General features: G+C 38.9%; 2 protein-coding genes across 3 annotated transcripts; both read left to right on the top strand.

Moving 5' to 3' along the window:
- Positions 1–45,786: 45,786 nt before the first annotated feature.
- Positions 45,787–53,946, top strand: SPP1 (secreted phosphoprotein 1). Its single transcript, XM_043971782.1, has 7 exons — positions 45,787–45,880; positions 46,442–46,527; positions 46,620–46,661; positions 48,494–48,574; positions 49,756–49,797; positions 50,933–51,193; positions 53,066–53,946. The coding sequence occupies exons 2-7, from the start codon at positions 46,474–46,476 to the stop codon at positions 53,555–53,557; spliced, it is 972 nt and encodes a 323-aa protein (XP_043827717.1). The 5' UTR covers positions 45,787–45,880; positions 46,442–46,473; the 3' UTR covers positions 53,558–53,946.
- Positions 53,947–80,832: 26,886 nt separating this feature from the next.
- On the top strand, positions 80,833–142,553 carry PKD2 (polycystin 2, transient receptor potential cation channel). 2 transcript variants are annotated; one of them, XM_043972012.1, is made up of 15 exons: positions 80,837–81,604; positions 89,338–89,451; positions 102,151–102,284; positions 117,189–117,439; positions 119,310–119,534; positions 124,499–124,727; positions 127,172–127,339; positions 129,622–129,803; positions 131,110–131,230; positions 133,807–133,905; positions 135,172–135,293; positions 135,531–135,648; positions 138,588–138,751; positions 139,221–139,368; positions 140,516–142,553. In XM_043972012.1, the coding sequence occupies exons 1-15, from the start codon at positions 80,938–80,940 to the stop codon at positions 140,750–140,752; spliced, it is 2,979 nt and encodes a 992-aa protein (XP_043827947.1). In that variant the 5' UTR covers positions 80,837–80,937; the 3' UTR covers positions 140,753–142,553. The 2 variants fall into 2 exon arrangements, with proteins under 2 accessions (XP_043827948.1, XP_043827947.1); XM_043972013.1 differs by lacking the exons at positions 138,588–138,751; positions 140,516–142,553 and having other exon boundaries at positions 80,833–81,604; positions 139,221–139,349.
- Positions 142,554–144,179: the final 1,626 nt, after the last annotated feature.

Here is a 144,179-nt window from a genome sequence, read left to right as displayed (position 1 = left end):
TTCCCTCCTCATCTCAGCCTGACTTCCTTAAGTTCCAGCTAAAATCCTATCTTCTACAGAAAGTCTTTCCCAACTTGTTTTAATTCTAGTATCTTCTCTCCTTTAATTATACCCTATTTATTCTGTACCTAGTTTGTAAGTGTTTCTTTGCTTGTTGTCTTCCCCATTACATTGTGAACTCTTTGAGGTCAGGGACTGTCTTTTGCCTCTTTTTGTATCCCCAGTACTTGGAAAATCATAAGTCTTTAATGCTTATTGACTGAATGAATGGCTCCAAACCTGAAGCACTTGCATCAACAAAAAAGAGAAATTGAATTGAATATGCAACCAAAAAGAATCCCTAAAAAATAACAAGTTAATTAAAACCAAATAAATACAAAAATGTAAGTTCTGAAAATCAAAGAAGAGAGAAACAACTTTTTAGAGACCTACTGAGTTGGATGGGAGGGAACCATCCTCAGTCTCCTGATTGATGTCATGCATGGCTCGACTAATCATGTCTATAACTTCCCAAGCCCAAATAGTCCCCGCTCTAGCCACCACTCCCCTTTATGTGTTGTCTCTCTTTATTAGAAGGCAAGTTTCTTGAGGGGGAGGCACTGTCATTTCTTTTGTATTTGTATTTCCAATGCCTATCACAGTACTTGCCCCAACAGTAACAGATAAAGGTTTAGTAAGGGTTTAGCAGGGTTTAGTAAGCCAATGAAGGGAAGAACAGAGAGCTCCTTACAGGAACACTGAACCCAATACAGGACCGTATGGTTGGGTACAGGACAGGGAGGGGCAGGTACCCCAGCCACTGCAACTACCGGAGGCAGCTCCTCTATGTTACATTATGATGATAAATAGGAAGATTTAGGATACTTTTCTTCTTTTGATTGAAAATGAGTAGTTCTGAAGTACCACCATCCATTTTTGTTTGGCTAAGCAGAGCTCGCTAACCAAAATGACAACAAATACACAGAACTGGGGACTTGCCTCATGGCATCAGTTTAGACTTCTTAAAACCATAGATGTTTTCTTGTCTGATCCATAAACCCTCCATACACAAATTAAAAGCAGATGCTGTATGTTGCACTGGGGATATTTATAACTCAGAATCTACACTTCGAGGCATTTTTTAGACAGCAAAACATTCTGTATTTGTAGTCTTCCTGCAGCAATGGTCCACTGTAGCTTTTTTAGATTTTTCTGTTTCAAAAGGAGACAGTACTTTTTTGGTCCTTCTTAAGTAGAGGATTTAAAAAAAATACTTTTGCAAAATGAATTCAAAGGTTTTTTTCTACTTTAACACAAATACTGAAGACCACATCTAATAAACTAATTCACACATAGAAACTAATGGTCCCCTTCTTCCCACCAGTAATAGCAATCCCTCTCCCCCAGATCTTGACTGCCAGAAACTAAGCTCACACTTCCCTCCCCACCCTACAGTCCTGGCAGAGTTATTCCATTCATTCAACTTTGGGACACTGTCTTAACTGGTGAGTAAGTGCACTCTTCTGGCACATTATATTTAGCTGTCCCCAAAAGAGACTTAACATCCCATCCAGACATCCAGCAGCACAACAGAGGCTACCCAACACTGAGGTCTTGCCTTCTGCCTTGTGTTTACCACTATTCCTTCCCCAATTTCCACCTCTTGCTTTTGATCTGGGAACAATAATAAAATCCGTACCATCATTGCTAATGGCAGGAATGTATGTGATGATCTAATACCTCATGGATTCACTCATAATCTCTATGACTGTCCAGACCAAACCCTCCCTTTATATATATATATACTGTTTCCTCTATTCAAATATAAGCTCCTGGTGCTCGGGGACTGTTTCCCTTGTGTATTTGTATCTTAAGTGTCTATCCTGGTGGTTGGCACATAGTGATACTTAATAAATGTTTGCTGATTAATTGATTTGTACATGCAACTTGATGTGTTTTCCCAAATGCCATTGGAAGTTTTTAAGTTCACTTACCTGTTTTGCCTACATCTCTTACCCATTTACTTCTTCGTGGTATCTTCTAATGATTTCAATATGTTCCTTTCCACAGAAACCTATTTTTTTTTAATATCAGTGTTCTCCCAGTAGTATAGATGGCTATGAGCCATGGAAAACCAATGTTAAAAGAATTAAAATTGTACGTGATTCAAAGGAAAATTGTAGGTGATTCAAAGGGAAAACTATGAATGTGTATAAGTGTAAGGGGCTAAAATTCTAGCTAAACTATCTAAAATCTAATGAATGATTGCCAATAAATTATAAGCTTTAGCAAGAGTATTTAAATGTTTAAGTACTTATCAAAGAGCATTAGGATCAGAGAGAAAGGTAAAAATCTAACTATTTCTAAGAGACCCTATCATCCGACCAACTGTGGCGAGGTCAGGAACCAAAAGAGACAGAATCCCTCCGCCAGAATCCGCTTCCTACTTCATGTCCCCCTCCCAGAAATGGGAGGCTCCTCAAGTTGATTGGCTAGTAGCCTTGATAGACAGTACCCACAAGCAAACGTCACTTCCTGACACTAAGGACCTTGACCACATGGCTTGCCCTCAGAGGCCTTCACCTCACAGCGGAGCTTTTCTACAGTAAGTCTCCAGCAGGTGGCGTCATTCCAATCATTACATAAGTAAGGGTTAGCTCATTATCAACAATGACTTCTACATAACAAATGTCATGAACGATATTTAAAAACAAACATGTTATTGTGTCATGCTCAACACTTCATGACCCCATTTGGGATTTTTTTTTTTTTTTAGTGAGGCAATTGGGGTTAAGTGACTTGCCCAGGGTCACACAGTTAGTAAGTGTTAAGTGTCGGAGGCCGGATTTGAACTCAGGTACTCCTGACTCCAGAGCCGGTGCTCTATCCACTGTGCCACCTAGCCGCCCCTGGGATTTTCTTGGCAAATATACTGGAGTGGTTTGACTTTTCCATCTCCAGCTCATTTGACAGATGAGGAAACTGAGGCAACCAGAGTTAAATTACTTGCCCAGGGTCACACAGCTAGTAAATATCTGAGACCAGATTTGAATTCTGGAAGATGAATCTTCCTGACTCCAGGCCTGGCACTCCTTTATCCACTGTGCCACCTGGCTACCCATCAAAAACATACATAGCTAGAAAAGGAGGTGAGTCAACAGAGTTCCAATCAGGGTGGAGCCATTAAGACTTTTCCCTAGAACACTGATACCTAGGAGGGCATATTTCTTTACCCTGGAATACACTCCTTTTCAATTTCCATTACCAAACCCCATAGAAACTGCCTTCACTCCCCCCTAGCCTACACAGTACAATGCTTCTTCCTTAGCAGGCTCTATCCCCCCTTAGGTTCTAGCAACACAGTGGTACCAGTGAGAGCTTACTCCTTCACCCACAACCACCCTAAAGATTTTGTCACAATGGCATTCCAATAAGGTTCTGTCTTCCTTTCATAAGTGTCTTCTACGTCAACCCAGGATGAAAGAATTTCTAGTTACAGCCATTTGAGCTGGCTGTGTGGTGATGAGTCGCTATTGGTGACAATTGGAGGATATCAATAACCTGAGCGATGAATTGGTAGCCATGAATATTAAAAGACCCAGGAGCAGGTCTTTGGCATGTTGTATTGATATTCTATGGAGGATTTATTTTTTAAATATGAGCAAGAATAATGATAACAGAAGGGAATAAGTTACAATCTATGATAATCAAAAAGGTAAAACAGACAATGATGAGATCACCCAATGAAAATAAGATCATGAGGGCAGCTAGGTGGCACAGTGGATAAGTCATGGCCCTGGATTCAGGAGTACCTAAGTTCAAATCTAGCCTCAGACACTTGACACTTACTACCTGTGTGACCCTTGATAAGTCACTTAACCTTCATTGCCCCACCCCCCAAAAAGAAAAAGAAAATAAGATCATAAATCTTTCAAAGCAGGGGAAAGAGCCCTGGCTTTGGAAAAACAGGACCTGGGGTAGAGTATTAGCTACATTTTAAACCCAGCATGTCCAAGATTGACCTTATTATCTTTCCCTGCAAATCCTCCTGTCTTCCTAACTTCCTTATTACCATCAATGGCACTGCCATCTTCCCCAACAACCAGGCTTAAGGTGTCATCCTCTACTCCTCACTCTCCATATCCAATCAACTGCCAATTGCTGTCGCCTTTATCTTCCAAACATCTCTTGTATATATCCCTCTCTTCTTCTATATTACCACCACCATGATGCAGACCATAATCACCCCACACTTGGACTGTTGTAATAGCCTTTTGGTTGATCTCCCTCCCTTTTCTCTCTCTCTCTACTCCAGTCCAACTTCCACTCACCCTCAAATTGATCTTCCAGAGCACAGGTCTAACCATATCATGCCCCTATTTAATAGACTCCAGGGGCTTCTTCTTTCATCTGAGATATAAAAATCTTCTGGCTTTGAAAGTCCTTACAAAATCTCACTCCTTGCTCCATTTTTAGTCTTGTTACACCTTGGTCTTCTTCCATATACTTTGTGATCCATGACACTGGAATCCTTGATTTTCCTGGCATGAGACATTCCACCTGACTCTGGGTACTTTCACTGCCTATAATCCCTGCTTGGAATTCTCTCCCTCTTCATCAGAACCTCCTGACTTCCTTGGCTTCCTTTAGGTCTTAAATAACAATCCATCTTCTAAAAGAAGCCTTTGCTGGTCCCTCTTAATGTTAATGCTTTCTCTCTGAGATTATTTCCAGTTATACACACATGCACACACACATGATATGTATGTATATATTTATAGACAGAAAGAGTGTGCGTAATATATATGTATGTATCTGTGCATGTGTGTCTTGTTTGTAAATAGTTTTTATATTGTGTCTCCTCTTTTTATATTATGATCTTCTTGATAAGTGGGACTATTTTCTCTTTTCTTTGTATCTATTCCCAGCTGTTAGTTTAGTAAAAAATTAATAAAATCAATTTAAAAATTCTTCTTGATTTGATAGAATGTCATGATAAGCTCTGTGGGGTATAAAAAGGAATATAATATGAAGTCTTTGATCTCAAGGAACTTGAAGGAGTTAATGACACAACTCATACTCAGTCAACAAGCATTTATTAAGTACCTACTAAGTATTAGTGAAATATATGTTTATTATATATATGCATGCACATGTGTGTATATGTATATAATAATGTGTGTATATGTGTATGTGTGTGTATACGTATGTGTGTTTGTCATTCATTCTTAAAGAGGACCATGACATGGGGTGATGTCAGAGCTGTGCAAAGTCTCCAACCTCACTCTATCTTCCAGAGCCATCTAGGTCCAATGCCAAGAAATACATCAGGATGACTGGAGATGGCCCTAGATGTTTGAGGCAATAGGGGTTAAGTGACTTGCCCAGGGTCACACAGCTAGTATCTGAGGTGAGATTTGAACTCAGATCCTCCTGACTCCAGAGTCAGTGCTCTATTCACTGTGCCATCTAGCTACCCCTAGTGAAATAACAACATAAGGCAAAAGCCTAAGAGTTGAAATAAAGCAATTTATAAGTGTAACCCATACTTGTCTGGGCATGTCTACTTCTTCTAACATAGAGGTACCCTGAGGAGCCTTTGCAACATGTCTCCATGGCCTAACACAGAGGTCTTTGCATCTCTTACCACTTGGATGGGTGTGACCTCCTTTGATTTCCCTGCCTGAGTCTGCCCCACCCCACCCCACTCCTCCACCCCCCCCACCCACCCTGGCCCAGACTCTTTCTGCTGCTTTCTTTTCAGCTACTCTTGTCTGCTGTGTCCAAAGGGTGAAGATCACAGCTCACTCACAGCATGGACACCATAAACTGATCTTGTGAGGAAGAACTTCTTTCCTCTGCCCTTCTTTTACCCCCAGTTTCTGAGAAATGTTTTCTATGTTGTTTGTCCTGCTCAGTTTCAGGTTCTGTAGCTGATCCCCACCAGACCCAAGAGTTCAGGTATAGGAGCCAGGACAGTAGCAGGGATGCTGCTGAGCCAGCCCAGAAAAGGAGCTGGGACTCAAGCCCGGGGATTGTTTTTGATTTGGAATTGGGATTGTGTTTCACAGGAAACAAGTGAAGCTTTGAACCAAATTCTCTCCCCATCCCGAGAAACTAAGGTGGTACAAAGGAAGGGGATTCTGCCTCTCATGAGTTAGGGGAGTAAGTTTGCATATTTGTGACTATGCCTTTTGAAGTAAATATTCTTTTGTAAAAGTGAATTCAAATGTTAGTGGCTAAATGGGACCACCCCTTACAATTAAGGGAACATTGATGGAAGCCAGAGTTATTTGCAGAGAGACTAGATCCCCTTAAGGGTATCCAAGAATCCTAGGCAGAAATGAAATGTGGCATACCTGCCCTTCTATCAGGCAGCAGGGGACCAGGGTAGTCTGTGTTACAGAAGTGTATATGTTTTGCAGTAGGTATTCAACTAGTATGTTTCCTGTGGAGCTGGGTATTCACTATGGACCATTCCAGTAGGAATTTAGCTCCTTGCTAAAGGAACATGCTTGACCAGCATATATGGTCTCTAGGTCCTCATGAATATGGAGTTATGACAACTGTTATAGTTGTGCAGTTATTCAGCCATGTCCAACTCTTCATGACCCTATGGACCATAACACACCAGGCTCTTCTATCCTTCACTATCTTTTGAACTCTGTCCTAGTTCATGTTCATGGTTTTCATGACAACATCTATCCACTTCATCATCTACCATACCCTTTTTGTTTTGCCTTCAACATTCCCAACATCAGGGTATTTTCCAAAGAGTCCTGTCTTCCCATAACATGGCCAAAGTATTTAAGCTTCAGTATCAGCATTTGACTTTTCTGTGAATAGCCTGAATGAATTTCTTTAAGTATTGACTGCTTTGATCTCCTTGCTGTCCAAGGGACTTTTTTTTTTGCTGGGCAATGGGGGTTAAGTGTCTTGCCCAGGGTCACACAGCTAGCAAGTGTCAAGTGTCTGAGGCTAGATTTGAACTCAGGTCCTCCTGAATCCAGGGCCAGTGCTCTATCCACTGCACCACCTAGCTGCCCCCTCAAGGGACTCTTAAAAGTCCTCTCCAGCACCATGATTTGAAAGCATAGATTCTGCAGCACTCAGCTTTCCTTATAGTTCAACTCTCACAGGCATACATGGCTAATGGAAAAACCACAGTTTGGATGATACAGATCTTTGCTGGCAAGGTGATGTCCCTGCCTTTTGGTATGCTGTCCAGACCTGTCATACGTTTTCTTCCGAGGAGCAAGCATCTTTTAATTTCATGGCCGCAGTCACCATCTGCATTGATATTTGAGCCCAAGAATATAAAATCTCACATGGCTTCCATTTCTTCTCTCTCTATTTGCCAGAAAGTGATGGAACCAGTTGCCATGGCCTTCGGTTTTTTTATGTTAAGCTTTAAGCCAGCTTTTATATTCTTCTCTTTTATACTCCTCAAGAGCTTCCTTAATTCTTCACTTTGGGCCATCAGAGTGATGGGTAGTAGTGTTCAATAAGCCAGGAATAATCTGCTTCCTCAGTAAGCCATAAGAGATGTAGAAAGGTTCTACCCTTTCTCTTTTGAGCATGTTGCCTGGGACATCCAATGAAGTGTGGAGATTTATTTTGCTGGTAGCAATAGCAGCTACAAGCACATGGAATGGAGAATGTATTCTTTCCTACATGAGCTTAAAACCAGACCATACATCACTTCCTGTTCTTCCTTCTTTGTGTTTCTTTCTCTAAGTACAGGGCACCAAACAGAGATTCTAAGAAATGGATATTTCCAGCCTTGATAGGTACCTTATGATTTTGAAAGTTCCTTGTCTCCTGAGGTGATTCTAGCTGCCTAGCAGGAGGTGATTCTGGCAACCACAGTGGTTCTCAGAGAAGATGACTATTAGCAGAATCATCCTGAACCTGAAGGACTAAAGAGTCATGCCTCCTGGCCCAGAAGATACAGAAATTGTGATTTGCTCATACAACACAGATCCAGGGTAAATGTAAAATATCTATTCGACAGTCCTGCAAAATTTTCTTTACTTCCAAGAATCAAATAAATATGATGAGTAAATTGCATTGTCTTTAAGTATGTGTTAATATTAATTCATGATTCTATAGTATCTTGAGCATTTTTTGTGATAGAGAAAATAAGTATCTGAACTATATTTGATATTTGTATTATACATTAAGTACCTTCTCTAGAAGAAAAGATGTTGATAATATCTTTTAGGGCAGACTCTAGCCATGAGTTGTATCTATACTTTGTTCTAGAAATGTTCCTTTCAACTCCAGAGTGGGAGTAATGAATAATGAGAATGAGAATGAGAATGAATAATGAGAATGAGAAAATGATCCTGAGCCTCTCTCTTTGGAGTTCCCTCAGGATGAATTTGGTCTATGTGAGTCCAGAATCAGAGATATTTTTCTTAGGGGAAGCCCTCTGGACTATGAGAAATCAAAAGAGGGAGTTTGATTTAGTTAGAAAGATCACTGAACTGGAACTCAGAAGATCTAGTTTTTAGTACCTATCCTGCCACAAACTCGCTATATGACCTTGGGAAATCCTTAAACCTCTTTCTGCCTCACTTTCCTCATCTGTAAAATGAAGGTATTGGACAAGGCAGACACTGGAAGAGTTCTAAGGTCCCTCCCAACTTTATTTTTTTCTGAATAAGCCAAAAAGATGGAAATAAAGAATATTTACGAGGAGAGAATAATGCGTATTAAGTAGCACATGCTAGAATATGAGAAAGAAGCAATAGGAGAATTAGAGCAACATCGGAGAAATTGTCCACTTGACAAGTCATTGTCTACGTTCTCTCATTCTTCCAATGAAAATCAGTTTCACTATACTCCACATCTGCCATTCCAAACTGATTATTCCTTCTTTTAGCCTGTTGCTTGTCTGTGCCTTATTTCTTTTGTTTTTGTTTTTTGCGGGGCAATGGGGGTAAAGTGACTTGCCCAGAGTCACACAGCTAGTAAGTGTCAAGTGTCTGAGGCCGAATTTGAACTCAGGTACTCTTGAATCCAGGGCCAGTGCTTTATCCACTGCGCCACCTAGCTGCCCCCTGTGCCTTATTTCTTAATCAGCCTCTCCTAGGGCTCATCAAAATCTTTGCTTTCCCTAATTCCACTAGATTCTTAAATTCAATTACCCACTGTTGCCCCTAAGCATTTTATTTCAACCAAAGGAGGGAACTGTGATTAAAACCACCCATTGTAACTAGGATAGGGTGACAAAGGCTTTGCCTCAGGGAGTCAAAATTTAGAGACTCCTGAGAGCACTTGCAGTAATTCAGTGAAGAAACAAATCTTTTTTAAATGCCTTTTAACTCCTATTTAAGAAATTAAAAAATAGAAAACTACAAGCTGCTTCATCCTAGGCTTACCCACCCATCAGCCACACAACAGGTGAGGTCCTGTCTGGTCTGTAGGCCTGTTGCCTAGGATTCCGTGGACTGGGAAGAAGTATTTGTGGTTTTATTTCATTCCATTTGCCTCAGGAACATTCTGTGCTACTTGTCCAAATTGCAAAAATTGCAAAATACAGTGTCACTCTCTACTCCCCCATGCAAAGGGCACACTACTTTTTCTAAACTAGCAACATCTTGAGTTCTCTTTAATGCCCAGTTCACAAAATGTAATCAATTAATTGCTTGTACATAAATAAATCCATTGTTTTTACTTTATGTTAATACAATGTTTAATTGTCTTTACATTTTAAAAAAATCTGTTTTAGTGTTTGCTTTGCAGCACTGATATAAAGTAACTGTGAGTAGCATAATACTATTAAGTACTCTAGATGATGGCAAGAGCTAAGAATAAATACAATGAATTAGAAATGCTTAGAAAGAATTTAAAATTTTGCTTAGTTTGCCCCATTGAAAAGGTATCCATAAAAGACTACTTTAAGAACCTCTTAACTGCGGTATAAATTTGCACTCAAAAAAAAACATTTATTAAGTACCTACTTTGTCAGACTTCTGACCAAGATTGCCAACTGAAATTGAGGTAGAAAACCCATCGCCCACATTCATTTTCCAGCAAAACCTTGCACTTCACACCAGATGGAATAATGATAAAGAAATCCAATAGGAAATTATAGCAATTAACTTCTTCTACCATGGAAGGAAATGGAAAGGAATTCACATTTACGGTGTTCCAGAAACATGCTGAGCACTTTTACAAATATTATTTCACTTGATTCTCATAACATCCCTGGGATTTATGTGCTATTATTGTTCCCATTTTAATGAGAAAACTGAGGAAAACAGAAGTTGAGTTACTCCCAACACAACTAGTGTTTAAGGACAGATTTGAACTCCAATCTTCTTGACTCCAGGTGCATCACTCAATATGCTATGCCATCAACTTTCCTTAACTGACAGAATGGGACAAGAGGTGAGCTAGGAACTTGAGGGCAATAAGAAAGGGGACTGCAGCAATCCAACATAAAATACCCTCCCAGTATGATCAGACACAGATCCAGGACTCATATAGTATATAAAACTCTGTTTTTCCAGGCAACAAGAGTCTAAGCATCCCCTGAAGAAGCTCTGAGTAAGTCAAAAATCCCCGGGATGGTTGGAAAATTGGGGGTTGGGAATGAAAGCCCCAGTGAATGGCAATGAGCAGTCAGAGACACTCAGACCTAGGTAGTCCAGCATGGGGAGCTCCCTAATACTATGTCTTAAGATTCAGGAAAAGACCCTAAAGTCCTCCTTGAACCTCAAAGATTCAGCCAGGTGTCACTATAGGAGCTTCAAGTAACCAAAAGAATGCAGATAACCCACAGACATCTCAAGCAGGACCAACCGCCATCTCAATTCTTTTTTTTTTTTTTTTAGTGAGGCAATTGGGGTTAAGTGACTTGCCCAGGGTCACACAGCTACTAAGTATTAAGTGTCTGAGGCCGGATTTGAACTCAGGTATTCCTGACTCCAAGGCCGGTGCTCTATCCACTGCGCCATCTAGCTGCCCCTAGAGATAGTTTTTAACATTTGTTAAACCGCCATCTCAATTCTAACAGTGGGTAGAAAGGTGGCACAAAGTCTCAGATCAGGTCTTCTTGACACTGGGTCTAGTGCTCTTGTTTACTGTACCACATAGCTGCCATCATTGTGAAACATCAAAGCCAATAGCATCCAATTTCCTCATCTGTCGAGTGAACAACTATCATGTTCATAAAAGGAAGAAATAAATCTTGCATTCCAGATTGTTGGAATGAAAAACAAGCATTTGTGTTTACAGAACACTACAAATAGCTTGCAATAAAAGAAGGCAAATACAAGAATTGTTCAATTGTTCAGCATTTGAGAGTGACCCCCAGAAAAGCATGTCCATCTGTCTAAGGAATGGACCGTTAGTAATCCCAAATGACAATAATAAAACTATGAGTCAAGTTTTTTAAAAATTAGGAAACATGATATTTCTAAAGCCCATACTAAAATTCAAGATTTATTAAAAGAATTGACTAATGACTCAATTTCCAATTTAAGGCATAAGCTAAATAAGAAAAAATATCGATGCTACCATAGGTGCTTTCAATACTGTTTCAAATTTAGTAAAGCATAAAAGACCTTATTATGATATTGAAGAGGCAATAAAATTACAAGAAGAAAATGTAATAGATAGAGGCAATTGTTTAAATATATGATAGAGGGGGCAGCTAGGTGACATAGTAGATAAAGCACCAGCCCTGAATTCAGGAGGACCTGAGCTCAAATCCAACCTCAGACACTTGATACTTACTAGCTGTGTGACCTTGGGCAAGTCACTTAACCCTCATTGTCCCTGCCCAAAACAAAAATTAAACTAACTAAATATATGATAGAGTGCAACAAAAATAGCAGGATGTATTAAAATAAATTTAAATAGATATATTAAATATATTATAAAAGAAAACACCAAAATTGGCATCATAATTGGTGAGACATCTACAATTTCAAGAGATTTATCTCTGGTGTAAAGTTCGGTTAGCTCCTAACGGAGTAACAATATTTATTGCTTTAAAAGCATTGATATTATTGTGCTGTAAGAAATGATGAGCAGGCAGATTTCAGAAAAACCTGGAAAGACTTAAGTGGACTGATGCTGAGTGAAGTGAGCAGAACCAGAAGAACATTATACACAGTAACAGCAACATTGAATTATGATCAACTGTGATAGACTTAGCTCTTCTCAACAATACAATGCTCCAAAACAATTCCAAAGAACTCATGATGGAAAATGTTCTCCACATCCAGAAAAAAGAACTGTGGATTCTGAATGCAGATTGAACCATATTGTTTCTACTTTTGTTTTTGTTATTTGTTTTTCCCTTTGGTTCTGATTCTTCTTTTACAACGTGATTAATGCAGACATATGTTTAATGTGATTGTACATATATAACCTATATCAGATTGCTTTCTGTCTTGGAGAAGGGGGAAGGAAGGGAGGGAAGGCAAAAAAATTTGGAACTAAAAATCTTATGAAAACAAATGTTGAAAATTATCTTTTCATGTAACTGGAAAATAATGAAATACTTTTATGATTAAAAATAAAATATTTTTAAAGCATCAGTACTGATAATAGCAGAGTGTATTTCCAATTCATTATTGTCTGCTTTAAATGATTATAACTTTAATAACGAATATTTGATGAGCAGGATGCTATCAGATAAACCCAGAAAGACCTACATGAGCTGATACAATGTGAAATGTACTATATACAAAATAACAGCAATACTATAAGATGATCTGCTGTGAGTGCCTTGCTTATTTTCAGCAATGCAATGATCTAAGACAACTCTGAAAGTCCTATGAAAAATGCAGTCCATCTACAGAGTACTGATGATGTCCGAATACAGATTGTAGCATAATTTTGTTTGTTTGTTTGTTGTTTCCTTTATCTGAAGTTTTGTTTTTATCTGTTTTCTTTCACAACTTGGCTAATATGGAAATGTTTTGCATGGCTACTTATGTATAGCTTATATTGAATTGCTTGAGTTCTTGGGGGAGGGAGGAAGAGAATTTGGAACACAAAGTTTTTTTAAAATTGATGTCAAAATTTGTATTTACATGTAATTTGGGAAAATAAAACTTAGTGGGAGAAAAAAATAATGAATATTTGAAAGCAAACCTAGTTGCATTTTTGTTCTGATGGTGCTATTACAATTTTGAGAAGAAAGTTTGGAGTAGCAACAATTTTTCTTAAAAATCATCATTTGGCACTGTTTACACAATTTATTTCAATTATCACTTGATGGTTCTGTATCTGAAATAAAATAACTTAATTATTTCAAAATATTTCTGAGGAAATTTATTGATTGTATTTATCATCAGTCTAATAAAAATCAAAATGAATTAGAAACTGTAGATAAAGACTTGAAATTGAATTTATTAAAATTTATTGAATACAAGAACCAAGATGGGCAGGATGTAATTTCTGAGCTGTATGGTATACGTAACCTGCACTATAAAGTATTTTTCATTCTTTTTATTCCAGATTGGCAAAGAGGTAAGGTAAAATTAATTTCTAGCATGATTTTACTTAAATGATTGCCATTTCTGAAGAAGTTTCATTACTTCCAACTGAATTACAGTCAAGGTTAACAAAAATTAATGAAATGCACCATAACAACTTTGGAAGTTTAAAGATGGCCCTTGAAAGCATGAATCTCAAGTTGAAGATTTGATTAAGTCAGATAAGTTTAAAGACATTCCATTTAATAGTGGTCCATTGCTAGGTAGCAAAGAGGATAGAGCTCTGAGTCTGGAGTTAGAAGGACTGAAGTTTGAATTTAGCCTCAGACACTTATTGCCTATGTGACTCAGGACAAGCCACTTAGCCTCTGTCTCTCTCAGTTTCCTCCATTGTAAACTGGACATCAAAATAGTACCTATGTCCCAGGGTTGTTGTGAGAATCAAATGAGGTAATATTTGTAAATCCCCTTAACATAGTATCTGGTACACAGCCTATGCACTTATTATATGCTTGTTTCTTTCCTTCCTTAATGCTCTTCCTAGGAATATGTTCCTATATCATATTATAAAAATATAATTCAACACATGAACATATGTCTTTTATTAGACAAAAACAATGATGAAAGCATTTTTAATTATTTTGATTTATTTGAAACATCTACTTAGTCTTGTGAAGAACTAACTTCACCCTGGATAGCTGGTGAAAAAAATATCATTTAAGTGAAATATTAACACATATTAACACATGAAATTGGTGTGAATTATTTTGGGAATTTTATAGATAAAACCATAGGATCAATCAATGTTCCAGTCCCTGCAGCCATGCACAAAGTTCAAGAGAGCTTGCATAATCACAGGCAGAGGTGCTGAAGCTGAAAGAGGTTTCAACTTAAGAATATAATTTGCATGAGGGTGAGAAATAGTTTAACAGTAAGTCACATGGCAGATTTAATGATGAACAATTATTGGGAAATGAGTTAGGGAACTGGAACACAACCCCATTTGTCAAATCATGGTTAAATATTGACTACTAATATAAGAGTTCAGCAAAAATCACCAAAAGCATTCTGTGAGAATCAATTTCAATTGTATATTTTATTATTATTTGTAAATTGTGTGCTATATGTCCTTTATATCAGTGAAATTTTTAATAAACTTATATGCATCTATTCACCATTTTTTTTCAGAGAGTCAGTTGTTAAAACATTTACCAGCACACCACTGACTGAATCAAAACTACTCACCCTAAAACACAGTGGAATGATTTGCTTTTGAAGCAAGAAAGATTGTTAAAAAAAAAAAAAAAAAAAGAGGCAAGACTTCCATCTCCAGCTTGAAAGTGCCAAACAACCTCAGAAATAAGGATCCAAGGGAGTCCAAATGGAAGATGTTTCTCCAAATCCTAAAGTAATGGCCATTGTCCTTGCTAAAAAAATGTTACGTAATGTTCCAGCCAAAAAGAGTACTGGTAAGACAGAAGATAAAGATGGCTGAAAGTAGGAAAGAATATAGCTGTCTATTAAAGAATGAGCTCAGAGAAACCACGGGAGAGATGCAGCCAGGAGAAATATCATGTCCTACAAAGAGGCTAGCACCCAAGCAAACTTCCCAATATAGCATAGCACCACCTAACCAGTAAGAAAATATCCTTCTCAGCCCTGTCTGGCAGCTACTTTCTAGCAGGAGCCGAACCAGGTGAGAGGATAGCAAAATGATCTATTCAACTCATTGGCCAGTACATTGGCCATTCTGGCTGAGATACCCCACCCTAGGAAGAGAAAACCTAGGTGAGCTGTACGACCCATAGAGACTCCATGCCCTGAAAAGACAGTAGAGTTATTTGTACTCCATTGACATGTTGTCCCTCTGAAAATAGCATGAGGAATTTCCATAGAAAGGACATTAAGGCCCTGTAGTTCAAGAGTTGTGAACTGCATTGGCCGTGTGAATTACCAGCATGTGAGCTTCACTACCAGAGTACTTGAAGTTCATGCCCACTCTTCCCCCTTCCTGACAATGGATATTTTTGTGGGAAAATGTGCTTTGTAATTATTGTGTTTACGTTGCTATTTGAGTAAATACCTTTGCGAAAGAACTAAATCTACCGTCTATTAAGCAGATGCTAACCAGTGGGGGCTCCCGGGATAATATTGGGAGGATATCCATCCACAGGGTTACTCCTTGAACCCTGAAAATACTAACAGCACCCCACTGGGGACGACAACTTGTCAATACCAATGCCAATTGCACAAGTGAGTCCCAATATGATACTACATGTTCTACCTAGAAGAATTAAAACATCAAATTCTATTAATCCCTCACCCTCACCATACATATGCAATCTTGTTGTTTCTATATCTATAACATCTCTCACATTTGTCCTTGCTCTCTACTCACAGTGACCAAATTAGTTCAAACCCTTATCAACTCTCCCCTACACTATTACAATAGCCTCCTAATTGATCTTCCTTCCTCAGTTCTCTCCCCACTCCAATTCATGCCCCACACAGCTGCCAAAGTGATCTTCCCAAAGCATAGGTCTGGCCATGTCACTTCCCTACTCAGTGAACCCCCATGGTTCCTTATCATCTCCAATATCAAATGAAAAATCCTTTTTTTGGCACTAAAAATCCTTCATACTTGGCTCCAGACTATCTTTCCATCCCTATTATGTATTACTTTTCAGCATGAACCAGTCCAGGAAAAGTGTCCTTACTGTTCCCTCTCTCCCCCATTTCCATTTTCACTGCTTGTCTAGGCCCACTCCTATCACTTATAATCCCTACCTTCCCTTAAGGATCTGTTTGACCTTAACATGGAACCTTTCTTGCTCCTCCTCCCCACCCCCCACCCCCACTACTGGTGCCTTTCACTCAAAATTATCTATTTTATATCTTTTTTTTTTTTTTTAGTGAGGCAATTGGGGTTATGTGATTTGCCCAAGGTCACAAAGCTAGTAAGTGGTAAGTGTCTGAGGCCGGATTTGAACTCAGGTACTCCTGACTCCAGGGCCAGTGCTCTATCTTATTTTACATCTTTTTAAAATATGTCTATATCAGTAGAGGGTGTCTCTGGCCAGATTGTAAACACCTTGAAAGCATCAACCAATTTCTTAATAAATTATTGATAGATTGAATAAAAACAAAATTTCACAAGGTGAGTTCTTCAAATCACATTTGGACTTATGATTTCTCAAAAATCCATATTGTTGCCCATAAGTACAAATAGAAAATAGACCAGGTCTGACTTCTGGGTCATGTGACTAACAAAATGGAAGAATAGCTACTTCTTTTGATCTTTATGAGTTTTCTAATATCTCCAAAACTCTCCAAAAATTATGCACAAAGATAAAACAACTTCAACTGGCTCTGTGGACACCAGTAAACTAAAAGAAGGTTAAAAAACCCTCCATGAACTAACACCTAACTAGCTCACTCAGAGCCTCAGAGACCAAAATCATCTTGGGCTACAGTAACACCAGTGTGGCAATGTTATGTCCTGCTGGGTCAAAGAAGTAAAGAACAGGGGCAGCTAGGTGGCGCAGTGGATAAATCACTGGCCCTGGATTCAGGAGGACCTGAGTTCAAATCCAACCTCAGACACTGTGCGACCCTGGACAAGTCACTTAACCCCTATTGCTCTGCAAAAAAAATTTAAAAAAAAAAGAAGTGAAGAACAGAGGGAATAGGACACGATGCCAAATTGGGAAGGGGATGTGTGACAATCCACTAATTCTGATGGAAAGAGCCCAGCATCCAGCTGGGGCCAGTTCGGTCTCCCCAAAAGTCACTTGAGGCAGAGTGGCTGGTGAACTATGAATTGTCCAACATGGGAAGAGGTTGAGATTCTTTGAGATCCAGCCCCTAAGGAAACCACCATCAGAAAATGTAAAATGGGGAAATTAAGAGAGGAAAAAGACTGAAATTATCAAAGATCTCAGGAAGATGAAAACTCAAAGATCTTAAAGATAAGCAGATAAATCAACAGAGAAAACAATAATAGCAGAGGGAAATATGGCCCCTAGAGCTAGTAAATGAGTTCAGGCATCTATGAATAAATAAAGAGGATCCTGTGGAATTTGAGGAGAATGTGGAACTATTCCTGAGTAATCTAAAAGAGAAATGCAAATTTTGAGAGCAGAATCTTCTGCCTGCACAGCAGAAATAATTAGAAGAATAGAAAAACTTGAATCTGTGGTGGCAAGTCTCACCCAAGAAACAAAAAAGAGAACAACTGATTGGCAATACAAATATACAGAGGTGAAAGACAATCTAGAAGCAATAACATTTATGAAAACATATTCTTTATTTAAGCAAAATATTTTTAGCTCAAAGACAGGATGTGTAGAGACAACCTAAGGATTATAGGTCTCCCAGAAAAACATTACAAGTCAAAAAACTTGAACACTCTAATATAAGAAATAATACAAGAAAAGTCCATCAATAAGTATTTATTAAGCACCTGCTATGTGCTTAACACTCTACTAAACTCTGGAGATACAAAAATTGCCCAGAAATTCTGAACACAGAAAATGAAATTCCAATGCAAAAAAATCTCTACAACTTAGAGAAATCCCAAGACTTCAAACTTCAAGAGATATAGTGGTTAAATTTAATAATTCAACTCAGAAACAACAAATTCTGGAAGTTACCAGGAGAAAGATGTTCAAGTCCAAAGGAAAGGAAATTCAAATAACTGAAGGCTCACCAGAAAATGTTGGAGGGAATCCAATAATGTATTCTGGGAAACAATGGAATTCAGGTTACATCTGAAGGTGACTTACCTTACAAATCTGAGCCTAAACATAAATAAGAAAGGGCAATAAAGAGGCATTTGAAAAAAATTTTAGACAGTCAGACCTGAAAAGGCATAGGAAGGAATAGCAAGTTGTACATAAAAGATTTGCAGTTTCATGTGCATCTTTTTTAGTATACTATGTTATGGAAATACTTGTTTTATTTCATAAATTAAAAATAAAATAAATTAATTTTTTAATTAAAAATGAAAGAAAGTCAGACCTGAAAAGATGTTTTGCTTCTTGAACATCCCAGAAAGCAGAAATGCAGGATGGGGTGAACAAATGAAGCAACCAAGGAGAAAAACAAGAGGCCAGTAAGAGATTACTTACTAATATACACAAATATGTAGGGATGAAGACAGAAATAAGGTAAAGATGATAGGGGAGAGGTGGTCTTGGAGTGTTACGGACAGAACCTCATAGAACCCCACCTACAAGTAAAGTTTTGTTTTGTGGGACTAAATGTGGGAGCTTCTGGGGCCTATGACATCTGAGGGAGTGGGAGGATCTGAACCCAGGGAGGTCATTAAGAAGCAAATAAGGAAGTAACATGATGAGGAGGAAGGTATAGTTCAGGGGTGGGCTGCATAATTGATAGTAAGGACATAGCCCCTGCTATGAGGCAGTCTATCACCTGCAGGAATTGACATTTTTCTGAGAGTTGGGCACATTAGAAAAGGGGAATCCTTGGCACAAGCTCTACAAAACAACAGAAAAACTGCTTAGAAAGGAAAGCCCAGAACATATACTTCAGAAATTTTGACTCCATGAGAAATTGGTTGGTTGGATGATTGGTTGTTGCTTGCAGAGAACCAAGATGACATCAGTATGTTGAGGTCAAGATACAATTAGCATCTTTTGAACATTCCCATCATTTTCATCAAACCAGTTTGATGTTTGTGAGTGTTCTGACCTAGATGAGTAAATGCAATGTTGTATACCAAATCTCTGAAAGCTGCCCACTCCTTTTCTGCTTCACTGTTGCCAGCCATGTGTTGGCTTAGCCTTACCACTAAGTTAGTGACAAATTGTTCACACTCTGAGAAGTGCTCTAATCTGTTTATATTAAGTCTTCTGGTAGTGATTTTGCCTTGAGGTCCCTGCTTATGTTGAATGTGAATGTTTAGTTTGGAGAAGATAAAGTCTGTGATCAGTCCAGCACTTTGCACTACACATTGCTTGTGTCACTTTTACATCCTGTCTTTCTCTTCTCTGTACAGTGACATAGTCTATTAAATGCCAGTGTTTGCTATGAGGGTTTATCCATAAAGTTTTGTTGCATTTAGGCAGTGCTGGTGATGAGAACTTGACTAGTTGAAGGAGAAAAGATGAAGGGGGAATCTACTTGACTGAGAGGAAAAAAGAAGGAAAGAAATAAACAACCAGGTAAAAGCATTAAAGAAAAAGGAATTAAACAAAACTCCAAAAGGAAAGAGATAACAAATATGGAGAGGGGTATCCAGGTTGAGGGAAAGAGAACCAGCAGGAATATGGTCACCTTAAGAAAATATTAAGCTCAAATAACCAAAGACAGCTTTGTATTGACAGCATGGGGGTAGGGGGAGTAGATTATAACTTGAAAAAACCCCTAATATCAGAGACAAAAGGAGAAAAATGCAAACCTAACTCATAATTTTAAATGTGAAGGGATTAAATAATCCAATAAAATGAAAAAGAGTGACAGATTAAGAAAACAAACTACTACAATCTGTTGCTTACAAGAAATACATTTAATAAACAAATTCATATACAAAATAAAACTGAGAGGAAGGGGAAAATTACTATGTATCAGGTGAATCAAAAAAGCAAGAGTTTCAATTAAGCTGTCTGAGAAAACAAAAATAAACATTCAGAAAATTAAAAGGATAAACAAGAAAACTACATAATGCTGAAAGGAACTATAGACAACAAACCCATATCACTAGCAAATTTATACATTCCAATTGCCTTAGCATCCAAATTCACAAAAGGAAACATTAACTGAGTCACAAGAAGACATAGACAATAACACAATAATGAGAGGAGACTTCAATGTCCATCTTTCAGTTTTTGATGTCTAACAGAAAACAAAAGAAAAATATGGAACTGAACAAATTGCTGGAGGAACTAGGTTAAAAGAATTATGACATCTGTGAAGTGGGATTGCAAAAGAATTTCTCAGTACCATGTGGAATTAAAAAAAAAAGACACAGACCCAAATGAAGAATTAACAATGAAATCTTAAATGATGTGTGAGTCAAAGAATAACTTACAGAAACAATTTTTAAAAAGAAAATTATAATGATGAAACATCATACCAACATTTTTAGAGTACAGCTAAAACAGTCCTCAAGGAAAAAGTATATCCCTATAAATATACATTAACAAAATTAAAAAGAAAGGATTAATGAACTGAATATGCATTTTAAAATGTAGAAAGCCCATAAATCAAAATGAATCAAATGAAATTAATCTGAAATGAAATAAATAAGCCCAAAGAGGATATATTAAATTAAAGGAGAAATAGATAAATTAAAATGCACAACCAAAACACTTAGAAATGATAAGTAAAACTAAAAGTTGGTTATTTTAAAAAGCTAATAAAATTTATATACCATTAGCTGATCTAATTGAAAAGAAAAGAAAAGAAAATCATATCAATAAAATAGCAAATGAACAATGTGAAATCACAACAAAACCAGAAGAAATAAAAAGAATAATCAGAATATATTATTCACAGTTAAATACTAACAAAACTGAGAACGCAAAAGAAATAGAGGAATGCTTCAAAAATACAAAATACTCAAATTATGAGAAGACCAGATAAAGATCTCAAAAGAAAGTGGGCCCATTGTGCCCAGGGGTTCAGGCAGGCACACCCCTGGTGCCAGCACATAATTTATATGATTATCTCACTGTACATACTGATAATACCATCACTGTCTCTTTAATGAAATAACAACAATAACATTGAATCACAGAATATCATAACTGAAAGGGTATAGTAACGTTTTACATAATTGTGCACATATAACCTATATTTGACTGCTCGCCATGTCAGGGAGGTGGGTGGGGAGGGAGGGAAGGAGAGATAAAAATTGGAACCCAAAAATATAAATAAAAATGCTTAGTACTTTAAAAAAAATTTTTAAATTAAAAAAAAAGTACTAGAAGGGGCCTTAGCCATTATGTCATGCAAATATTAGTCATTATCTCATTTTATAGCTGAGTACATAGGCTTAAGAAAGTTAAACGACTTGTCCAATGTCACACATGTAGAAATTGACATTTAGACCCAATGTCATTGCTGATTACACAGAACCACAATCTCCCCCCTACAGCTACTATTAATACACTTTTATCTATGTAAAACCTTTATTTCAAGAATCTCAAATAATTTTATAAATTATGATTGGTTTATCAACTTGATGTTCCCTAAGTGGTCCTAACTTCCTCAAAAACCTAAGGAGTTTTTACATTATTATATTTAAAGTCTACAGGGTAAAAAATTAAGGTCAGAGGGGAAAAAGTGCTTTCTTCAAGTTAGTAGTAGAACAGAAATTAAGTCTTCTGTTTCCAGTTTGTTATGAAACCAATAAAATTCTATCCTTTTTATATTAAGAAAGCAAACCCACCATCAACATAATGTAACAATTTATTCAGTCATGATAGAATGTGATGGTAAGATAGTAAATATAGTAAGATCCTTGAGGATAGGGACTATTGAAATCATGTTTTTGTTTTCCCAGCTAGAACTATACTTAATAAATAATTGGTATTTAACAATGCTTATTGATTGGTTGATGGAAGATGAAGGATATGTACTGATCTGCACCAGTCCCCTTGTCATTAAATAGGATTGAGGTACAAATCATGATCTCAAAAACATATTCTTTTTATTCAATCTTAATAGTATTTTATTTTTTTCCAGTTATATATAAAGATAGTTTTCAACATTTGTCTTTATAAGATTTTGAGTTCCAAATTTTTCTCCCTCTCTCCCTTCCCTCCTCTCTCCCCAAGGGAAAAAAACCATTCTTAATAGAAAGATTTTCTTTAATTTTCAAGAAGAAAAAAAATAAACTTATTTCAAAGGAAGGAAGGAAACAAGAATTTATTCAATGCATACTACATGCCAGGCACTTTGCTAGATGCTTTACAAATATTATCTGATTTGATTCTCAGAACAACCCTGGAAGACAAGTGCTATTATTAGTCCCATTTTTCAATTGAATAAACTGAAGCAGATAGAAGTTAAATGAGAATCATTAGCATAGAGATGATGACTGAATTCATAGGAACTATTTCACCAACTAAAATCATACAAAGAGAGAAAAAAAGAGGGCTCAGTGCAGAGTCCTGATTGACGTTGATGTTACCTGAATCAAGATCCACCAAAGGAGACTGAGGAGTGATCAGACAAGTACAAAGAGAACCAAGAGAGAAGAGTATCCTGCAAAACTGGTGAAGAAACAATAGCAAAGGAGAAGAGGGTGATCAATGGTGTCAAAGGCTGAAGAGAAGTCAAGAAGGGTCAATATTGAGAAAAGACTATGAGATTTGGCAACTAAGAGTTCATTGGTAACTGGAGAGACCACAGTATTGGGATCTTCACTAAGAAAAAGGTATTAAAACAATAGAATTAATCTTAATATGGAGGAATCTCCTAGGTTTTGCTAGCTCTCCACCTGGCATAGTGACTCATAGCTTTAACTATGTGTAACCCAAGGTTCAAAGCCCATTTACTTAAGACCCTCCTTGTTGCTAGAGAGTGATGACTCAATCTCCCATGCCTCCATGAGAAGCAAAGTGGACAAGAGCTTGGGAGAGGAGAGATTCTAGGCTTCTGGCTTTAAGCTTTGAGAAGGAAGATACATGGCTCCAGACTTTCTTTAGGTACCTAAAGGAAGAAAAATACGCTGGTAAGAAGTCAACATGTAGAGAAGATGTCCTTCTACACTAGATGTCTATCTATACTAGAGCAGGGATCAATCAACTATAGCCTGGGGCCAAATATGACCTGCCACATTTTTAAAAATGAAATATGTAAAATCTCATTTTATATATAGATTTGTATTAATTAATAACATTTATAATTGATTTTGATGGGGCAGCTTTGTGGAGCAGTGGATAAAGCACCAGCCCTGGATTCAGGAGTACCTGAGTTCAAATCTGGCCTCAGGCACTTGACACTAGCTGTGTGACCCTGGGAAAGTCATTTAACACCAATTGCCTCACAAAAAAAAAAAACCTATATATATATATATATATATATATATATATATATATATATATATATATATATATATATATATATAAATTGATTTTGATGGTAGGGAACACTAACCTTGAACCTCAGTTAAGTGAAATGTTATCCCCCAAATTCCATTCTTATTAATAGACTTGTATTATAATAAATTGGATTTTGTAATATTAATTATTATTATTATTATTATTGGTATTGGTATTGGTATTTTGAATTTGATGATAAAAATGTGTTTTATGACTTGTTAAATAAATACCTATGAAGTATTCTCTACTTTGTCTTGGCCAGCAAAATGTAAAATATCTATATATAGAATATATTTATCAACCCTTGAACTAGAGACTTTGGGGAAGTTCTCTTTGCATGAAATCTGGAAGCCTCTCTATAGGCTGAACTAAGATATCTCACTCCCAATGGGAGAGATCATTTCTTCTGAGTATTTTCTGGTATATATTTACATTTATATACTCTGTCACATTCCTGTTTCCTATCAGTTTGGATAAACTGATTTTATTTTCTATTTGCTACAGGTGGTACAAACTTAGACCTTAGCTTAAAAAGACCAAGGTCTCCCACTGTATCCAGGGGCATCTCTAGTCTTCCTGATCTATATCTTGCCACTGGACCCAGATGGTCCAGAGGAGAGAGTGAGGCTGGTAACTTTTTATAGCTTTCCCTCACTAAAATTCAATGCACTGCAAGTCATGATATCACCTTCCTGATGTCATGGTCCTCTTCAAGAATGAAGGACAAATGACAACAAACATTGTGGAAGTGGTATTTTAGGGGAAGTTAAGCCATTTGGTATATAGCTTGGGATACTCCACAATTAAGAGATAGTTGTCATGATTTCAATCTGAACATAAAAATTATTCCCCCTAGGGTAAATAATATTAAGGGGATAGATACATATCATTCCACTACACCCCTTACATGTACACTAAAGAGTAGCTTCAAAACAAAACAAAAAAACAAGAGTAGCTCTTACCTTGTCAAGGAGAGGCTGTCTAAACATCCTAGTAGATGGGAGCAGATAGTTGAAGACTTAGCAGAGAGCAGCTAAACAACTGTGAGTCCAACAGGGATAAGGCAACAGAGAAGGGCAATGAGACATTCAACAGAGACCAGAAGACATGACACCCTACAGAGATAGCAGAGATCAGAGATAGGACATCCTGCCAAGAGTTATATAGAGAGTTGCCTGGGCAATATGGGTACTTCAGTCACATATGGTACTATATGAGTGCCTGACACTTGTGGATTTAGGATACATGGATTCCTGAGATGTGCCCTCTGTGAATGTACCCTGATCATGAGTGCCTCCTCTATGTCCCTTGGCCACATGTGTTTCCTACGTGTTTTTTCTCGACATGTTCTCTAGACATGAACTTTTATTATGCTTTTGCCCATGTGTAATGAAGCTATGTACATTTTCTTGTTCCTGTGTTTGTAATGCTATTTGATTAAATAACTTTTATTTTTAACTATTTTGTCTCCTGGCTGATCAAGAAATGGAAACATATTAGTAGGAAACATACCAGTAACCAATCAATCAATTGTATATTAAGCATCTACTAGGAGCTGGGCACTGGGGATACAAAAAGAGGCAAGACAGTCCCTGCCTTCAGGGAGCTGACAATCGAATAGGGGAGACAACATGCAAACAAGTATATACAAAGCAGCCTATAAAGAGAATAAATTTAAAAATAATGAATGGAAGGAAAACCTGGAATTAAGAGGGGTTGGGTAAGGCTCCCTGTAGAAGCTAGGATTTTAATTGAAATTTAAAAGAAGACAAAGAGGTCAATAGTCATATAAAGTCCTTCCTACATAGCACGGATGTCTCATAATATGTTTCTTAACATAAAGATTGTAGGATCAATCAAAGAATGCTAGGGAATATCCCTATCCATGAAAAACAACCTAACAACTAGAAAATTCTTTCAAGAACACTCAATGATGAAACCTGTCTTAATCCTTATTTAGATAGCATAAAGGTATGTATTTAGGGAAGTCTTACCACGCAAATATAAAAACACAGAAATGCTATATAAAAAGCACAAAATATTGGGAAATGTGATGACCACTAAACTACAAGAAATGTTAGCTATCACTTTATGGAAATGTTTTTCACTTGAACCAAACATGTAATGTATGGGAAGTGGGTACACCAAACGTGGGCCGAGACTGTGGGAACAAAGCCAGGGAATTGGACTTGGGAGAGGGCATGTGGGAAAAAGACAGGACTCTATGCTGGTAAACACCTCTTCATTGGAACCACAGACTATGCCCAAACCCACCCTTTACATTCATTTAGAAAAGTGGAGAAATATGTTAATACGACCTTTGTAATGTCATACCTAACCAAACAGAAGGTTTTTGTTTGGTGTTTTTTTTTTTTCTGTCCTACTCAAAAAATAAAACAAAACCTTGATAAAATGTGTTGTGTTACCCGTGGCAAAATTTTTCTTCTTGTTCATGCTTACAAATAAATGTTCCATTTTATTGCTATGCATTATATAGATCAACACAGAGCTATATAAAACCTTAGAAAAACATCATTCTTTCCGGATACACTCTGCTCAAACAAAAACAGACTCCCACTACTTATGGCTGATTGCTTTTCCAGTTGCATTTCCTGCTGGTTGCTTGAACCCAGGGGTACTGTCGGTTTCCCAAACAAAGCAGATTGAAAATAGATTTTGGTCAGTGCCAGGAGAGTTAACATTTGATTTTTTCTTAAGTTCTGATAAAAAATCACTGAGTCTGGGAATTTCTCTCATAATTGCAACTGTTGCCACACCAGACATATGAGTCATTTTGATGACTCTCATTAGCCACCCACCCTCTGGCTATGTTTACCTTTATGAACATGTCCTTGAGAAAAATGCCCTTAGAAATTAGTCAGAGTTAATAGGAAAGCTACTTGGGTAGACATTAAAAAGCGAAATCAGACAAAGACATTATCTAACTGGGCCCATTCATTCAGAAATTTCAGTAGAGAGAGAAAAACACACTTTTATAAGTTACATATCTTTATGATGATACAACTATGAAGCAAAAAAACCACAGCATATTTGTAGTACTTGAGAATATGATCAGGGACATAAGGGAAGGGAATAAAAATTAAATCTTTGGTCATTTATGCCAGGATAAACGGGGAATGCAAAAGAGCAAAACATACTTTAGTTTGATGTGTGAGAAGTTGGATAAGGTGAGAATTCTCTGAACAAGATGTGAATTCTCTAGGTAGTGTGTGAATTCTTCTTATCCTGGGTCCTCATTGCTCTGCTGAGGAGGTCATTTATTTTTTCTGGCATTGATTTGAGTTCATGGCTCCTTTTTTAAGGTAGCAATGAGAATCATTGAGTTTATATGATAAAACTATAGAGTTCACATACCTGTGACCCCTGGACTTGACCTTTAAAAGGATAGAGATACAGAGGCACAAAGAAAAAAAGTCATAATTGAGGTTAGTACCAGACAGATAGTGATTAAGACTGATTTCCAATGAGAGAGTAAGGATAGAGAAGGAGAAAAAAAAATTGTTGTTTGTCCTTAGTTCTTGAAGAGAGGACCATGACATCAGGGAGATGATGTCATGACTTGCAGTGAGTTAGGGCTATGCAAAGTCACCAACCTCTTTCTCCTCCAGAGCTATCTGGGTTCGCTGGCAATATATAGATCAAGGTGACTAGATATGGCCCCAGATGTTTTTTAAGGCAATTGGGGTTAAGTGACTTGCCCAGGGTCACACAGCTAGTAAGCGTCTCTGAGGTAAGATTTGAAACCAGGTCCTGCCAACTTCAAGACCAATGCTTTATCCACTGAGCCACCTAGCTGCCCTTGGGAGGAAAGTATTCAGAATATGGGGAAAAGGTGGAGGAAGAGACAAATATACTCAGATTCAAGTGGGTCTTGAAAGAAGCCCAAAGGCCCAACTATAAGGCTATCTCCAAAAGAGTATCATAATCAATGAACAAGTCAATTAAGCACCTACTATGTGCCAAGCAGTAAATACAATGAATGAAACAATCCCTACTCTCAAGGAGTTTACATTCTAAGAATAAGTAAAGCAAAGAACCACATGTATTCAGATACAACCCAGATCTATTACTTCACTGGTACTCTGATTCAAGTGAACTATAGAGGTCCCCTGAGAAAGTGGGATGCAGCAGAGGTTAGCTTGTTTGATATCCAGAGAAGGGAAGATAATTTTCCTGTTTAGGGGCTCAGAAATTAGCTTATTCTATACTTTATGTTAGGTTTTTAAAGTCCTGTTCTCTATTCACTTAATTAATATTATAATTAATAATCCAAGCCTCTGTGATTGCAGGAAAAGTGAGCACCCTTTTTTGGAAGAGCTGTGAGCCAGATTCTGATGCTAGCAGAGGAACATCTGCTTAATTGACTTAGCCAAAGAGTGGTCAGTAATGGTCCAATGCCAACTTGAAAAGAGGCCTCTGGTGGAGTTCCCAAGGAATTCATCCTCATTTAATTCTATTTTGGTGACTTGGATAAAAGTATACATGGCATCATTTTTAAATTGGCAAATGACACAAAGCTAAAAAGGCAGCCGGCACATTAAATATCAGATCCAGGATTCAAAAGTATAGGCACAAATAGAACATGGCCCAGCTATTTAATACATTTGGCGTATACTCTATGCACACCTGTGTTTGAAACAATCTTGACAGACATGACATGGGATGCAATCTCACAAGAGATGATTACAACCCTAAGTTTATAAAAATCAAATACAAGGTGGGGGAGGTACAACTAAAGAGTAATCTGAAAAAGGTCAGGGGCTTTGTTAGACTGCAGATTTGATGAGCCAAGTAGTACAATGTGCCAGGGGAAAATATCTAAAGTAGTCATGGAATGAATACAGTAAGAGATAATGGGGTGAGGGTCTCTCTGCATTCTACTCCAGTCAACACACTGTGGTATTCAGCCCTTGGTCCCATGGTTTAAAAAGGAAATTAATGAACCACTTGATGTTCATAGAAAGGCAATTGGGAAAGTGAAGGGCATTGAATTCATGCCATATAAAGACAGGCTGAAGGAACTAGGTATGCTTGGTCTAGAAAGGAGAAGTTTTAATGAGACATGATAGCTGTCTTCAAATATTTGAAGTGTGATTGAGGGATTAAACTTGACCTGATGGGCACATTGGGACAGAGCTCATGGAAATTGCAAAGATGTAAGTGTAGACTTGATGTTAAGAAAATTTGAAAGCGCTACCCCCAAAGTGGAATGAAGCAATCTTGGGTATTTCCCCTTTCATTTGAGGTCTTCAAGAGTGTGGCTGGATAGCCTCTACTCAGGTATCATAAATTCTTGTTCAAACTAAAAAGCCTCTGAATTTCATTCATACTCTTGGATTGTAAGATTCTAAACTCCTGGGTGAAGGATCAAGACAAATAGATTCTGTAAAAGTTCCTTCACTCCCACATTTGTTCCATAGTATAAGACTGGAGTCCAATCAGATGAAAGGGAGAAATGGAAACTTTTACAGTTAGTTTCAAGAAATCTACCCCAGAATGACCATGTGGATGAGGCGTTGTTACTCAATTGTGGTTTTGTTTCTGAAAAGGATCTGGAGTTTTTCATGGGCTGCAAACTCAACATCAGTCAACAGATTGATATGGTAGTCAATAAAGCTGAAGAGATTGTGAGCAGCCACTGAGAAGTGTAGCTCCCAAGAATAAGGTGGCACGGTACTCTCCCTGTTCAGATCATATTTAATGTATTGAGGGGGCGGCTAGGTGGCACAGTGGATAGAGCACCGGCCCTGGATTCAGGAGGACCTGAGTTCAAATCCAGCCTCAGACTCTTGACACTTACTAGCTGTGTGACCCTGGGCAAGTCACTTAACCCTCATTGCCCCACAAAAAAAAACCCAAACATATTTAATGTATTGAGTTAAATTCTGGGCACTTTAGGTTAGAAATGTAAGGTGTGTGTTGCCCATGTAGGTTATATGTATGTTTACATGAATCTGTTTAAATGCAGCTCAAGAGAAACAGTGATAGGTATCTCTGGAATCTTGCCCACTCTCTAAGGATAACTTCAGTTCCTGCCTTGAGGAGAACAAGAAACGGACCTCCTCTGAGAAAAGAGGTCTTATGCTAAAATTATGTCTATGTAACTCTTCTAAATATTCCTGACGTAAGGGTGTGATTGGTTCAAAATAAAAAGCCTCCTTCTTGACTATCTTTCACATGGGGCGGAGGTGGGGAGTTGGGAAAGGTGGATAGCTTTCAATTTATACCCACCATCTTGGTCCCTTCCAACAAAATGCAAGTTACACAAAGGAGCATCACAAATAGTGGATGGTAAATAAAACTATTTATGTAGCAAGGAGAAATCAGAGAACTCTTAAAGATTAGAATACACCAAAATTACACAGACTACATGGGCTCTCCTCTAAGAGTGAGCAATCTCAGTTCAACCAAGACAGAGACCCTCATCTTACTCAAGGGTAAATTCCCTTGAAATCTTTGAGGTCCACAGGAGACAAGCCAGAAGTCAGGAACATGTGAAGGAGCCAGCTTCCCCAACATGATTGCAAGTAATTTTTTTCCATTTCTCCTCCCTGAAGGTGGCTCCAGTGTATGTAGAACCCTAAGTGTCTCTCTCCAGAAGAAACAATGACAAGTGTCTCTCCTTCCCAAAGTTCTTGAATAACTCTACCCTTAGAAAGCCATGTAGCATCATGCCAGCATTCATTAACTAACAATTAAGAGAATGTTGTGCAAAATGTTCCAGGCTTGACTGGAAAATGGGTTTTCAGGAAGAATGTAAACTGAGGAACTAGGAAATAACACTGCCCTGTGTCATTAATTCTCCTTTGTTTTCCCAGAGGAGATATTAATTGTTAATCACTTGTTAATCATTTTACAAATGTTTGTTGAATTATCTAAAGACCTTCTGCTAAACTGAATACTTCATTGTCTAGGAAGTGGGGTAGAAAAGAGAGGAAAGCAGGAGTTTACTTAGTGATATCAGCAAAGGTCTTTATAACATGTTGTTATAATAAAAACTTGAAAGACATTTTGTAAATAATCAAGAGGTAACTTTTTAAAAAATCACAGGAATTGTGGCAGCTAGGTGGCGCAGTGGATAGAGCACCGGCCCTGGAGTCAGGAGGACCTGAGTTCAAATCCAGCCTCAGACACTTAACACTTACTAGCTGTGTGACCCTGGGCAAGTCACTTAACCCTAATTGCCTCACTAAAAAAAAATAAAAAATAAAAAAAAAACCCCACAGGAATCATTGGTTTGTTTTTCTTTATCAAAGGCAGACCAATAGGTAGTACAGAAGTATTAAGTGAACTTTGCTAACAGTAATCTTAATGATCTATCTCTATTCCCCAGAAATCTCTTTGACAGAATTACCAGCAGCCTTGTACAGGAACAGAAACTAAGCCCTGGAGGTTTTAACCCTTGCAGCTCTGTAATTTCACCCTGGAGTACCACTATGGTGACCACTATTTTAGGAAGGCCCCAGTCATGATTCACTTCACGCCCTATTACCTGGTTATCTTGACAGCTTCACCAAGAGCTTTGATGATGGTTGAGTAGTCTTCCTTCCCTGAACCCCCTCCACCTCCAATTTCCCCACTTTCTAGTTTTGGAAGCATGATCAAATAAACTGCCACTATTCCTGGAAGGTCATCAATCAACTCAATCAACATGGCCCCATTCATCATGAAAGTAGACAGTCCTGCCCTCAAGGAGCTTACAATCTAATGGGAGAGAGAAGACAATACACAAAAGGAAGCTGAAAAGGGGGTGGGGCAGTATTCAGCTTAGGGGCATGATGTTCTGTAGAGAAGAAAACAAGCAGAGCTGCTGATGAAAAATGGAGTTACCTGGAAAGATCTGAGCCCTCTATAAAAGAACGCTTAGTTGTTATTGTTTAGTCATGTCTTGACTCTTCATGACCCCATGGACCCATGCTATCCATGGGGTTTTCTTGGCAAAGATAAAGGTGTTCACCATTTCCTTCTTCAGTGGATTAAGTCAAACAGGTTAAGTGACTTGCTCAAGGTCACACAGTTGGTAAGTGTTTAAGACCATGTTTAAACTCAGGTCTTCTGACTATAGGCCCAGCGCTTTATCTACTCAGCCATCTAGCTGCCCCAAAAGAAAGCTATAGGAAGAGTTTATTACTCCTCCCTCCAATCAGAGAAGAAAGGCAGCTGAGGGAGTTGAAACGTGTCAAATATCAAAAACTGATGGGGCAGCTAGGTGGTACAGTGGAGAGAGCACTGGGCCTGGAGTCAGGAAGACTCATCTTCCTGAGTTCAAATCTGACCTCAGACACTTACTAGTTGCGTGACCCTGGACAAGTCAGTTAACTGTGGTTACCTCAGTTCCTCACCTGTAAAATGAACTGACTGAATAACAACAAATCAATAAGTGTGTCAATCTGCACAGTGACTAGATTTCAGGTGATCAGCTTATTCTGGTAGAGGCAAGATGGTCCTTGGAATCAAAACCAAGCAGAACAGCTGATAGAAAATTATTTCCAGGGCAGCTAGGTGGCACAGGGATAAAACACTGGCCTTGGATTCAAGAGGACCTGAGTTCAAATCCAGCCTCAGACACTTGCCACTTACTAGTTGTGTGACCCTGGGAAAGTCACTTAACCCTCATTGCCCTGCAAAAAAATAAATAAATAAAATAAAATTATTTCCTGCCAAAACAGGGAATTCTGACAAGACTAACCATAGAGAAATACATTTCCCAAAGGAATAAACCTGACCTTTAGCAATCCCAGTGACCTCAAGGCTCACACACTTCCTCCATTTCTACTTTGCCATAGAATGCTGATTGGCTAGATACTTTAAATTAGCCTAAAAAGCTGTACAAGTCCAATCATACCGTATAAAGCTGAAGCTGCTCTTAATCCACGTGGTCTTCCTTAGTGCACTACTAATTTTTTTTTTCCTTTCAGTCTGTCTACTTACCTCTTGATCCCTAGACTTGCAGATCTCATAGTGGGTAAGATTTTGTCTCTCACAAAATCCAGGCTGGTAAACTTCCACCTACAGTAGATCAGGTGAAGGGTTTTTTTTTAGATGCAACACCCCTGTCCTAAGGGGAGAGACCTGTAATGCCAAATATAGCTTCCACAAAAAAAGAAAGACTTAGGAGAAAGAGAAAGAAGGAGAGTTTGAGATTGAGAGAGCAAGAGAGGAAAGGCACAAACTTTTTGGAATGGGTAATAGAAGCCTCCAGAGTTACAGACATGGAGGCAAAGTCAACCCTTCTCATTCTTTTTTTCTTTCTTTTTTTTTTTTTTTTTTTTGCTACGCAATGGGGGTTAAGTGACTTGCCCAGAGTCACACAGCTAGTAAGTGTCAAGTGTCTGAGACCGGATTTGAATTCAGGTCCTCCTGAATCCAGGGCTTTATCCACTGTGCCACCTAGCTGCCCCAAGCCTCCTCATTCTTTAAGGGGTCCCTTGATATCAGCATTCTGCTAAAATTAGACTTCTCCAATGGGACAGTTTTGTTGAGTGGAAATTTTATCTCACTCTACCCTAAACCTTTTCCAATTCCTGTTTTACAGTACAGTGTCTGTCCCATCGTTAATAAAATAAAAATGCTGGTTGACTGACTGACTGACTGACTATTTGGATAAAAGTTGTTGCCCACTGTCCATGATTGTCTTCTGTTTGGCAAGAATTTTGAGGACAGGTGAGAGTTAGTCCGCAACAAATATGATAGATTCATTTGGTGCTCAGATCAAGGGACTTCTCCTGGGGCAAAAGTGGCAGGGATTGACAGCTGTCCCCCAGTAGCAACTGTTAGCATGTACACACCTGCATGTACACATACATACATATACACACACAGTCTTAAGCCAGTCAGGGAAATAAGCAGGAGAGCTAAATAAGGGCTAGAATGTTAAAGCTGAGCACCTACATGCACATGAGGCCAATCTTGTAAACTCAGTAGTGCAAATGAAAGAAAGAAAGCTAGAAGAGGGACTGTGTGCAGCCCACCCTTGCCCTGGCTCCCTCTACCCCCTGGGACTCAACTTCTATCTTCTAGAAGAGTCGGTTAAACTGCTAGTCACACTGGGCATGTCACCCTCCATTACATAGTTTGGGGATGCCAGAGGAGGAGATAGAGATAGATAGATAGATAGAGATAGATAGATAGATAGATAGACAGATAGACAGATTTTTTTTTGGTGAGGTAATTGGGGTTAAGTGACTTGCCCAAGGTCACACAGCTAGTAAGTGTTAAGTGTCTGAGGCCGGATTTGAACTCAAGTCCTCCTGAATCCAGGGCCGGTGCTCTATGCACTGCACCACCTAGCTGCCCCCGATTTAGATATATTTTTAAGGAGTAAAGAATCTAGTGAATGTTAAAGATTGAAAATTAAGAAGAACAAATTTTTGCTTAAAAATGGAAATATAAAAGATCGTTAAGGGAAGTCAGCTCTCCTGCAAACACTAGAGGAAACAAAACTTTAAAAAGGCACCAGGAGAAACTATGATCCAATACAACAAGGGGAAACTTCTGTAAGTTTCTCCATAAGGTTCATCACCTTACAAGGAGGCAGACAGAAGCTGGGCTCTGGGGGAAGGGTCACAACAGAAGGGAAGCTAGGCTGAGTTAACTGGCAAACAGCCTGAAACCTGCTGATGTTTTACGTGCTGAGAGGCCAGGGGGCCTGAAATCAGCCCAATCTCGTAAAATCAGAAGCCTGTGGATGATCTGAGTCATCCTCTAAAAGAGAGGAAGAAGTAAGGGAGGATTGGGTGTTGGAGACTTGCATCTAACCCAGTGTCGCAGGACTGAAAACCTGCAAAAGCTCTGTACCCAATTTGATCTCATGGGATCACAGGATCTCATAGACACTCTGACCAGGGACATGGCAAAGAAGTTAGCTCGTACTCTAAGTGTCAGGACAGAGAGACAGGGAGATCTCAATCTCTCAGAAAAGCTGCAGGGGACAGAGTCAGCCTCCATAGATTACTTCACAGTGGGGCAATGCAAGTTTTTGTTTTTGTTTTTGTTTTTAGTGAGGTAATTGAGGTTAAGTGACTTGCCCAGGGTCACACAGCTAATAAGTGTTAAGTGTCTGAGGCCAGATTTGAACTCAGGTACTCCTGACTCCAGGGCTGGTGCTCTATCCACTGTGCCACCTAGCTGCCCTAGCAATGCAAGTTTTGCAGCCTTCAGAGACACAGAAGGAGACAGGTGAAGCTGAGTGGCAAGGCTCATATACCAGGTTTCTTTGAAGGAGGCCTGAGAGCAGCTCTGTCTCCTCTTTCAAAAGGAGACTGCAAGGCCTCAGACACTTGACACTTACTAGCTGTGTGACCCTGGGCAAGTCACTTAACCCCAATTACCTAAAAAAAAAAAAATTTAAAAAAAAAAAGGAGACGGCATCTAGCAACACAAGTATAGGCACTTAGAAGGTGGAAGGTACCTACTGTGGTCAAGGCACCGTGCTAAACATTGCAGATGTTAAAAATAATTAATATGTGATCCTTACTTACAAAGAGCTTGGAATTTCCTCTCTGCTAAATCCTTCCCTATCCTTACCCCTCACATTTTTATACAGGTGAAATCAGTTTAAAGAACTTTAGACCTATCTTTGAAGGGCAAAAAAGAGCAAAATAAAGACTTAAAAGCACAAATTAGGGAAGGAGAATCCCCACTCCTCCCTTTGTCTCTGTATTAGCAGTGAAGGGCAGATTATATTCTCAGTATAGACTTCGGTGTGTTTTCATTTCCCAAGAGCAGAGCTGCTCTGCTTCTAAAATTCTAGAATGAGGGGCGGCTAGGTGGCGCAGTGGATAAAGCAAGGGCCCTGGATTCAGGAGTACCTGAGTTCAAATCTGGCCTGAGACACTTGACACTTACTAGCTGTGTGACCCTGGGCAAGTCACTTAACCCCCATTGCCCCACACACACAAAAAAAGTAAAATTCTAGAATGAGTACCCGATTTCCTGCCCAGGAAACCTGATGTCTGTCCCCAGCTGGACAGAGCTTGCTGAAGTGCAAGGCAAGCACATTATTGCAACTCTGCTCAAAAGCAAAGTAAGGTTAACCTCTAATCTATATACGCATTTATAAAATGAGGACATTGGTGTGCATAATCTGTAATTGGCCCTTCAGTTCTCTTTGATAAACCTCTAAGAAATCCCATGAGCATTTATTAATTTATTTTCCTCTTTATCAAGATAAAATATGCCAATTATGTAAGAAGTGTGACACAAGCCACATAATATCCCACCTTTGGTGATATCTTTGTTGAAAAATACTGAGGACACAGGCCACACACATCTAGTGTTTTGAGTTCTGTAAATACACACACATACACACATATGTTTGTATATATGTATATATGTATGAATATATATCCAGAATTTATTAAAATTATGGAAAAGTATCAGAAATAATTTGAAGTTATGGAAACATCATTTAGAGTTTTGACCTGAAAATAATTTTTTTATCAAGTGTAAATGAGGGCTTTGGTTTCTAGTTTCTTTCCATCACACTATTTTTTTTTTAGGGCTAAGTAACTTGCCCAGGGTCACACAGTTACTGTGTCAAATATTTTTAAATATTTATAAAAATATAAATTACCAAATAATGATTTTTACAAATTATTGGGTCAAAATTATTTCTTTAGGTGCTTTCTATTGGGATCCCACTTAATGTGTATGCAGTATTTATAAAAGGTTCTATAACATTGTACCTAAGTCCATTGGCAAGCAAGGTTTTATGGACACAGGCTTTCAAAAAGCTCTTCTTTGTTCTAAATGCACACACTTCTAACTTTCGTGTTAAAAAAAAAAAACTATGAGCCCACAGATACAGCACATATTTGAAAAATTGTCCTTTCTATACTGAGCCTGTATTAAGGCAAAAATGTCTCTTCACAGAACCAGGATCAATGACTGTAAAGAAAAGAATTTAATACAGCCTCCTTCTTTCCCTCTTCTCCTATGGTATAAATATTGGAAGAGGAGAAATAGTCCACATGAATAACATTTATATGCATGTGTGATGCTCATATAGATTATATGTGTGTCTACCTGGGCTATTTAAATACAGTTCACAAGGAGACATTGATCCCTTCAATGTTGGCTTCTACTCCTCAAAGAAGACTTTTATTCCTATGTGGGGAGGCGAAAGAGAAAGGATCTTGAGGTTGAGCTGAGTTGTTCTCTGAGAGAAATAGACTTTGGATTAGAATTATATTGTTATTATTATATTGTTGCCATCATTATTAGAATTATATGAATCAATCGTATCAATTATATCAATCTTCTATCCTAAATATTTCTGGTTTGGGGAATTATATTCATGTTCAAGTTGCTTTCTTGGTCAGGTCATTTAAAGAAGAAAGGGTACTCCAAATATATATTCACATACTTAGCTTCATCCCACCAAAAGGCTAGTTATATAAAAGACCATCACAAATAGTGAATAGTGAACATTTCTCAAAGCATGTAGCAAAATGAAATGAGAAGTTATACATATTAGAATATACCAGAAAATACGCAGAATGATTGAGCTCACCCACTGGGAATGAAATATTTCATCTCAACCAAGAGATACCCTAGTGTTACCCTAGGGGAAATAACCCAAAGTCTCTAGGGAAGCAAGCTGAAAATTGTCATCATCATTGTTATTGTTGTTTTGTCCTTCATTCTCAAAGAGGACCGGGACATTGAGAAATCAAAGGCCACATCTTCAGTCAGTGACATTCTTTGTGGACTTGCTTCCCAGCTATAAGTGTTGAACTAGCAGGATTTGGAGAGGAACTGAAGCCAAAGATTCTCACACCCTTCAAACCAAAGCACTCAAGGTGAAGCCTTTAGCATCCATGTTCCTACTCAGTTGAGATAGTAAGGGCACCAAATAAGCTCTCCAAAATCTAAATTTGTCATTAGCTTTTTCAAAGCAATCTTGAGCTATACGTTGGTCTGAACATCAGAAAGCCACATCTGCACCTGACATCTTTTTTTTTCTTTTTTCTTTTTTTTGTTTGGTGAGGCAATTGGGGTTAAGTGACTTGCCCAGAGTCACACAGCTAGTAAGTGTTAAGTGTCTGAGGCCAGATTTGAACTCAGGTCCTTCTGAATCCAGGGCTGGTGCTCTATCCACTGTGCCACCTAGCTGCCCCTGCATCTGACATCTTAATAGTCATGGCACTTGAGCATTTGAAATGCAAAGATTACTGACACTATGAAATATATCAGATGTTCATAGCTGAGGATTCTTATACAATAAAGCATGATGAAATAGCTTGAAATAATTGACGAGTCATACATTCATGAAAAGATGTGAAATTAGGTCTTTTGACATACCCAAAAATGGTAGCTGAAAAAAGGAAAGGAATATTTCCATTTTAATTCAGCAAACCTGCTTCTGTCATTGCTTTTGGCTAGGCAGAGGCACATTGGTGAGCAGAATTCTACACACCAAGAACTATTTTTCAAAACATTTCACAAGTCAAATCATAAGAGACTATTAAGTGGTCCTTTATTATTATTTAATATAGTAATGACAGCCCTAGGGAGACAGCATGGACTACTGGAAAGAGAATTTGCTAAAGTGTCAGAAGTATTTGGAGTTTCACAGTCACACTTCTGACATATACTGGCAGTGTAATGTGGTTACATGTAAAAAAATCTCATCATCTTTTTGTAATAAGCCCATAGGGTATTATTAAAACCTTTTTTTAAAAGTTAAGCTAACATGTGGGCCCTTTTTTCCTTCTTAATGGCAACCATGATCATTTTTGTTCCAGAGACATGCAGCTTGGGATTTTCCAAATATTGCATCAGTGTATCCTTTTCCCAGATGATAACTTCACATGTGTTGACATCTCTCAATTGAGGACCTTGCCTCTGCACTGAAAAGGTTATGGCCATTTAACTTGAGCTTCTTCATAAAAGGAAATAGAACTAGTGGTTAGAGAATTAGCAAATAGGAAAAAAACAAAACAAGTCCTGTTCCTAATGGATTTATAGGAGAATTCTATCTGACCTTTAAAGAAAAATTAGTATCAATATTACACAAATTGTTGTTGAAAATTAGAAAAGAATATATACACTGCTAGACCATTTTAATGAGACAAACCAGGGAAGGATATTGGCATTAAGAACTATTTCAAGAATTTTAAATAAAACTATGTCAGACTGCAGTAATTCATCCAAGAAATTATTCATCATGACCAGGTATATACCACAAATTCAAGGGTGGTTCAATAGTTAAAAAACAATCAACTCAATCATATTAAAATTTTTTTTTGCAGAGCAATGAGGGTTAAGTGAATTGCCCAGGGTCACACAGCTAGTAAGTGTCAAGTGTGAGACTGGATTTGAACTCAGGTCCTCCTGAATCTAGGGCTGGTGCTTTATCCACTTTGCCACATAGCTACCTCCCAAAACAAAAATTTTCAAAATAACATGATAGCTCACTAGATTCCAAAAATCCTTTGATTAAGTACAACATCCATTTATGTTTTTAAAAACCTATAAAGCATAAGCATACAGGGAAGTTTTTAGTCATAAAATGTCTCTATCTAAAACTAAAAGCAAGCATCATATGCAACAGGGACAAACTAGAAGTTTTCCCAGTAAAAGTGGGAATAAAGCAAGAATGCCAGTCTTCTCACTATTATTTGAAATAGTTCTAGAAATGCTAGCAATACTAATAAAACAAGAGGAAGAAATTAAAGGCAAAAAATGTAAAGAAGAGATAATACATCTTATTTGCCAATGGCATGATGCTTTACTTTTAAAATCCTAGGAAATCAACAAACGAGTTAACTAATTGCCAAGCAAATTTTCCGGTTCCAAAATAATCCCAGAAAAGTCAAAAGTATTTCTATATGATAACAAAACCAAAAAGGCCATGAGAGAAAGGGAAATTCAATTCAAAATAGCTACAAAATACATAAAATAAGTATATAATATATTAATCTATTATTCAATTTGAAAATATTTTAAAGGATCAAAGAATAATTAAAATATCTATAGGACTATTTAGTGTTCATGGCCAGGGCAAGCCAATATAATAAAAATAATGCTGCTACCAAAATTAATTGATGGTATTAATGCTATACCAATCAAAATATCAAAGGAATACTTTTAAAAACCATAAAATAATGACAAAATTAATTTGGAGACACAAAAGATTTACAATATTAAGAGAAATAATGAAAAAAGGTAATAGTATAAAGGAGTATCATCAAACACATTTAGCAGTGGCTAAAGACTAGCAGAGCAGAGCAGTGGAACAGACTAGATAAGGGAAAATCAGAAACAAATAAAAACAATAACCTAGTTTTCAATAAACCAAAAAAAAATTACTTGGAAAAGAATTGCCTTCCTAAAAACAAACCAAAACACCCAGAAAGCAGTCTGACAGAAATTAGACTTATACCAACAATTTGCTCCATCTCCTACATTCATGAATAATAAGAAGAGAAATGAAAATCAAAAGAACCCTAAATTTTTACCTTATACCTAAAAAATTGAAAAAAATAGATAGGAATAAGTCAATGTTGGAGAGGTCTGGAAAAGATAATCTTATACATTGTTGATGGAACTATGACTTAGTACAACCATTTTGGAAAGGAATTTCAAATTATGTAAATAAAGTTACTAAAATGTCCATACCCTTTGACCTAGAAATTTGGTTACTGTGCTTATCTACCAAGGAGGTCATTGATAAGAAGAAAATCCCCATATATGCCAAAATATTTATGGTAGCACTTTGGAAACATAGAAAGACACAGTCTGATGCAAAGTAAGGTACATAAACAATGTACACAATCATTACAACATTGTAAATAGAAAGAACAATGCAAAAACATCAAAAGGTAATATTTCCAAAACACAAGGAAAAAATACAACCTCAAAGAAGAGGTACTGGAATACACTACTTATTTGCAGATGTGGAAAGTCTAGAGGTAGATAGATAGATAGATAATGGATGGATGGATGGATGATAGATACACATACTATATCTATTTGTATATGTGTATATGTATATATCAATACACACACATATATACACAAATATATGTCTATGTATATACGTATATATGTATGTATATATAAATAGCATTACATATATTTTCAGACTTTTTCAACTTGATCAGTTTTATGAATTTGTTTTCTTTTATTCTTTTTTGTTTTTTTTCTTTAAAATATTATTTGTGGGGCAACTAGATGGCACAGTGGATAAAGCACCGGCCCTGGAGTCAGGAGTACCTGAGTTCAAATCCGGCCTCAGACATTTGACAAATACTAGCTGTGTGACCCTGGGCAAGTCACTTAACCCCAATTGCCCCGCAAAAAAAAATAAATAAAATATATATATATATTATTTGTTAGATGAGATGGCTTTCTGGTAGTAGAGAGCAAGAAATACTAGGGGAAATTTTTTAATGTTAAAAACAAAATAAATTTTTAAAATATTTTTAAAAGAATTGTAAATGTTGCAAAATTATTTTTAAAAAATAACTCAAGCATGGCTCCACAGAAGAGATAGAAAAAGACAACCCTACCCAGCTACTTTGCAGAAGTAAAAGATTCTTAAGTGTGGAACATGTATTTTAAGACTTTTTCCATGTGTCAATCAGTTTTGCTGATTTTTTTCCTCTTCCTTTTTTTTCTTAAAAAATAATTCTTTGTTACATGGGTTTCTTCTCTGGGAGGGCAGAGGAGAAGGCATATAGCGGGTAAATTTAGCAAATATAAATGCAAAAGATACAAATTTAAATGTATTTCTTAAAATGCAGTCCATCTTTATCAGGTAAGGCTTCCTGGAGATTAAAACTAAGAAACTAGGGGGCAGCTAGGTGGTGAAGTGGATAAAGCACTGGCCCTGGATTCAGGAGGACCTGAGTTCAAATGCAGCCTCAGACACTTGACACTAGCTGTGTGACCCTGGGCAAGTCACTTAACCCTCATTGCCCCACCCCCACACCCCAATCCAATGGTGTACCTTTGCACTGGAGAAACAAAGACAAATATGAAAACTAAGAAATTGCTATATCAAAGAACTCTTCCCATTCTTTATGTAGTATCCTTTTGTCAATCAATGTGGGTAGAAAAAAGAAAGACTGAATCAGAAATGATACAAATATAGATGATAGAGATATAGAGATCCTATATTTCTTTGTTTACTCATTTGAAAATGTGTCATATGCTTCCAGAAAAATATAAACTTCTTGAGGGCAGAGATTTTTATAACCTTTGTGACTATATTCTCAGAACTTAACACAGAGCCTGGCATATAGCAGGTACTTACTACATGTTTATTGATTAACTATAATAGTTTCTTTCTGTGTGTATATGTACCCTTTTCCATTATTTATATATCGATACATACACATAAGGGTATTTTGCACATTGTTAGCTTCTATGTTCTACTGCATAATTCGCAGGCATGTGTAAGACATGAATATATGTGTTCACATATATGATATTAACAAGTATGTGTTCTGGGTTTTGGTGCTGGGTTTAGAATATATATTCTACCATCTTCTGTCTAGACAATTTGAGGAAAAGTTCTCCCTTCCTATTGGCCATAGATAGGGTTATGCTGATACACACATATTCATGTCATTTAGTTTAACTGATGAAAAGAAGTGAGTAATTTAGCAGTTGAGACATAACCTACTGTTCTGAATTAATCCCTACTCCCTCCCTATCAAATCCCTTGTGTTAAGGGGAAAATAGATGAGGGTTTGGGAAAGGGGATAAGATCATGTTAATGCTTCATTTTTTTTTTAAGTGAGGAATAGATTTCTGGTCCCAGGGACCACCATGTTTCCAGCAATTAGAAGGGCAAACAGCCCATGGCTCTTTGGATTGCCCATTCAGAGCCTGCTGTGGTTGTACCTACTTTCAAAAGATGCTGACCTGTATTGGTAGAGGGTGTTTTCTCACCAGAAAAACAATTAACATCATAAAGCCAATCCCTATTCTTATGCTTAACATGCATCATGCTAAAGACAGGATAATCCAGTTCATTAATATTTGTCAAAAACACACTTTCTCCCTTCCCAACTGTAAAGCATGCTAATCAAATTCCTTAACCATAACTTTGGGTGGTTTTACTCTGTAGAACCTCACAACCAAGACCATTTTTGGTGAGTGGCATGAAAGGGTCCACCAAGAGTCAATTTATGGAGACTCAAGACACTGCATGGAGAAGAGAAAATACTTTTGTTCAGACTTTCATTCCTTCCTACTATTTTTCTTTTCTTTCTCTCTCTTTTTTTTTTTTTTTGGTTTTGGGTTTGGGTTTGTTTCTTTGTTTTGTTTTGTTTTGTTTTGTTTTGTTTTGTTTTGTTTTGTTGGTGAGGCGATTGGGGTTAAGTGACTTGCCCAGGGTCAAGTATCTGAGGCCAGATTTGAACTCAGATCCTCCTGACTCCAGGGCCAGTGCTCTATCCACTGCACCACCTAGCTGGCCCCCTACTGCTTTTCTTGTTAGGGAGAGTTTCAATAAGCACCAGGGAAAGGTGGTATACATTAATTAATTTTGGTTTTGTCCTTAAACACATGAATGTGTACTCTTTCTAACAAGAAACTCAGAAGAAACAAATGTTACTTGCTTGAAAAATCATTTTTTGAAACACTGCCATCTTGTGGAACTTTACAGACATGCCCAAGAAACTCATAAATGGGGTCATATGGTTCAATCTAGCTGTGTTCCAGAAATCTATTCCTGTTAAAATTTTATATTAAACTATAGCAAAGGGTGGAATGAGTGCTATAACTAGGTAGTGCTTTTAATATGTATGAATTTACCTCATAGAATTCATAACATGTCTGTCAATGTTTTTAAGAAATAAGCTAGTTGAAATGCAGCAATAAAAGAAACATTTTACAAGTTTATTTTAAAACTTAATAATTTACTAGTATTTATAAAATATGAATTATTAGAACACGTGTATACTGCCAATTGTGGACAACAAATCTAACAAGATTAACTCATTTGGAATTGCACCCAATTTAATTTTTCCCCCTTTATTCCCTGTTAAAAAAACAAAAACAAAAAAAACAACCAACCTGTGTGTTTTTCCATTAACATTGAGAATAAAACTGAACATCTGAAGAGTTGGGGGGTGTGTGTGACTATTTTAAAACATTGCTTGGCATGATTTCAAGTCAAAAAGGAACTGACCTGTGAAAATGCTAATAAAGAGGCCCATTTATCTTACATCTCACTTTGCACATAATCCTTGAAACGATTCTGCGAGGTAAATTTCACAACTAGGAAAATGAGACTGAACTTAAGTGATCTCAAATGACAATGAAATATTGTAGCCAGAAATGAAAGTTCAAAACTTCTGTTCCTACATTTAAATTGTATCTCTAGGCTGTTCCCTCACACATGGGTTTTTAAACCTTCAAATCTTTAGGTTTATGAATTTTTTAAAAGGTTCACAAATTAATTAAATTAAATCTATATAAATTGTGGGACACAAAGGTGAGGGGTGGGAAAATCTAGAGAGTAACTCATGAGGTACAGTGCCCAAAACACTGAATCAAATGAGTTAATAGCTGTAAAAAAGGTTAGCATTTAGTAGGTGCTTTATAAATGCTTATTCCTTGCCTTCCCTCTCCTCTGGGGTCTGATGACTTGGAATCAAATCCTACCTCTTAAGCTTAAGGTGTGAATGATCTGAGGAAATTATTTAACTCCCCTGGGTCTTAACAGTCTCATCTCTAAAATGGGTAGGTTGGATTAGGTGCCTCAGAGGTTCCCTCAAGTTATGACACTATGATTTAATTCCTAACCATAATTCAGAACCTGCCTCCATTTTTTTTGTATATGTGATAGTCCTGGTGTTCAAGATGTATGAACCCTAAATATGAGACTCATTCTACAGATGAACAGCGCCAAAAGATCATGTCACAATTTCCCCCAAAGAAAATCTTAAAGAAATGTAGATCTTTATCTTAGCAACATCTAGAGTAGGCTTCAATTTTTTATGATAAGAAATGATTCCCCACTGATATTACCAAGTATGTCCTGACAAATACATTGTTTCAAGAAGAAAACAAAAGTTTTATCTCTCTCGAAATTGTTAGGTTCAAGAATAGAGTGTGTGTATGAATATAGTGTATAGGTATAGGTATAGGTATATGGATATGGATATGTATGTGTATATGTGTATCTATATAGAAATATATACAACCATAAACATGCACACATGCACACACACCTATGCATATATTTGCAATATATACATACATATACTTGTGTTTGGGGGGGGGGTTGGGTTTTTTTAGTGAGGCAATTGGGGTTAAGTGACTTGCCCAGGGTCACACAGCTAGTAAGTGTTAAGTGTCTGAGGCCGGATTTGAACTCAGGTACTCCTGAATCCAGGGCCGGTGCTCTATCCACTGCGCCACCTAGCTGCCCCTGTGTTGTGTTTTATTGTCCAATTAGTGCTTATCTTAGAGGACAGGATGGCCCTATAGCACTACAGAATAGACATTTGTGAACTCTTGGCATGTCTGCCCAGTTTCACTGTTCTAAGACATTGTCTATAAGAAGAGCTGTGGTGCTTTCTGATTTACAAAGCCTCAGCTGTGTAAGGTAGAATGTGATCATGGATAGTATCACTCTTCATTTTATTAGGAAACTGAGGCTCTGATCAAGTTTAATGATTTGCTGCTGCTACCAAGTAGCAGAACCAAGATTCAACCTCAAATCTTCTAAATCCAAGCCCAGAGATTTTTTTCCTACCTAAACTTGGGCCAGAAGAGATTAAGGCTGGAGGTGATATAGATAGTAAGTAGAAGAGCCAGTAGTTGGAATCAGATCCCCTGACCCCCATCTAACCCACTTTCCCCTATCCGATTTCAAGCTTTCACTTACTCTGAAAGAAACAAAAATTCATCCATCTTATTTATCATTTGTTGTTGGCTTATTATCATGAAAAACCATGTTCTCCCAGCACCTGAATTGTAAATGAAACATTTCCAGAAACTAGTCTTCTTTGCTTTTATATTGTTTATTTTACGTACACCTACCCTTGTCTCGTATATAATGATGTGTTAAACCCTCAGAGGAAGCTGCTAGGAAATTACAGAGTATGTAAGTAATGTTTTAACTATAGGGTAGTTTGTATTTGCTTTATAAACCACAAAACCAGAAGGAAAGTGTGGGAGAAGGTGGGCTGGACAGTGGAACAAAACCTCATGACATTTTTCTCCACCTCTCAGTGATTGGCTGAGAACAACTGGGACAGCATTTAAATTCTAGGAGGTCACAACAAGTGAACAGTCTGAAGAGGAGAGGAAGGAGCTTCTGGACTTGAAGAAGTCCTGAACAATCTTCTTGCTAACTACCGTCTGCTGGCCCAAACTCCACTTCAGGTAATTGGATTTTTTTTGGCTTTTGTTTGCTTTAGCACTTTGCTTCTTAAAATTTCCACTTGGGTGATTAGATGAAACCCTTCTAAATTTATGGGTTCTTTTTCCCCTACAAAAGCTCATCATATTTTAAAACTAGACTAATCCGAATAGGGTTTTTTTTATTATGTTAGTTTTAAAAGCAAGCTGAAAAGATTATAAATTCAATTTTGTGCCTGGCTTTTTTTATATTTGCAGAAAGATAAGTACCACATACATATATAGTTGGCATTTGGATCCTATTCATGTTAAACTTAAATTGATTACCTAGTGACTTCAGCTAAGAGGGAGTCTAGAGTAGAGAATTAGAATGATTAAAAATACACCCATGCTTTTTCAGCACTGGATGATTCTGTTTTTTCATTCCCTTTTGGTAGTCAGGAATGGAGAAAAGAAAAGGGGTGGTGTGGGGTTTTAGGACTTCTTTTCAGATTTCAGCTCAAAAGAGTAAATTTTTTAAAAATGTGAATGGAAAGGAAAAGGTTTCAGGACATAGAATCACTGTGGTTAAATTGGTATTACCAGGTATCACTGGAAAGACTGGGGAAACTTCCACAATGAAGACTGCAGTGATTTGCTTCTGCTTACTTGGAATTGTTTCTGCATTGCCTGTAAGTAAATGTTCCACTTTAATGACTTTAATTCTGCCCGTGTTTGAAATAAATTTGCACAGTAATCTCTTTTCATTTTTCCTTCTTCAAAGGTGAAACAACAGACCAATTCTGGTAGTTCTGAAGAAAAGCAGGTGAGTGAGTTTCTTTGAAAAATCTTTTTATTAACTTCACTTTAGCCAACTTTTACAAAATTCACTGTGCAAAATATTTGTTGCAATTATACCTGCTCCCAAAATGGTGACAAACTTTTTCCTATTGGTTTGGGCTTATTAATTCATGAGCCTTTACTGAGTGCCTGCTTTAGGCCTAACTGCATCAGCATTGTTGGATATAGAATAAGGATAAAATATAACACATTACAGTGTGCTTAAGAATACACAGTTTTTTTCCTTTGTGAAGTTAAAACCAAACTAAGCCTTTTTTTAAAAGCAAATAGTTCGGGCAGCTAGGTGGCGCAGTGGATAGAGCACCAGCCCTGGAGTCAGGAATACCTGAGTTCAAATCCGGCCTCAGACACTTAATACTTACTAGCTGTGTGACCCTGGGAAAGTCACTTAACCCCAATTGCCTCACTAAAAAAATAAAAAATAAATTAAAAAATAAAAACCAAAAAAGCAAATAGTTCTCTGGACCACAGTGAGTTAAGAATCCTTTCTGTTTAAGCTTGTGACTTGCCCCTTTGTGAGCCAAGATATTGTTTTATAAGTGGTTCAATCTATTGTTTGACCTCCCTAATAGAAAGAAGAGTTTAAAATACATTTCTGACATGAGTCTATAAGATTTGATATATGGACAAAAGCATAGACAGTTTCTCCTTAGACGTTTGCTACTGAGTCCATTGGCTATGGAGAGCATATTTATAGCCTGTCAATTGGGCTTATCAGCTGACTTCAAATCACATTTTCCAAATAAAATAGGCATCAGACCAACATCATATACATTCTACTATTGGTTTGATAGGCCCCTAATGGCACCTGATCTCCTGAAGAAAACTGTGCCCAACAGCAAACAGGCACTGTCCCTGGCAACTAAAGCTATCAAAACACAGAGTAAAATTCCTCATAGAGTAGGAGCCTAAACTGAGTTATTTGGGATCACTGCAATTGTTGCTTAATGAAAGGAATCAACAGAATTTTTGGTGTGTTCCTTTTTCCTAATTGATTCATGAGTATGTCTTGTCATCATAATGATATAGGAAAGTGAGTGTTTTTAGAGAAGATAATCGCTCTCTTCTAGCCAGAGAAGGTAATCCTTTCCAGAAAACATAAAACAAGGGGTATTCTAACAAGGTCTCCTGATTGGAACAAGAAGTCAGAGATTAATACAAATTCAAAGCAGTAACTAGTACCTGGGTGTTGGGAATGATATTCAGGCTGTGAATGAACAAACTCAAAGTTCTTCCTTCTTTCATCACCACCAAAATCGTGCCTATCATCATCATTACAATTTTTCTGGAGGGCAGCTAGGTAGGTGGCTCAGTGGATAGAGCACCGGCCCTGGAGTCAGGAGGACCTGAGTTCAAATCCGGCCTCAGACACTTAACACTTACTAGCTGTGTGACCCTGGGCAAGTCACTTAACCCCAATTGCCTCACTAAAAAATAAATAAATAATTTTCCTGTAAATGTTGAGCACAGAGAAAATGTAATTTCGCTGACATATCCAGTAACCTGGAGAGTTGCCCAGCTCTCTGTGGAGAGGGCATAAATGAAGAACACAGTTATTCAAGGTTAGCTCTGCCTTTAGTTGAATTTAGGAGCGTCAGTGAATTGGAATATTTAGCAAAGAAGAGACTATTACAAAAAAAAAATTCCTGAAGGGAAGATATAACAGGTTTCTTAGATAATTCTGTCTTGATTCTCATGTATTTCATATTTTTTAAGTTCCCTGATTTGTATAACATCACTTGGAAGTACATATGCTTCCCTTTTAATAATGAGAGATGGGCATTTTTATTTTTACAGATTTATAGCAAACATCCAAACTTTGTGGCAACTTGGCTGAATGCTGACCCTTCCCAGAAGCAAACATTATTAGCCACACAGGTATTTTCAAACTTTTTATGATTAAGCACATAATTCAAGTGTTTATCTCTGTGTAGACATAAATAAACATACACACATATCTACTTATCATTCCAACTAATCAGTCTACAGGTATTTATTTAGTCCTATCTATGTGTCAGACACTGTGCTAAGTTCAGGGGATACAAAGAAAGAGCAAAACCAGTCCCTGCCCTCAATGAGCTTATATTTTAACAGGGGACAAAGTATGTATATAAATAGCTATATACATATAACTCTCTCTCTCTCTCTCTCTATATATATATATATATATATATATATGGTAGATAAAGAGTAGATACAAAATAAACTCAGAGGGGAAGGTACCACTCTGCAAAACGTTTGAGTATATTAAACCAGTAGTTTTATTCCTGCTTATACTTTGGATACCTCTTCAAGGTGTTAAGGGCTAAAATTCTAGCTAGTCTGTCTAAAATATCTAATGAGTGGTCGCCAATAAATTATAAGCTTTAGCAAGAGTTAGACTTTTAAGCATTTATTAAGGAGAATAAGAATTTGGTAAAGAGAGAGAGAAAGGCCTAGATCCCTATCTATTAAAGGGAGAGCACATTTCTAGCTCCGCTCTCCACCAGAGTCCAGAGGAAAGAGAGCGAGACTGAGCGCCAGTCTCTTCCTTCCTCCTCCCACTAGCCCGCGTCACTTCCTGACGCCAAAGAAAAGACTCCTGGTCTTGCCCTCAAAGACCTTCGCTTCATGGGCAGAACTCTTCTACAGTAAGTCTCCAGCAGGTGGTGTTATTCCAATCGTTACAAAGGCAATAAGGTACAGAATATTGAGCAGTGTTCATTTGTAGAGGGAGTTTCCTTACTTGTAATCCTCCATACCAATTAAATCACAGGTCTAATTTAAAACAACAACAACAACAACACTGTATTGTGTATATATAAATTAAATAGATGCCCTGCTGTGTTATATTATACAAGAAGTGTTATTTTCATGTTGACGAACAAAGATTTTCATTAGAATGCCAGTCAGAAATAGATTTTCTATGATGTCATATATCATACTAATTTATATTAATTATATATAATTCAATATTAATTACATTATTAAATATAATTCTCTGTGTTTATGTTAATATTATTTTATATCATCAATTTTATTTTAATAGAAATACTCATTTTGGCCTTCTTCCTTTTTAGAATTCAGTGTCCTCTGAAGAAAGTAGAGAAGACTTCCAAGAGGTTAGTTATCATCATCAAGACATTTCCCAACACAGGGAATTCAAAGAATATTGAAAAAAAGTTATAAAACTTCTTTCTCCTAATAAGACCAGGCTAGATACTATACTTTGGGGGGGGGCGGGGCAATGAGGGTTAAGTAACTTGCCCAGGGTCATACAGCTAGTGTCAAGTGTCTGAGGTTGGATTTGAACTCGAGTCCTCCTGAATCCAAAGCCAGTGCTTTATCCACTGTACCACCTAGCTGCCTCCAGGATATTACACTTTTGATAATGAATTAGAAAATTCCCCCTAGACCAATTTGTTAAGTACTTGGTAAAACTTGGTGAAAGTGCTATATAAGTTGGAGCTATTTGTGTTATTACAAGAGATGATAATAAGGAATTTATGTCAGAATTGGCATAAAAGCTCAGTGTTTAGACAGTTTGATTCAAAGGTGCATGTCAAACATGACCAGTAAAAACAGATCAAATAATTCCAAAAAGGTCCATCAGTAAGGAATGAATATGTCACCTATCTAAACATTTGTTAATATCAGGCTTAAAAACCTTGTTTGAAATACTAGAAATATGCACACTCTCATGTTCATCAAGTGACAAATTAATGCCTTTGAACAATAATCAAATTAATATTTTGTCTGTATTGATATTTTTATTTCCAATTTGATTGTTTATAAAATACCTGCTGCCTTCATTAGGGCGGTTGGCATGTCCAAACAATGTTTGAGTCCAATGACACAATTGTGGTTCTGTTTATTCATTGATCATAATGACATTAACTTTTTTTATATCACCATTTTGATGTACTGAGAGTTCCTGTTGAGGAAGCTAAATAAGCCATTGGAATGAGAACAGAAGTTATATAAATGTATAACTACACATTTTCTTGTTTGGGGATATTAACTGGTTGATTCAGGGGATGGTTAGGACCTGGAATGTATCTACACATGCATTCAGTCAAATTTCAATTATCCAAACTAATGAGTAGTAGTATGCCAAAAATAATTTATTTATAAAATTTACAAAATGTAGGGCATTTTGGAAAGAGGATATGTTATGAGGTGAATTTTTGGATCCAGTTTAATAGCTAACATTTATGTAGATCTTTAAATTAAAAAAAAAAAACTTTTGATTTTTAGACACTTCCAAGAAACTCCAATGAAAGCCCAGATGATATTGATGATGACGACGACGATGACAATGACGGACATAAAAGCGTTGATTCTGATGATTCAGATGAGTCTGATGAGGTGGTCACTGATTTTCCTACTGATACCCCAGTGACACCAAGTTTCCTACCTGATGGACCAACAAGAGGTGATAATAGTGGAAGAGGAGATAGTGTGGCCTATGGAGTGAGGTCAAAATTGGGGGCACCCTACAGATCATCAGAAGAACAGGTAAATTCTCTTGACAACAATTTTAGATGGTTTTGAAAAAGCCTCCTTTTTAAGAAGTAAGAAATGAATGAAGGTAATGCCCAATATGAAAACTATTATTTAAATGGGTTTATTTGGTGCTTTTGGAAAATCCACAGAATTTTCTATAATTTTGCTTCTCTAGCCTAGCACTTTTTATTGTCCCCATCTTACAGATAAAGAAAGAGTCGTTTGGGGGGTGGCAATCAGGATTAAGTGACTTGCCCAGGGTCACACAGCTAGTAAGTGTCAAGTATCTGAGGTCGGATTTGAACTCAGGTCCTCCTGAATCCAGGACTTGTGCTTTATCCACTGCGCCACCTAGCTGCCCCTAGCCTAGCACTTTTTACTTAAAAATCATGACCCCCAAATCCCTTATTCCATCTAGACTTTCTTGCGAGATAAATCTCTAGAGTATGGTAACTATATCACCCCCAAATAAAGTTTAATTTTTTTAAAAGTCTGCATTTTAAAAATAGAATGTCTCTGCAAACATGTATTTTAGCTAAAATTAACATCCAAGTTGAGCTATGCAGAAAGGTGGGTTTGGTTTTTTTAATAATTTACACTACTTTCTCCTCACACATTCAATGATCAAGTCAAACTGGACCCACTTCTGTCCTTCACATACAGCATTTCTTTGGCCATGTCTGTGTCACTGTACGGTTTCCTTCATATAGTCTCTTGTGGTAGAAATTCATTCCCTCTTGAATTCTCTCCTCAGAATTCCTAGTTTCCCGTGAAGCTCAGTGCCACTTTCTATATGAAATTTTTTTTATTCCCCAAAGACTGCAGTACATCCCTCCCCCTGAACATAATTTTGTATTTTGGTTGTATATTTATATGTGTGCCTGTTGTCTCCTCTGGTGAACTGTGATGTCCTTGAGGACGAGTCAAGGCAGCAAGCATTTATTATGCACTTACTGTGTGCTGGGGACTAAGCTAAGAGCTAGAAATACAAGTAGAAAGAAAATCATGTATGACCCTGGGCAAGTCACTTAACCCCAGTTGCCTCAAGAAAGAAAGAAAGGAAGGAAGGAAGGAAGGAAGGAAGGAAGGAAGGAAGGAAGGAAGGAAGGAAGGAAGGAAGGAAGGAAGGAAGGAAGAAAGAAAGAAAGAAAGAAAGAAAGAAAGAAAGAAAGAAAGAAAGAAAGAAAGAAAGAAAGAAAGAAAGAAAGAAAGAAAGAAAGAAAGAAAGAAAGGAAGGAAGAAAGAAAGGAAGGAAGAAAGAAAGGAAGGAAGGAAGGAAGAAAGGAAGGAAGAAAGGAAGGAAGAAGAAAGAGAACCAAATCCTGCCCTCAAAAAGCTTCCATTATAATGGGGGAAAAGAACATGTAAAAGGGAGCTGAAGAAGATGGCGGGGAGAGGAAGGTACCCACATAGGGACATGCTAGAGAAAGTTCCCAGAGTCAGGAGTGAAGCCTGGAGAGGTATGAAGAGATTGCTGGCCTGGGTGCATTCCTTAAAATAGAGGTTCTGGAAGGAAGCAGTTAATCAAAGGAAGGGGCTGTAGGAGTACTGTGTATGTACTACCAGAATGAGAAGTCCCAGGGTAGGGTGAATTTCCAGCACTGAGAGGCTGCTATGGTGTGGTAGAGATAGTCCAGAGAGTCAGAAGAGGGGCAACTATTTTATTTTTGTCAGTCTGTCCTAGGTGATGGGTTTTGACACATGCTAGACTATTGATTGATTGACTCATACGCAAATGTACTTTGAAATCTTTCCGAGGCACAAAAATTCACTGAAGAAAAGAAGTCCTTAAAAAGTAGATTCGGCCAAATGGGAAAGGAGGTACAAAAGCTCACTGAAAAAGATAATTCCTTGAAATCTTCTTTCCTTGCTGTTTTGACACAGGTACATGATGTTACAGAAGAGGATCTTACATCCCAAGTGGAAAGCTATGAGTCTGAAAAGACACCCAAGGTGGTCCCTCTCTCACAAAACCTTCTTAAGGTTTCAGCTTGGGCCAGCAATGGCAAGGACAGTAATGAAGCCAGCCACCCAGTGGAATACAGTGTGGAAACGCACAGTCATGAGCAATTGAAAAGCTATCAACTTGAACAAAGTAACTATGACAGCCAACAGCAAGGTGACTCACATGGCAGTCAGGAAAATGACCAAGTCAGTAAAGAATTTCACAATCGAGAAGGTGACAGAGACAGCCAAGAATTTCACAAACAGCGAGCCGACCAAATCAGCCAAGAATTTCCCAGCCAAGAATTCCCCAGCCAAGAATTCCCCAGCCAAGAATTTCCCAGCCAAGAAGTCCCTGAGAGTGTGGAAAATACTAAACATCTGAAGCTTTATTCTCATGAAGCTGATAGCGCATCTTTTGAGACCCATTAATGGGCAGGGGATGGAATCTTAACTGTGCTTTTAGAAAGGACAGAAAAGTTAAAGTATTGCAGTATGGCTAGGGGAGAGTAGAGGAGAATAGCTAATGCTTATTTCTAAGCTTTCTGGGTAATACGTTTGTATGTGAATTTGGGTTTGGTCTCTAGCTGTAGTTAAGTGGTGACAGCCAGCTAAATGAAAGTTTGTAGTTTTGATTTCCATTTGTTATCTGAAAAAGGACATTAGTGTTTATTTTTCTGTTTTGAAAAGAATATATAAAGCAGAAGAAATTGTTTTATGCATATATCAGTGAAGCATTACCTTTATGATACTGTACATTTGGGGTTTTTTTAATCAGTGTATATTTTGTTGTGATTTTATTTTAAATAAAACATTGGGAAAATCCTCAGATAAATGAAAGCAAAGACTTATTTTGTATATTGCATTGCTTAGTGAATATTGATCCTTCAAGCATTTAATAAGCCCGACTATGAGCCTGGCACAGACAAAAATGAAACATCCCCTGGCCTCAAGGCCACCTCTATTTGGGTGGAAATAACATACACAGAAAATTAGATACAAAATATGTACAAAATAAGTTCCAGGGGAAGGAAACAGGTTAATATAAAGAGTAGTTTGTTAATAATACAAGAGTGGGAAATAAGAGAAAAGAATTGGATAGAGAAACCAAAGGGGTAGTAGTGATGTGGTCTGATGGGTAGGAGGGAAAGTGAAATGTAGCTTCAACTTAGGCAACCTATGACTCAGAGTCTCATGTATTTTGAGTAGAGCCACAATGCAGGAGATTGTCAAGATCACTGTACCCTTTACAGCAGCAATGGCAATAGGGGCTTGATGTTCAATCCCTGAACAAGAGGTTAAAAAATGGTCAGGGGGAAGGGAAGAAGTAGGGAAGGCCCACATGTCCCTGGTTCTGCCCATTGGTCAATGAAGTTCCAGTTATGTTAAATTCTACAGGGAATATGAATATTATATAACTAGGATTCCTACTTGTAACATGTAGCAACTTTCATTTGTGCAATTTTTATAATTAATTTTTATAATTACTTTTCATTTCTAAAATGATTAATTTTTAGCTTTAAAAATCCTTTCACAAATATTATGTCATTTAAGTCTCAAAACTACCTTGAAATCAAGAAGATCAGATGTTACTTTATAGATGAGGAAACTTGAGAGGAGTGTGGTGTAGTAAGAAGAACACTGGATTTTGGATCCTGAGGACCTATATTTGCATCATGGCTCTGCTGCTTAGTAATGGTCCCTTTGGTTAAGTTATTTAACCTCTCTTTGCCTCAGTTTCCTCATCTGGAAGATGGTGGGATTCAACTAAGTGATCTCCAAAAGCCCTTATGGATCTAAATATTAGAGGTGGAGAACAATTGAAAAACTTGGGGCAGCTAGGTGGCACAAGGCATAGAAAACTGGGACTGGAATCAGGAAGATGTGAGTTCAAATCTGACCTCAGACACTAATAGCTATCTGACCTTGGGCAAGTCACCTAATCTCTGTTTGTTTCAGTTTCCTCAGCTATAAAATGGGGATAATAACAGTACTTACTTCCCAGGGATGTTATGAGGTTCAAATGAGATAATATTTGTAAAGTGCTTAGCATAGTGCCTGCCTGATACATTGTAGGTGCTATATAAAACTACTTATTCCCCACTTGATCAAGCACTCAAGTTGATTAAGATAAGATAAGAATAAAAATCAAGTTGGTCAAGATAAGAATCCTTGTCAAGATGCTCCAGAGTTCTTCAAACAAAATTCTCTCCAATGTACAAAATTTCTCCAATTTATCTTCCTTCTTTTTTCAGTTTCAACAGTTATCACATAACGAATAACTTCCCTTGGCTTTACGAAGAGGGCACTTTTTCGAGGTAAAGCAGTGAATTATTGACCTAGTATAGGTATTTCTGCTCCTCTTCTCTCTCCCCACATTTCACCCAGCAACGTGATTTTGAATTATAGGAAGGCTGAAAAAAAGAGTAATTGATAATGCCTCTACCTATCCTATTTCGTTATAAAACCTATCACAATTTCCCACTGATCCTTCCACTTTTTATCCTTAATTTACTCTATATCTTCTAATCATTCCTTAGTGTTTCCTATAAAGTAGCAATGTTCCTCTTAGTGACTCATGCAAGAGGAAGACTACTATTGAAATGTGTCAAGGCAGCTAGGTGGCATGGTACATAAAGCAACAGGCCTGGAGTCAGGAGGACCTGAATTCAAATCCAGCCTCAGACACTTACTAGCTGTGCAATTTGGAACTATGCCCAAAAAGCTATTAAACTGTGCATACGCTTTGACCAGCAATACAGTTACTAAATCTATGCCACAAAGAGATAAAAGAAAGGAAAAAGACTCATCTCTACAAAAACATTTATAGCAGCTCTTTTTTTGGTGGCAAATGAATTGGAAACTGAAGAGATGCACATTAATTGGGGACTGGCTGAACAAGTTGTGGTATATTAATAGGATGGAATACTCTTGTTTTTTTAGAAATGATGAAGTGGATAGTTACAGGAAAACCTGGAAGAACTATATGAACTGATGCAAAGTGAAATAAACAGAATCAGGAGAACAATTTACACACTAACAGCAATATTATAAAGATAATCAGCATTCAAAGACTTAGTTAGTCTGATCAACACAAGGACCTACCACAATTCCAAAGGATTCATGATGAAACCTATTACCCACCTCCAGATACAGAAATAATGGACTCAGTGCAAATTGAAGCATATTTTTTCCTCTTTCTTGTTTCTTATTTTTCTTTTTGGGGGGGGAGGGGAGGAGGTAAGGAGGAACATGGCTAAAGCAGAAATTTGTTTTGTATAACTATACATATTTGCAAATGAATAAATAAATAAGAAGCATTTGAAGCATTCATACAAAGAACAACAGACCTATACAAACTGTTTGCTTTGCAAAGATCCCCAGTCAAAAGAAATACAAAAAGGGTAAACAAATGTAGAATGTAAACAAAGAAGGCAAAGATAACAAAATAAATTATCCTCCCAAAAATGAAAAAAAGAAAACCAAGGAGAAAAAGATAGCAATAGGGTTAACAACAATAACAACAGAGACCACTAAAAGGTTTTTTCTAAAAATACACAGGGATGCAAGGGTGAAAGAGAAGGTTAAATATAAGTGATGATGCTGAAAAAGGCCTGAAAAATCATGGACTTAATCTCACAATACCTTGCTTGCAAAGGAATCGATGTTTTTGTTTGTTTTGTGGTACTAAATTACAGAATGGGAAGGTGCAAAAAAATAGAGGTACAAAAAAAGATAGAATAATCAAATTGAAATTTAACAATGAAGGAAAAATAACCCCTGTATTCTCTCAGGGAGAGAATAGTTAGAGGAGAACAAGTTATGAAGCAAAAGGAGGGATTGAAACAAGGAAAGTGAAAAGGTTGGTTTAGTTGAAGGGGTTCCCATTAAATAATGTCATTATGGAGAGAAGAAGATATTCTATAAATGGAGATGGGGACCAAATAGGTATAATTACAGGGACTTAGTATTTTTGAAGAGAGTAATGGAAAGAAATCCTTTTTTAGAAAAAGGAGCTGAAAATTAGGTTTTTTGAATTAAGAAAACCAGCTGGAAGGAAGGAAAGGGAGGATTCTATTTGATCAATTAACCGAGAGGGGAGAAAAACAGGGGGAAATGGCATTGAGGTAAAAGAAAGAAAGAGAAACTTAAAATCAAAACTTAAAACTAGGGAAAGAGGTAACAAATGGAGCTACAAGGTGAAGGGAAGAAAGCCCTTGGGAATTAGTGTTGCCTTACGGTAGATTAAGCTAAAATAACTCAGGAGACAAAATACTCTATGCCAAGGAAAAAGAGAAAAATTCTAATTCGGGGGGGAAATTGATTAGAGAGAAGGGGAAGAAAATATAAGCATAACTCTCATAACTTTCAAAATGAAGGTATTTGACAACACAATAAAAGAAAAAAGCATAGCAGATTGGAAAAGAAAACAAGTTTCCATAATCTGTTGCTTATAAGAAATACATCTAAGAATCAAAGACATACACAGAATAAAAATGAAAGGCTGGAACAAAATTTTCTATGGATCAAATAAAGAAAAGCTGGAGTTGAAATTATGCTATCAGACTCAGCCAAAACAAACTTCTGCAATATAAAAAGAAAAATATAAGAAAACCACATTATGCTGAAAGGAATGGTAGACAACCAGCCAATAGTAATATTAAACTTACATGTTCCAAATGCCTTAGTCTCTAAATTTTTAAAGGAAAAATTAACTGAATTCCAAGAAGATACAGGTAGTAATACAATAGTCACAGGAGCTTTTAATTCCCTTCTTTCAGTATTGGATAAATCTAACAGAAAGTTAAGCAAAAGGTAAAAACAGAATTGAACAAATTGCTGGATATCAAAGCTAAAACATCTATGGCATCTTCTAAATGGAACTGCTAAAGAATATACATTTTTCCTCAGCACAACACATAACGTTAAAAGACGACCAGGTATTAGAGCGCAAAGATAATTCAAACAGATATAAAAAGGCAAAAATAGTAAAGTCATTCTTTTCAGACCATAACACAATAAAAACTGTATAAAGAGCACCAACAAAAACCACAAACCCAAATGAAGACTTAACGATGAAATTGTAAATAATGAGTAGACCAAGGAACAAAAAATAGAAACAAATAATAATTACATTAGAGAAAAATATAATGATCAAACATACCAAAATGCCTGGCTTGTTGCTAAAGCAGTCCTCAGGGGGAAAAAGTATATCTTTGTAAACATCCATTAACAGAATAGGAAAAGAAGAATTAATGTACTCAACATGCATATTTTAAAAATTAGAAAACCAGTAAAGGTACACACTTAAAATAAGCATAATAAAGGAGATAATAAAGTTTGAGGAGAAAAAGGTAAACTCAAAACAAACTAAACAATACAAATCAGAGATAATACCAAAAGCTTATTCTTTTAAAAGACTAATGCAGTTGATAAACCTTTAATAATATCATTCACAAGAGGGGCAGGGAGAGGGGCAGCTAGGTGGCACAGTGGATAAAGCACTAGCCCTGGATTCAGGAGGACCTGAGTTTAAATCTCGCCTCAGACACTTAAATAAGCCCTCAGACACTTGACACTTACTAGCTATGTGACCCTGGGCAAGTCATTTAACCCTCATTGGCCCACAAAAAAAAAAAGAGAGAGAGAGAGCTGCTAAAAAGAGGGGGGAAATCAAATAAGCAAAATAGCAAATAAACAAGGGAAAACGAAAACAAAACCAGAAAAAATAAAAAGAATTACTATATATAGTTATGTGCTACCAAAACCAAAAGACAAAAGAAATAGAAGAATACATTCAACAATGTAAAATATTAAACTAACAGAAGACCAAATAGAGATTTTAAATAATCCAACCTCAGAAAACATTGAACTACCTGTAAAAGAACTACCAAAGGAAAGAAGAAAAAAAAACCTTGTCCTGATAGATTCACAGAATTCTATCTAAACTTTAAAAAACAATTAGCATGAATATTATACAAGTTATTCTCAGAAATTAAGAAAGAAAGCACCCTACCAGACTCCTTTTGTAAGGCAAATATATAATTCTAATACCTGAAGGAGGGAAGGACTATAGATTTAATTATGTTAATGACTATCAATTTTAAAATTTAAATAAAAAATAAACATAATATTTTATTTTTTTGTTTGTTTGTTTTGGTGAGGTAATTGGGATTAAGTGACTTGCCCAGGGTCACACGGCTAGTAAGTGTTAAGTGTCTGAGGCCGCATTTGAACTCAGGTCCTCCTGAATACAGGGCCAGTGCTCTATCCACTGCACCACCTAGCTGCCCCAACATAATATTTTTTTTATTTATTTTTTATTTTTTGTGGGGCAATGGGGGTTAAGTGACTTGCCCAGGGTCACACAGCTAGTAAGTGTCAAGTGTCTGAGGCCGGATTTGAACCCAGGTACTCCTGAATCCAGGGTCGGTGCTTTATCCACTGTGCCACCTAGCCGCCCCCCCAACATAATATTTTAAATAAAATTCAGACTCCATTTTATACATGTAAGCATTTAGCCATATAAATTTTCCTCTGATTACTGCTTTTGCTGAATCCCATAGGTTTTGATATATTGTGTCATTATCATTGTCTGTAATAAAATTATTTATTGTTTCTTCGAATTGTTCTTTAACCCACTCATTCTTTAAGATCAGGTTACTTAGTCTTCAATTAATTTTTAATCTTTGCTTCCATGGTACCTTAAGTATAAGTTTATTTTATTATGATCTGATCTGAAAAGGATGCTTTTAATATTTCTGCTCTTTTGCATATGGTTATAAAGTTTTTATGCCCTAATATATGGTCAATTTTTGCAAAGGTACCATATACCACCGAGAGGGCACCACCATGCTCCTAGTTCCCCCAGGCGCACAATCTAGATGTCATCCTTGACTCCTCACCATCTTCCCACTGTTGCCAAGGCTTGTTGATTTCATTTTTTCCAACATCTCTTAAATTCACCTCCTTCTCCCTTCTAATTCTGCCACCACCCTGATGCAGGATATCATCTCCTCATGCCTGTACTATTGCAGTTGCCTGCTGGTGGGTCTACCTGCCACAAGTTTCATTCCTCCATTCAACTTACAAAGCAATTTTACTAAAGCACAGTTCATTCCCTAGTCAATAAAGTCCAGTGGTTCCCTATCACCTTCAGCATCAAATTCAAAATTCTCTAATGTTCAGAACTCTTCATAACCTGCCCTCTCTCATACACTTTCAGTCTTCTAATACCTTGAACTCCTACCATGTACTCTTCATTCCAGTGATGTTGGACTCCTTGAGGTTCTCTGTTCCTCATGCCTGGAATTGTCTCCCTCCTCCTCATCTCTGCCAATTGGCTCTCCTAGCTCCCTTCAATTTCCAGCTAAAGTCTCACCTTCTACAAGAGGCTAATTCTAATGCCTTCATCTCTTAATTATTTCCTAGTTATCTATTACATACCTTTTATACATAGTTGTTTATACTTTTGTCTCCTCCATTAGACTGTGAGCTCCCTGTGGGCAAATGTCTTGCCTTTCTTTGCATCTTTAGTACTTACCCCATTGCCTGACACAGTAGACATTTACTACATGATTATTGACTAACTGGCTGACATTGGATGTTGATGCTGTGGTGCTCTGATACCCCACTGAGGGGTCTCCCCACTCATTCCAGGCCTAGATGTTCATATTTTGATGGTAGCAACACTTTCGAAATCCCCCTTAGGGCTTTGTCTCTTTTCTTTCAGAGAACAGCAGCTAAAGAGTCCTAAGAACTAACTAGTTGGGTATGAGAGAAACAATAGCGTCTCACATACCGAGTGAGCACCTTCAGTGGTTATACATTAGGTAAAAGAAGTAGTAGAAAATCTTTTGACCACTCCTCTGGATTGAATGTCACACTAATTTCTCTCTATGGGGATGTGATAAGCTAAAGTTGCTAACTTTCATCTTTTTTAAATTGGTAAGTTATTTTTGATATAAAAAAGCAGGTCCCTATTACTGTAAACAATGAATCCTGTAAAATGGTGACATTACTTGAATTCAAACTGCATATTTTCATTGGGTTGAATATTATTGCCTTTATTTTATATGATTATAACTCCAAGTGGTAAACACTTGACAGGATTTATTATTTGCACTGAGGGCTTACCTATGATTTTTCTTGTAGTCTATTTTAAGCAAGTGTCTTTTTTTTCTTTATCATGATGTTATACATGTGTAGTTCTAGATGGTTGTGAAGAGGAAAAATAGAGAGTTACAAACATTTTATGGTGAATGTGTTAGACTTTGGAAGGGTCAGGCTAGAGGTTTGCAGAGGCCTTAAGAGTCCCACAATACTCTAGGGTAAACCCAACCAGATTAAAATGTAATTGGGGGGGGGGGGCGCAGCTAGGTGGTGCAGTGGATAGAGCACTGGCCCTGGATTCAGGAGGACCTGAGTTCAAATCCAGTCTCAGACACTTGACACTAGCTGTGTGACCCTGGGAAAGTCACTTAGCCCCCATTGCCCTACAAATATATATATAATTAGGAACATTTTAATAAAATAAATAAAAATACAATGCAACACAGATAACATTAATGTGTGATTTTCTAAGTCAATATGTTGCCTGCTGGGATCCATCTCTATTTGTGTTTGACTCCACTGGAGTAGATGATTTAATCAGTTACCAAAATCTACTTGTATCTTTTGCATCTGTCACCTTCTATCCACTCACATAGCCCCACGTTCTATTCCTTTCTGTGTGACCCTGGGCAAGTCACTTCACCTCTTTCTGCCTCAGTTTCCTCAACTGGAAAATGGGGGTGATAATTAGCAACTAACAGCAGAGTTGTCATAGCCATGTTCTGGGCTGGGATTGAATCCCTTACCAAAGATGCCATTGTTTCCCACCATCCATGCATCAGAAGGCACCTGGAGATCCTTGTTCTCAGGTAATAAGAAAGGAATTTTACTAGCCTAAGCCTTCAGGCCCATTGGATCAATCAAGTTTCAGGTATTGTTTCAATAACTTTTAGGGAGGAAAAATACCAAATGAATTTGTAAGGGAGAGAAGATTAAAATATGTCAACTCAAAACAAAAGACTACAAAGGCTGCATTAAGCAGTAAAGGTTTTTGATTGAGGCAAAGGAATTACAAATTCAGAATACCACACAAGAGTACTGGTGGAGTACATGGGAGGAACAGAAGGGGCAGGGTTTAAAGACACTTGGACAGGAAGGGAGTTTCATGAATGGCATAGCCTCAAGGAGCTGTTACATAAGCTGTTTTGCAGAATAGCCTTAAGTCCATGGAAAAGGCTAGAAAGGCTCAAGTAGTGGTGACATCTGTTCAGTACAGCAGGCTCCAGGTGAAGCAATAGGGGGTTGACAGAAAGAACACAAGACCAGCTCCAACTAGTTCAAACTTGCTCTAACCATGGGGTCAGGGTCAGGTAGCTCCTCTGGTGGCTGTATTCAATATCTCCAATATTTAAGAAGCCAGAAACAGATAACACTAACAGAAGCAGGGAAAGCCCCTTAAACACAACCATAGCAAAAACAAAAACAAAAAACCCACCCACCTAAATATCAGAGAACAAAACCCAGAAATCCCAGACTTTGCCTCCCATCCTCTATCACCCTTCTGGAAGGATTAGGTATCAAGTATAAATGATCAGATCCATGTGGTGGTTAATGCCAAATCTTCACAATGTGTCTTCCAATGTAAAGAAGTGACAAGTGACCACAAGCAAGTAGCAGCATAAGTAACCTCAAGATTACAATAGCAGGGGGCATCTAGGTGTCGCCGCAGTGGATAAAGTACCAGCCCTGGATTCAGGAGGACCTGAGTTCAAATCCAGTCTCAGACACTTGACACTTACTAGCTGTGTGACTCTGGGCAAGTCACTTAACCCTCACTGCCCCCCCCCAAAAAAAATGACAATTGCAAAGATGAGGCCATTTCCTGCGTAGTCACTCATATTCATCAAAAGTTAGGGGAAATTGCCCTGTACCTCCATAGTATTCCCTGGCCACTAGCCAGGACCTTTCCCCTCCCTGGATACCTGCCATCACTGAAACCAGAACTCTTCTACTCTGCTCTAGGCCAAGCACTGACCCCCGTCTTGGGGATCTAACTGCCTCCCTATGCTGGGACAGAATTCTGCAGTGGGCCTGAGCTCTAGTCAGCTGCCACTGCGTATACCTGAGTTTGACTGCGTGATGGAGCAAGCATTGCCCACTATGTTGGGGGCAGTGTCACACCCTGTGCCCAGGCCTCACTCTGCCCCTTCCCCATCCCTATATGGAGCATTGCTTATGCCTTGTGCTGCAAGAGCACTGTGGATATTTGCACTGCTGGGGCCTAACTTTGCCCTCCTATATTAGGGCACAGTATTATAGCCCAAAGTCTCATTTTCTCTAAGGAGTAGTAATGCTCTCAAATGCAAGAAATTCTACTGAGGGATCAAGGAGCTCTTGCTATTTTGAACTCACAAAGCTACCAACTGTGATGTTAAAAATCTTAATTGTGGTCGCTAAAAAAATTAAAAGGCTTCAGTACCAGTCTTTGGGCATTAAACATTTATTAGAGCATACAGATATTTACAAAGAGTTCAGAAGGTTATGAAAAAGAAGTCCTACCTAGCCTAGAGTTCCAGCTTGGTTGGGTTCTTCCTGAAGTCCTCCTCCACAAGCCTGTCTTAATCAGGAACTCCTCAGCAAGGTGTTTGTGGAAGCTTTTTTATAGATCTGGAGCAGAGGCGGTCCTTACACACTGCTTCAAGGTGATTGGTTGGCATCATCCAAATCCATTGTCTTTGAAGGTGTTCTCAAGTTGAGTTCACAGTCTAGTTTCTGAGAACAATACCTTCTTAAGGGATAGCCAGGTGTGATTACAATCCAATTAACTTGAAGTAGGCTTAATCAGCAGTCAATTACTCTCACTTGATTCAATCAGCCTTGATTAATCTCCAGGTGGGTCTTTGAGTATCTGCTAAATCCCATTATTTCATCACATTCCCCCCTTTGTTTCTTCTAGGAACAGGTGTTCCTTGATGAAACACAACAAAACTAAGAATGTCTAGTTCATGGTCACCCAGCCATTTGGGGTGGGAGAGGGCATCTTGGGCCTGAGATCTACAGGGATCCCTCTCTGGAAATTTCAGAAAGAGAAATTTATCATTCACATAACAGAAATGAGAATAGAAACTTTTAAAATTGAAGCAGTATCCCTGCTTATCCTTCACAAATTAAGTGGGAATGAAATCAGGAGTATTTGGGCTCCTGGAAAGAATTAAGCATCATTCTTCCAAGTTCCTCCCTTGAGTCTTGCACCAAAGAATCACAGCAAAGTCCATCTGGCACAATTCTGACTGGCCTCTCAAATACAAATTCTAAAAAAAAAAAAAAATCTTCAATGGTTCCTTTAGCACCGTTGTTTAGACAACCTTATAATTTTAGGAATCTGCCTTACTTTGCATTCCCTCACTGTTGGATCCCCATAGGTCATCCCTCAACTGGCTAGCTATATCTATACACAGTTACAGGTCTGCTTATTCAGCTGCATGGTCATTTCCAAAAAGCTATCCAAAACCAATTAGCTCTTTTCCATTTGCACCAAAACTTAAAAGCTCCCTTAAAGCCAACAAGAGCCTTCTTTCAGTAGACCTCCTCTAAGGCAATTAGATAGAAATAACCATTAGAACAACAAAGACTTTTTGTTCCAACAGGGGAAGAGTACTTCTAATTCTTAGGTGTTTGTCCTTTTTAATTAAGGGAAAATCATTTTCTTTTCCAAAAAACTCAAGTCCTCCTGGATACTTTGAAGGCAAATTGAGTTCTGAGGAAATCTCCTAGTAGAAATTGGTGGAAGTTTAAAATAAATGCTCAAAAAGAAGGACAGCTTGTGGGTCTAAAAGTTTACTGCAATTATCTTCAAGGTTCGGTTCTTATGGACACAGAATATTTACAATGATCTCTCCTTACTGAATGGCCACAAGGTTCGGTTCTTATGGACACAGAATATTTACAATGATCTCTCCTTACTGAATGGCCACAGGTAGTTTACTCTCTAATTTCCAAAGGATAAGGGGTGCCTCGGAGTAAGCAATTATCCTCTCTAGAGGCATTACCAAAAAATAATACCATCATAAACATAAAGGTCAATCAGGGCTTACCCTGTCCTGCATAGCCCATCCCCCACTTCAATGAGATCATCTCATTCTTTTTTTTTTTGAGATCATCTCATTCTTAACAGGAAAGACTATGCCAATGGTTCTGGATTGGGCCAAACTCAGACCAATCCCCTGGTAGTTTATGTTTGATATTAGAACAAAATGAGACTCTAGTAAGTCATTCCACAGTTAACAAAAGAACATTTTCTTAGGGAAGGCAGGAGAAGGTTATTTCCCAAGGGGACACAATAAAGACTCAGCTCAAGATCATTCACCTGAGTAAAGTTCTCTTGCCTGAGTTGCCATTTTCCACCATTCAAGCATGATTCAGCTCCTTTGAACAAATCAAGTCTTTTTTTATTCATTCATTCATTCGTTTGTTTGTTTGTTTATTTTGTGGGGCAATGAGGGTTAAATGACTTGCCCAGGGTCACACAGCTAGTAAGTGTTAAGTGTCTGAGACCGAATTTGAACTCAGGTCCTTCTGAATCCAGGGCTGGTGCTTTACCCACTGTGTCACCTAGCTGCCCCCCAAATCAAGTCTTAAAGATGGTTTTTATACCTTTTAAGGAAAAAGTAGACCAAGTTGCAAAGGGGCAATAGTTAGGATTTTGTACCAATCATATTCCACTCTTATTATTCAGACTCTTAGCACTTGTCTCTTAGTTATAATTGCCTCCTAACTGGTTTCTCTGACTCAAACCTCTCTCCAATCCAAACCTCCACACAGATGCCAAATTGATATTCCTAAAACACAGGTCTGACCACATCACTCACCTGCTTCAGCTCACTCTATTGCCGCTATTATCAAGATTGCATATTGATAATATACAAATTCCACTGGTATTTGAAAGCTTGCATAATTTGTTTCTGCCCTACACCCCACAATTTCAGGCTTATTACTGTAAGCGTCTAAAATTCTAGCTGTGATGTCTGAAATCTAATGAGTGGTCACCTTAAATTAGAAGCTTTAGCAAGAGTTTAGCCTTTTAAGTATTAATTAAAGCACATTAGAAGTTAGTGAAGAGGGGGCAGCTAGGTGGCGCAGTGGATAAAGCACTGGCCCTGGATTCAGGAGTACCTGAGTTCAAATCCGGCCTCAGACACTTGACATTTACTAGCTGTGTGACCCTGGGCAAGTCACTTAACCTTCATTGCCCCACAAAAAAAAAAAAAAAAAGAAGTTAGTGAAGAGAGAAAGAGATTGAGAACAGATTCTTTATAGCATGGGAAATCCTAGTTTAGATCTATTTGGTATAGCCAGAGAGAAAAAAAACCTTCCTTTCCTAGCAGCCCACATGAAGTCCCCCACCACGCCAAAGTCCAGAAACAAAAGGACCCATTCCTAAGCGGCTTCTCCCAGAAGCCTCCTGTGAAACCAGAAACAAGGCCATTCACACACATAGCTCCAAGCTAATTGGCTAGTAACACTGATTGACAGGACCCACGGTTGGCAGACATCACTTCTGGACCCCAAAGTCACATGGTTTCTTTTCAGGCCAGAGCTCACAATGTCCCTTCTAGCAAGGGGTGTCATTCCAATTCTCACATTACATATGTAAAGATGGGCAGCTAGGTAGTACAGTGGGTAGCATGCTGGGCCTGGAGTCAGGAAGACTCATCTTCATGAGTTCAAATCTGACCTCAGATACTTACTGATATGAGGTTGGGACATATCAAGGAATTTGGGACTATTGAAGTTTAAACTGGTCTACTAGCTAAAGGATGGACACACCTTGAGAAATAAGGGAGATGATCAGCACCAGGGAACAGAGATAACTCCAGAAGTCAGGACCACCACCTCCCATTCAAGCCTTTCCCTACCCCCAAAGGGAACTTTCCATTGTCGGGTGGTGGTCACCCCATCTGTGGTCTATAAAAGCTTTTGCCTTTCTTCTGTTCAAGGGGAATCATATGATCTCTAAGCCATTTTCTCCCCTGGAGAGAAGTCTTTGATTTCTCTCTTAGTCCCTTTCTCTAGTGCCTAAACAAAAGAATATTTTATTACAATTGGATATGTGTGTGAGAGGGTGTAATTCTTTAAATAGGAATACCTAAAGACCCCCACCACCTCTTTCCCCCTGCCCATGACACTTTACCTAGCTGTGTGACCCTAGGCAAATTGCTTAACACTGTTTGACTCAGTTTCTTCATCTTTCAAATGAGCTGGAGAAGGAAATGGCAAATGACTCCAGTATCTTTACCAAGAAAACCCCAAATGGAGTCAGAGAGAGTTGGACACGATTAAGAAATGACTCAACAACAACATATATAAAGAGTATGCACAGATGGCTAAATGGACCCTCAGAGAATTGGGGTGTGCATTATGTGGAAAGGGATGCTTTTTGTGAAGATGCCAGCTGGATGGCCTCATGCACTGAGGGAAATCATTGGAAGAGTTTCTACCAGGCACAGTTTTCTCATCTGAGATTGGGATGATGCCAAATTGTTACTAAGTCCCAAGTCCCCGTAGAGAGAGTTCCATGTCGTTTGGAAAGCTCAATGTGGTCCCAGTTTTTGTCTGAGACAGAAGCTAGTTTTCTTTATCTTTGTTCTTTCATTTGTCTGTGGGTTGAAAAAAGCCCTGTAGGGGGCAGCTAGATGGCTCAGTGGATAGAGCACTGGCCCTGGAGTCAAGAATACCTGGGTTCAAATCCGGCCTCAGACACTTAACACTTACTAGCTGTGTGACCCTGGGCAAGTCACTTAACCCCCATTGCCTCACTTTAAAAAAAAGCCCTGTAAAGCTAAGTAGGGAGATTACTGATAAGCTTAGTAAAAGGCTTCTTATTTTTTGTTGTATTTGGTAATTGAGATTTTTATCTCTACCTGTGGGTTGTATATGATTATGCAACATTGGCTGTTTAAAGCACTGGGGAAGCAAGTGACATGCCTATTTGCTGGGAAGGCAGATCTCAAACTAGAGGAAACGGACCTAAACATGTTGGTTGCTGTTCTTGTTCATTTGTCCTTCTCCGTTTCAAGTTGCCGGTGGTCATCACCATCAAACCCAGGAGCTTGAGCCTTGGATTGCAGGGAGGACGGTGTAGCCAGTTAGCCTGTCAAGGAAGCCCTGAGAAGCCAGGATGCCTGGGACTCAAACCTAATGAGGATTTTGAACTTGGAATTGGGACTGTATTCTATAGGGACTGAGATAAAAGCTTCCTCCTTCTCAGAGAATGAGACAGTGCAAGAGGGGAGGATGATTAAGGAGCAAGTTTATTTGTGAGTATACCTTTTGAAGTAAATACTCTTTTGTAAAAATTAAGCTGAATGTTAAGTGGTTAAGTAGCTAATGGAACTCAACAGGCTATGCTTGAGGGAACACCATCAGTTGGGAAGATGCAGCCATTTGCTGAGAGCCTAGATGTCCCACTAGTCCCCCCCCCCCTGCTTTTTTTTTTTTTTTGCAGGGCAATGAGGGTTAAGTGACTTGCCCAGGGTCACACAGCTAGTAAAGTGTCAAGTGTCTGAGACTGGATTTGAACTCAGGTCCTCCTGAATCCAGGGCCAGTGCTCTATCCACTGTACCACCGAGATCACCAAGTGAAGTAATATAGAGGGAGAAAAGACTGAATCCTGAGGGCAACCTACAGGTAGAGAGCATGATCTAGAAGAAGATCCAGTAGGGCAGCTAGGTGGTGCAGTGGATAGAGCACCGGCCCTGGAGTCAAGAGGACCTGAGTTCAAATCTGGCCTCAGACACTTGACACTTACTAGCTGTGTGACCCTGGGCAAGTCATTTAACCCCAATTGCCTCATCCAAAAAAAAAAAAAACCAGCTAAGGAGAGAGAGAAGGAACAATTAGATGGAAGGAAATCCAGGAGAGGTGTCCTAAAAACCTAGAGAGAAGGGAGTTCTAACCACATCAAAAGCTGCACAGCAGTCAAGAAGAATGAGGACTGAGAAAAAGCCATCCTATATGACAACTAAGAGATTATTAGTAACTTTGGAGAGAACAGTTTTGATGGAAAGATAAAGTAGGCAGCCAGATGATAAAGGATTAAGAAGAGAGTGAGAGGAGAAAAAGTGGAGGACCTATTGTAGACAGACTTTTTGAGGGCATTAGTTACAAATGGGAGAAGAGATAAAGGATGATAGCCTTCTGTCTACTTAAACTCCCAGGGCAACGATGTGGAAGCACTGGCCCTGGAGTCTGGAGAACCTGAGTTCAAATCCCACCTTGTTGTGTGACCCTGGGCAAGTCACTTAACCCCAATTGCCTTAAACATCTTGCCACTGGACCCAGATGGCTCTGGGGGAGAAAGTGAGGTTGTTGACCTTGCATAGCCCTCCCTCACTGAAATTCAGTTCAGTGCAAGTCATGACCACCCCGTGTCACTGTCTTCTTCAGTAATGAAGGACAAACAACAATTTAAACTCTCTTAATTATGCTGATATTAGAGTTATTAGGGGACTATAAGTATTGTCTCCCCATATAAGACTATAAATAATTTATCTTTGTTTAGCTCATTAGGATTGCTTATTCATTTTTACCTTTTTATGCTTCTCTTGAATCCTGTGTTTGAACTTCAAATTTATACAGTTTTTGCCTTTCCATCAAGAAAGTTTGGCTGTCCTCTGTTTCATGAAAAATTCATACCGCCCCCCAACCATAGAATGCAGTTATCTCTTCCACATAATAGGGATTAAGGCTGTGGCATCCCTTCAATCTGGAAAATTCTCATAAAATTTAGTAGCCCTGGGGGCAGCTAGGTGGCTCAGTGGATAAAGCACTGGCCCTGGATTCAGGAGGACCTGAGTTCAAATCTGGCCTCAAACACTTGACACTTACTAGCTGTGTGACTCTGGGAAAGTCACTTAATGCTCATTGCCCTGCAAAAAAAAAAAAATTTAGTAGCCTTCCCTTCATAGCAGAGAAGTCTAAATTTTTTTTCTTTTGTGTATGTGTGTATGGTGTTTACAGTATGAAAAGATAAAATATGCTGATATTATATAATACTATATATGTGTGTATGTATGTATGTGTGTGTATGTATATATATATTGCATTTCTGAATTTCTAAGTTTCCTGTCATCTGTGGCTTTTGCAAAACTCCCCCAAAATTTCCACTGAATTTCTTATACCAAGCTGTGATATATCAAAACCATGATTGGGAAAGTTGTGATGTAGAAGGGATAACTGTACACTTAGTTTGACTGGGTAAGTAATTCTTGGATGTAAGCCTATATCTTTTGCTTTTTGGAATGTCATTGTAAATTCTCTGCTCTTTTACAATGGTAGCTGCTAAATTATGGGTAATCCTGACTGGTTCTCTAGTGCTTGAATTCTTTATTTCTGCCTACATGAAGTATTTTTTTCTTTGACCAGGAAATTCTGGATTTTGTCTATATTCCTGGGGGCTTTCTTCGGGTTTCTTTCAGGAGATAACCAGGAGATTCTTCTTGTTTTCACCTTGCCTCCTGATTGTAAGAGACCTGAGCAGTTTTCTTTTGTGACTTCTTGAAATATGTTTAGTTTTTTTTTCTTTTTTTGATGCTGGTATTCAGATAATCCAGTGATTCTTAAAATTTTTTCTCCTCAATGTATTTTTTCTGAGTCAGTTGTTGTTGCTATGAGATATATTGATTTTCTTCTATTTTTTTCAGTCTTTTGATTTTGTTTTAATCAATCTTGCTATCTCATGCAGTCAGTGGCTTCTGTTTGGCCCATTTTAATTCTCAATAAGTTTGTTGTTTGAGTAATGTTTTGTATTTCTTGTGTCAAGCTATTAATTCCCTTTCCAATTCTTTCATCATTAGTTTTCATCTTTCTCCATTTTTTCATCTAGCACGCTCATTTCATTGATTAAAAGCATTTTAAAATGATCTCCCGCACAATTTCTTATCTATTTATTTTACAGTTTTTTGTTTTTTAATTTTTAGTTCCAAATTCTCTCCCTCCCAACCATACCACACACACTGAGAAGGCAAGCAATATGGCATCAATTCTACATGTGAAATCATGCAAAACGTTTCTATATTAGCCATATTTTGAAAAAAAGCAAGAAAAATAAAAAAGTGAGAAAATTATACTTTGATTTGTACTCAGAGTTCATCGGGTTTCTCTCTGGAGGTAGACAGCATTTTTTCATCATGTGTCCTTTGGAAATACCTTGGATCATTGTATTGATCAGAGTAGTCAAGTCTTTCACAGTTGATCATCATTACAACATTGTCGTTGTATGCAATGATCTTCCAGTTCTCACTTCATTTTGCATAAGTTCAAATACATCTTGCCATGTTTTTCTGAAACCATTCCTTTTGTCATTTCTCATAGCACAATTGTACTCTGCCACAATCATATTCCATAACTTGTTCAGCCATTCCCCAATTGATATTGGGGAGACTAGCCTGTTTCTGTCTAAATTATTGGGGAACTAGGCTGGGGTTTTCTAAAATATTGTTACTTATAAATTAAAGGCTATTGCACCCGTTTTGGCAGTAAGCATTTATTATTAAGATCACATATTACTAAAGTATTGACCACATGTCTCACTGACTTCCCCACTAGTTACAGGCCTAAGTAATTACATACCCAGCATGGAGTAAAAGTCCCAGGAAGGAGAGCCGAGTCCAGGGTAGGAGAGTAAGAGTGTAAGAGAGAGCATCGACCACATTTAACAAAAACCGAAACACCCCGCCCCCCCCCCCCAGCACCATATTGTCTCTAAGAGAGAGCTCATGGCTCCAAGCAGAGTTCAGAAATCCTACATTACCTAGGGAGCTACCAGACAGCCTTCCTAGCCTATCATGCCACCCAGAATGGCCTTCGCCTAGTGTTCTCAGACTCTTTTCTTCTTCTAATAGAAGGGGCTCTTACACACTGATCAAAGCCAATTGGCTAGCATCATTCAATTCCATTGGTTGACATGACCTGAGGGCGGTCCATAGTAAAATGAGCTGTACCTTGATAAGGTCCAGGGTTAAATGAAAGACAGACCCTGAGAGCAAAGCCATTTTGAGATAGGTGTGATTTTAATCTCCATTTCTATTGATCCACCCATGGGCTCCTGTGCTGGTCCCAAACAGGCAAGTGGAAGTGAAGAGAAAGCTAAGACTGGGTCCCTGTGTCCCCCAAGAAATCCATTATCAATAATTATTTTCTCACAGTTCCAAATGGTTTTCCAGAATGGTTAGACTAGTTCACAAGTCCATCAACAATTCATTAGTATGCCTATTTTTCCCTTATACCCTCTAGCAATTGTCATTTTTGATAGGTGTGAAGTGTACCTCAGAGTTGTTTTAATTTTCATTTCTATAATCAATAGTGATTTAGAACATTTTGTCATATGACTATAGATATTTTGACTTCTTCTGAAAACTGTCTATATTTTTTGACCATTTATCAATTAGAGGATGGCTCTTATTTTTATAAATTTGACTCAGTTCTATACTTAGTATATATTTGAGAAATGAGGTCTTTTAGGGAAACTTGCTGTAATTTTAAAATAAAATATTACTTCATTGTATATGGTACCCTTTAGCAACAAGTAGTTTCTCCTATTATCTCTTTTAATTAGGTCTATTTTTGCTTTTGTCTTGCCTGAGATTGATTGCTACCCGTCTTTCTTTTTACTCTAACTGAAGCATATTGGATTCTGTTCCAGCCCTTTATTTTAACCCTATGTATGTCTTTCTGTTTCAAGTGTGTCTCATTAGAATATATATATGATTTCTGGTTTCTGATTCATTTTGCTATCTGCTTCCATTTTATGGGTGAGCTCATTCCATTCACATTTACAGTTATGATTACTATGTCCTTCCCACCATCCCAATATTTTCTGTTTCTTCCTCTCTCTCTCTTTTTATCCTGTTTCCTCTCAAGCATCTATTTTGCTTCTTACCACTGCCTCCCTGAATTTACCTTCCCCTTTATCATCTCTTACTTCTTTCTCTTATGCTCTTCCCCTCCTATTTCCCTGACTGGTAAGTAACATTTCTATACACAACTGAATATGTGTCTCTATATACATGTATGTGTATGTATTCCCTCTTTGAACCAACTCCAATGAGAGTCTGACACCCGCCCATTTCCTCCTCCATTGTAAAAGGTCTTCCTTGTGTGCATCTTTTATGTAAGACAATTTCCAAGATCATTAGCAATCTCCTTATAGTTAAATGTAATGGCTTTTTATTGAGTTCAGTACAAAAAAAAAAATTCTTGATCTTTTTACAGCATTTGGCATGGTTGAAGTCTCTACCTCTAGATACTCTTCCTTTCCTTGACTTTTGTGGGGGTACTGTCACATTCCCCCAATCTTTCTGACATATTCCTCTCCTCCCCTTAAATATGAGGAAAAAGTATTGTTTTCTCCTTGGTCTTCTCTTCTATCTCACACTGTCTCTCCAAGTACAACATGTAACTGAGACTTCAAGCGAAGGAGGGGGTAGAACTGACCTTTCTCTACATGAGCATCATGTTGTCCATACCCATATGGCAATGAGTGTAGGGGACTGAAATAAATGAGTTTATGCCTTGATCCCTGGCTACTTTTAATTCTTTTGTATTTGTTTCTTCCTGCTTTTATATGAATAATTATCCTTAATGTGGTTCAGTGGATAGAGTGCCAAACCTGGCATCAGGAAGATCTGAGTTCAAATTCAGCCTCAGGGTATCTCTAGCTGTGTTATCCTGGGTCACTTAACCTGTTTGCCTCAGTTACCTCATCTGTAAAGTGGGGATAATAATAGCACCTGCCTCACAAGCTTATTGTGAGGATTAAATGAGACAATGATTGTAAAGCACTTAGTATAGTACTTATTATTTATTATTATTATTATCCTGAAACACTGACCTGAGCTTTATCAGAAAACATGTACTGGGAGTTGTTTGGACAATGAAGAGTTTTGAAATGATGTCCTGATGAGGTTGGAGTATCTGTCTCCCTGCTAATTGTAGCAGTGGTTACAAGTTAAGTAAGTGAACCCTAGTTTCAGACTTTCTGTTAATGCATGCTATCTATGATTCTTGTGTTTAGCATTTCTTTTGTATATAGGAATAATCTGCCTGTACCATATCTGATTTGTATAGTATACTGAGAACCATTTGGCACTTCCTTAGACTTGAGACAAGTTAATTGGATATAAGTTAATTTGCCCCTGAGGTTTTGGGCTGGGGATTAATGAGTAAAAAAGAGTTAAAGAGTAAAAGAATTTGGGACCTAACCTCTCTCTCAATAGAAGTTTCCCAGGATTTAACCTGTTCCAAACCACCTAGACTGGTACAGAACTGGAAACAGCACAATATCTCAGTTCCTGTGGGCCCATCAATGGTTTCTAAAGGTCAGATTTATTTCAGGAAAAGTATGAGTTTAGCCAATTTATAACATTACTGTATTTCTGTCAGAAAATGCCTTCTTGCAAGAGGGTCAATAAAACCTTCCATGAAGGTAGTTTAGGCCTTAAGTCAGTGGCCAAAGAAACTTTGGTACATGGGACCCTTTCTGAACCTCAGACTCTCTTTATGGATTCTCTCTTTTTCTTCTAAATAATCCTGGGTAGCTGTATTGTTCTCTGTTCTTATGGAATGGTAGTTCATAATAGAGGGGTAGTTATTAACTATGTGCGTGAAGGAGAGTTGAAAGGGGACTCATTTCATCTCAATGTCAGTTTACTTAATCTATATGCCATCATAGGGGTTGTTTTCTTTTCTTTTCTTTCTTTCTTTCTTTTTTTTTTTTTTGGTGAGGCAAGTAGGGTTAAGTGACTTGCCCAGGGTCACACAGCTAGTAAGTGTTAAGTGTCTGAGACTGGATTTGAACGCAGGTCCTCCTCCTGAATCCAGGGCTGGTGCTCTATCCACTGTGCCACCTAGTTGCCCCAGTTGTTTTCTTTTTAATTCTGCATCAGAGTCAGTGTTTCATTAATTGTCCCAACCACTTAAAATACTTACTTTGTTAGGTAAGAACTCTTCTTCATGAAATCAATCATATCTGTGTGAAAGGGGTTAAAACACCTGCTTGAATCAATAAAAACTATTATGTGAAAGGCTTGGGCAAACTCTAAGGAATTTCTAAAAAACCAATAAACTAAAACAAAAACCAAATGACAAAAACAAAAAGAGAGCTACCTCAGAACCAGATAGCAGTTCTGATAGAGAGAAAGGAGTGGGTCATACAGTGCTAAGCCAAGAACTGGCAGCAAAAAGAGAAAGGACTGAGGTGTGACAGAAGAAATATAGAGGATGATCCTAAAGCAGGTATCATGAAGCAGAAGACCAGAGCTGATGAAGCCCTTCACCCCCATACCCCCTCCTCAAGGACGGAAGGAGGCTCTAAGGAAGTCTGTGCTTTTCCACTCATAGGGCCTGTCTTATATTCTGTTTCATTACCCAAACTTTTCCAGTAACCTAAATTTAGCTCAACCACAAAGAGGCCATGGGATATAACTATAGAAAGATAGATGATTGAGAGAAAGATGGATTGATAGATGATAGATAGATACATAGATACATATATGTGTACATAGTTATATTGATAGATACATATATAGATACATAAATAGATGGATACATAGATAAATACAAGGATAGATACATAGTTACATAAATAGATACATAGTTACATAGATAGATACATAGATACATAGTTAGATAGACACATAGATACACACCTACACACACACACACACACACACACACACACACATACGTAAATTTAGGCACAACTTTTGGATCAATGTTAAGAATTTTCCTATCTGAGGGCTTGGAGAGATTGCAAGTGAATATGAATACAACTTCTCATCTAAAACAAACTCCCCCAAGCAGCAGCAGAAGGAACCACTGGTTCTTTTTTTTTGGGGGGGGGGTGAGGCAATTGGGGTTAAGTGACTTGCCCAGGGTCACACAGCTAGTACATGTCAAGTGTTTGAGGTCGGATTTGAACTCAGGTCCTCCTGAATCCAGGGCCAGTGCTGTATCCACTGTGCCACCTAGCTATCCCAGGAACCACTGGTTCTTAATGCCCCTAGTATTTAAATTAACTCATAATTATAATAGGGTGATATATGTTTTATAAAGGCAGTCCTAAAGTAGTGAACTGCCTACAATGTATAATAAGCAACAAGAATTTAGTAAGACATGGCTACTGTGTGCCAGGTACTGGGAATACAAAGATGTTTATCCCTGCCCTCAAGGAGCTTGTAGTTTATTGGGGAAGAGAATGTTACTAGGGTCAGGGACTGGATTTATGATTTTATTGGCATGGAAATTCCCAGATGAGGAATTTATATCTATTAATATAGGTTGTAATCTTTAGAACTTTTAGTCTCAGTGAGTTGGTTAAGCTGCTGAGTTGAGACTTGTGCCAGGTGACAGAGCCAAGATGTGACAAAGGTGAGACTTGAACATAGATCTTTCTTGGTTGAAGGCTACCTCCCTATTTACTCGAGTAAATTCAGGCATACCTCCTTTTATTGTGTTTTGCTTTTTTGAGCTTCCTTGGGTTTATGGAAAACCCTTCACAAACCAAGTCTTTCTATGCAATTTTTCTAACGTGCTTACATCGTGTCTCTATGTCACATTTTGGTAATTCTCAGAATATTTCAAACTTTTTCATTATTATTACATTTCTTATATTGATCCATGATCAGTAATCTTTGATGTTACTATTTTCATTGTTTTGGGGTTGCCATGAACCGAGCCCACATAAGATGGTGAACTCAATAAATGTGTGTGTTCTGACTACTCCACCCACTGGCTGTTTTCACTCTTTCTCCCAATTTCCTGACACTCAACAATATTATAATTAGGCTAATCAATAATCCTACAATGGCCTCTAAGTATTCAAGTGAAAGGAAGAATCCATCTATTTGGCAAACTTCATTGTTGTCTTATTTTAAGAAATTGCTACAGTCACCCAATGCCAGAGCCACCTGTAACGATTGGAATAACGCCACCTGCTGGATACTTACTGTAGAGGAGTTCTGCCCATGAAGGGAAGGTCTTTGAGGGCAAGACCAGGAGTCAGGAAGTGACGCGGGCTAGTGGGAGGAGGAAGGAAGAGACTGGCGCTCAGTCTCGCTCTCTTTCCTCTGGACTCTGGCGGAGAAGGGAGCTAGAAATGTGCTCTCCCTTTAATAGATAGGAATCTAGGCCTTTTTCTCTCTCTTTACCAAATTCTTATTCTCCTTAATAAATGCTTAAAAGTCTAACTCTTGCTAAAGCTTATAATTTATTGGCGACCACTCATTAGATATTTTAGACAGTTTAGCTAGAATTTTAGCCCTTAACACACCCAACCCATCAGCAACCACCACCCTGCCCAGTCAGCAGCCATCAATATCAAGGCAAGACCCTCCAATGGCAAAAAGATTATGACTTGCTGAAGACTCAAAGGATGTTTAGCATTTTTTGGCAATAAAGTCTTTTTTTTTAATTAAGGCACATACATTGTGTTTTTTAGACATAACACTATATTGCATGCTTAATTGTCTAAACCAGGGTTTCTTAAAGTTTTTCCCCTTGCAGTCCCTTTTTGCCTGAGAAATTTTTTACACAACCTCAGGTATATAAGTATATAAAATAGTTATGCAGATCAAACATTTACTGCCAAATTTTTCGAGACCCCCCACATTCCGTTACATGACTCCATACAGGGTCTCAACCCACAGTTTAAGAAGCTTTGGTCTAACCTATCAGATTGGCTAAAATGACAAAAAAGGAAGATAATAAATGTTGGAGAGGCTGTGGGAAAATTGGAACACTAATGCATTGTTGGTGGAGCTGTGAGCTGATCCAACTATTCTGGAGAGCAATTTGGAATTATGCCCAAAGGGCGATAAAGCTGTGCATACCCTTTGACCCAGCAATCCCACTTTTAGGTCTTTTGCCCAAAGAAATCATGGAAGGGGGAAAGGGACCCACATGTACAAAAATATTTATAGCTGCTCTTTACGTGGTAGCAAGGAATTGGAAGTTGAGGGGGTGCCCATCAATTGGGGAATGGCTGGACAAGTTGTGGTATATGAATACAATGGAATACTATTGTGCTGTAAGAAATGATGAGCAGGAAGAGTTCAGAGAAACCTGGAGGGTCTTACGTGAGCTGATGATGAGTGAGATGAGCAGAACCAGAAGAACATTGTACACAGTATCATCAACATTGAGTGTTGACCTACTGTGATGGACTATATTATTCTCACCAATGCAATGGTACAGAAGAGTTCTAGGGAACTCATGATAGAAGAGGATCTCCAAATCCAAGAAAAAAAAAAGAAAGAAAGAACTGTGGAGTATAGATGCTGATTGAACCATATTATTTCTTTTGTTTTGGGTGCTGTTTTTTTTTTCTATTTTGAGGTTTTGCATCACTGCTCTGATTCTTTCTCTTGTAACAGGATTAATGCAGAAATAGGATGTGTATATACATATGTGTGTGTATATATATATATCTATATGTATATGTATCAAGATATATAGATATAACCTATATCAGATTACCTGCTGTCTAGGGGAGGGGGGAGGGGGGGTAGGGAGGGAGAAAAATCTGAAATTGTAAAGCATGTATAAACAAAAGTTGAGAACTATCTTTACATGTAAGGGAAAAAATAAAATACCTCATACATTAAAAAAAAAAAGAAGCTTTGGTCTAAACATTAACTTTTGTATGTACTGGGAAACAAAAAGATTCATGTGACTTGCTTTATTGCAATATTCATTATATTGCAGTGGCCTTGAACCAAACCCCAAATATCTCTGAAGTATGACTGCATAAGATAATTTAGGGGTTGGGAGGAGCTAGAAGCTGGAGGAGGGGAAATGTGGAATCTTCTAAAACCTCATGTAGGAAAATGACATTTTATTCCCTGCTGTCACTCCAACACTTATATTCAATCCCTCCCTCTTTACTGGCTCATTCCCCATTGCCTACAAACATACTTATGTCTTCTCTACTCTGAAAAAACAAAAAATCAACAAAAAAAACCCAACTTCACTTGATCCCACCGTCCCTGCTAATTATTTTCCTATACCTATTCTGTCCTAAACTTGAAAAGGCGGTCTACAACCTAGCTTCTTCAACTGTGGGTCGCAACTGTATATGGGGGTCATGGAAAATCTGGCAACAGTAAAGGGTTATGGATGCCTGTTTTTTTACATACCTATATACCCAGGGTCGAGTTAAAATGAAGGGGTCTTGAATGGAAAAAGTTTCAGAAGCCCTGGTCTACAATATGTACCTCCATTTTCTCTCCTCTCTTCTCATAATCTGGCTTCTGACCTTACCATTCCACTGAAACTGTTCTCTGCAGTTATCAGTAATCTATTAATTGCCAAATCCAATCCGTTGATCACTCCTCCATGCTCTCATCTCTCTAGGTCTTTGGGACAGCACACTCGTGGTTTTCCTCCTATCTACCCGACCTCTCTCTCAGTCTCATCCGATATCTCAGTCTCTTTTGATGGATCCTCATCCTCTTAACTGTAGATGCCCTCTTCCCTTCTCCTTCTACATTACTTCACTCTGGTGAACTCATCAGCTCTCATGAATTTAATTACCATCTACCCTAACCTCTCAGCTGACCTCCAATCTCCCGCCTCCAACTTCCTTTCAAACATCTCAAACGAGATGTCGCACAGACTTCTTAAACTCAACATGTCCCAAAACACCAAACCTTCCAGTCCCTCAGGTTTATTATGTAAGAGTCATCCTGTATTCCTCACTATCATAATCGTATCCAAGCTGTGACCAATTCCTGTCCATTTCACTTTTGCAATATCTCTCAAATACGCCCCCACTTTGCTCTGAGACTGCCTCCGCCCTGGTGTGGGTCCTTTTGATCTCTCACCTGAACTATTGCAATAGCCTCCCCCCTGCCCCCAATCCATCCTCCATTCTGCCACTAAAGTCATTTTCCTAAATTAAAGGTCCAATCATGTCACACACCGCCCCCCATCGCCTCCAGAATCAAATACAAAATGTTATCTTTGGCATTCAGAGCCCTTCATAATCTACCCCCCTGCTGCCTTTCAAGCCTTCTCGCACCTGACACCCCACCAGGTACTCCTACATCCAGTGACACGTGGCTGTTCCATGAACAAGAAGACCCCCCCCCCCCCATCTCTCGGCTCTGGGCATTCCCTATGGTTGTCCTCATGCCTGGACCGCCCTCCCTTCTCCGCTCTCACTTCTGACCTTTAACTCCCAACTCAAACCCCACCTGCTGCAGGGAGCCCTCCCAAGCCCTACTAATTCATTATTTGCCCTGCACTCGGCTTGTCTGCTCGGTGTTTGCTTGCACCCTGCCTGCTCCGTTAGACTGTGAGCTCCTTAAGCGCAGCGGCCGTCTTTGGCCTCTTTTTCCAGCCTCGGCGCAGAGCCGGGCGCCAGGCACACAGAAGGCGCTTAATGAATGCTTGCAGACTGCGCCTTGCCCAGTTCAGGAAGGGCCAGACGGCCCGCGGGGAGAGCAGCCCTTTCCCGGAGCCTGCTCTCAGTGCATCCCTGGGAAGGGCCGCGCTCCGGGCCAGGGGGTGTGGGCGTAGGCGGCCGGGGGCGGAGGGAGGAAGCCGAGCCCGCCGCGGGAATGTAGCGCAGACGGGGGCGGGGAGCGGCGAGCGGCGGCCGCTGCGCCTGGAGAAGAAAGGAACATGGCTCCTGCAGCTCGCGACGCGCAGTTAGGCGGGCCCCGGCGCGCCGGGCCGCACTGAGCCCGCCCGCCCGGCCGCCATGGTGAACCCGAGCCGCGTGAAGCCGCAGCCCGAGGCGGGGGCGCTCCGCAGAGCCCAGCCTCCGCCGCCGCCGCCCCCGCGCCCGGGAGAGCCCGGGGCCGCCGCCTCCTCCCGGGCCAGGCTGCCCGGCGCGGACGGCGGCGGCCTCGCGGCCCCGGGCCTCTCCTCCCCGGGCGGCCTCCGCGAGCCGCGGGGGCTGGAGATCGAGATGGAGCGCATCCGCCAGGCGGCCGCTCGCGACCCGCCGGCCGGGGCCTCCGCCTCGCCCTCCCCGCCCCTGTCGGCGTGCTCCCGGCAGGCGTGGAGCCGGGACAACCCGGGCTTCGAGCCGGAGGACGACGAGGATGACGACGACGAGGAGGTGGAAGGCGAGGAAGGCGGCATGGTGGTGGAGATGGACGTGGAGTGGCGGCCCGGCAGCCGCAGGTCCGCCGCCTCCTCCGTGGTCACCTCTTCCTGCAACAGCGGCCTGGGGCTCGGCGGCTTCCACGGCGGGACCCTCCCGAGCGGCCGCCGGAGGAGGAGGGAGCCCCAGGGCCCCCTCTGTGCCAGCCCCGCCGGCCCCGGAGAGTCCCTGCACCGCCACCTCCCCCTGGACGGGCCGCCGCCGCCGCCGCCCCCAGCCCGAGTGCCCAGGGCCAAGAGGCTGCTCCGAGCGCTGCGAGGTGAGGGGGCGCCCCGGGCGCCGCGGCCGGGCAGAAGTCCCCCACCTCTGCCTCCATCCGCCCGCTCTGCGCTTCCCGGCCCCAGCCTCCCTTTCCTCCCCTTCTACTCTGCATTCCCCACTCTCGGGAGTTTGCAACCTTTATTTAAGGGGAATGTGGCAGCGTATTCTGGAAATCCTCTCGTTTTACCCTTGCAGCCCTTGCATATTTTACAGGATTGTGAGAACAGTCTTGCACAAAGTTTTAACTTTGCCCTTTGAGGAGGGTGCTGGGACCCCACACAAACCATTGCCATGAGAAAAGGATAATCTAGTTTAGAATCCTAGCCTGAACTTCTGCTGAAACTGACGAATCGAAATTGAGCATTCAGTTTGTAGAGGACGGGAGGAGGGGCAAAGTTTTCATAATTACAAAAAATAGTTTTCTAGTAGCTGTTTAGAGCCCTTTTAGTCGAGTAGGAGAAACGTTTTGTCACGGGCAACCTGGGAAAAACAAACCAACCAACCCAAAACATTTGATTTGGGCTTTCCCTAGAAGGACCAACAATGGACTGGATTTTTGGTGCACGGAATGAATTCTATTCTTTTTAAAAGTTTTTTTTTAGGGAAAGAGGTTTTTTATGAACTATTTCGTGCTAAAACTTACCTAGAAAGTTTATTTCTTGTGCAGTGTTTTCTCCCCGCCGTTCTATACAGTACCGTTGATGTTGATCTTAAACCCTGATGTAGAATTTAAGGGTATGGTGCAAAAGAACAGGAGTCTTAGATTTAAATTACATGTAGACGCCTCAGGTGTTTAAATAGTGTATTTTATCATGTCTGCCCTAACGGTAGAGGGGATAGTTAGCCATAAAGTTCATGATAATGATACAACTGATAGATATGGGTTCAAATCCCCCTTCCGATTGGTTAATACTAGGGTGAATTTATGCAAGTCACTTAAACCTCCCTCAGTTTCCTCAGAGTCCCTTCCAACTCAAATTCTGTGACTGTATGGGCATGAGAGGGTTTGTGGGAAGTGAGGTAAATTGGGGGTCTCATTGTCATGAGCTTTGAAAGCCAAGCTAAGGAATTTAAACTTAACTCGGTAAACCTTGACGTATCAACAGCATTTGAGCTGGAGGATGTTCTAATGAGGACAGTTGTTTAGATTAATTAAGCCCAGGTGTGCAAGATGGATTAGAGGGGTGAAGGGGTTGAAGATCACAGAATCCCAGAACTGGAAGGCATTTCAGAAGCCATCTATGTCTGTTCCCTGAGTAAGAATCTTCTATAGAACCTGAAAATATTTCACACGTGCTGTCTCTGTGTTTGATAATAATCAATTTGCATAGTCCTAAATCGCTCACAATAGTAAGGAACTCTTGGACTCCTCTCACTGAATATCCATGACTTTTTCTAGTTCCAACTTAGAAATCAAATTAAATTTGGCAATCAGAAGCTGTGCTTTTGGGGAAAATAAACATTACTTTGTATATTTGTCATTTGCCATGGGTTCAATGAGTCATTCCAGAATTCAGGCCTAATTCCTTGGTTTGCAATGAAGAGAAGATGTGAGAGGAAGGGAGGTTCAGGTGGAAAGGGACAGCATGTTTGCTTAATTAAGGCCATCCAGAGGATCTGGACTCCAAAATTACACCTAGTTCCAGCCCCCACCCCCAACCCAGAAGAAGAGACTGAGGAGGACTAAGAAAAAGATGACCAGATTAGGCCATTAAAAGACTGATAACTTTACAGAGAACAGTTTTAGTTGAGTGATGAAGTCAGAAGCCAGATTGCTGAGAACTGACGATAGTGACTATAGACCACTTTTTCTTTAGAATTTTTTTTCTTGATCTTTCTTGTTTTCTTATCATCCATGTTCCCCAGTGTTTCCTTCCATTCATTCCCAAGAGCCATCCATCCTGATAACACATTTTAAGAATTAAAAAAAAAAAAGATTCAGGAAAAATGAACAAATATGGTGGGAAAATCTGACATTTTATACAGTGTTCCACACCAATTGTCTCCTACCTTTATAAAGAAGGGGGAATGAGATGCCTTTTCATTATCTCTTCCATAGAGCCAAATTTGGTCAGTCTGTCTATCTACATACATATATTTCAATGAACAAAAAATGATTTTCTTTTCCTCTCACTTCCCCCTTTCTTTTCTTTTTTCTTTTTGGTGGGGCAATGATGGTTAAGTGACTTGCCCAGGGTCATACAGGTAGTAAGTGTCAAGTGTCTGAGGCGGGATTTGAACTCAGGTCCTCCTGAATCCAGGACAGGTGCTTTATCCACTATACCCCCTAACTGCCCCCCCTTCCCCATTTCCCCCTTTCTTAAAACAAAAAAAGAAAAAAGAAAGAAAACTTTTATGTTGTACATTACCAAGCCAAATCAATGCCTGTATTGGCCATTCCCAAAATATATGTCCCAGGCTGTGCCCTGAGTCCATCACCTCTGTGTCAGGAAGTAGGTAGTGTATGTCCTCTGCAATCATGTTTGATCACTGTGATAATCGTATTTCTTAAATCTTTCTAAGTTGTTTATATAGACAGCTTTTTTTTTCAAAGAGTTTAGCTGAGAAAGGGAGATTTTCTGTCCTGAAGAATGTTTCTACTTCAGCCCAAAGGCTGTGCTTTTCATCAGGGGGAGCACTTGTGAAATATTTTCAGGATTTTAGGGTTGCTCAAGTTGTCTACACATAGGTTATGTGTTATGTGACATTTGTTCCCTACATTTGTAGAGGAGACAGCTTCCCACCCCTTCTACATGCAAAGATACCTTAGTCATTCCTATGTACCCTTCAGACCAGTTACCATTTCCATGGAGAATTCAAATGACTATAGAGACAGTAATCATTTGAGGAATTATGTATTTTATTATGAGAGTCAGCCAGGCATAGCGGTTGGAGAACCAGCCGCAAAACCAAGAACACTGGGCTTACATCCCACCTCTGACACACCCTGGCTCTATGACTCTGGGCAAATCACTCAATGCTCTTAAGCAAGTTCTCTGTGACTGTTAAGTTGCAGAGAACGTGCCCAATTGTGTTGGTAAAGGGAGTTTCCTGAACTGAGGGTTCTCTTTACCAATTAAATTATAAGTCTAGTCCCTGTCCGTATTTCTTCTCTTATGACGATGATATAAAGGGGGATTTAGATAAGATTAGTTCTTATGAACACTTTGTATAAAAGAAAATGTATTGCCTTAAGAAATCTAGGAGTATTGTTTATTCATTTACCTGGCTGAGCTCTCTGCAGTTTTGCTAACTGGCTACTAAGAGTGATGGAACAATGTACATCACTTGTTGATGTGCTCAGAAATTTGAAGTACAGTCACTGAATTGCAGAGATCAGAACAATAACCTATGCTTAACATAAAGTGCAATAGAGTTGTCTATACCTGTAAGGCTACAGTAGTTAACTAAATATGTATTATACACCTTGTATGTGAGTAACTGTGCTAGATACTGGGAATTCAGGCACCCTGGTTATATGATGTGATTTTACCTGTTCTTCCTCTCCTTTTCCCCAGATCCCCTACTGTATGCCTCTTCCCCCTTATCCATTTTTCTTAGATCATCACAACATAACCAGAATTACTCCCAGATCTTCTAATTAGAAATTTCTTTGACCCCTGATAATATAGTTATGAGAGGAATACATGAATCATCTCTCCATCTAAGAATATAGTTTATAAATCCTTGTTTAGTCCCTTAAGATTGCTTAATTGTCTTTACCTTTTTAAGCTTCTCTTGACTCCTGTGTTTGTATGTCAGATTTTCTATTCAGCTCTGGTGCAATTTCAGTAAAGGTCCATTCCTGCCACCTACCCCCCAAAGAAGTATACTCACTTTTTTTTTTTTTAAGTGAGGCAATTGGGGTTAAGTGACTTGCCCAGGGTCACACAGCTAGTAAGTGTTAAGTGTCTGGGGCCAGATTTGAAGTCAGGTACTCCTGACTCCAGGGCCAGTGCTCTATTCACTGCGCCACCTAGCCGCTCACTTTTACTGGGCAAATTATTCTAGGCTGTGAGCCTAGATTGTTTACTCCTTTATAGTAGTGGATGCTAAATCTTGCTTAATCCTGACTATGGTTTTTGAATTTTTTCTTTCTGGCTGCTTACAGTATATTTTCTTTAATCTTGGAAGATCAGGATTTTTGATGTAATATTCTTGGGAGTTTTTATTTGGGGGTTTCTTTTGGGGGGTGACTAGTGGATTTTTCTTATTCTCCTTTGCCCTCTGATTCTAAGAGATCTGGGTAGTTTTATGATTTCTTGAAATATGCCTAGGCTCTTTTTTGATGATTCTTAAATTATCTTTGTTTGAACTGTTTTCCAAGTCAGTTATTTTTGCTATAAGATACCTAAAATTTTCTTAAATTTTTTCAATCTTGATTTTGTTTTAGTATTTCTTGATATCTTGTGGAATTAAATTAGACATTGGTCAGTTCTGGTTTTCAGGAAATTATCTTCTTTGGTAAGGTTTTTTTTTTTCCCCAAGCTATTAATTCTTTTTCCATATCTTTCTTCCATAACTTTCATTTCTTTTCCAGTTTTCCCCTCTACTACTCTCATTTGGATTTTAAAATAATTGTTTAGCTCTTTTAAAAAAAAAACTCCTGTTTTAGCTTTTCCAGGAGGCCTGGTTGGACTTATGCCCAATTTGCATTTTTCTTTGAGGCTTTGCTTATAAATATTTTGGAATAGTTTTCTTCTACATTTATGTCTAGTACTTCTCTCTCACTATAATAGATCTTTGGGGTGGAACTCTTTTTTTGTTTGCTCATTTTCCAGCCTACTTCTTCTTGGCTTTGAACTTAATGTTAGGGCAAGGCTCCATGAATTTCTGGAGAGAATATCCTAATTGAGCTTTTTGTCTTTTTAAATCTTACTTTCTTGGGGTGTCAAGTGTTGTATTATTCTAGGATCTCAGGGACAACTCCAACTAGGGAGCTGTAAGATTTCAGTGCTTCCAAAATGATGTAATTTGGGACAATGTCTACTTACAACCTTCTGATCGGAGCTTTGTAAATTCCTGGTCCAAGTTTGGGTCTGAGTCTGTCGTGGTGTCCCTAGTTGAAAGTTCCAGTAGACTACTGCTATATGCAGCCACTATTAACCTGCCTAGGAAGCTCTGCAGGTTTAGAGCAACAGAGCTGCAGGTTCCCATCATCGATCTGTTCTGCATCAGGCTTAGCTCGAGTTCCTGCTTTGCTCCTGGTGTCAGTGCCTCACAGCTACTGTTTGTTTCTGAACTCATTCAGTATCCAGCGAGGGCCTGACATTTCACTGAGGTGAAATCCTGGCTCGGGTCCCCTCTTCAGTCTGTCGTGGAGCTGTGACTCTGAGCTGGGTAGTAAACAACTGAGTTGGCAGATGGCCATACCATCTACAAACATGCCTGTGTCTCCCCCAACCTGAAAAATCCCTCACTTGATCTTCCATTCCCCTCTAACTCTTGTTCACACATGAACTCTTCCCCCATTCATAGATCTGACAGATCTTCTATGCTTTCCTTATTTGTTTATGATATCACCCTTTATATTTCAAAATCTTGTAGCTATTTTGAGCTTACCTTTGTGAGATGTTGGTCTATACCTAGTTTCTGCCAGATTACTTTTCAATTTTTGTTGTCAGTGAGTTCTTACTGTGTTTATTTACTTCTGTATATCGTATACCTATTACATTGATGCTTTTATTGGTAACATAGAGAAATGTTGATGAGTTGTGGGTTTATTTTATATCTTGCAACTTTACTAAAGTTATTAATTGTTTTAAATAGTTTTTTAGTTGCTTCCCTAGGGTTCTCAGTGCCTTCTGATTTCTATAACAAATCGCTTCCGCTGTTATCCCTATTTTCTCAGTAATAGTCAATATTTATCTTATTGGTTACTTCCCTGCTGTCTACAAACAGACCTATATCTTCCCCATTAAAAAAAATCTTAAGTTGATCCAACCATCCTTGCCAGCTATCAGTTTTCACTTTCAGCAAAGCTCCTTGAAAAAGTTACATGCAATTGGTGCCACCTCTTGTTCTCCTCTCAGTTTCTTCTAAACCCTCTGCAATCTTTGTTCCAATCTAATTATTTAGTCAAAACTACTTTCTCCAGAGTTACCAGTGAACCAGTTGTTAACCTAATGGCCTTTTCTTGATCCTCCTTCTTTTTTGACATTCAATGCCCTTTTTTCTACCAGACATTCTTTTCTTTCTAGGTTTTCCTCTCTTCCTTTCTTCTCTGCTTTTTCCCGATTCTTCTCTCTTTCTAACCCCTCTTTCTCAGTCTCCTTTACTAGTTCATCTATATTGTACCCAATCACCTTGGATGTCCTAACAGGAGCCTGCCCTGGGCTTTTTTTAATCCACACTATCTCACTTGGTGATCTCATTAATTCCCCTAGATTCAATCATCATCTCTCTGCTGAGCTATTCCCCTCCAATTAACTCTACAATCCAACTATTCACCAGACTCTTCATATCCAAATTTTGTCCAGTCTGCCATTTCTCCTCTACAAAATCTCTAATGTATACGCCTTCCTCTCCGCTCAGACAGTCATCACCCCAGTCAAAATATTCATCCCCTCTCACCTGGATTATGATCATAGCCTCCTCATTAGTCTCCTTCCCTCAAGTATTTCTCCACCTCACCCCATATTCCACATAGCTATGTAATTGATTTCCCTAAAGCACATGTTTGACCATGGCATGTGGCTGGTACATATGAGGCAAGTCTTGATGCCCATATTAAATAAACTCCAGCAGCTCCCTCTTACCTCTAAGGATCAAACATTGAATAATATTTACAACCTGACTCCTTCCTGTCATTCCAGTCTCATTACTCCCCTCAATGCAGTCTGTAGTCCAGCCATACTGGCCTCCCTCATTGCTGACCTCCCTCATCCAGCTCTGTGCATTACACTAGCTGCCCTTTATGCCTGACATGATCTCATTCCTCTCCACCTCTTAGAAACTCTCTCTTCATTTAAGATCAGCTTAGGAGCCACTTCTGCAGGAAGTCTTTCCCAGGACTCCTTGCTGCTAGTGTATTCACCTACAGAGTTATCTTCCACCTACTTTATATGTATCTTGTGAATATACCTGTGTATATACCTAACAAACTCCATTAGAATGTGAGCTTGTGGGGGCAGCTAGGTGGCACAGTGGATAAAGCACCGGCCCTGGATTCAGGAGGACCTGAGTTCAAATCTGGCCTCAGGCACTTAACACTTACTGGCTGTGTGACCCTGGGCAAGTCACTTAACCCTCATTGCCCCTGGGGGAAAAAAAAAAGTGAACTTGAGACCAGGATTGGTTTTCCCTTTGTCTTTGTATTCCCCGGGCCCTGAACGGCATATAGTAAGCATTTAATAAAAGCATATTGATTGACCAAAAGATGCCTTTAAAACATTTTTAGCTTATCAGCAAAACCACTTATAGATCAGGTGATGGTTGTAGTACTTACTATATTTGTACCAAGTACTGTATTAGTTATTCAGATGACTTTTTATCTTGGCCAGTACACTTAACACTATGGATTTCAATTTTATGAATCTTTAACATGGAAATTTTAGTAACATATTAATTGTATAACCTTATAGTAGATTTTGTAATGAAAAATAGTTACTGGCCTTTAATGGTAGTTCTCTTCTAAAATTTTCTAGTTTTTTTTTTCCTTGCCATATATGTTACATCTGAAATGTGAATGAAATAAGTTAACCTATTACCTTTTTTTTTTTCATATTTAAGGTCTTTGGGGAACAAGACTGATGGAAGAAAGCAATACAAGCCGAGAGAAATATCTAAGAAGTGTTTTGCGAGAATTGGTTACATACTTCCTCTTTCTTGTGGTTTTGTGTATCTGTAAGTACACCATTTCTTTCCATTAATAAAGTTTCTTTGCTTCCTCAGAAGGCTGTTTAAAGGAAAATATGATTGCACTCAAAGGATCAGTGTAAAAGTTCTTTTTGACTAATTGTTTTCAGGACATTTCAAAATTTAGTAAAGGACTTAAGTTCATTATTAAACATTAAGTAATATTTCAGCCTTTTCTGATTGATAGTGCATTGCTAATTAAATCAGTTAAGCCTGACATAATGCTAAGTTAAGTAAGATGCTATTGCACTCTTTATAAAACTTACTGAGACATGCAATTTTATTAACAACTATGAGAAGCAGAATGGCACAATCTAGCTGTGGAGTCATAATGACCTATGGTCAAGTTCTCTGATATATACTAGTTGTGTGATTATTGACAAGTTGATTTACTGGTATCCTAGGTGGGCCTCTTAGAATATAAGTTACACACAAGTTGTTCATCTGCATCCATGGAGGGGGTTTCCTCACTAGGAGTTCTCTAAATTGATGAAATCACAGATCTGAACAAAAAGAAAAACACAAAAGAATTACTATCGGTGTAGTACAATGGGCATTCATTTGTTGAGTTTTTAGCTATTAGGAAGCCCAGAATGTTATTCTTTGTTTTTATTGAAACATTATTTATTTATTTATTTATTTATTTTTAATTTAATTTTTTTTTTTTTTTTGCGGGGCAATGGGGGTTAAGTGACTTGCCCAGGGTCACACAGCTAGTAAGTGTCAAGTGTCTGAGACCGGATTTGAACTCAGGTACTCCTGAATCCAGGGCCGGTGCTTTATCCACTGCGCCACCTAGCCGCCCCTTGAAACATTTTTTTAAATTATAAATTTAATTTTTAGCAGTAAAGCATATAATCAGATAAATATACAAACTACAAAATGAAATCTTATATAAAACCTCTAATAAGCCACATTCTAACAAAATAGGCAGGGCAGATAGGTGGTACAGTGGATAGAGCACTGGGCCTGGAGTCAGAAAGACCTGAGATCAAATCCAGCTTCAGACACTTAACTAGCTGTGTGACCTTGGGCAAGTCATTCAATCCTGTTTGCTTTAGTTCTCTCATCTGTGAAATGAGCAGCAGAAGAAAATAGCAGACCACTCCAGTATCTTTGCCAAGAAAACCCCAAATGGGATTGTGAAGAGATGGACACAACTAAAAACAAACTGAACAACAACTGAAAACAAACTGACCACAAGATAGTCAGCTTGATACAGAGGAAAGGGCACTAGTGCTGGGTTCTAAGGACATGGGTTCAAATCTCACTTTTGCATTTACTACCTGTGTGGTGTTGGGCAAGTGATTCACGTCCCAACCCCACCCCCCTTTCCTTGTTTCCTCATCTGTAAAATGACAAAGGCTGAACAAGATGGTCTTTTAAAGCTCCTTATGCTTCTGGAAATATGATCTTATGACCATCTGGAAGATTAATATCTACACTGTGTTGGAGAAATGGTCAAAGGACAATTGTCAAACAAGGAAACACATAATTAATAACCACATTGAAAATGTGCCCAAACTACCTAATAAGCATAGATATTCAGATCAAGACAATCTTAAGATAGCATGTTATGCCTACTATAGTGGCACAATTGCTCTTCCTCAAAAAAACCCTCAGTATTGGTGAACTGCAGGGAAAGTGACAATACGATAGGGTGTGAGTAGGGACTGTGGCATGGTTCAAACATTTTGAAGAGCAATCTAGCAACATGCAATGAAAGTCACAAAGCAGGGGCAGCCAGGTGGTGCAGTAGATAGAGCTCCAGCCCTGGAGTCAGGAGGATCTGAGTTCAAATCCTGCCTGCCTCAAATAATTGCTATTTACTAGCTTTGTGACCCTGGGCAAGTCACCTAACCCCAATTGCCTCACAAAAAATTAAAGAAAAATGAAAGTCACAAAGCTGATCATGATGCTATACCCAGAAAATTCATTGCTAGGATTTACCCTAAAAATGTCACCTGTACTAGCTTCAAACTTGGGGGTCTCTCAAAAATCATCCCCCTTTGACTGATTCTGCCCCACCTTGAGTTTCTTCCAGGAATCCTCAAGGATAACTCATGTCCAGAATTCCCAGGCATATGTGAAAGTCTCAGTTTACTCTCAGGCATCCAAGGTAACACTATACTTTGGGTGTGGTGTAGTCATTGTTTTACACCATAGAAAAATGTAGGACTCGGGCTCTAAAAGTTGGTCCTGTTTTCCTTCTTTTCTACCAAGCCCTCTCTTCCTCCCAGTGAGAAAGGAAAATGATTTGAGGTTACTAGAGAAGCCCTTCCCCTCAGACCTGTACATCCAGGTGCTCACAGTAATGATGGAGCACAAAGCCCAGGCATGTGTTCCTCTGGATTGAAACTAAGTCTCTTGCCCCTTGGCCTTCTAGGGGAACTAGGGTTTAATCCCCTTTTCTTCAAAAGACCTGGTATTTCCAGGAACTCTTCCTTATCTCTCTAGAAAGCTTTTCTCTCCAACCCTATAAACCTAACACTGTCCAGAAAAGACCACCTCCAAGAAGTTTGGTTTTTAGGAACAATTTGCCACACGGTTCCTCCCTCCTGAGGCCCTATGATTGAGAGGATTTGCTTCTGAAATGTTCTTATGCTTTTTTATAGTTGCATACGCTTCCTCTGCTGATGCTGTCATCAGGGCTAATTGCCTCACCATTTGGTGTGGTGGAGTACCCAGGTGCAGGTATCAACCCCTCTCACCAGGGAACAAAGTCTGTCTGGCCTCATCTCTCTCTTTACCTCCTCCCTTCCTTCTCTCCCCTCTCCCCTCCACGTAATATATATTATATATGATATATAATATATCCTCTCCATGCATAATGTATGATATTATATGTAATTTGTAATTTTAATATATATTATCTATACAGAGCAGGAAGAAAGAGAACGGGGGAAAGGAGAGGGAAAGAAGGAGGGGAAGAGGAGAGTCAGTCTGTTCCTTATAAGGTTAAAGTGCTTCAAGATTAAACAATAATGCATGTAAAGATTAACAGGTCACTCAGCTGAATAACTGGATTAAAATTCCCATTTGGTGGTTTTCAAGCAAAAGGACTTTTGCCTTAGGTCATGCACATAAAGGCATTACCCACTCACACTCCTGTTTTCTTACTTCCAATATGTTTTTGGTGAAGAATTATAAAGCTGGAAAATTTCTTAGAAATCACCTGGTATAGCCATCATCATTTTAAAAATTAAAAACTGAAGTCCAAAGAAGTTAATGACTTATCCAGGGTCACATACCTAGTTATGAATATTTCCATTAGGGGTGTTTCAGTTTTAAAATGCATTTTTAAATGTTAGAGTCTTTGAATTTCAGAAGCTCAAAATTTTGGGCTAGTGATATTTTACTTTTTTACTGTACTTTTAGCATATCCTTTCATTTAGTGGTATAGTTTACATTTATATCATCACTATTCTTTAGTATTCATATATAATTCCATAGAAAAGTAACTTTTTATAAGGGTACTTTGAGTTACACCTGACTTCTTAGATAGCTTTTACTGCATTATGCAAATAGTCATAAATGTGACCAACTCAGGCAGCGCACTACTTTGATGAGGTTTGAGATTGTGACTCTAGTTAGGCTCTTCCTGTTTCATACAGTAGACCTCAGATTTACCTGCATGCCCTCAATTATAAGGGGACCTGGATTAGAAAGTTTGAATGGAATATCTCAGTTAAGATGGTGGAGAAAAGGCAGGAACTTGCCTGAGCTCTCTCAGATTCCCCTCCAAATAACTTTAAACCGTGCCTCAAAACAAATTCTGGAGTAGCAGAACCCATAGGAGGATGGTGTGAAACAATTTTCCAGCCCAAGATAACTTAAAAGGGCTGCAGGAAAGGTTTCTCTCACTCAAATAAAAGGAGAGTGAAGTCCAGTACAGGTGGTATCCAGGTAAGTCAGAGGAAGGCCCCTAGACCCAGCACAGGACAGCAGCCAAGGCCTTACAGCCCTGTCACAGCAGATCAGTGGGCCAGCTTTTGGGCCTCCAGTGCATCAGACTAGAAGCCAGGCCCAAAGACCCTGTACAATAGGCCAGTGGCCAGGCTTCTGGCACCCCATGCAAGAAGTTTGGGACAGTGCCCCCTGTATCCCAGGAACAGAACTCAATTTAAAAAGTCATGAAATATACTGGAAAATGAGTAAAAAACAAAGGAAAAAACCTGACCATAGAAAGCTACTATGGCAACATAAACTCAGAAGGGGACGACAATGTCAAAATGCCTACAGTGATGCCTCAAAGAGAAATATGAATTGGTCTCAGGCCTAAAAAGAATTCCTGGAAGAGCTTAAAAAGGATTTTTAAAGTCAAATAAGAGAGATAGAAGAAAAATTGGGAAAATAAGAGTTAGACTAGAGAATTATGAAAAAGAATCAAAATAGCTTCGTAAAGGAAGCACAGAAAATGGAAAAAGATGTAGAGAAATACACCAAAGAAAAAAACTCCTTAAAAAGTACAGTTGGCCAAATGGAAAAGGAGGTACAAAAGCTAACTAAAGAAAATAGTTCCTTAAAAATTAGAATTAGGCTTGTGGAAGCTAATGGCTCCATGACACATCAAGAATCAACCCAACCAACTCAAAAGAATTTTTAAAATGGAAGAAAATATGAAATACCTTATCAGAAAAACAACTGAGCTGGAAAATAGATTGAGGAAAGATCATTTAAGAATTGTCGGATTACCTGAAAGCTGTGGTTTCTGCTCCCCACCAAAAACAAAAACAAAACCCCAGAAAGTTTGAATGGATGAATACAAATGAATTTCCTTTCTTCAGTCCATCAATGGATCCTTGGAACTCATGAATATGAATACTCACTCCACCAATGCAGATTTCAGTATCTTCTCATTTTATGTACTTCTTACCATACATTCTCTTACAAATTCTTGACTGTGTTCTTCTGTATCATGAATCCTCTGTAGACGCTGCCCAGTGTGGTAGAGGCCTTCCTCTAAAATTATTATGTTTTGTGGGTACCAGGTCAGCAAAGAGGTTGTCCGTTTGTTTTTCTTTCTCTCAAAACAGTCCTTCTGCATGTTTCCTGGGTGATATCTTGTATGGTTGAGACAGCAGAACAAGAGAGGGTGGACCTTGAATTCAGCAAAGTATTTCTGATATATAGTACCCATGTGGCCAGGGGCAAGTACCTTAACCTCCCCTCTCCTTCAGGTCACTTAACTCCAGGACCCTCTTTTATAGATAGATTGCCGATCTGTATTAATGGAAGGAATTTCTGCATCAATTAAATGACTTTAATTTTTAATACCACTCTTCTGAAATCATGGTGTTCTGAGCTTTGTGGCTATGGCATTCAAAGCATCACTGGGAGATAATTCATGTTATCAGATGGGTTTTGTGCAAGGAGTAGTTGGGGATTATTGAGAATTCCTCACATTTTCCCAAATATAGTACATTTTCTTACTTATATTCCATGCCAGACCCAGTTTGTTGTTCAGCTCCAGTGTCTATCCAAAATATATATGCTATTGGGCTAACTCCATGGATAGTCCTTCTAACTACGTGCCTACAGACATTTGATATTTCCCATATAGATTGTTAGTCTGACACCTCTAAATAGTTGAGGAGGGATTCTGTTCTGGATCTTGTTAGAATATAATCAGATTGAGGGTAGGAACTGTTTTAATTTTTGCCTTTGTAGCCCCATCCCTAGTAGAATGCCCCGTGTACTATAGATACTCAATAATTGCTTATTAATTGATTATTACAATCAACATAACATTATCCACAAATAGGAGCATCTAGAGAAACTCACCAGTTTTAAGGAATCCTACGTTTCTACTCCTCTAATGGAATGCATTAACCTCATGACAGGAGGGAACACTTTGCTGTTCCCCATATAAACATTCCATTTTCTAGTTAATATCTTTGCACAGATTCCCCACCCCACCCCATGTATAATGTGCACATTTTTCTCCTTCATTGCTTGGAATCCTTTAAAGCACAGTTTAAGTATCACTTTCTATTGAGGTATGCATTTATTATATGCACGTGCCATTAAGCCCCTTGAAAGCAATATTTGTTATGTTTTTGCCTTCTTTGTATGCTCTAGCATAGTTCCTGGCACATAGTAGGTGCTTTTTGACTGATTGATGTGACTGCTTGTTTTATGCATTGCTTAATAGTGATGACGGCAGCTAGGTGGCTAAGTGGATAGAATGCCAAGCCAGGACTCAGAAGAATCTGCATTCAAATCCAGCTTCAGACACTTGCTAGCTGTGTGACTCGGGGCAAGTCACTCAACCCCTATTTGCCTCAGTTCCTCATCTTTAAAATGGGGACACCCTGGAAAAGGAAATGGTAAACCATTTTAATATCTTTGCCAAGAAAACCCCACGGTCAAAAGTCCATGGAATCACGTAGAGTCAGACATGACTAAACAACAAGCATAGTACAGTACGTGTGTATGTATGTATGTGCATATATATTTATATATGTATATATAAATCTGATGAAATGGGAGAGTATCAAAGAGAATCTTACTGACACACTACACTGTAGCTATAGTAACTTTACTTTATTAAAAAAAAATTATTAAATAAGCACAGCAACCAAGTAACATTTCTTTGTGTTTCTGCTTTACTGGTTCATGATGATATTTTTTGGCATTATAAAGGAAGGCCAAACTGAAGTCTTACTGAATTGAGAGAGGGAAAAGCTATATCATTTGTACCTAATATTTTTAGGTCCAGGAAAAAAAAAACTAAATTAATTTTTTTTAAAGTTGGACATATATGTTAAAATGAACTTAAATGATACAGTAAGCAACACTAGAATAAAGTTTGTTCCTAGTAAAAGCAAAAAAAGAAAAAAGTAAAGGGCTAGTTTCATCTTAAGTGCTCTAGACTCATGGTTATCATTGTATTAATCAGAGTTCTAAAGTCTTTTGAAGTTGTTTTTCACACTACTGTCATTTTATACATTTTTTTCCTGTTTCTGATACTCTATACTAGATCATACTGCTCTTCCCAATTCCCTCTGAAACTACCCATTTTGTTTTTTCTTATGGTATAATACTATTCCATTCTATTCATAAATCACAGTTTGTTTAGACATTATCCATTAAGTTGGCATCCCCTTAGTTTCCATTTTAGGATTTCTATAAAAAGAGCAGTTTACAAATATTTTGGTGTATGTGGGCCCTTTTCCTCTTTCTTTGATCTCTGGCTATACACCTAGTTGGGGTATAATTGAGTTGAAGAGTATGCACGATTTAGTAACTTTAGGGGCATAATTTCAGATTGTTTTCCAGAATGCCTGAATTAATTCACAGCTCAACCAACAATGAATTAGCCTCTTTTCCTGAGGTCCCCATAACATTTATCATTTTCCTTTTTCATCATGGAACCTCAGAATTGTTTTCATTTGCATTTCTCTAATTATTAGTGATTTGGATCTTTTTTTGCTCGTATGATTAGTGGTAGCTTGGATTTCTTCCTTTGAAATTTGCTTCTTCATATCCTTTGACCATTCATCTATCGGGAGTGGCTCTTATTTGAATCAATTCTTTATAAATCTTGCATATGTGTCACTTTTCTCTTTCTTTCTTTCTTTCTTTCTTTCTTTCTTTCTTTCTTTCTTTCTTTCTTTCTTTCTTTCTTTCTTTTTGCAGGACAATGAGGGTTAAGTGACTTGCCCAGGGTCACACAGCCAGTAAGTTGTCAAGTGTCTGAGGCTGGATTTAAACTCAGGTCCTCCTGAATCCGGGGCCAGCGCTTTATCCACTGTGCCACCTAGCTGCCCAAGGCACTTTTTAGAAAAATGTATTGCAAGGATTTTTTCCCCAGTCACCTATTTCCCTTCTAATTTTCTGTATTATATTTGCACAATTTTTTTTTCAAGTTTATATAATCAAAATTGGCTCTTATGTTCTCACACCTGCTATTGCTTGTCTAGTCATGAACTCTTCTCTGATTCTGAAAAGGATTCCTTGCTCCTCTGATTTGTCTAAGTCATGAATCCATTTGGAGTTTATCTTGGTATATGATGTGAGATGTTGATATTTTTCAATTTTTTTGCTAAACTGCTTTTCATTTTTCTCATCAGTCTTTGTCAAATAATTAAATCCTTACCTCAGTAACTGGTATCTTTGGGTTTATCTAACACGAGGTTCTCTTGCTTCTGTACATTGTGGATCTAAATTGTTTGACTGATTTTAACTTGTTTTTTTTTAACCAGTACCAAACTGTTTTTAATAATTACTTCTTAGTAGAACAGTTTTGGTTCTGTTAAGTGCCTTTCCCTCCCCCCCCTTTTTTTCATTATTTCCTTTGAGATTCTTGACCTTTTGTTCTCCAGATGAATTTCATTATTATTTTTTTCTCACTTTAAGTCTTTCAGTAGTTCAATGGGTATGACACTGAGTAAGTAAATTAATTTCAGTTAAATTTTTTTTGTGTTATATTAGCTCTGTTTATTCCCTGAGCAATTAATATTTCTCTAGTTGTTTAGGTCTTTCCTGTATGTTTCCTGTCTTAATTTTTCCACTTGTTATTCTTCCATTGCTCTCTTCCCCCCAGCAAAATATAATTTTGAAAATGGGTTATTTCATTTTTTTTTTGTTTTTATATCCCCAATACTTTACACATATGGAGTGCTTACAAATATATGTTTAATTGAAGTGAATTTTCCATCTATTTTCTTCCTTTCTGGTTTCATCTATGAATGCTCCTGGATGATTTGGCAAGCCTTCTGCAGACTCATGTCACCCCCCCTACTTTTCATTGGTTTGTGAGGCACTACTGCTTCTAGTATTCCCCCATTCCTCACCTTAATATTTTGCAAATGAGTTTAAAATACAAATTTTGGTTGCCTTTGGTTGCCATGTTTCTTAGTTTGATGAAAATGAAAAAGCTGAGGTGCTTTCTGGGCTTTTAAAGCCTGTTCATTATGGCAACTGCTTTATATTGGTGAAACTTCAATAGGAAATGAGCATATTCAACTCAAGGTCTTTCCTTTTGTCCAGTTTCTTTGTTCTACCTATGAAATAAAGGGAGAAAAATCCATCCCCACTCGTGGAAAAGTACTTCAAATTATTTCCCATACTAATAGTGGGTCATAGCACAATCTTTATATGTGAAATATAAAACATTATTTAGTCTGAGAAATCTATTATTCTTCACTGATGGTTATTTTTTCTATTAATTCAGACTCCTAGTAGATGTGTAACCTTGGGCAAGTCATTTAACCTCTGCCTGCTCCAGCTCACCCAACTGTGAAATAAGGATAATAACAGCACCTGCCTCTCAGGGTCGTTATGAAGATTAAAGGACATAATCTGTAAAGTGTTTGGCACAGTGCCTGGCACCTAGTAGGTGCTTAATAAATGCACATTTCCTTCCTTTCACTGAAGGGTCATCTGCAAATTGGCATCCTTATACTTCTGGTATACTCTCTGTCTCTCGTAATGGAGGGCTAATAAGCCTGCTTTGCCTGTGAGTGTTCTCCCTTACTGTGGACAGTAGAGGCCAATAAGGGTATGGTCAAGGTGAGTCATGGGGGAGGCATTCTCAGAGACTCCCCCTTTTTTTGTAGCCCCAGTTACTCCTTAGTGAAGTTTTTCTTTTCATAAAACCCAGACACATCCTCTTTCACCCTGTTTTAAATCTGATGATTCCTTTCTTCTATTTCAGATCCTTTTTTTTTTGTTCTTTACATTGAATCTTTTCTTCTCTACTTTCCTTATTTTGGGGTCTTTCCTATCTGCCTACATTCTGACCTTTTTGATAATCTTCAAATATTATTCATCAAATGCAGGGATACCTGTTGTGGTGTTAGTTACTATGCGCACTACAAGCCAAACAGAAAAGGTAATTGCCTTCTGAAGCTTATAAACTTATATAGCAGCAAGGTACCATAGAGGGAACACTGAACTGAGTCAGACTAGAATTTGGGTTCTAATCCTTGCTTAGCTTCTGGCTAGGCCAACTAGAACACTAGGCTTGTTGTCAGGAAGACCTGAGTTCAAATCTGGTTTTAGACACTTGTTAGCTGTGTGACCCTGGGCAAGTCACTTAACCCCTATTTGCCTCAGTTCCTCATCTGTAAAATGGGGACACACTGGAAAAGGAAAAACCACTCGAATACCTTTGCCAAAAAAATCCCTTGGACAGGGGCAGACTTTTCTTCTTTTCAAAAATTATTTATTTTGTTTTTCATTTATGGGGGCAGCTAGATGGCACAGTGGATAAAGCACCGGCCCTGGATTCAGGAAGACCTGAATTCAAATCCGGCTTCAGACACTTGACACTTACTAGCTGTGTGACCCTGGGCAAGTCACTTAACCCTCATTGCCCCACAAAAAAAACAAACAAACAAAAAAAGAAAATCCCTTGGATTCAGTCAGACATGACTGAATGACCAAAGAGTAAGCTGTGAGAAAGGCCCTTCAACTATGTGGATCTTAGTTTCCCCATCTGTAAAAGTGAAAGAGTAGAACTGAGATAATTTCTCATTCCAGATATGAGTCCTGGAGCAATAGTTAAACATCTTAAGACCCCTCATGACCTGCCCAGCCTAGGTTCTCTTCTGGGCCAAGAATGGGAATTGTCAGGGATCTGCTGGATTTGAATGAATAAAGGAGGAAAAGATTCCCTATAATAAGATCACTGCTTTGATGGTGGGCACATTTGGTATGGCGTCACTCTCCTAATAAAGGATGTGGCTCACAAACTTGCTCTCGTTGATGTCATAGAAGACGATCTAAAGGAAAAGATGATGGAGCTCCAACATGGTAACCTTTTCCTTGGATATCAAAGATTATCTATGGCCAACTCAACGGCATGACGCAGACCTGAAGCTGGCCATTGTGACAGCAGGTCCAGCTAGCAGAGGAGGATATCACCTCAATATGATGCAGTGTTAATGTGAACGTCTTTGAATGCATCCCCCTTACTGCCATTCGTTCCCATTATTGTCCAGTACACCTCTAACTGCAAGCTGCCTGTTCTTTCCAGTCTAGTGGATATTTTGGCACGTGGCCTCTCCCAAACAATGCTACTGGAAATGATTGCAACCTGACTTCCCCCTATTTCATTCCATAATGGAGGAGATACGAGGTGTCTGCTCTTCAGGTTGTCGCGAATCAGTCCTTGGGGAACATGGACAATCCAGTGATTGAATATCACAGATGTCTGTGAAGAATCTTCTTTTTGACTTGAGAATCGATGTGAATTCAGGGCATTGGAAAGATGTTCATGAATAAATGGATGAAACTACTCAAATTGAGGGCAAATTGAAGTATGGCTTTTTTCACTTCGTTTTTCTTTCCTTTTTTGCATTGTGGCTAATATGGAGATGTTTTGCGTGATTTCCTATGTATAATTGATATCATATGGCTTGCCTTCTCAATGGGTGGGAAAGGGACTTGGAGAAAGGGAGGGAATTTGGAACTTGAAATTTTAAAATGAATGTTAGAAATAAGGACTCATGAGGTAATCGACCTAAAGGGGCATACTTGGTAAGCCTTTGGTTTGTCTGTGGCGAATTTGGCAGAAAGCATAATGAGGGTGCATACAATTTCTGTCACAATTAAGACCACCTTGGAATGAAAGATAGTGTCTTCCCCAGAGTCCCATGTATTTGGGGGACAAAAATGGCATTTCAGATGTTGTGAAGGTAAACTTGACTCCTGAAGAGGAAGAAAGAAAAATACAGTCATACTTGGGACATTTCAAAAGGAAATAGAATTTCAAAGTTTTTAAAAGTTTTGTTATTAACTGTCTAGAAAACATGACAAATAGTTAAATGATTATGTATGATGAACTTTTCCAATAGTCTATTATGGTTTGATTAACACCAAAACTGCATAGCTGGGATATTTTGAATTGTCGCTCTCTATTATCCTGCGCTCTTAGTAGGGGATTTGGAGTTGGCCAAAATCCTGACCCAAATCCTCCCTATTTGTCATATTTGTGACTTTGGGAAAATCACTTAGCTTAGCTGTACTTCAGCATGGTTGCTTGTAAAAATAAGGGCATCAGACTCAGTTGGCATCTAAACCACCAGCATGATATACCAGCACTGAATTTGGAGTCAAGGATCTAGGTTCAAAACCTGACTCAAAGGGCAGCTAGGTGGCGCAGTGGATAGAGCACCAGCCCTGAATTCAGGAAGACCTGAGTTCAAATCCAGTCTCAGACACTTGATACTTACTAGCTGTGTGACTCTGATCAAGTCACTTAACCCTCATGGCCCCACAAAAACCAAAAATAAAAGTATATACCCATAGGTTACACATACACATATGTGCCTCTGGCTATTAGGCACTAATTTTGTATTGGAGGTTGAGTGGTGTAATGTCCTTGGGGAGCTTAATGCTCTCACTAGGTAAATAAGCCATGTGCTTGGGAAACAGCTGCTACAAATGATTATAAGTGACCGTGAGGGTGGTCACATCAACAACAAGCAGGCTGTGTCTTCATTATCTTTGATTCTGCCAGCCAGATTATTTGTGCATAATGCTTCACTTTAATATATAATTGTTGGGTAATGTATCTGGCGATGAGAGAACGCTGTCAGATCACGTTTATTTTTTGTTAGCAGCCTAAAAGTATGGGATGAACATCTTTTGGAATACCCTCAAGGTAGATAATTAGCCTGGATGACTGACTGTATTTGCTTGTTTATTCATGATGCCATTTCCTTGTGTGTCTTACAGTAACCTATGGGATGGTGAGCTCCAGCATGTACTACTACACAAGGGTGATGTCTCAGCTTTTTTTAGAGACACCTGTGTCTAAAATGGAGAAGACAAATTTCAAGACACTCTCCACAATGGACGACTTCTGGAAGGTATTTGAAAATAAGTCTCTTTGTCACTGGAAGGTGTCATTTGTTTTCATCAGCTCGGTTACACGGCTCTCCAGGGTAGTAGCTACGCTTGTTGAGGCAGATGGCAAGGTAGAAGGAGCCTGTATTTGGGATCAGAGGACCAGTGTTCAGTCTCAGCCCTATCAGAGATCTGTCTGTGGTTCCACATGACAATGAGCAAGTATTTTAACCTTTCCGGGGCTCAGTTTATCTTTAAAATGAGGAAGCTAAACTAAATAAATGCCTCTTTTAAGAGCTTATCCTCCCCTAAATCTGTGATCCTCTGAAATTCCATTACCTCTTTTTTTTTTTTTTTTTTTGGTGAGGCATTTGGGGTTAAGCGACTTGCCCAGGGTCACACAGCTAGTAAGTGTTAAGTGTCTGATGCCAGATTTGAACTCAGGTCTTCCTGAATCCAGGGCGGGTGCTCTATCCACTGCACCACCTAGCTGCCCCAATTCCATTGCCCCTCAGTGCAGCCTGAGATCAAACAAGTGTCCTTGGCTGCCATGTCGTATGATTTACCAGTATTGGACTTGCAATTTATGAAAACCCCAAGATCATTTTCATATGAACTGTTCTTCAGTCACACTTTACCTCTCCTGTAATGATCTAGTGGGTTTTTAAAAATTTATTTGTAAAAGGAATCTTTGTTTCAGGGAGAATCCAGATAAGGCCTCTAATGTTGCTTGTTGGTAACAATTACATGGTCCTTCAATGTATGCAGATTGCCCCATGTTCAGTGGTCATATAAAGCAGATGTAACTAGAAATCCTGTTGTTTTAGTCACAAAGTGTACTTGTAACAACATGTAACATTCATATTCCCATTATTTTTCCACATTGAACCTTGGTAAATGGAGCAAAAGAGCTTCAGGTTCCAGGCATCCTTTTGGCTTTTTTGGGGGGGGGGGGGAGGGGTTGGGCAATGAAGGTTAACTGACTTGCCCAGGGTCACACAGCTAGTTAAGTGTCAGGTGTCTGGAGCTGGATTTGAACTCAGGTCCTCCTGGATCCAAGGCCAGTGCTTTATCCACTGCACCACCTAGCTGCACCCCCCCCCCCGCCTTTTGGCTTTTGATGTATCATGCTCTAGATTTTCAGCAAAATGTATTATTCACTGAAAAGCTGCTTTTAAGCCTTTTAAGAAGCTTCTTAACATTTTCTTCCTCAAACTCTTTCATTTGTTTTTTCATTCTTTCATTCATTTATTAATTTGTTGCGAGGCACTGAGGGTTGCCCAGGATCACACAGCTAGTAAGTGTTAAGTGTCCAAGGCCAGATTTGAACTCAGGTCCTCCTGAATCTAGGGCCAGTGCTTTATCCACTCACTGCGCCACCTAGCTGCCCCTCAGATCCTTTTAAGATCTTCGCCAACATGAAAGCAGTGTGTCAATCTTGGAGGATGTTTTGAGAACAAAGAGTTCATAATATAGTCAGTCTCCCATTTCTTCCAGTTTTCTGACCAATTCGTCATTTGACATGTGGACTTGACTGGCTTTTGGATCTGCAGATTTTGTGGAGGTGAAGGATTAGGCTCGATCGGTGGGAAGGGTGCAGGTGCCTTCTGCTCAGACATCCTGGTCAAGCTGGGGGAAGGAGGCGTTCTGGCCTTCAGACAGAAAGGGATCACACCAGTGACCAGCCTTGCTCCAGAGTCTTGCTTTGGAGGGCAGCTGTCGAACGAGCGAGGGAAAAGCAGTGCTAGGGCAGCAGCAGCAGATGCACAGGAGCAGCACGCAGTATGGGTGTGGGCAGAGTGTGGGAGTCACCGGGAGATCCAAGCAGTGATCCCCTCCCGAGTTTTTCCACGGCTGTTTGGTGTGACCTTTGGAAATTTTTCCTGTAGACATGCTGGCTGTTTGTGATCAGTTTTCTTTACTAGCTGCTTATATACTATCCCTTACATAACATGTTCCAGAATTTTTTTAGGAACTTTGGTTCCAGACTTACTGGCATATACTTGGCAGATGCTATTGTCCTTTCTGTTTGAAAATTGGAATTGTAATTAATGTGAGTTTCAAATCCAGTTAGATTTAGTGTAAATTAAAAAAAGATACCTGGTCACATTTAATGTAAGGCAAAATTCAGTTAATGAAACGTGAATTAGTTAAGGGTTTTAACATACTGCTATCAGTCTACATTTGTCTATTGTCACATGGAGAGATGATATACAAACCTTATTAACAAAAATTATATTAAAATTTTTAAAAAATGTACAGAATGAATAATGCTTCAGTTGGAAAAAGCCAGAGCAAAAGAAGAGGCTTATTATATCAAAACAAAAATTTGATGTAATTGAATGACATAATATGGTCATTGTAACTCTAAAAAAGACGAAATGTTGGAATGCCTAAATATAAGATATGGAATATAATAAAAACACACAGGTAAATTTTTTTTTTAAAGAAAAAGGGAAAGGGGGCAGCTAGTTTGCGCAGTGGATAGAGCACTGGCCCTGGAATCAGGAGGACCTGAGTTCAAATCCAGCCTCAGACACTTGACACTTACTAGCTGTGTGACCCTGGGCAAGTCACTTAACCCCCATTGCCCCACAAAAAAATAAAAAATAAATAAATAAAATATTATGTTGGGGCAGCTAGGTGGTGCAGTGGATAGAGCACTGGCCCTGTATTCAGCAGGACCTGAGTTCAAATCCGGCCTCAGACACTTGACACTTACTAGCTGTGTGACCCTGGGCAAGTCACTTAACCCCAATTGCCTCACCCAAAAACCAAAAAAAAAGAAAAGAAAGAAAAAGGGAAAGGAGAGAATTTGGAACTCAATATTTTAAAAAAAACAAATGTTAACAAATTTTACATGTGGTTGAAAAAAATTGAATATATATATATATTTTTAAAGCCAAAGTCTTATCAGCTTTTTGTGATTTGTGAACAACTACAAGAAACATAGTGTTACAGTGAGAAAAATGGAGTATCTTTTAGCTATATGGATTAAAGGTGGCGATCAAAAATGAATTATTTTAACAGAGCAGTCACCCAGACAAAAGCTTCAAGTTTATTTAAGGCAGTGAAAGAAAATGGAAGTGGAAGAGAAAGTTAAGCCCGTACTTCAGGCATTAAGTTGGTTCTGTCACTTCTGAATTCAATAACATGTTAAAATTCCTGGACAAGTTGCCAATGCAGTTGAGGACACAGAAGCTAAATATACTGATGCTTTAAAGAAAATAATTGAAAGAGGTAGATATATTGATCAATAAATCTTTAATGTGACTGAAACAGGCTTATTCTGGAAAAAAAAGATGTTTTCTAAAACATATTTCTCAGAAAGAAAATATTCAACATGGTTTTAAAGTGTTAAATATGTCTAACACTTTTATCAGGACATCATGAAGAAACGGATTTCAGATTTAAACAAGTGCTTGTTTTGTTGGTCTTGAAAATCCTCGAACTCTGAAAGACTACCTTGATCACTTTTTTTTCATTGAAGGTCAATTAAGAAAGCAAGTATGACTAAAGCTGTTTTTAAAAAGTTTTTAAAGTTTAATTTTAGTCCAGCTGTTAAAAATTCTATAAGAACAATAGTATTGAGGCAGCTAGGTGGTGCAGCAGATAGAGCACCAGCCCTGGATTCGGGAGGACCTGAGTTCAAATGCGACCTCAGACACTTAACATTTACTAGCTGTGTGACCATGGGCAAGTCACTTAACCCCAATTGCCTCACCAAAAAAAAAAAAGAAAAAAGAACAATAGTATTGCATTTAAATGACTTAAGACCCCAAGTCACCCAACTGCACTTGGTTCACTGAGTGAGGATGTAAAAAAATATATATATTTTTGCCACCAAATATAGCATCTTTATTATTACTTCAGGAAAACTTTTGAACAAGCAGTTGCTAAAATTAGAAGCATCTATTCGATTTCCTTAACTGACTTCTGGAAAAAATTATAACATCAAAGATGCAATCAAAAACATTCACTATGCTTGGCATCAAATTACAGCAATCAACATTTGCTTGTGGATGTGGAAGCACATTCTGCCACATTGTACAAATAGTACAAATAGTAATTTTGAAAGTTTTCCCTCTTGAATGCAGACTGTTACAAACATTGGAAGGAAAGTTTGGCTTTGATAATCTAGAAAATGACAGTGTTTGTAAATTGCTGGATACACACTAGGAGGAATTGACAGATTATAATCTTCATTTAGATAAACAAGTCTTTGAAGAAGCTGACATGCATTGAATTGAGTGGTATTGTTGATAAGAGCAGCTACTTTTTCACCAAAAGACTCAATTCTGTTCCCTAACGCAATCAGAGGTCTTTCCTCAGTTCTCAGTTCAGCTCAGCTCCCAATTCAGCCATGCTTCAAGCTCAGGTCTTACCAAAGTTCCCAGCAGCATGTGGCAAGGCGTTTTCTTACAAGCTGGAAGAAGCAATGAAGACTCTGAGGTTTGTTCCTAGAACCATCCACAGACTCTCTGGATCTCAGTTCTAAGGACCTAGTTTTGAGCTCTCTTCTGATGCACTAGGAGGTCTGGTCCTGGTCAGTCGTACCTCATTAGTCTCTAGTATGAAATTATTCCTCTCTTTTTCATTGTAAGAAACCAAGAATGAACATGTCTTCCAGCCGAGTCACTACTGTGTAGTATTTATTTGTCCCATAGTCCCTAAACAGTTCTAGGTATAAGGAATTCCGGCTATCAACCTTAAAGATCTCATATTTGCCATATGCAAATTAGATGCTGGAAAACAAGATAATTTTGCCATCTTTACTCTTGTTTGTCAAACCTTAGAACTATGCACGAAAGTTAAACTCATCACAGGAATCTCCGCTGACTAAGACACTAACAAACCTAAGGAGGTGTAAAATTTGAGATTGATTTGAATTCTAAGATGTAGTCAAGCTGGCATAGGTTACCTCTTCCATGAGTGGAAGTCTAAACTCCCGTCTCTGACTTACCCTTGCAACTTCAACTTCCACCTACTTCCTATAGAAACTTGCCCAAAGGTCAAGGTTTTGTCTCCTTTACTCCTTTACTCTGGTAGCCTTGAGACTTATACTCTGGGATCCACTCAAATTCCTTTCCTGATGTTGTATTGTCTGTCATTGCTTCACTATTCATACCCTCACTCCATGATTCTGTGACAGCAAAGCCACAGATCTCACTTCTGCCCCTCACCACTAACTTGGCTGGAGGAGGTATGGTAAGGCTCTGCCTGGGGAAGCAGGGCCTAATTAAAGGGAACTGGGGCATTGTACCAATGGGTGGGAACCGGGACGCTGCATCAGGACTGAAGAAAAGGAGATTGGCCTCTGTCAGGAGCCAGTTCTGTACCCCCAGAAACCATGTGGGGCAGGAATTAAGGCCAGTAAAAAGTTATTTCCCCCTGGGGCAGCTAGGTGGTGCAGTTGATAAAGCACTGGCCCTGGATTCGGGAAGACCTGAGTTCAAATCTGACCTCAGACACTTGACACTTATTAGCTGTGTGACCCTAGGCAAGTCACTTAACCCTCATTGCCCTGCAAAAAAAAAAAAAAATTTACAGTTATTTCCCCAGCTTGGGAAGAGGCTGAGATAGCTTTAAGGTCCAACCCTTGGTAGAACCTCCATTAAAGGAGGAAGAGTCAAAAACTGAGTGATTAGGGAGATATAAAGAAAAAAGAGTGAGTTTACTAGCAATCTCAGGATAAAAAAACTCAGTTAACCTTGAGCACAAGCAGAAAAATCATCAGGAAAGATATTAATAACAGTGGAAAAGGTGGTTACCAGGACACCTAAGAGAGCCCCAACATGTCTGATTCAGTATTTCAAGATGAAGCAAGAGTCTATAGATTCCTAAGAGAGTATGGAACTACAGCAGAATGTTCCTGAAAGAGTCAAGAAAACTATATTTTAAATTCTTTCACTGCTTTCATAGGCAGAATTTCTGACATTCACAGCAGAAATAATTGGCAGAATTGAATAAAATGGATCCAGCATGGCAAGAGCCAACAGACAAGCAAAAGAGATGACAAATGATTGGGAATACAAATATAGAGAAGTGAATGATGATCTTGAAGAGAAACAAAATACTACATAATCTCTATATAAGTAAAATACACTGATCTTAAAGATACAACTTAAGACCACAAGTCTCCCAGAAGATAATGACATGTCAAAAAACTTGAACTCCCTAATTCAGGAAATAATACAAGAAAACTGTCTTGAACATTGGAACTCAGAAAACAAAGTGCCCATTAAAAAAATCTACCAAAAAAAATTTTTTTAATTAAAAAAAAAAAAAGAAGAAGAATTGGGGCAGCTAGGTGGCGCAGTGAATAGAGCACTGGATTCAGGAGGACCTGAGTTCAAATCCGGCATCAGACACTTAACACTAGCTGTGTGACCCTGGGCAAGTCACTTAACCCCAATTGCCTCACCAAAACAAAACAAAAAAAATAAAACAAACAAAAAAGAATCCACAGATTTCCTCCAGGAAAAAAACAACAACAACAACTAAAACTAAAACTTTATGCTGCAATCTCTAAAACACCTAGTGGTTAAACTTAATGATTCCAGTAACAAACAATAAGTTCTACAAGTTAACAAGAGAAAAACCTTCAAATACAAGTAAATGGAAATTTGAATAACAGAAGCCTATTCTTTTCCCATCATAAACCTCAGAAGGGAATGGAAAAATATGCTCCGAAGAGCGAAGGATCTTAAAGTACAATCCAAGGCAACATACTCTATAAATCTTCACTAAATCATTAATAAAAAGGTAGACATTGAATAAAACAGGCATTGGAAGCATTTCTATGAAGAAATCAGATGTGAACAGGTTATTATTATTTTTGCAAATGCCCCCCCACCCCTGCAACAGAAATACAAGAAAAACAAGTGTGACAACTAAGGAGTGAATAATTAATTAAATAAATTATACCTGGAAACCTAGAAAGAGAAAACCACTTATGGGATTAAAAAATCCACAACCACAACATAATAAGAGATTTCCTTATAAAAGTACACAAAGAAACAAGAGTAAAAGCAAAACAAATAAAAGAAATAATGGTAGCAGATCAGGCCTGAAATGCCACAAACTAAACCTCACAGCACATCATGTACACGTGCAGAATGGGAGAATGCAGAAAAGCAGAGGGGGCTGAAGCAAATAAAGTGGAATGTGTTAACATCCCCCAGTCGAGGTACTGGTAAACAGTGAAGGAAAAATAACTCTTCTCTCTTAGGGAAAAGAAGGCTGACGGGAGAATGAGTGAGGTCACAAAAGGGGGGCTGGAAACAAGGGAGGAAAAAGGGAGAAAGTTCAGTGATGGGCAAGAGTGCCATTGTAGAATACCTGAGGGTGGGGAATGGCAGATTCTGTAATGGTAGATGAGGACCTGGCAGTGAATAGAATCAGCAGGAATTTGGTGCTTAGAGACCACTACCTTTGAAAGAATACTTTATCTTTATAGATAGCATCCTTCCTCAAAAGCAGGGACATCATAGCCCTTGGTGGAAAATGGCGGGGAGTATAAATAAAACTAACATAGCCAAGAATAGAAGGAATACAGAAAATTGGGGAAAACCTTTCACAGTCTCTCAACTAGGGTGTGATGGTTGCTATGGTGTAGGAAATGATGAGCCAGTTGATTTAGAAAAATATAGAAAGACTTGGATCTATGAAGGAAGATGCTATCCACCTTCAGAGAAAGAGATCGCTGGTGGAAATATGCATAGTACGGGTTTACATGTATGTGTATTCATGTATATGTTTATAGATATATGTATACATGTGTATATCTGTGTTTAGTTGTAGCCTTTAGGGGTTGCGGGGGGGGGGAGAGGGGGAAAAATTAAGCAAAAAGTACACAGCAGAGACGAAAAGAAAACCTAAAAAGAAGCAAAGAAAAGCTGGGTAACTTGGAAAACAATGTGTAGTATTTATTATATAGGTTTTCTTAAAATATAAATTTATTGTTTTATATCGAATCCTCTCTTATGTTCTGTTGCATACATGACAATGTTCTTTTTTCTCCTTATTTTGTATTTAAGTTTAAAATGAATAAAAATTAAAAAGTGAATAGTAAAAGAAAAAGGAAAATGTGCTAAAAATAATCAGAGAAGAGGCAGTGGTTAGTACTAAACTCTACAATAAGGGACACAGGAAAATTTCCACAAAATAAATCTTCAGAAATCAGTAGCATTTCTACATAATAACAAAACATTTAAAAGGCAAATCCCTCTTCAAATAACTACAAAATACACAAAATATGTGTGGAGCAACCTCCCCAAAATATATAAAAGACTTGTATAGATTCAATTAAGAAAATGTTCTTTAAAAAACATAAAGAACATCTACCTGGAGAAGTGTTCAGTTCATGGCTAAACCATACCAATATAATAAAAATGACAATGCTACCAAAATTAATTTATGCTTTTTATGCTATACTAATCAAATTTCCAATGGAGTACTTTAGAGAACTTGATAAAATAATAACAAAATTTATTGGGGATAAACAAAAGATCTAGAATGTCAAGGGAAATGGTGAAAAGAAGGATAAAGGAAGAATAGCACTTTGGACCTCAGATTATAAAGTAGCAGTCATCAAAACCATCGGGTACTGATTAAAAAATAGAGAAATCAACAGAACAGATCAGACAAAGGAGAATCATAAAAAATAGAATTCAAAGTAGAAAATATAAATTACCTAATCTCCCTACTTAATATATAATTTAAAAATTACCATTTGATAAAAACTGCTGAGAAAGCAATCTGGTAGAAATTAGGCTTAGATCAACACCTTACATTACATTCCAAAATATACTGTCAATAGATATGAGACCTTAATTTTCAAAATCATAGTATTAAAATAATAGAAAAGGAACATAGCATCTACCTCTCATAACTATTTGTAGGAGGTGTATTTTTTTTCCTTGTCTTTTTTTTTAAGTACTTTTTTTTTTTTTTTGCGGGGCAATAAGGGTTAAGTGACTTGCCCAGGGTCACAGCTAGTAAGTGTCAAGTGTCTGAGGCTGGATTTGAACTCGGGACCTCCTGAATCCAGAGCTGGTGCTTTATCCACTGTGCCATCTAGCTGCCCCCATAAGAGGTGTATTCTTAACCAAACAAAAGATAAAATAGGTAACTTTGATTATTTGAAACTGAAAAGCTTCTGCAGAAGCAAAGTTAATGTGCCTTCGATGAGAAGGGAAGTGGTCAAATAGGGAAAAATATTTTTTTTATCAAATGTCTCTGATAAAAATTTGATATCCTAGATATATTTAATATTTAGGAGTAAGAACCATTTACTCAGTAAATAAGTAGTCAAATGATATGAACAAACAGTTCTCAAAAGAAGAATTTCAAATTATTATTCACAAATCATTAACAATAGAATTGAAGGGGCAGCTAGGTGGCGCAGTGGATAGAGCACCGGCCCTGGAGTCAGGAGTACCTGAGTTCAAATCCAGCCTCAGACACTTAACACTTACTAGCTGTGTGACCCTGGGCAAGTCACTTAATCCCAATTGCCTCACTAAAAAACAAAACAAAACAATAGAATTGAAAATAAAAAATGACCCTGAAGTTTTACCTTACACCCTGCAAATTGACAAAGATAGAGATAGTTGATGTTGGAGGGGCTGTGAAAAAAAATAGGGACTCTAGTGCATTATTTGTGGAGCTGTGAATCAATATAACCATTTTGGAATTCTGCAAATAGAGTAAGTAAAATGTCCCTATTCATAGATTCAACTAAGAAGTCATTGTTAAGGGGAAATTCCCTATAAACCCTAAAATATTTATAGCAGTATTTCTGTGATAGCAAAGAATTAGAAACAAAATAGATGAACGTTGATTGGGGGGGTGGCTAAATTGTACGTGAATAAAATATAATATCATATTGTCGGAAATGGTGAATATGATGAATGGAGAAACACAGATTTATATATCCTGATGCACAGTGAAGTAAGTAGATGCAAGAAAATAATATATAAAATGACCACAATAATGTAAATGAAAAGAATAATCGCAGAAGTAAATACTGCAAAATTACGAAGAATAAACATGGCCCCAAATAAGAGAAATGAGAAAATACACCCACCATTTCCCATTCCCCTTTGCAGAGGTGGTAGGTCTGTGGATTGATACAGTGCATGTAATTCTATACCTTTTTATGTATTCATCAGTTTTGTTGATTCTTTTTCTCTTCCTCTTTATAAAGATATGTTTATCCTATAGGGTGTTTCGTTCTGAGGAGCAGCAGGGGAGGGCTACGGGGAGAAATTCTGGTAATGTAAAAAATGAGGGGCAGAAGATGGAGGAGGAAAGGCAGTGAGCTCCCGAACTCATGACACGATCACTCCAAAAAACTTCCAAATAATGCCATAGGAAAATCCCCAGAGCAGCAAAACTCACAGAAGAATGTGCTGAAATCATCTTCTAACCAAGTACAGCTTGGAAGGTCAGAAGGAGGGAGCTGCTGTGCTAATACAGGAGTTGAGCCCAACCCCCCAGTCACCCTGACACAAATCCAGTCCCAGGAAGGCCTCACCAGAGAAGCAGACCCCCAGAGCCTCTGAATCATCTGAAGCACCAGTGTTGTCTGGAACTAAGCTCACAGTCTGGTGAGTGGGCTGAGCCCTGGGCAGTGGGGAGACTATAGGGGTCTACACCCCTGCTGAGAACCAGGAGGTAGGCTTGAGTAGCAGTGGCCCAAGTGGGGGAGGGGCACAGGCTCGTTGGAGCTAACAACTACAACACACAAAGCTGGTTGATTAGCAAGTTGGTCTGGGGTCATCTAAGGACCAGGGAACAGGCCGGGCAAGTGAAGAACCTGATGCTCCTTAAATCATACCACCTGGGACTTCTTAAGCTTGGGATACTGCAGCCTAGAAACAGTGCCCCACTTTAAGGAGCTAAAAGTCAAGTAAAAGAAAGGCAAGATGAGCCAATAGAGAAAGGTGAGGACCATAGAAAGTTTCTTCAGTAACAAGGAAGACCAAGGGGCACCCTCAGAGGAAGATGTCAACATCAGGGTCCCTATATCTAAAGCTTCCAAGAAAAATATGAATTGGTCTCAGGCCATAGAGGTGCTCAAAAAGGACTTTGAAGATAAAGTTAGAGAGGTAGAGGAAAAAATGGAGAGAGAAATGAGAGTGATGCAGGAAAGACATGAGAAAAAAGTCAACAGCTTGAAAAGTCAAATTGGCCAAATGGAAAAGAAGGTACAAAAGCTCTCTGATGGAAAAAATTGCCTAAGAATGAGGATTGAACAAATGGAAGCCAGTGACTTTATGAGAAACCAAGACCCAATAAAGCAAATCCAAATGAATAAAAAAATAGAGGGCAGTGTGAAATATCTTCTGGGAAAAACTGCTGACATGGAAAATAGGTCCAGGAGAGATAATTTGAAAATTATTGGTCTACCTGAAAACCATGATCAAGGAAAGATCTTAGACACCATCTTCCAAGATATTCTCAGGGAAAATTGCCCTGAAATTCTAGAAGCAGAAGCTAAAATAGAAATTGAAAGAATCCACCAATCACCTCCAGAAAGAGATCCCAAAAGGAAAACTCCTAGGAATATTATAGCCAAATTCCAGAGCTCTCAGGTCAAGGAGAAAATATTGCAAGCTGCCAAAAAGAAAGAATTCAAGTACTGTGGAGCCCCAGTCAGGATAGCACAAGATCTAGCAGCTTCTACATTAAAGGACCAAAGGGCATGGAATATGATATTCCAAAAGGCAAAGGAAATGGGATTACAACCAAGAATCACCTACCCAGCAAAACTCAGCATAATCTTTCAGCAGAAAAAATGGCACTTTAATGAAAAAGAAGACTTTCAGATATTTGTGATGAAAAGAACTGAATGGCAAATTTGACTTTCAAATACAAGACCCCAGAGAACCATAAAAAATTGGAGCTGGGACATACCTGGGGTAGTACAGTGGGCAACTGTCTTGTGTCTGAGGCCGGGTTTTGGCTGGGATCCCCATGGGTCCAGGGTTGATGCTTTGTCCACTGTGTCACCTAGCTAGGTGATGACATCTTTAGGGTTAAATTGAGGGGTGAATGGAATTCACTGGGGGAGGGGGAAGGGCAGAGGTGAAATCCTACATGAAAGAAACAGGAAAAGGCTTATGAAGTGGGGGAAGAAGTGGGAGAGGAGCAGGGCAGTAAATGAATTTTACACTCACCAGAAAAGGCTCAAAGACCTTAAACTCATCAGAGCTGCCTCAAGGAGGGACTAACAGACACACCCAACTGAGTGGAGTAATCTGTTTAATCTGGGTAGCAAATGAGCCTAACATCAGAATTGGCTCAAAGATCTCAATCTCATAAGAATTGGCTCAAGAAGGAAATAATGTACCCACTCAATTGGGTGGAGTAATCTCTCTAACCCTGCAGGAAAATAGGAGGGGAAAGGGATAAAAAGAGAGGGGCAAAAGAAGGAAGGGCAGAGTGGGGGAGGGGATAGACAGAAGCAAATCCCTTTTGAAGAGTGACAGGATGAAAGAAGATGGATAATAGAATAAATATCATGGGGAAGGGAATAGGATGGAAGGGAAACAGTTAACAATAGTAATCATGAAAAAGAGAAAAGGCGGGAAATTGTACAAAAAATATTTATAGAAACTCTTGGTGGAGGCTAAGAATTGAGAATCAAGGGAATGTCCATCAATTGAGGAATGATGGGAAAATCTGTGCTATATTATTGTAGTGGAATGGTCTTGTGCTACAGGAAATGACAATCAGGATGATCCCAGAAAAGCCTGGAAAGACTAATGAACATCGATGTATAGTGAAGTGAGCAGAGCTGGGAGGACATTGTGTGTAGTGACAGCAGTATTGTTCAATGAACAATTGTGAATGACGTAACTTCTCTCAGCAGTGCAATGATCCAAGACAATCCCAAGGAACTAATGAGGAAGCTTACCATGCACCCCTATAGAAAGAACTGATAAAAAAGAACACTTGTGGATTGTACATATATAACCTGGTTGTGATCTTGTGGAGGGGAGAGGAAAGGGAGGGAGAGAGGGCGAAAAATTTGGAACTCTAAATCTTATGAAAATGAATGTTGAAAACTACCCTTACATGTAACTGGAAAATAAAATAAATGTTTGTTGCTAGACAAAAAACATAAAGAAACAAACAAGGGACAGCTAGGTGGCGCAGTAGATAGAGCACCGGCCCTGGAGTCGGGAGGACCTGAGTTCAAATCCAACCTTAGACACTTGACAAATTACTAGCTGTGTAACCCTGGGCAAATCACTTAACCCCAATTGCCTCACAAAAAAAAAAAAAAAAAAGATCAGGCAACAAGATAAAGGTCATATTGGATGACCTTGACCTCAGTAAAGAGAAAGAAAACCAGTTACTTGCTCAGGTCCAGAAGGGAATGAGGGACTTTATTGGTATCAAAATCATTTGGAATTACTACTATTACCAATGTACCAGAAAGTCTAAAAAGGTTGAAAAGAAAGATTTGCTGGGTAGCAGTAAAGGCTTTGTTGAAATTTGAGCATATTTGTTCATAGTATCTTTTAAGTATGTGAAAATGTTTTTCCCTCCTCAGCTACTTTTCAGCCTTCTCCCCATAAATTGTTTTCACTAAATTTATTTAACAAAGCTTTTATAAAAACATTTTCAAAGATAAACTTAAATGCGACTTTTTTGAAATTATCATAAATGTTTTAAGTAGTAAGTATTTGAATTGTTAAGGTAGTGGTACATAGAAAAAACAAACCGAGAATGTGAAATTCAGAGAATCTTAATGAATCTGTGATTGCTTTTCATAGTTGTAGGAAAAATGCTTATTTTTCCATAAGTAAAAACCCTATTAATGCTTGGGATTAGAGCTGCTGGTCTTGCAGAGATATCAATTTTTTTTTTTGACTGAGTTTTCCATTGACCCAAGAACTCTCTCATGGACCCAGCTCATGAATTCTCTGTATTGGGAAGACAAGATGCTGGCACTCTCTCTCCCATCCTTTCCCTAATCCTATTAAGTTCATTTCCCCATCTCTGACACTCATCAAGATCAATGGCATTTCTACCCAAAGGCTAGCAAGGACCCTGGTTTTTAGGGATATCCAGGGATGTGATTAGGCCATAGGAAATAAAACAGGCCCCTTTTCTTAGTCCCTCAGGAGAGATTATGTTGGGAGTTCAAAGCCCCTACCCCTGTTCTTCCAGTGATCCCCGGTCCAAAGACTTTGAGGGGAGATAGAAGCCCCTTAGGTAGAGCGCTTAGAATCAGAAATAAAATATTTAGTTTGGGTCGAGTCTTAGGAGAGTTAAGTGTAAGTCCTACTGCCTATTCTCCCAAACCCAGAAATGAGGTTTGGAAATCTAACTTTTGGCCTTCCAGTGACTAACCTGAATTCATTTCTTTAAGTATTGACTGATTGATCTCCACACTGTCCAAGGAACTCTAAAACTTGTCTTCAGCGCCGTAGTTTGGAAGTGTTGATTCTGCAACGTTCAGCTTTCCTCTTCATCCACCTCTCATGGCCATACATACGTTGCTACTGGACAAACTGTAGGTTTGATTATACGGACCTCTGTTGGCATCAAGGCCTGGCGCTCTGTCCATTTCACCACTCAGCTGCCCCGTTGTGAAAAGTACTGATGCAACGAAATGACCCGCATAGCCAGGAGACTAAACAAGTCTGCCTTATTATTCCCCTAGGATAAACTGTCAGAACCATAGCTGGTGAGGATATGAGGCAGATCTGCACTGGCACGATCTAGAAATAACGGGGAGATAGTTATGACAATAGATTTATTTCATTGTCTCTCCGGTGCCTGGAAACTCTAATTATATTAAGGAGGCGGGCACTCAGATTACTGTAGGGGACCACATGGAAGTTTTTGACAGCAAAAAAGTAATTTACTGATATTTTGACTTTTCAGACCTTTTCTTTCCCTTTCAGTTCACAGAGGGCTCTCTGCTGGATGGCCTCTATTGGGAGATGTGGTACAACAACAGAACAGTCGCTGAAAATCGGAGTTTCATTTACTATGAGAACCTGCTATTGGGTGTGCCCCGAATCCGTCAATTAAAAGTCAGAAATGGGTCTTGTTCTATCCCCCCAGACTTGAGAGAGGAGATTAAAGAATGCTATGATGTCTACTCTGTCAGCAATGAAGAGAGAGAGCCATTTGGTCTCCGACACGGAACAGCGTATGTACTTCTTTCTCAGACACATCCGTGCTGTCCCTCCTGTTTCTCCCGTATTTCCATTCATTCTTTCAGCAAATACAAAATGTTGTCGATAATTTTCCAGTACTTGTAATCTTAGTCTTTGCCAAACTGATTCTTACCCTTTTCAGAATGTATCCACCCAAAAGTTTAGTTTATATATTGCCCCTTCAGTCTCTGCATCACAGAATTTCCAAATGGTAAGGAATGTCAGTGGCCAAAGAATCCTCTCTACAGTATAACAAACAAATGGGAGATCATTGCATGCAGAGCATGATAGCACCCAGGGACTGAAAGAAAGTTCAGACCAAGCACTGGAGCAGGATAAGCTAGCACAGAGTACAGAAATAGGTGTCCTCTGGCTACTCTGGCACTTACAACTGAGTTCCAGGTTGGACTAAGGTGGGGCTCTACCCACAGGAGTGGTAGAGAAGAGTAGCCACTGACAGGCCCTAAGTGTACTAAGAAAGGAAAAAGAACGGAAGCAAACAGAGGCTATGAGGCTATGATCCCAAAAACAGAGCAGGAACTTCTAACTCCATTCCATGAAGCTTTTCATAGAATAACCAAGACAGGAATCCAAGACAAAAGGGGAATTTGTGTTTCAGTCGCTCTGAACCTGTGAAGTTTCCCAGTGAGTGAATAGTGGCTGCGTCCATTAGCGTCTACTAAAAACTTGGGACAAGCCAGTAGATTCAGATTCAGGTTTGGAACTTGTAGTTTAAAAAAAAACCACAACCCTCTAATAGTAGGAGACCTCAATTTGCCCCTCTTAGACCTAGATAAATCTAACCCCAAAAAATTAAGAAAAGAAATGAGGGACCTAAATAACCTAGGCACTGCACCAAGCCCTGAAGAAAAGACGGTCTCTGCCCTCAAGGAGATTACAATCTAGTAAGGGAAGACAAAACACAAAAAGCAAGGGGGAAGCAGGGAATAGCACAGTGGAGTAGTCAGACAGAGAAGTTCCAACATAGTACTTAGAGGTGAGAAATGTGGATATATCTGAACTGAGCTCTCATGGAATCTTGGAGTTCACAGCCTGACCCTTCAATAATAGAGGCAGAGAATAGTGACAAGGTAGAATTCTGAGCCTAGTTAGATCTTACAAGATGGTGAAGTTATTCCGATCATGAGCTTCCTGGGGCATGTTGGAGAAGTTAATCAGAGAAGTGACTAAAATGTCCATTCTTTTTGAACCAGATAATCCATTACTGGGTTTATACCTCGAGAATGCACTTGATAAGAAAAAAGTCCCCACAAATACCAAAATATTTGTGCTAGAACTTTTTGTGATAGCTAAGAATTAGAAACAAAATAGCGATCCATTGAATGGGTCCATCCGGCCCAGGAATCAGGACTTGAGTTCAAATCCAGCTTCAGACATTTACTAGCTGTGTGACCCTGGGCTAGCCATTTAACCCCAATTGCCTTCAAAATCACAAGTAGTTTAAATCACAAGTTCTGAATGAACAGTATTATGAAGAATATTCTTCATAGAACAACTAAAAAGAAAATGAGTTTGCCTATCTTAGCTTGTCTTACATTGATTACATTTTAGGATGGCTATTTCCTGACCTGTAAATTTCATCAGTAAATTATCTTTAACTGATATCATAGGATGGATTACTTCTGGAAAACTTCTAGAGAAAGCTTACTAGGTGTGTTCAATTGTTGATAAGTATCAGTTTAAATAGAAAATATTATTTCCTGATTTTGTCTCTTTTTGGAGGTTAAGCTTTCTTTGGTTGTCTTGTCACTGACCCTGACTGATTATATAGTTTTGGTCCCTCTTTATAGCTGCTTAAAGTAGTGACTGTGTTGCTTGTTTTTTGTTTTGTTTTTTACACAGTTGGACATACACAAATGAAAAAGATTTAAATGGGAGTAGTTACTGGGGATTGATTGCGACATACAGTGGGGCTGGCTATTATCTAGACCTGTCAAGAACCAGAGAGGAAACTGCAGCAAAGATTTCTACTCTGAAGAAAAACATCTGGTTAGACAGAGGGACCAGGGCAATCTTTATTGACTTCTCAGTGTACAATGCCAACATTAATCTCTTTTGTGTGGTCAGGTATGTATTTTTAATGATCATAATGTCAATCTTGGTTTGCTTATGTTTTGTGTGTGGATATATGTGATGATACATTATCGGAGTATCCACAAATAAAAAATGTACCTTGTGTTTTGAAAATTGGGTCCTAGGATTCAAGAGGGATAGCAAAGAATGGGTTGTGTTACTGATAAAGAAAAGAAAGGGCAGAATGGTTTTATGGGACACTGAATGTTTCTTAGGTATGTGGATTCAAAGTTTTAAATCGTAGAACCTTAGAGTAGGAATGTTTCTCTAGTTTATTTAGTGTAACTACACTGGGAGACAAAGTGATGTTTTTCTACCATCTGTCATTTAAGAGAATTAGTCCTCTCTGGGCCAGAGTCATATCTCATAACCCTAACCTTTAGTCGGTGCTCCTTTTCCTAAGTTTGCCTTTATCTTCTGGTGTCCGTTCCATCTAATATATGAACTCAGGTGGGGGTAGGGATTGTATTAAATATTCTGTCAACTGACGAAAGCTAGGCTAAATGCATTTCTCAACACCCATATTTCAGAGGACAGGTCGACTTTGGATAACAATAATCGTCATTAAAAGCAAGACAGAGTGCTCTGACTTTCCCACTGTCTACCTAATACAAATGCCCATCATTTAACTTTGCTAGGTTTTGGTTTCTTCATCTGTGAAATGAGGGATTGACTATATTATTTTTAAGATCCTTTCTAGCTGCAAATCCTATAATCCTACATTATAATTATTCTGTACAAAGATGTAGCATTGGATTGACAACTAGATAATCTATCACCAAAGGTTCAAAAAAAAAAACTTTTGTAAGGACAGTCAAAAATGAGAGTTCATACGTGCCTGCAAAATGATTTCTAATCATACATGGTGTGAGGGGGAAAGTATTAAGGCCAGAAGAAGATTTTTTGTCAACCACCTTGGGAGTTGTAAGGAATTTCTTGGGGCCAAAACTTCATGAGAAGGAAATGATAGAAGGATAAAATTGCAGAGTGTTTGGGATGCGAAAAGTCTTAAGGATGAAAGAATTACTGTGCATGAAACAAGCAATATTGTAGCATTAGGGGAGGGAACCACCAGTCTCCAGTGACTTCTGGCAGCCATCCAGAATAAAATGATACAGAACTACTATTTTTAGTTGCTAATCCCAGAGGACTAGTTGTGCAACTGATTTAATAACAGTCCTGTCTCCTCATTTGTAAGATTTAACTCTTATGTGCTAGATTTTTCCATCCCTAAATTTGAACATTTTGAGATCACCTTTTACAGAAAATAATATCATGTTAAATCTTAGAGTCCTTACTTAGAAAAAGGAAAGAAGAAATGATTGTAATTACTGATGAACTCTGTTTAGAGCATGCCTAAACAGGAAATGACTTGTGGTTCTTGAAGGCAGGAAAGGCAAAAGCAGCCAAATAATTCCATGTATATTCCTTGCTGTGTGTGTTTAAATTTTTTAAAAAGCTACTCTTGAACTTTGCTTCCCATACTTTGATTATGAATGGTAACATGGCCTTCTCAGAACCTCAGAGTACTTAAAGATGCTCGGTCAGGATGCACCAGGTGGAGTGAGTATGCAAGGGAACCAAGGGAGAACTGTGTCTCCTCTAGACACATTCACACAGAACCTGTACCTGTGTGTTCACACTATTCCCCTGAGGCTTCATTCTTACCCATCCTGAACAATTTGTCCTGGAAAAAAGGTTAAAAATTAAAAGGGTGAAAGAGTTTGCTGGTTTTTTAGTCTCAGTTCAATCCAATCCCCATCTTCATTTTTCTCTTAAATTATGGTTCTGGCTTTAGAGGGTCAATGCACAGTAGCTGTAGAGATGAAGTATTACTGTTTTGTTCAGTTACCAATCCATGGCATTAAAATTAAGCGACTTCCGGGGCAGCTAGGTGGTGCAGTAGATAGAGCACTGGTCCTGAAGTCAGGAGGACCTGAGTTCAAATCCAGCCTCAGACACTTGACACTTACTAGCTGTGTGACCCTGGCCAAGTCACATAACCCCAATTGCCTCACAAAAAAACAAACAAATAAAATTGAGCGACTTCCTAGGCTACTTTTGGTTCTAGCTCTAAATGACTCTACAGTAAGTCATTAGGCAAGTCATTTAACGTTTAACATCCACTATAGAAGGAAGAAAAGACTAATCCATATTAGAGGTTTAATTATCGTAATCCCCAGTTATGTGTAGATGGGTCAATGCTGCTGCTATGACTGCGTATTATTATACTCTCAAACTTTAATTGAATGCCTAGTTTCTGTAGGAGATACTGGCTAAAGCTTTGACAGGAGAGGGGATAGAGATAGAGAACACAGTGCCCTACACAGACTAGGCCCTTAATAAATGTTGAATGAATGAGACATTATTCTTACTCTCCTTAATTAGGAAAGAAAAAAATTTATCCTCATCTTTTCGAGCATCAGAATTATACACCGTTGTATCTTCGGTAGCACTTTGTAGATGTTGATTTACTCATTTAGGAGGGACTTATCAGATGAGTAATAATAGAAGGTTATATTTAAGTTGTTAAATGAGTGGTACAATGAGTACGGAAGTAGTTGAGAAAGGGAGAGGCCTTAGAGCTCAGAGGATGATGCAGGCGTATCATTTCATATAAGAGACCCTACTTGGCTGCGGTAGGATTGGTCAAGACCGGGCCTCTGAGTGGGTCTGAGAAGAATCCTTCTTGTTCTGAGAGCTGATTTGGGGGGGAAACATTGCTGTTTGGAAGAGCTAATTAGAGGGGGAGGTGCTTTTCACTTTCCTTGTACTGCTCTATACTGTCTGACAGGTGAAAACCCCTGGGAGCCGCTAGAGTCCAGCCAGAGAAACTGACCTGGATCCCAGGCTCGTGGATTTTGTTTCGCTAAAAAGAGCTTCATACTCTTTCAGCAGCTCAGCAGAGGGGCAGCTAGGTGGCGCAGTAGATAAAGCACTGACCCTAGATTCAGGAGGACCTGAGTTCAAATTCAGTCTCAGACATTTGACACTAGCTGTGTGACTCTGGGCAACCCTCATTTCCCTAAAAAAAAAAAAAAAAAAGGAGCTCATTAGAGAAGTGTCCTACTCATTAGAGAACTGTTGTGAAGGCTTCTACTTAAAAGGGGGACCCCCAGTGCCTACTTGTGAATTGCCAGGGTACCTGTGTTCTCTCTCTTAGCTGGGGGAGTTTGTGCTCACTTTTTACCACAGGCTCTTTGTCCAGTGGTGAGAGGTTTGAATGCTGTTTTTATTATTATTATTATTATTATTATTGCTTCATAAGTATTTCTGATTAAGAATAAAGCAGTGAGGGGCAGCTAGGTGGCACAGTGGATAGAGCACCGGCTCTGGAGTCAGGAGGACCTAAGTTCAAATCCGGCCTCAGATACTAAACACCTACTAGCTTTGTGACCCTGGGCAAGTCACTTAATCCCAATTGCCTCACCAAACAAAACAAACAAACAAAGAATAAAGCAGTAGAAGTTTAAGACCTCCAGCTGTGTTAGGAACCTATTTCCTCCTATATGAGAGTTGCAGCTGCCTGCATGCCCTAGACTGTTAGCATAAATACAAGTTCAGTGAGAAGTCCGGAGGGTGGTGTACTTGGAGGACCTTTACATTTAGTTCTATTCTGTCATTTTATTATATGACTTCTCTGATGCCCAGAGACGCTAAATGACTTGCCCAAGGCCACACAAGCATTTAGTACGAGAGCCCGGACTAAGTTCATAGACTTAGGGCTTCAAAGTATCTCAGAGGTCATTAGGTGCAACTCCTGCATTTTATAGATGAGGGAACTGAAGCCCAGAGAGGTTAAGTGATTCCCTCACAGTAATGTTTCTAGTTGATTTTTTTTTTTTTTTGGTGAGGCAATTGGGGTTAAGTGACTTGCCTAGGGTCACACAGCTAGTAAATGTTAAGTATCTGAGGCCAGATTTGAACTCAGTTCCTTCTGACTCCAGGGCCAGTGCTCTATCCACTGCGCCACCTAGCTGTCCTGCCGCTAGTTGATTTTTAAGTCAGGTTTATCATCCTGATCTCCAGCCACTTTGCTATGCTGACGTCTGGTCTTTGTGGGATTGTTTAGAATTTAGTTACCAGACTAACATAAATAAAGAACAGTATTTTTCATCCAAATTATAGAGAAGGATACAGGGTGTAATGATTGGAATGACAACACCTGCTGGAGACTTACTGTAGAAAAGCTCCGCCATGAGGTGAAGGTCTCTGAGGGCAAGACCATGCATCTTTTCTTTGGCCTCAGGAAGTGACGTTTGCTTGTGGGAGGAAGAAGGGGGAGCCTGGTGCTCTCTGGTGGAGAAGGGAGCTAGAAATGCACTCTCCCTTTAATAGATAGATGAATCTAGGCCTTTCTCTCTCTCTTTCCCAAATTTTTATTCTCCTTAATAAATGCTTAAAAGTCTAACTCTTGCTAAAGCTTATAATTTATCGGCGACCACTCATTAGATATTTTAGACAGACTAGCTAGAATTTTAGCTTTAACAAGGGTAAATGAATTGTTCTGAGTCTTACCTAAGTGAGTGTCATACCTGAGAGGGAGACCTAGTCACTGGGTAGAGTTCTTTACTTTAGCATCTTCTGATATCACTAGTGGCATGATCTTTGTGTAGCATGGAAGCTGAACAGAAATAACTTTAGCAAATTCTCCTCATTTAAATATTTACCACCATCCTCAGAGACATTGAGTTTCCAAGTGTACTTTACCACTTAACGAGAATACCCTTCTAGGCTGGATTATCGAAGGATTAATGCTACTAGATGACCCTTAGCATTTATAGCTAGGAAGTGACCCTTTCAGTCATTATTATTAGTTTGTGCTACCAGTTCTGCCAGGTTTGTGGGATTTAGCCCATTACTTTATAGGATGCTTTGTGTATGTGTGCTTGGTAAGAACAGGCTGCCATCTTTATTGAAGATGTTCACTTCCGGCTTTTTCTTTTACTGCAACACAGATTATTGGTTGAGTTCCCAGCCACTGGTGGCGTGATTACATCTTGGCAGTTTCAGCCTGTGAAGCTGATCCACTACATCTCAACTTTTGATTACTTCCTGGCGACCTGTGAGATCACCTTTTGTTTCTTTATCCTTTACTATATAGTGGAAGAGGTTTTGGAAATTCGTATTCACAAATTGCATTATTTCAGAAGTTTCTGGAACTGTCTGGATATCATGATTATTGCGGTAGGTTCTGATGCAATAACCATATACTTTATTTACTTATTTTTTAATTTTGAATTTACCAAGAACAAAAAAAGAGGAACATAGTTATATGCAAAATAGAAAAGAAAAAGAAAATTATATTTGAAACCATGAATTCTGTTTTGCACAGTTTGCTTTCCTTTTTAAAAACTCTATGATAAATTTTACATGTTGCTTTCAGAACTTTCCCGCTTGTCTGTTTCCCTCTAAATATCCTTCAGTTTCCTTCACTTAATTTAACAATTTCTTCAATGACCTTCTTTTCTTCTTTTCTTTGGCAGCACTATCACTAGCTCCTTTTCCCTTCATAAAAACAGAAAATGCACAGATCTTTTCAGAAATAAACATAGTAAAGCAAAATAAATCTACACATTTTCCATGGCCCAAAATGAACTCCTCATTCTGTACCTTGGTCCATCCACCCTCTTGTCAACATATGTTAATATAAAGCCATCATCAGTCCTTTGGAGTCAAAGTTGGTCATTGTATTGATCATAACTCTTATTATTGTATAAATTATACTCCTAGTCCTGCTCACTTTTAAAATATGCACCTTCTTGGGGCAGCTAGGTGGCGCAGTGGATAGAGCACCGGCCCTGGATTCAGGAGGACCTGAGTTCAAATCCAGCCTCAGACACTTGACACTTGGTAGCTGTGTGACCCTGGACAAGTTGCTTAACCCCAATTGCCTCACTTAAAAAAAAATAAAGAAAAATAAATTAGATAGACTCGGAGTGCCAATTAAATATGCACCTTCTTGTGGAGAATCTAAGAGTATTCACCTTTAATAGGATAATGGATTTAGAGCTGAAATGGACCTCAGAAGTCTTCTAATCCAACCTAGTTGAAGTGATTTGCCCAATACCACACAGAAGTAGCATAGTGGTAACAGACAGGAATAAGGTCCTCTGGCTATAGATCCCACACACTCTCCCTTGCATCATCTGTCTCTCAATTTAAAATATACAGTATCTATTACACACACAAATGTATGTGTGTGTGTGTATATATATATATATATATAAGTAGTGAAGCATCTACCTACCCAGATATGGTTCCATGATGGGAAGAGACTATGAAACAATAGTAACTGTCATAGATTTCTCAAACTAGACGTCACTAACAGGAGTCTTTGCTCACACATGCTGTGTCTTGCCCCTCGAAATTTCTGTAAGTTGTTCACACGCCAGTTTCATTTGATATGATTAATTGTATAACATCTCAGTACAAAATCAAAACTCTAAGCCCTCCTTCATGTGAGCCTCCTCATCATGTAGAGGATCAGCCTCTAGAAGCCTGTGGCAGCATGGTATAAGCTCTAATGGGTCTTTCTGTGTTGGAAAGGATTCAATTATGAAACTGGTGATGGCGTTCCAGGGCCATCTTCAATAAGTTAGGAGAGACCCATCACCAGATCGACTCCTGGGTAATAGCTTATATAGCTACAGCAACCCAGAGGCACCATCTTCTAGTGGATAAAGGAATCATGATCTGCATTGCAGACATAATACTGAGACTAATGAAACCACAGATCCTAAACACATTGAACCATGCTATTTACATATGTGTGTTTCCTATTCAGAATAAGTAGATGGGGGGCAGCTAGGTGGCGCAGTGGATAAAGCACCGACCTGGGATTCAGGAGGAGTGTGACCCTGGGCAAGTCACTTAACCCTCATTGCCCCTCAAAAAAAAACAAAAACAAAAAACCAGAATAAGTAGATAATACTATAATGAGCACAGAATATGCACCTTTAAAAGTAGCAGAATGCAGATGACCTGGAATTTTGATCAGTGTGGCTATTAGGAAGAAGTCTGGGAAATTTTTTTAAATTTATTCTTATGGCTATCTATTTGAAGATTATTCTTTTTTTTATGATTATTCTTTAGTTTTTATTTCCTAAACTATACACACACACACACACACACACACACACACACACACACACACTGACTTTGGGCAGCACTCATTCTGTTTTCTGATTAACCCTTATATGGAGTGAAAGCAGTGTAACAGTATAAATTATAATGACTAATCTTGGCCCTCAAGAAAATGGGGAAGGAGGGAAGGGAATAAGCATTAAGTGCCTAGTATGTGTCAGGCACTGTGCTAAGGACTTTATAAATATTATCTCTTTTGAAGAAAGGAAAAATGTACCTCCTTCCCTTCTTTGTGAAGGTGGAAGGCTACAAGTGCAGAACATTCCATATTTTGTTCCACTCACTTGACAAGTTTAACTGAGTCACTTTCTTCCTTCTCTCTTCTTTTTATTCCTTGTTGGAAGGCTTGACTCTGGGGAGGAACATGGAGAGGTATATATTGGGAAAGAGGGTGATGTAAAAACAAAAGATAGCAATGATTTGTTTAAGTTGATGGCCTTAAGACAATGGAATTTTAAAATTCTGATCACATGTCTTTGTCCTAGCTGTCAATAGTAGCTATAGGAATCGACATCTACAGGAAATCCAATGTGGAAGTGCTGCTGACATACCTCGAAGATCAAAATACTTTCCCTAACTTGGAACCTCTAGCATATTGGCAGATTCAGTTCAACAATGTGACAGCCGTCATGGTCTTCTTTGTCTGGATCAAGGTGATCTGTGTGTTTCACATATTCTAAGTGTCGGTCAGCCTAGTTTATTTTGATATCGTAGCTTACTTAGTCCGTGTTTGTTTAATAGTTTAAACCTGCAGAGTCTCTGTTCTGCATGAGGGAGGCTGTCATGGCCCCAGTCCAGAGTAAACGCATGAGTGCTCTGGACTTCGGAGGTGATTGTTGCAATAGCGCCCGGCTTTGACTAGGGAATGCAAGCAGAACGTGACTGGGTCTTGATAAGCACGAAGGTGAGGATGATGGAGCAGAGGGCAGGTGAAAAACTAGCCATGGTAGCGCTCAGTGATGAGCTGCTAGGTTGCAGAGGACCTCAGAGCCCCCTGTGATACTCCAACATGGCTTAGAATGTACAGCTCCACTAAGAGATAGAAAAGGGCACCTCTAGAATCCCCCATCAAATCCATAAAGGGACTCCCAGTCTGGCAGAGGAAAGGGGGGCTGGTTGAAGGAGCCCAGAGAGTGGGGGGAAAGCAAGCTCCTAAAGCCTTCAGGCAATTCCTTCCCTGAGCCTGCAGCTTTAAGAGAGCCACACTTGAGGGTTCAGGGTTTGTGGCACCCCCTGATTCCAGACCAAGCCCATGGCTGGCTGACTGAGCCCAGCTGGAGACAGCAGCCTCTGGGTATGCAGGGCAGGTATCACAGCCTGTCTGAACCAAACAGAGCTCGGTCTGAACAGCGCCTGAAGTCAGACCTAGCCTAGCAGACAGAGCAGCTTTAGAGTATACCAGACAGGGTCAAGGCTAGCACCAGGGGCCCACGCTCAGCTGTGGGAGAAAGGTCCTAGGCAAAGTGTAACCTGAATAGTCTGAGCCACTGAGGCAGGAGCCCAGCATAGGAGTGGCCTGTGAGGTCAGCAGCAGGGAGGAAGGACCCCAGGGACAGCTGAAAACAGAGAGGTGCTGGAGCCCTGTGAGAGCCCTCGCTGGGACCAGAATAACCAGAGCCCCTTGAAGGAGGGGCTTTGTCTAGCTCACCATACTCAGGAAAACATAGCCCTGCCCACACCATTGAGTTGTAGAGTTTGACCCAAGTGAAGATCCCTCCCTAAGCAAACCATGGAAAACTCTGAACAACATAAGGAAAAGCAGTGATTTGAAAGACACCTTAGGGTAAACCATTAAGAGGATAGTGATATACTCCAACAGTCCTCTAGCAAGAAGCACTGCAGACGGGGCAGCTAGGTGGCACAGTGGATAGATCACTGGCCCTGGAGTCAGGAGGACCTGAGTTCAAATGCGGCCTGAGACACTTGACACTTACTAGCTGTGTGACCCTGGGCAAGTCACTTAACCCCCATTGCCCCACCAAAAAAGAACTGCAGAAGTATCTAAAGGAAATGAAACAAGATACAGAATGGAAAAGCCGGGGAGGAAAGAATAGCAAGGAAAAGTGATACCTTAGGAAGATGGTGGGAAACCTGACTCAGGGTCCAAATATTAAAATGGATCAGACAGAAAGCAGTGCAACAATAGAACAAGAAATAGTTAAGCAAAACCAAAAGTATAGGAAGAAAGAAGAAAATCCAAGAAATACAATACCAGAAAACAATTGATCTAAAAAATCGGTCAAAGAAAGAAAAAAATAATAATAACAACAATAGCAAGTATAAGCATCTATATAGTGCTTTAAGAGGAGAAGGCCAAAATGGGAGGGACAGGAAACTATACTGAAGAGGAAAAGGAAGATGGGAATGGAAATCACTGTTGTATAATAGAGGGGCATAAGGTAAAGAGATAGAGTCATGGAGGAAGTGGGCTAATTGAGTTTTCCCTCAGTCATGACCACTCCATAGGGAGTTTCAAAGATGAGGGGACTTGTTCCCTCAACTTCTGCATGTGGAAGAGATGGGTATTCCTTTCTGATGACCTAGCTTGGAGGGACTGGTTCAGGTGGTGAGAGGCAGGGCAGCAGCAAGGCGGATAGGATAGTCTGGCCTGAATCCTGGGGCCACCTACATAGAGTGGGCTCTTTATATTTGTCACTCTCCAGCTGAGGTGGCTCAGCCCCAGGTTAGGAGTTTTCTCCCTTTGTCTCCCAGATCTCTCCACACTGCTGGAAGTACAGACTAGGTCTTAGGAAGCATTCGACTGCTTATTTGGGGGCAGGGAGGAAAAGAAGGAGCGGGTCCTTTATAGTCTTATGTTTCCTCACCCTTTGTGAGGGGAGCACTTTTTCACTTGAAGTTTAATGCAGCCTGGTTATATTCATAGGAAGTTGATGCTTTGTAGAGGTTGTAAATTCATTTCATATTTCTTTTACAGCTTTTTAAATTCATCAACTTCAACAGAACCATGAGCCAGCTGTCCACCACCATGTCCCGCTGTGCCAAGGACCTTGTTGGGTTTGCAATTATGTTTTTCATTATTTTTCTTGCATATGCTCAGTTGGCCTACCTTGTCTTCGGCACCCAGGTTGATGACTTCAGCACTTTCCAGGAATGTATGTAAGTATGTTTGCAGTTTTCAGAAGTGGCTGTGATCTTATGTTCTGGGGGGCTCTGTGAAAGACCTTGACTACTTCTTTTTTTTTTTTTTTTTTTGGTGAGGCAATTGGGGTTAAGTGACTTGCGCAGGGTCACACAGCTAGTAAGGGTTAAGTGTCTGAGGCCGGATTTGAACTCAGGTCCTCCTGAATCCAGGGCCGGTGCTTTATCCACTGCACCACCTAGCTGCCCCTTGACTACTTCTTGAAAACCAAATGTGTATTTTTTTAAATTTTAAAATAATAATGGAATTGACTTTCACAGAAGTAGTAGAGTTATATTAGAAATAAGGTGATTGCCTCCGAAATGTTGGCACTTATGTTAGTAATCTTTTTTTACAGGGGTCACTAGCTTTTTGATATTTATATTTAGTTCATTCCATTAGTTGCTCAATAAAATTTAGCTTTTAGTTCCTTAAACCATCTCTACTAAAGTAGTCTTGACCTCCAGGATTTTTCAGCACCAAAATGTAAATGTTAGCCATTAAAGGATTGCTAGTCCAGTGGCTTATTTGCATTGAAAGTTGTGGTCTTACCTTTTACTTTCAAATAATTCTGTGAATAAAACTGTCTGTGACATCTGTTTTTCAAGAAAAGCACTGAGACAGTATGTTGAGTCTTGGACTTTCCCACGTAAGCTCTGCTGGAAATCTCATGCTCTAGAGAGAAGATAACCCACATGTGGTAATTAGGAAATTGGAGGAGAGTAGGGAAGTTCCTTGCCCATAATCAGTACCCATGAATATTGTTGACTGCTAAGAGGAAGGACTCATTAGGTTTCATGAAGATCCATACTGAACAAATCTTCACTCCCATTGTAACGTCTGTAGACCCTCACTTGGGGTGCTAATTGAGATTAGATGTTTGGCCATTTACAGTTGTGGTGATATCCTTTAATAAAATTTTTCTAGTTTTTCAAGCAGATTTCAGAATCTACCCTGATTTTTGTGATTATAAGAATTGTTTCATCAGGGGTACCCCCATTGAATCCTCAGTACATGTCACTTTGTCATCAACCTTACAGTTAATCTATGCACTTTCCTCCTTCATTGTCCAGTTATAAGGAGACATATTTAAGTTACAAAAATTTATGTTCCAGAAATCTTTTGGTGTGATTGGTGGAGTTCTCTAAAATGCCTAATAATTTTTGAAGAGGACAAAATATGTGATACTTGTTGATTGTTGGTACTATTGATAAGGTCCAAAGCTGTGAAATCAGAGTTAAGAAATGTTCGATCAACTGTCAGACATTTGTTTTGTTTTTGTAGCTTCACTCAATTCCGTATCATTTTGGGAGATTTCAACTTCACAGAACTTGAGGAAGCTAATCGAATTTTGGGACCCATTTATTTCACTACCTTTGTGTTCTTTACGTTCTTCATTCTTTTGGTATGTACATCTCTGTTTATGATGAAGTGGTTCGTGCTTTTATTTTCCTTCCAATCCTGCCTCTTCTTTCACCTTGTTCTTCACCTTTGAGATTCTGTTAGTATAAATCTAGCCCTTTAAAAGCAGTGATCCTGAGGAAGATTTCAGAGAAACTATCCTGTTTTCGAAATGGACAAAGACATAAAAGTGTTGAGGACTGGTCTTCAGTGTGTGCAGATACCTCATATCCTTACCCTCTGTGGCTGTTTACTCTTTAGAGGTTTTGACTTCACCAGAGGAAAGGATGAGTTATAACCAATAAACCATTCATCATTTTACATGTAGCATTTGAGCATTCTCCAGAGTGTGCTGTAGAAAACAAGACTGATATACCAACTCATTTTGCTGGAATGCTTTTTGACATACCAATGTTTTCTGACATAGAAACAACATTCCATTCCCAAAAGTCTTCTCTTTCTGCAAAAGATAGATGGGAAGTTCATTTACTCAATTCTTTTCTGGGACCAAGATTGCTGGGATGGGGCAGCTAGGTGGCGCAGTGGTTAAAGCACCGGCCCTGGATTCAGGAGTACCTGAGTTCAAATCCGGCCTCAGACACTTGACACTTGCTAGCTGTGTGACCCTGGGCAAGTCACTTAACCCCCGTTGCCTGCAAAAAAAAAAAGATTGCTGGGATGTATTGTACTGAAAATTTTCTTCCTCATTTTCTAGAATGATTTTTAATATACATATATATGATCAATATACATATTTAATATACACATACATGATTTTTATATATGCAATTTTCTTATTCATTTTCTAGGATGATTTTTTTTTCTTTTCTTTTTTTCCTTTTTTTGCAGGGCAATGAGGGTTAAGTGACTTGCCCAGGGTCACACAGCTAGCAAGTGTGAAGTGTCTGAGGCCAGATTTGAACTCAAGTCCTCCTGAATCCAGGGCCGGTGCTTTATCTACTGCGCCACCTAGCTGCCCCTAGGATGATTTTTAATATACATATATATGATTAATATACATATATGCAATTTTCTTCCTCATTTTCTAGGATAATGTATATATGCATGTGTGTATAAATACATATGTATATGTGGATATTTGTTTATATATATGTATATATGAAAGGAACCATCCAGGTCATCTCATCCAACCTTCTTCAGTTTATGCTTAAGTGTAAGTGACTTGCTGAGGTCCCTGGAGAGTAAGTGGCTGCTTTTCCCTGACATTCTTGCCACTGCAGCACATCTTTAAAGTCAGTCAGGTCCGTGACCATCAGGATTCAGTAACAGGTCCCTGGGATCACAGGCATGTAGATTTAAAACTGGAAAGGGTCATTTCGGCCATCCCCTTAACTTTATAAATGGGAAAACTGAGCCCTGAGAAGGTCGTCATTTACTTTAATTACAAAGGTGATAAGGTATAAAGATAGGATTAAAACTCAGGTCCTCTAAACTCAAATCTGACATTTTCTTCTGTGCTGTATTGCTCTGATTTTCTTTAGGGTGGTATAATTTTTGGTGTCAGTTTTTATCATGAGTTTAATTTCATGTAACTGTAACATTTAAGGAGACCAAATATCTACGAAATTACCGATCCTTCTTTCTTTTATGGTCCACTTAAGCATCTTCTTCCTATAGCAGGCAAAAATTAAAAAGTTGGGTGGTAGGGTATGGTAAGACGGAGTATGATGTGCTAAATAGAATACTGGATGTTGGAGACAGGAAGAACTGGATTGAGTTCCTGCCTTTGAACCTTTCTCCCATCAGCAGGTATTGATCAATGTTTACAATGTGTCATACACTGTGGAACACAGAAAAAGGAAAAACACAAACCATTCCTGCTCTCAAGGAGTTTACATACTAATTGGTGCCTATGGAATACATAGAGAGCAAAATGATGACTCACGTGGCTGGGGAGACTGGGAAGGTATCTCAGAAGATGGCATTTTAGCTGAGTCTTGTAAAAAATAACAATAGCAGCAAAATTAGGAGGAGAAGAGGGTTTAGGGGGAAAGATAAAGAAGTTCTATTGTGGCCGTGTTCAGTTTAAGATTCCTAGGGGACATACAGTTCAAGATGTCCAATAGACAGATGGAGATGCAAGATTGGAGATCAGGAGAGAGGTGAGAGCTGGATAAATAGATCAGAGAATCATCTATCTTATCTTATATTTTTTTTATTTATTTACTTGTATCTTTGTATTTGTTCTACAGATATTCTATCTGTACTTTTATATGGACAAAGGAGTCTATGAATCACTTCATCAAAATTTGCGACCCTGTGTCCATATAGAAATATCTCTCTCTCCCAGTGAAAGGTAAACTTAAACATAGGAATTGTGTAATTTTTGGTATCTGTAGCCCTAGCTCCAAGCACTTAGTAGGTGCTTCTGAATACTTGTTGATTGGCTTAATTAGTTAAAAATACTTTCCAACATTTGATACTAAAACTATCAGAAACTATTCTCAGATACTTGCAAGATTACGTCAAAGTGGGTCCAAAAAACAAAAGCCTATGTGGGTTTTCTGATTGTTCCTTGAAAATGGTCTTGAAGATACATCTTTTTTTTTTTTAAAACAGAATATGTTTTTAGCCATCATCAATGACACATACTCTGAAGTTAAATCTGATATGGCTCAGCAGAAGACTGAAATGGAACTGTCAGATCTCATCAGAAAGGTAGTGAATTTATTCAAACAAACTGTTTCATATTTTGGCTGGATTCCTAAATCAAAAGACGTTTATAAAACTAATTTTTTTTTTTAAAAAGGTTTTTCCAATTAGGGATTTCAGAGTCAATCAGTCTATTCAGTCCTTCCAACAAGGTAACATTTAAACTATTTGATCAGTAGAGATTCTTTGAAATAAAAAAACTATATAACCATTTTTCTGTCGTTAAGTATTACCTCATTCAGAGGAATGGACTGACTCTGGAACCACTGATTGTAAATATTTTTTTAAATTTTTATAACTGCCTTTTGTTTTTATACCATAATAACTTCCTTGAAAACACACACATACACACACACGTATTCTTGTAACAAAGAAAGACATTTAAAGAAAACCAAATACAAACACAGTGACAGCATCTAATAGGAGGATACCACATTTCCCAGGCACAACCTCCACCCATCTTCCAAAAAAAAAAAAGAGCAGCGCTTGGTCTGATGTTCTTAAGTTAATCATTACTCTTCAGAGTTTAGCTTCTTTTGAGTGCTCATTTGACTTGAATTGTTATAGTAGTTGTATATTTTGTTCTCCCTTTTCTGTTTTATTTTGCTCTGAATCAGTTGATATAACTCTTTGCATGATTCTATCAGTTCCTCCTATTCTTCATTGTTTTTTCTTTTTTATTTGTTTCTTATTCTTAACATAACAGATAAATAAAATGGCAATTTTTATGTACAGTGTAGAAAAATAAGATTTTACATTAAACTATGAATAGTACATACAGCTTACCTTTGCTTTCTAAATATGTAATAAATTCAGCATATGAATTTCAAAGATATCCTGGTTTTATTTCCTTCTCACCTTCTTTATATTCATGTTACATGTTTTTCTTTTTTTCTTCTTCCCGGAGCAATAAGGATTAAGTGACTTGCCCAGGGTCACACAGCTAGTAAGTGTCAAGTGTCTGAGGCCGGATTTGAATTCAGGGCCAGTGCTTTATCCACTGTGCTACCTAGCTGCCCCTTCCATTCATTTTTTTTTTTAGAAATGCTTCAATAGGGGGCAGCCCTGCTGTTTACCTTGTTCTTCTGTTTCTGCTCCATGTACTACACATCACTTCAAGAAGTCCTCCCAGGCTGCTCTGAATTTGACCCTTTCTCTAGTTGTTACTAGGGCAATAACATTCTATTACCTACTTTACCCACCTACTCTATGGAGTGAAAGTCAATAAAATGACAGATTGGGATAAAATGAATTATGCCTCACTTTTTTTAGGGCTGTCAAAAAGCTATGATCAAACTGAAACTGAAAAAAACCACCGTGGATGACATCTCAGAGAGCCTGCAGCAAGCTGGCGGCAAGTTAAACTTCGATGAACTTCGTCAAGATCTGAAAGGGTGAGAATGCTGCTTTCCAAATTACCAATAGCTGTCAGTATTGAATTTTTGTTTTGGGGTATTGTGTTCCTGGTTGTAACTAAATGCATATGCACTAAGACAAGTGTTTTCCTGAAATGATCGCTATGAAATGTCTGGCTTCCTTTAAGGAATTCACCTCTCCTCCTTGTGCTTTCCTTTTTGTGGGTGCCAGACCCCTGATCTCAATAAATTTACCTGTGTTCTCTCCGTTTTCAGGAAGGGCCACACAGATGCAGAAATTGAGGCAATATTCACAAAATATGATCAGGACGGTGACCAAGAATTGACTGAACATGAACACCAGCAGATGAGAGATGACTTAGAAAAAGAGAGGGTACGTCTAGTTTGGGGTGGTGTGGATAACTTCTTAGAGGGGCTCATTCTAGGTAGCATTTTTGCAGCGAATCCTCAGACTCTCTGCATTTGATCATAGAACATGTGTTTGTGTCTTTGTATGCACTGTTAATTAAACTACCTAATTCTGTTTTGTTTTGTTTTTAACATTAGTATATGTTATTTATGCTTCCAATAAAGTCCATTGTGGTGTTTAAGTGACCCTAAGTTCTCCCAGGTTATGCCAGCGTACCTCAAGCTCTGGAAGATCCTACAAAATTCAGAAGCCTTCAAGTGTAGGCCCAATGATAACCTTAGTGTCCTTTAGTCTGAGGAATGGTCTAGCTAAGTTGGGTCATGCTCACACAAGATTTGCCATCAAGTAATAAATTCATTCAGCCACAGCCACTCACTTTTTTTTTTTCTTCAGGGCAATGAGGATTAAGTGACTTACCCAGGGTCACACAGCTATTAAGTGTCTGAGGCTGGATTTGAACTCAAGTCCTCCTGAAATCAGCGCTGGTGCTTTATCCACTGTGCCACCTAGCTGCCCCCAGCCATTCACTCTTTACCCATTATTGAGGGCTGTTATTTGTATTGGTGAATGAACATTATCTTTGCTGATGAAATTGCATAATTTTGTTTTCTCCCATGATAGCACGTAAATTCTTTGAGAGCTTTTTTTGTCTTTATATATTAAGAACCAACACAATGGGAACAATGGAAGGGAGGGAAGGGGAGAATTCACAAACAGAAACAGACTGTTGATATCATCAGTGTAGGGAACTCTTCATCAAGTATGTAGAACTGCACTTGCTCTATAATTATAGTCTTAAGCGTGCCCAGGGTCACACACAGCCTGTAAGTGATAGAGACCAGACAAGTCCTCCTTTCTTGAGGCTACATGTCCACTGTCTACGCCATATGTGCCTGGAATATAGCAGGTGCTTAATGCTTGTTGAATGGAACATGGTCTCTTAGTACCTGTGTGTTGAAGCTAGAGAGAAGCTTACTTAATGTGGTTGTTTTGGGAAGCCTACTTTTCCATTTAAAAGAAAAGTTTCAGGGCAGCTAGGTAGCACAGTGGATAAAGCACTGGCCCTGGATTCAGGAGGACCTGAGTTCAAATCCAGCCTCAGACACTTGACACTTACTTGCTGTGTGACCCTGAGCAAATCACTTAACCCCAATTGCCTCACCAAAAAAAATGAAATAAAAGTTTCCATAGACCAGCAACTTCAGCAGATAGAAATAGTCACAAATAGCCCTTGCCCCTCACTTGATCTGTGCATCCCCACTAACCATCACCCCCTCTCTCTCCTCCCATTTTGTGACTAAATTCCTTGAGAAGGTTGTCTGTAATCAGTGGTTCTCACCTTCTTATTAATTCTCTGCTGTATGACTTCCACCCTACTCATTCAACTGAAACTGCCCTCGCCAAAGTTACCAATAAATGATCTCTTAATTGCCCAAACTAAGGGCTTTTCCTGCTTCTCCTTCTTTTGACTTCTCTGCAGCCTTTGATGCATCCACTCAGCCCTTCTTTTTTTTTCTTGTGAGGCAATTGGGGTTCAGTGACTTGCCCAGGGTCACACAGCTAGTAAGTGTCAAGTGTCTGAGTCTGGATTTGAACTCAGGTCCTCCTGAATCCAGGGCCGGTGCTCTATCCACTGTGCCACCTAGCTGCCCCTAGCCCTTCTTGATATTCTTTTCTCACTAGGTTTCTTCCTGTTCTCTTTCCCCTTGGACCACACTTTCTCAGTGTCCTTCACCCTGTGACCACTCCTTCTCTAACTCCTTTGCTGAATCCTCTTCTAGGTCTTGCCCACTTAATGGTGAGCATCCCACAATGCTCTGCCCTGGATCCTCTTCTCTTCTCCCTCTATACTATCTCACTTGGTGATCTCATCCACCCCCATGGGTTCAGTTACCCTCTCTTTGCATATAATTCTCAAATCTATTTATCCAGCTCCAACCTTTCTACTGAACTTCAGTATCACATCTCCAACTGCCTATAAGCCAAACATGGCCAAAACTGAACTCATTATCTTTCCCTCAAAATCTCCCTCCTTTCCTAAGTTTGATGTTACTGTTGATGGCAGCACCATCTTCCCAGTCATCCCTGTTTGCAACCTGGATGTCACCAACTCCTCACTCTTTCAAACCTCTTGTATCCAATCTGTTGCCAACTCCTGTTGAATCTCCCCTCCAAACATCTCTCTTATACACCCCCTACTTTGCTGACACTGCAGCATCCCTGATGCAAGACCCTATTGCTTCATACGTGGGCTATTCCAATAGACTGCTGGTTGTTCTTCCTGCCAGACGTCTCACTGCCCCGGTACATCCTCCAAGGAGATTTTCCTGTCACCAGCATCCCCCTTCATATCTCCAGTTATAAATTCCACTGGCTTAGGATCAATATCAAATCCTCTGTTTGAAATATAAAGCTCTTAATAACCTGCCCCCCTCCAACCCTTGCAGTGTTCTTATACCCCTTACTCTCCTCCCACACACTCCGTAACCATGAGGCTGTCATCCTTGCTGTCCATCATCTGTGGCACAGGACACTCCATGCTCCAGGCATTTTCCCTGGCTGTGCCCCATGCCATCTGAAGCTCCTGGATTCCTTTGGGTCCCAGCTAAATTCCCATCTTCTGCAAAAAGCCTTTCCCAATTCCCCTTAACGTACTGTCCTCCCTCTGTTGATGATATCCAGTTATCTGGTCTATAGCTTGTTTGTACGTGGCATGTTGCCTACCCTATTAGATCGCGAGCTGCTGGAAGCGAGGACTGCTGCTTTTCTTTGTCTCTCTGGGGCTGAGGACAGTGCCTGGCTTATACAGTAGGCACTAAATAAGCACATGTTGGTTTGTCAGCTTCTGTACAGACTCCAGCTTCAGCCTCCTCATTCTTGCCAGTACTTTGTCCTTGCTGCAGGAGGATCTGGATCTGGATCATAGCTCCTTGCCCAGACCCATGAGCATCCGAAGCTTCCCACGGAACCTGGATGACTCTGAAGAGGATGAGGATGAGGACAGCGGCCATAGCTCTCGAAGGAGGGGCAGCAGCTCCAGTGGAGTTTCTTACGAAGAGTTTCAAGTGTAGGCATATTTTGTTTGGCTCTATTTTCATTCATTCATTCATTTTTGGCGGGGCAGTGAGGGTTCAGTGACTTGCCCAGGGTCACACAGCCAATAAGTGTCAATTGTCTGAGGCCGAATTTGAACTCGGGTCCTCCTGAATCCAGGGCCGGTGCTTTATCCACTGTGCCACCTAGCTGCCTTGGCTCAATTTTTATTAATGAGACTCTTAATGGGAACAAACTAAAACCATCCATTCTTGGACTCTCTCTAGCCGGAAACCCCGCCTCCCATCACCACCTTGACTTTGTAACCAAAATATTCATTTGGGAGGTCTGATAAAGCATTTCTTTCAGGTTGTTACACTGTTTCATTTCAATTTTGCTTGCCCTTTCCATCCCTTTCTCCCCAGCCCCCAAATTGGCTGGGCTAAAAAGAAAATGACGGAAGGTCGTGACTGTGCCTTCTCTTAATTATTGGTTCCCTGCAGGCTGGTTAGAAGAGTAGACCGGATGGAACACTCCATCGGCAGCATTGTCTCCAAAATCGATGCCGTCATCGTGAAACTGGAAATCATGGAGAGGGCCAAACTGAAAAGACGAGAAGTATTAGGACGGCTGCTAGATGGGGTGACAGAGGTAAGAGCTTCTGTGATGTAACTGCAGCAGAATAAAAATTGAGTGACTCTCAATCACATTTCTTCAATAGCAATGTCTGTAATATTAATAGTGGTAGTACCTGGGGCAGCTAGGTGGCGCAGTGGATAAAGCACCGGCCCTGGATTCAGGAGTACCTGAGTTCAAATCCAGCCTCAGACACTTGACGCTTAATAGCTGTGTGACCCTGGGCAAGTCACTTAACCCCCACTGCCCCACCCCCCCCCCAAAAATAGTGTTAGTACCTAGTACATTGGCATTATATAGGCCAATTGTTAATTCCAGCAGTACCGAGTTCATGTGAGAACAAAGCCAAGAGTAGATATTTCATCAGCTCACAATAGGATTCAGAGGCTCCATATATGGAATTCCACCCCCCTCCCCCCAGAGCTCAGGGATGTCTGTACTTTAGTCCTAGTAGATCATTTCACTTAGTTCTGTTCTGGGGCTATAGCTTATACCCATAGTTCTAGTTAGTATCTTGTTGATATGTGCTGCTGGTCAGAAGAGAAAACAGTAGGAATAGATTAGCACAAACCCATCCCATTATTAGAGAAAGCAAACTGGCTGACTCAATGCACCTCATTGAGGAGTAGAATCATCTTTGTATTTGAAAACTTCCCTCTTTTTTACAGAAGGAATACCTATTTTCCCACCTCTATATAGGTGTAGTAGCAGATTTCACACAAAGTGCTATAAAATTTTGCTGTATGACTTGGCTAATATTTCTAATAAATGGGCTCAATTTTTGCATATAAAGAAATCAGAATTTATGTGATTTTGTCTTATTTTTCAATCATTTACTCTTTTGTCTTACATAGTATCTTTTGAACATCAATAAATGTTGATAAACTATACCAAGTGTATATAAATTTATATTTCTGAATGTGAATTGCAGACATAAGATCATGAAGCCATAGATTCAGATCTGGAAGGGACCTTAAAGGCTATGGATGGAATTGAATATCCTCATTTTACAAACATACTGTAAGACTCCACTCTTACTCCTAGTGGTCCCAACCAGATCCCCTAAGCCCCGTTGACATTTTTCCACGTTTCAAAAGGCATTCAACCTTCCCATAACTTCTGCATCTCCCATCTTCATCTTTGTTTTTTCCTTCACCCTTAGGATGAAAGACTGGGCCGTGATAATGAAATACACAGGGTACAGATGGAGCGCCTCGTGCGGGAAGAATTGGAACGCTGGGAGTCAGATGATGCAGCTTCCCAAATAAGTCAACGCTTAGGCACTCCTGTGGGAGCGAATGGCCAGCCACGTCCAAGGAGTTCCCGTCCTTCATCCTCCCAGTCAACAGAAGGAATAGAAGGTGGAGGAGGAAATGGAGGTGCCAGTATCCATGGATAGCCTGTGCCTTTCTAATGAGAAGCCCACAAATCCTGAATTGCAGTAGTGAATACACTATTTATATCTCCTGACCAAGATCTGACGCTGGTGGTCCCTTTGATTGTTTTTTTTTTCTGCTGCACTTTAATTTATTGTATATAGATTATTCCCATAGATGAAGGAAGATTTTTTTTTCTTTTTCTCTTTATTGAGTACAGAAATAGCCACTTCTTTTTTGAAGAATAATGAAAGCGGTGTTGGATTGCTTTTATAAATCACTTGGTGATAAAGTAACCTTTTAAACCAGCAGCAATCATGCTTTCAGGGGAAAAAAGAATAGAATTTTGTTTCCAAACCCCAAATAAATCAAATTATGTCACATTTGCAGAATAGTTGAGGGAACATGACAGTGCAGACTTCAGCTTAGACTTATCTGAACACTTTATGTCACATCAAGCTTAGTTCTTAGCTTTACTTTTATTTTTTTTAACTGTTTGTGTCATGAGGGCCCAATATGAAATGTACATGAATGATGAGACAGAGAGATTCAAGCCAAAGGATGATTAGTCCTGCTTGGAATGTCTTTACTTGATTAGCACATTTATTAACATTTATTATAACTGTCCACTTCTGTGTTTATTAAGCTTTTGTGTAGAATTAAAACCGTAGCATAGCTGTCACGTGAACATTGGTTTGAATGGATTCATAGGGACAGATAATGACAACCAAAGATCCCAGAGTAGCCTCTGTAACACACTGAATGAGATTGGAAGGGATGTGAAACACTGGATGTTTATTCCCTAAATTAAAGCAAACTAAAATTTTTAGTACACTTAGGTAAGAGAAAGATCAATAAACTTCTCAGACCAAGATAAAACCAAATGGGGAAATGAGGACTAACTTACTAAATTCATATAATAAGAGGTTCAGATTTTATAAGATTTACTTTATTAAAATGTTAATATGAGGATAGCATACAACCAGAATGACCTAGCTTTATGGAAGGGACATTTCAGTATTGAAAGTAAGATCATCCCTGAAAGACTAGTTTATTTTGGAGCATTATGTTTCAAAGTAAACATGGTATGTTTATCTAAAGAAAAAAAATTCTGAGAGGTGTTAAGGTTCTATAACTAACTAACTGAAAGCTAATGGTACAATGAGATAGAGCGCCAGACCTAGAGTCAGGAAGACTCATCTTCCTGAATTCAAATCTGACTTTGGACACTTAATAGCTGTGTGACCGTGGGTAAATCACTTAACCTTGTTTGCCTCAGTTTCTTCATCAGTCAAATGAGCTGGAGAAGGAAATGGCAAACTACTCCAGTACCTTTGCCAAAAAAAATACAAAAACCCAAAACCCAAATGAGGTCCCAAAGAGTCAGACACAATTGAAAATGACTAAACAAGAGAACAAAATATTTCAGAACTTGACCTTAACGTCAAGAGTTGAAGGAAATAGGTAGGGCAGGATTATTTAGGATTTTTGGAGTATTGAAGTGGTTTATGTGAAATCCACTAATTGAAAACATAAGCACATATGATCCTTTGGATTGGTTTCTAGAGAAGATATGCCACATTCCTTCAGAATACTTCCTCAGTCTGACTTTTGCACACATTTTCCTTCTAATGTTATACTTTTTTCTGAATATGCTGTATCACCACAAAAACCTATGTACTAAAATAAAAAACCAATGTATTTGTATCATTAGGGGTGTATGTGTGTGTGTGTGTGTGTGTGTGTGTGTGTGTGTGTGTGTGTGTAGAATAACATGGTACTTAAGAACAAACTTCATCTTGAAGTGCAATAAATTTCATGGAATACCCATGTACGTGTTAACCATGTGCCAAAAAGCAATCATGGCCAGTAGTAGTCTTTTATAATACTCTATATTATGTTATTTTTATTTTAAATGTAAAAGTTTCATGTAACTGTCATTTTTTCCTTCACTGCGGTTGCCACCCTTCTTCTTCCTTAGTCATTGAAGAATGTAATCTTGCCTCCGTCTCCTTTTCTTTCCTACTCCTAGCCCCTAACTGGCCTTAGCTTTTCTGTATTTCAGGTTTCCTACAGCAATCAAGAATTGTAATCATTTTCTAACTCTGAGCACTTTACTTTCTAATAAATATTTGTATATTCTATATAACAGCACATGTATTGAGTGCTCTTTATCAAAAGGAAAAATGAGACTTGGCTTATTTACTCATTACCATGATGTTCTAATAATCATAAATCATAGGATCAGACATTTCGAGCTGTAAGGAGGCTCAGAAACAGGGGCAGCTAGGTGGCACAGTGGATAGAGCACCAGCCCTGGATTCAGGAGGACCTGAGTTCAAATCCGGCCTCAGACACTTAATACTTACTAGCTGTGTGACCCTGGGCAAGTCACTTAACCCCAATTGCCTCACCAAAAAAAAAAAAAAAAAAGGAGGCTCAGAAACTGTCTGGTCCAACCCCCTCATTTCACAGGTGAGGACCTGAGACATAGAAAGCTTAAGTAAGCAAGGGAGGAGCCTAGGTCTTCTGGACCCTAAAACCAAAATTCTGGTCTGGGGGCTCTGCCTTCCTCCTTTCTGTTTTCCATACTACATTACTGAAATAGAAAATACTTTTGGAGCAAATAATGGACTTAATGATGTGCTGATTCCAGTTCTTAAAGTGACAAGATTCCTAAAGCATATCAAAACTCCTCCCACCCCAAAGTATTGACCAACAGATTTATGAGAGCTTATAGAGCCCAAGAGCTGCCAGATTTGAGGCTGTGGGCTCCACCTGGCTCCAGGGCTTACAGGGATTCTCTTTTTTTAATGGTTTATTGAGGTGTTTTTTAAAAATCCATTATTTCTCAGTCCCACCTCACTTCCCTTGCCAAAAAAAACCCTCTCATAAAAAAAGTACAAATAAGCAAAACAACCATGCACATTGACCAAATCTGGCAACATATGCCTCATTCTACATCTGTTTCCCACACCTCTCCACTGATGGGAGGGAAACTTTTAGGTCTCTTCAGGAAGCTGGTGACTGTGCTGCCGATCAGATCAGAAGCCTACACAATCATCTCCTTTGCTTCCCCAGCAGCATATCACCCACCTGTCAACCCATAGTTGATCCTTATCTGGAAGATGGAGGGGTTTCCTCTGACCTTCTGATTCTGCATGTAGGAAGCCAGTGGGCTGCTTAAATTCACGCAGTCACGCTGCGGGATTGAGCCATCCTTATAATTAGTACTTACAAGTAGCCCTTTCATACTTGTTTTCCTCTCATATCCTTTTCCTTGTAGGGACAGGACAGCAAAATGTCAGAATTTATCTTCTGTCTGTTGATACATCTACTTATCTTTAAAATGAAGAGGGTAAGACCTTCTCTACATATATTACAGATATACCCACAGCAATGAAATAATAGACCCACCAAAAAATAAAATGTGTATTTTTTTAATGCCAG

The sequence above is a fragment of the Dromiciops gliroides genome, chromosome 6, assembly GCF_019393635.1.
Source record: "Dromiciops gliroides isolate mDroGli1 chromosome 6, mDroGli1.pri, whole genome shotgun sequence".
NCBI lineage: Eukaryota > Metazoa > Chordata > Mammalia > Microbiotheria > Microbiotheriidae > Dromiciops > Dromiciops gliroides.
The sequence above is the reverse complement of the archived record's forward strand: the minus strand, read 5'-3'. Positions and strand labels throughout refer to the sequence as shown.

Coding starts and splice junctions, on each gene's coding strand:
- SPP1 (XM_043971782.1), top strand. CDS start 46,474: ATGAAGACTGCAGTGATTTGCTTCTGCTTACTTGGAATTGTTTCTGCA. Junction 49,798..50,932: donor GTAGAGAAGACTTCCAAGAG/GTTAGTTATCAT, acceptor TTTGATTTTTAG/ACACTTCCAAGAAACTCCAA. Junction 51,194..53,065: donor ACAGATCATCAGAAGAACAG/GTAAATTCTCTT, acceptor GTTTTGACACAG/GTACATGATGTTACAGAAGA.
- PKD2 (XM_043972012.1), top strand. CDS start 80,938: ATGGTGAACCCGAGCCGCGTGAAGCCGCAGCCCGAGGCGGGGGCGCTC. Junction 124,728..127,171: donor TGGATATCATGATTATTGCG/GTAGGTTCTGAT, acceptor TCTTTGTCCTAG/CTGTCAATAGTAGCTATAGG. Junction 133,906..135,171: donor TGTCAGATCTCATCAGAAAG/GTAGTGAATTTA, acceptor CACTTTTTTTAG/GGCTGTCAAAAAGCTATGAT.